This window comes from Ascaphus truei, chromosome 2 (genome assembly GCF_040206685.1).
Source record: "Ascaphus truei isolate aAscTru1 chromosome 2, aAscTru1.hap1, whole genome shotgun sequence".
Taxonomy (NCBI): Eukaryota; Metazoa; Chordata; class Amphibia; order Anura; family Ascaphidae; genus Ascaphus; species Ascaphus truei.
Window position 1 is genome coordinate 462978868 of NC_134484.1, and position 144179 is coordinate 463123046.

A 144179-nucleotide genomic window follows, 5' to 3' on the forward strand; every position below is an offset into this window, starting at 1 on the left:
TGGAAGTTTCAAAGTCTTGCTAAATTGTACAAAAATGGGTCAACCACCAGCACCAGATTGATCAAAGAAAAATCCTATTAAAGAGAAGTCCTACCTATTTCCTACGTTGCAAAACCTCAGAGTGTATTTGATCCTTTGCTTTCGTTAGCGAAGCCATGTGTCTATTCCAGGCATGTCATTATTTCTTTATTGTATTAACCTCTACCACATTTCTTGGGACAGTTCCCACGTTAGGGATGGGCAAATCTAGGTGTGTGAAATCAGAGCCCGGTTGCCACCACCTTACATTCCAGAACCAAATACAAAACCAGAACTATGCATGTATGTATGTATGTATATATGTATGTATATCTTTATATAGCGCCAATAATGTACATAGCGCTTCACAGCAGTAATACACGTGACAATCATATCAATAACAAATAATACAAATAGCACCTAATGGGGAGAAGCGCTTCAGACATAAAAGTGGCATTTAGGAAAAGGAGTCCATGCCCCGAAGAGCTTACAATCTTACAATGAAAAAAGTATAAACCATAACCTGTAACACCCAGTCCAGTATATATATATATATATATATATATAGCAAATGGAAATATTACTGTATGCTCATTTGCATGTCTTAGACAGGTCTGCAACCCCGCCTTTCACCATTATCACCCAGCACACTGCACTTCCACTGCAGCAAGGGATTCTGGGAAATGACATGCAAATGGACACACAGTGTCACCTTTTGTTTCAAAACCATTTTTAACATGGTTCCCTATAGGCTTAAGCTTGCTGCATGGTCACAGCTTTGAGCACAGCCAGGGTTAAGATGCCTAGCCAGAAAAACCACCCACAGTGGAATACTATATATATATATATATATATATATATATATATATATATATAACACAGCGAACAGCAGGCACTCCACTAGAAAATAATGCAGGTGCTAATACCATAAGGTAATAATAGGAAATACGTTAACGTTGTTTAGACGAAATCACACGGGCAGCACTCAAATATTAGGTCAAAAAGAGTATATTGGTGAAACAAAGACACAAAACCAACGTTTCGGTCCGCCAGAGGGACCTTTCTCAAGGTGGTGCGCAATCATTTCAAACGGAACTCCGCTCGGCGGTCAAAGAATTTAAAGCAGAAATTACAGTTCGGAGCCAGCGGACCACGGACCTAGAGTCCAAAATGGAGGATTCCCTCCAAATGCAAGCCAAAAGAGACAATGAAATCGTATAACTAAATCACGAAATCAAACTCCTCAAAGAAACCCAGGAAAACCAAGAAAATAGGGAGTGGCGACAGAACATTAGAATCTGCAGTGTCCCGAAATCTATCCCAATTGGATGGCTTACAAACATCGATCCAACCCTGGTGGAAAAGGAGCTAGAGATGGACCGGGCCCACAGGGCCTTAGGCCCCAGATCAGAACATCCCTAAGAGATGCAGAGACGTGATCCTCAGGATGCATCACTACACCACAAAAGACAGAATTATCAGCCGCTGCAGGGAAAGAGGGAACATCCACTTCATGAACAACAACCTCCAAATATTCAATGATCTATCCAAACAAACAATATCCAGACGGAGAGAATTAAAACCACTGACTTCTCTTTTGAGAGAGAAGGGAGTCAAATACAGATGGGGCTTCCCATTTAATCTAATCATCTAAAAAACGGATAACAACTGAGATATCCAGAAGAAAGCTCAAGGTACCTGCATAACCTCGGGATCACACCACCAGACGACACAAGCCCAAGGCCGAAACACCAAAGACAAGTGCGACAAGAAGCCTCCCAATGCGCCTCAGAGAGGCTAGCATCACAAAATCACCAGAAAGCCGCAAGGAATAGAAGCAGCCAACAACCCTCCCCCCAGATCCATCTCCTGCTCAGCTAATATCCGAAGACCCCAATCTTAACAGAGAAGCCAGAACCACATCAAGAGAAAACCCAGCCTTCAGAACCAACAGTATAACAACAAGCGTAGGCCCAAGAGGAAAGAATCAATCATGGGATCCCAGCACCTACCATTCAGCTGGGGCCGGCGGGACCCCATGGGAGTCCTCCGGACATGAAGATCAAGGCAGCGGACATGCCTCCCCACGAAAAAAAAATGAGTCTGCAACCTTTACTCGGAGTGTTACACATGAGTCTTGGGGCTCTGAGCGAATCACGTGAGTTACGGGGTTCCGAGCGCCACTCGTGGTTCCCAAGGCGGCCTCAGAGTCCTGCACCCCCCCTTCTTTTTTTTTGGTGCTGCCCATCTTGTCATTGCACAATAAAATCTATTTGTACAAAAAAAAAAATAATGCATAATTATATTCTGTTCTTAATATGTAATTAGCATTTATTTGGTTGAGTAGAGTCTACATGTTTTACACTGCAATTGTGTCATTGGTCAGCTTTGTTAATTCCACCTAGGGGTAGATCTGTATATCGACCAATAACTGACTGAATTTTAAATATCATTATTATTTTCTTTGAAATTCATCGATGTCACAAACAATCGACAAATGATGATACTACCGAGAAAGACAAAAACATATGCAACATAGTCGGGCCCTGCGTCCCCTTCTGGACCATCGAGCCCCGCTTCCCCTCCACCTCGTTGGCCCTGGAAGAAATATTAAAAGTGTCTCTGGTACTTTGCTCATATGGAAGATGATTAGACAAAACTCAATGGGGTCTATTGAGATAGCAAGCCACAGGCATGATGGACACATCCCTTGACCGACAGACACTGTAGCTTTGCATTCTTTATTCCTATTGAAGTTACAGTATGCATTGCTTCATGTTTTATGCATTTCTTGTGAATACTGTACAGCGTAAACAATTTGGGATTTCATCTTGTTACAAATCTGTATATGAGTTTTTTATACCTATTGTTGATAAATAAAACTACATACAAATGTTGCTTGCTAACACTACCATACTGTAGCTTGCCGTTTGGTATCTGTGTATCAAACTTCCAGATTGAAATTTTGGCATTAACATGGGTCAATATTACAGATGGGGGGAATGAGTCACAATTCGAGTCGCAAATGTTTTACTGTCTTGCAGCATTGGGTGCGACAATCGAGGGCTGTTTTGGCCATAAATAATGACCCTCAAGCCGCGGGCCATAAATGTGGAGACCCTGAAATATGTTGTGGTTTTTTTTGAGGTGTGGTCTTTCCACATTTGGGATGCATCAATGAAATGAGTAGATCTGAGCGCGTGTAAACTGTAATCTTCCAAAAAAAAAGGTATTTCTAGGCCAATCTGTACAATTTCTCTCATACCTGTGGATGTTTAGATCACAGTACAGCTGTGGGTACACAGGATAGGGTTCCAGAACCTGCCAGAGCAATTATACACAGTATATAGTACACAAATTATACACCGAGCAAATTACACATATTATAATGGATATTTTAAATTCTGTTTCTTTGTTCTCCATTTTTTCCCATTTCTCTATAAAAAAAACATGTTTTTAAATATATCTGAGAGGACTTAAACCTAACAAACAGATGTTGCAACTTTATTACACAATATGAACACAAATGGGACAATGTATAACACAACACACTTTTCTTTACCTTGAGAAGCAGGCCTCTTTACTGGCAATATTAACTTTATGGAGCTTGATTAATGCACCCCTTTTCTATGCAATATTCTGTAACCCCTTTGGGGTAATTAGATAAGAATAAAGCATTGATCTTGATGTTCAGAAGAGATGGGAAGAGTTGCACCCGTGTAGTTGTTTTGAAACAATGCGGCTTAGAGTCCAGGGTGGTGCCTGTTCAATCACACGTGTGACACAAATAGAAAGAATGTTCCTTTCAGATGAAAGAAGCTGTCCAAACTTTGCAGATGGGGCTTTGTGGTGACCGTGCATTGGAAGGACTTTACATACCCGGAATAGGCTGAACATTATTCTTAGGTGCTAATATGGAGATACGTGCTAACACGGGGATAACAACACGTGTTACAAGATTAGAATGTGATCATTAAGGGAATGAACAACAGCGTAATAAGGGCCATAGTCGCTATGCAGGGCTAAATGGATTGAATGCGTGGTGATATGCCTAATGGGTTGGCACCAAATAGAACATATTGGCTGAAGTACTCTTGTGTATACTCGTTTCAGATTTTGGGATTCATTTAAGAAAAAGACTGAGCCACTGATTTAGCCACCTCTGCTGTAGCAGGGACTGAATGAGCCACCTGTGCTGAAGCAGGGATATCCTTAAAACCTGACCTGTAAGGGGGTGGGGGGGTGTTGAGGAATGGAGTTGAACACCTCTGCGATACATCATAGTTATTAGAAGCAGAGATCCAACAAGAATGGGTAGTATAAAAGAGAAACCGAGAAGAGCTCTACTACCAGATAATTAAAATAAACCCTAAAACCTAATATATATATATATATATATATATATATATATATATATATATATAATTAGGTGGTGCACCCATGAGCAAGAATATAGCAAAGAAACAAAGAAATACAGCACCAAAAGACGGATACTGCGAACGCTCAAAAACGAGGCACTCAAAGGGTAAATGACTTGACTGATAATGGTTTATTGTGTGGTCAAAAAAGAATAGGTAGTATGACAGAAGCAAGAGTATTTTTTTGAATCATTTGCACATCAGATGTGGTTTCTATTGAATATTGTTTTTTATTGATACTGTATCAGCTGGGTTCTGATTGCATATGCCAAAATGTCTACACATCTAAACAGTTTTCGATAATGCCTTATAAAATAGGCAGGCCTCTTGAAACATAGATACAGTATACTCTATATCCCAAGATCAAAGGGGTATGTGTGCAAGCTGAAGATTGTTAGTATGTGTGCAGGTATTTAGATACGTCTATGAGTAGACGGTGCACTTTGTGGGTTGGTATAATGGCAAAAAATGAGAACAAACAAAAGAATCCTCATTGGATGCATCGCCCTGAGGAAGGTCCCTGTGAGGACCGAAACGTTGGTCTTGTTTGTGCTGCTGTCTACTTTGAGTAGAGTTTTTTTCATCTACCACTGAGTGCTGTCCTTTGTTTACTCTTGTTGAGTTGACTACCATTTTCTACTTTATCCCTATGGGACATGCACCGCAACTATTGTTTTGTATTTGGAGTGCCAACTGTCTCTCTATTTTATTTATATATAAGGTTTATATATACATATATATACGGAGTTCGACAATCCAATACATGTACATGCCCGGGGCGAGTGGATTTAACCTCTGGGCGAGTAACTATTGGCCCAAGCAGCACACGTGTTTTTTTTTTTTTTCCCTGCTCGCACCAAATAAACAAAAAAAAATCCCACCTCCTGATTGGGCAGACACGTGTTGGCGCGCTGTCATGCTCTATGTGAGCTGAGCAGTCAAGCCCGCCCTTCCTTCTCTGCACAGAGGTAAGTTTTGATGTCCTCTCATGCATCCCCCCTTGTATCTCGTGTGTGTGTGTGGGGGGGGGGGGGGAGAGAGAGTGTGTGTGTATTTGTGTGACATACCACAAGTACCCACCCAAGTCACCCAGTCACTCAGTCACCCACCCTCTCTCTCTCTGTGTGTCACCTACCCTCTGTGTGTGTGTGTGTGTGTCACCCACCCTCTCTCTCTGTGTGTGTGTGTGTCACCCACCCTCTCTCCCCTCTCTGTCTACCCCATCTCTCCCCTCTCTTACTCTCCCCTCTCTGACTCTTTCCCCTCTCTGTCTCTTTCCCCTCTCTGTCTCTCTCCCCTCTCTGTCTCTCTCCGTCTCTCTCCCCTCTCTGTCTCTCTCCCCTATCTGCCTCTCTGTCTCTCCCCTCTCTGTCTCTCCCCTCTCTGTCTCTCTCCCCTCTCTGTCTCTCTCCCCTCTCTGTCTCTCTCCCCTCTCTGTCTCTCTCCCCTCTCTGTCTCTCTCTCCTCTCTGTCTATCACCCACACCCTCACACACACCCTCTCTGTCTCTCACCCACACCCTCTCTGTCTCTCACCCAAACTCTCTCTGTCTCTCACCCACAATATTTCTGTCTCTCACCCACACTATCTCTGTCTCTCACCCACACTCTCTCTGTCTCTCACCCACCCTCTCGCTGTCTCTCACCACACTCTCTCTGTCTCACACCCACACTCTCTCTGTCACACTATGGATCTAGATATCTTATTTACCCTATATATCTTTACTGCCCTATACTACACCGAAATAACCTATACTACTTTCTTCCAGATCTGACTCAAGCAACACCCCCTAACCCAGAAGACAGGTAGGGAACACCTCCCCTCCAATCCATAACATTGCGGGAATGAGGGTACCTGGACACTGAGGGACTGCAGATCAGGTAAGATCCCAGGTTGGATTACTACTTTAAATATTGTGAAGCGGGGGCGTCCAGACACTGGTTAAGGGGTTCAGGAAACTAGTCATTCACATCTAGCTTTTATTTCTAGATCCGACATTTATACACACACACAACACACCACACACCTCACACCACACACGTAACAAGGACTAATTGTAGTATAATGTAATACAATAAATACATTTATGTCAAAAACGAATGTTGTTCTGGCTAGGAATTTATTAAATGTATTTTATTTATATATTTTATTTTAAATCGGGGATGGGGGCGGGACATGGGTTGGGGGTGGGACTAGGGGCGGGGTTGGGGGTGGGACTAGGTGGCGAGTAGATTTTTTGATTGGGCGAGTAGATTTTTGGGTGATTTCTCGAACACTGTCTATATATATATATTCACAGGATGGCAATAATATTCCACATATAAAAAAGTCACATAATAAAATAACTGGTACTGTCTCAATATTTCATGAAAAATTCTATCTAATAGAACAAGTAGCTAATATGTAAATAGAGATAAGGTGCAGTTGTAAGTACATAAGTGCAATGGGTACATATACTGCTGCGGCCAAGTTTATTCGAGCATTTGCCCGTTCTTGGCCGCAGCAGTAGCCTGGCGCGCGCCCGAGAGTGACGGGCGCGTGCCGAAGCAGCGGAAGAGCGCCCTCCGATCGGGGCGCTCTCCCTACCGCTGCCGGGTCCGCCGGGTCCCCCGGAACCCCCTGCCGCTGTCCCGCGATCGCGGGACACCAGGGCTCCCTCGGGGAGCCCCTGGACGCGCGTGCAGGGGGCGCACGCTCCCGAAGACGCGTGACCGCGCGTCTATGACGCGCGGCACGCCGAGGGGCGGCCACTAGCAAGCCGGGAAATCTCCCGGCTTGCGGTACCGGCCACACTTTAATAAAGTGTGTCGGTAGTGTAACACTGATACTGTAGGTATGCAAAACGTTAGAGGAAACAGTGTTCCCGCTTATTAATTGGACACAAAATTTATAACCATCAGGGTAAAAACCATGAAGTAACATTAGCAGTGTATTAATATGGTTAGATCGTATAAATCACTTATAGCACTTATCCACATCACACAGCCAAGAAATTTAGTAGGAGACAATTGGCCACCATAGAAAATCAAACCATAAAAGCATGGAAGATATAGGGAAAAAGGGTGGGGGGGCGGTATGATGAACTACTGTGCCAATCAATGGGTAGAGGGTGGGTATAGTTGGCCGGGTGGTTAGGCCTCCCGGGTGGGTAGCGGGGGAGGGTGGGTTAACCCCTAAATTACTATAGCTTAACCGCTAAGGTGATTAAGGGGTTAGGAGCCATTAGATTGTATTTTTTCATTTACTCTTGCTGGCAACGGAAGACATGGACCTGGAGTATGCTGACGAGGATGCCCTTCGTGATGGCAGGGGTAAGTAGAAAGTCTTATTTACTTTATCTATGCTGGTTGGCTAATTTTTGATTTTATAATGGTCAAATGAACTATTATCCATATCTGGATAATAGTTATTTTGCCCATTATTGTACTGTATGTCTTGGGGGGAGGAGGGGTTGTTGGGGATAGAGGAGGTGGGGTTGTTGTGTGTACTTGTATTTATTGTGGGTAGAAGGATTGGGTGAAAAGGAGTAGTAGCCCCAAGGATGGATGTTTAGACATGCCAGGTGGTAGCGGGAGGGCTTAACCCCTTCATTACCTTAGCGGTATTAACCACTAAGGTAATGAAGGGTTAACTCCACCCACAACCCCCACGCAAGGCCTAAACACCCACCAAGGGCCAAATACCACCTTCACCCACCCCCACTACCAACAATAAACCCAGCACTGACGGTTAACCCTTCATTGCCTTAGCGGCTAGCCGCTAAGGTAATTAAGCTGTTTTAATAAAAAATGTTATACTAGTGTAGATGATCAGGGGGTTTCCCGGAGAAGAAGTGCATTGATTTGAGGTCTGGGGGTCCCCTGCTTCCTGAGATACAGACCCCGTTATGGGGTGCCCGTATCTCCTATGCATTTAAATGTCTCGCGTCACGTGACCATGGGAATAAAATGCATAGGAGATACCGGCACCCCATAACGGGGCCTGTATCTCCTGTATTTATTATGGTGGGTTTTAGGGTTTCTTGAGCTTGCTGGGATTTTGTGCGTTTATTAAGCTCAAACAAATCGCTGGATTTGGCCTTTTGAGAAAGCGATAATCACGCCGCCGGCTACTCGCCCGTTTTGGGAATTTTGCTATCACAGGTAATTGAGGCTTTCAGAATACCGTGATAGCAACGCTCAAAAAACAGGCGGCGAAAACAGCAGGGCGATTTTTTTTTTAAGGCTAATAGAATAAGCCTCCAAGAGTTGTTTGTGTAGCCAAGCTCTATTAATTGGATGCATTTTCATACCGTTTTTGCAGATGGTTAGAGAATGAATGAATGTGTAAGGAAGGGGAGTTCCACAGGTAGGTTACCGCTAGTATAACAGTTTTCATCCATGGGGGTGCATTATAGACGCTTGGGGCAGAGAGGAGGCAGCCTTGAGTCAACTGCAACTGAGAGCCTGTGTCAGAAGTTGTGTACACATTGTATTGTATTGTGCAGTAGCTCAGATTCTCAATTATCCGGGCTCCCTGACATCTACTGTTTTAAACTATACTGTTTATAATTTCCCCCTGTACACCTACTGCATCTTAGTCATAACGCCACTCCCAGAATCACCTTTGACTATACCAACTTTTAATATAGTTGTGGCTCAGGATAGCAACTTCCCAAAACCTTACTAAAGCTGAGTTTTTATATGGCAAACTTTTGCCACTTCAAGAGACAGCAGTGAGAAAATCAATGCACTCTCACCAACACAGATATCTTGCTTTTAATTTAATGCATTGCTCTGCACTAGATACTGTATAAGTGGCAATGGCAAACATTTAAATTGTTCTGTTTGTTAACACAGATATCATTAACAATTCTAAACTTATGTTCACCCTACTTTAGTTAGTCTACATGTCTATTCTATTGTATTGTAAATCAGGGGTCCCGTGACAGTAAATCACACCGGTGAGGTTTCAAAGCTCTAGGAACTAGAATGTATTCTAGAAGGAACTACAGATGTAGCAGATGTTAATGAATCTATTAACGCAATGCATTAACCCTTTGAGTTAAACTGGAGGGGCGGCGGCACTGGTGGTCACCTGGCCGCTCAATCACCGATGGCAAAATAGAAGGGGGGGAGTCATCCCAGTTCACGACGCGATCTACATCTCCCTTAGTAAAACAAGATTTATTTTTTATGTAGCTATGATGTCATGACATAGTAGCTATGTCACGGGCCTCTGAAAGGGTTAATGAATTCAGTATTTGCTGTGTTGTTTCATGCATGATTATAGTGTTAATGGGAGTAATAACATCTGCTTCATCTCTACATTAAAATGCTTCACCAACCAACCGCACATCTTGGCTCCTCTGACATACTGTATATCTCCAAATAGATGCACCAAATCTCCACGTGGTGAGATACCATTGAACAAACCTGGGAAATACGGTCATCTAAATCATCCCACACACACTTAATTGCTCAAAAACATGTTCATCTTAAAAGTTTCACTTTTGCTGGTGCTGACAATTCAAAAAAGCATGATCCAGTTTTCAACATTCTGAGATTTTTGTAGCTACAATACTAGTTTTCCAAATAATTGTTAGAAAAAAACATCAGAATTTGAAACTACTGGCAAGTGTTTGATATACAGTATTCTGTGTTTGTTACTTGTTATTTTTGCAAGATTTTACATGGACAGTTTTTCATAATGCTAATGGCAGTCTAAAGCAGTCAGGCAATGTTAAATAGAAATGATAAATATCAGTACGTACGTGAATTTTATATTTAGCTTAACCAAGTTTAGGTTGAACAGATTTTAGGGCAGAAATATATGTATATTAGTTTAGGTTTTTATGTAGTTGAAATAAAAAAGGCAGTGAGGTATGTTGAATACTCTAATACATGAATAAAATAATAATTCATAGCCAGTGTAAGATATAGGAAGAATGTATAATATTAAACTTGGAAAGATTAGAGCAACTCACAAGAGACGATATCCATATATAAGGTGTCCCAAGCCTTCTATCCATGTAAGTGCTAATTCATAGCAATGCCATGTCAATCTGCTCTAAAATAGCAAAGCCAATGTTTTATCCTTATATAGCAATCCCCCTATTGTCATCCATGGCATGTGAAGTTGAATGGTGGGTGGAGTGATGCATTTGGTGGCCTTAAAGGCTTGAGCAGATAATGACCTCTATAGCCAGATTAAACTGTGCACTAGTTCCCTCCTGGGTCTTGGGCAACTACCGTCTCTGTGTGTTCTTTATAGTTTTCCTAACATCATGCCACCCAAGAAACCAGAACCCAAGAAGCCAGAACCAAAGAAAGAAGAACCCAAGGAAGCACCCAAGGAAGCACCTAAGCCTCCACCAGAACCTGAGCCTCCCAAGGAAGTACTATTTGATCCATCCACTATCACAGTACGTATATTTTTCTACTGTACGTCTCAGTGGTAAAGCAAAGGTCTGCTTTTATGTGTATGATAACAGATAATTACTATGTATAAAGGTTCTGCTGCTAACATATGATAACATACTTAGTTATGGGCAGCCATGCCTGTGAAATACAACACATTTAGAGAGAAATAGCTTTCTTACAGGCTCCTAAGAACTTGTTTTAATCTTTATGTGGTCAAAGTTGTTTGCAAAAGTAGTAGTACTGGGACAAAAGATGTGCATATTTTTTGAAGCACTTTGCTAAATTGACCCTTGATTTCACACACAAAAGTGGCAAGCAAGAGCGATACCTGTCAACACACCTGAGATACTCTGGATATGGCTAGTATCAATGTCAAATAAGCTAATTTATGTCTGTTTTCCAGACATCTCAGGTGTGTCTACAGGAATCTCTGTACATGTTGTATAGAGGAGTTTTTTGAGATACATAAATTGATGAATACTCTTTGTTTCTCTCTGTTGCGGCGTTTCTTTCTCTTCTCCTCCTATCACCCTCCCTCCCTATTTCAGCAAAAACTCTCTTTCAGTGTCAGACGGATGTAATAATATTTTTCAGCCCTGTAAAGCTTGAACAATTTGGCAAACACGGTTTGACTGATTAACAAAGAAATGACCATCATTTACTAACAAAGAAATGACCATCATTTACTAACAAAGAAATGACCATCATTTACTGACAAAGCAATGACCATCATTTACTAAACATTGGTGCAAACCTTTTTACAAAATGTATTTACTGAAATGGGCATAGTTTGTCTAATACAAATCCTTCTATTATGTAATATGAATGAGTATATATACTATATATATATATATATATATATATAAACTTAGTGGTAATCTGTGTCTGTAAATTAAAACAAGAAGTGGTGCTCACATCTATTACTATGACATAGGTGATTGTTTATTCCAGTGTGTGTGTGTGTGTGTGTGTGTGTGTGTGTGTGTGTGTGTGTGTGTGTGTGTGTGTGTGTGTGTGTGTGTGTGTGTGTGTGTGTGTGTGTGTGTGTGTGTGTGTCCTATAGAAAATGTGTATTTATATAAATATGCACATACTTTGTGGCAAAACAGATTTCCAAAAATGTACACGAGCGTCGAACAATTATTTTGTCCTTAAAAGCGGAACAAAAATCAATCTAGTAAATAACAGACTAGCTCGAAACATAGTATTAAATTAAAGTAGTACGATTCATGCCTTGATGAGCACACTTGTCAAAATGCTGAAGCACAAAATATATTTTACTCCCCAATGTAAAAATATAACGATCACCTAAAATTGCTGCATTTAGTTTGTATTGATATAAACTGTCATTTTTTTTGACATTGCACACCTGAAGCCCTATAGATTAATAATTCCCTGTGTCTAGAGAATATATGTTGATGGCAATTCATTAGGATCAGGAATCTGGTATGACTTTCTCTTGCAGGTTATCTTTCTATGCAGCAATGTGCAGAACAAGTGATAAGAACACCTGCCACGTCACAGACCAGCTTGACTGTTTCAATGTCACAAAAAGCATTAACTAACCATATCAGACTCATTGAAAAGGTTAAGTGGCCATGTGTGACAGGCTCAGTTAAGTGCTAACCTTATTATGCATAAGCTTAATATATCCTAATCGGCAGTTTCCAGACCAGTGAGGGTCCAAAAATATAGATAACAGCAAAGTGCCCCCTGAGGCTTTAGAAATGAAGCATTAGCATCTGGCTTTGGGTAGCTTTCATCGTCCAAAGAAAAATGTACTATATCTCACTTTTGGATATTAAGTTGCATAGTAAAAAATACAATGAGCAGAAAGAGGGGCGCTTTCAATGTTCAGATCATTAATAAGACCGCACCTACGTTATCAGATTCAGGAGGCCACATATGATGTATGTAGAATAATAATAATAATAATAATAATGTGTTCTTGTATAGCGCTGCTAGTTTAATGTAGCGCTTTACAGAGACATTTTGCAGGCGCAGTGAGATAAAGTGACTTGCTCAAGGTCTCAAGGAGCTGACACTGGGAATTGAACCTGGCTTCAAACTCAGTGCCAGTTAGTGTTTTTACTCACTCCTTCTCCCTAATAGAGAAGTGATTGGAGGCTAGAATGGGAAAGGTCAACAAAATAATGAATATTGGAAGTCTTAATAATATTAATAATTTTTCTTATATAGTACTTACTGAAAGTGTATGCAGTGTTGTGCATAGAATTATAGTCACAATGAGTGCCTGCCCCATAGAACTTGCAATTTACTGTTGGTGTCTGATGCACAGAAATATTCAGAGATCTGCCCAAGGTCACAAGGAAAGTTGCCACTGGAATGTTAACAAGGTTTACCCACTTCAAAAGCAGGGCCATTATGACTGAGTGATTCCTTCAGCCCCTTACTGAGAGAGACTTTAGGGCCTCAACATGTTCATCTCATAATAGAAATGTGAGTAATAGGAAAATCATAACATAGACACGTGATTGGAGTCAAGAGTTTGGTAATAGAGACATGATTGGAGGCTAGAGGTTAGAAATACAGACATGATTGGAGGCAAGAGGTTGGTAATAGAGACGTGATTGGAGGCTAGAGGTTGGTAGTAGAGACGTGATTGTAGGCAAGAGGTTGGTAATAGAGACGTAATTGGAGGCTAGAGGTTGGTGATAGAGACGTGATTGGAGGCTAGAGGTTGGTGATAGAGACGTGATTGGAGGCTAGAGGTTGGTAATAGAGACGTGATTGGAGGCTAGAGGTTGGTGATAGAGACGTGATTGGAGGCTAGAGGTTGGTAATAGAGACGTGATTGGAGGCTAGAAGTTGGTAATAGAGACGTGATTGTCGGCTAGAGGTTGGTAATAGAGACGTGATTGGAGGCTAGAGGTTGGTGATAGAGACGTGATTGGAGGCTAGAGGTTGGTAATAGGGACATGATTGGAGGCTAGAGGTTGGTAATAGAGACGTAATTAGAGGCTAGAGGTTGCTAATAGAGACGTGATTGTCGGCTAGAGGTTGGTAATGTGCCTGGAAGCCTGAGAACATATTTATTTGGTGGAAGGGTTATACTGATACATTTTATAGCCTTCTACTAGAAGTAGTGATGGACAGTACTGTCTCCACTGCCATGGTTGAAGGAGAAAAAGTCTGCAGCGCTGGACACAGTGTCTGCCGCGGTCGTGCTGCGGTTGTCCATACTTCCGTATCGGAATCCCACAGCGTTATTTCTCCTACAGTATGCTGTGGCCGTTAGTCTTGCTACAACTGTGGCACTACCTTATTTTTATAGAAGTTATGAATGAACCTGTATTAATAAGGGAACACAATGAAACAATGAAACAAAGCAACAGAACATTATTTATTATTTTATTTATTTATAAAATATTTTACCAGGAAGTAATACATTGAGAGTTACCTCTCGTTTTCAAGTATGTCCTGGGCACAGAGTAAAACAAAATAATACACTGTTACAAATACAGTTACATAAATGAACAGGGTATACATTATATACAAGACATTGCATGCACAGTTAAAGAAAATATATATTATGAGCGTATGAAACAGTTACTGACCAGGTTAAAGTGTGAGACAGCCTTAGATTTGAATGAACTTAAGCTGGTGGTGGATATGAGAGTCTCTGGTAGGTTGTTCCAGTTTTGGGGTGCACGGAAGGAGAAGGAGGAACGTCCGGATACTTTGTTGAGTCTTGGGACCATGAATAGTCTTTTGGAGTCTGATCTCAGGTGATAAGTGCTGCATGTGGTCGGGGTGAGGAGCTTGTTCACGTAGCTGGGTAGCTTGCCCAGAAAGTATTTGAGGGTGAGACAGGAAAGGTGAACTTTGCGCCTAGACTCTAGTGTTGACCAATCTAGTTCTTTGAGCATTTCGCAGTGATGTGTGTTGTAGTTGCATTGGAGAACAAAACAACAAATTAAATTGTAGAGGGTGTCAAGTTTGCTAAGGTGGGTTTGAGGAGCCGAGCCATATACTATGTCTCCATAGTCAATAATTGGCATTAGCATCTGCTGTGCAATACGCTTTCTGACCAGGAGACTTAGGGAGGATTTGTTCCTGTAAAGTACCCCTAGTTTGGCATAGGTCTTGGTTGTCAGGGTTTCAATGTGCATCCCGAATGTTAAGTGGGAGTCAAACCATAAGAGGAGGGCGGGGGGGGGGGGGGAATAATTGGATAGTATTAAAAATAATTCTACATTTTGGGAAAGTGTAGTTGGAGAGAGATTATCCAACCATGCACTGTAAATAAGGACAGAGGGCTTCTCTGAAAATGTAATCTGTGATATTGTATTTAAAAGGAAGCAGACAGTAGTTTTGGAGATTTAAACAAATCATTATTCTGAATAAAGCTATTCTGGATCTAATTTTACTTTTCTACAGGGGTTTGAGAAATGAGATTTGGGGACTGATTGTCAATGGTAAAGTAGGACATTTCCTACAATTAAGTAATAAACACTATGAAATTGACGTAATTAGCCCCAAAATGGAAAATGTTAACATATTTCAGAGTAAATATTCAATTAATTAAACAGCTCTCCTTTTTTCACTTTTCACTCCTCATCGTTTTAAATTCGACTTAAAAAATAAATATGAAATGACAATTTCACGACACAATTTGCCCAAATGGACAATGCAGGGTCTGCAGGAGGTTAACAGCAGACCAGAGGCGCCCAGTTTCCTGCTTACCCTGCCTCCTCTGACACCAGAGAAGATAAGGCAAGAAAGAGAGAGGGAGCCTCCGATCTTCATATACTCTCCTGTGGATACTTCAGCTACACCAGAGTAGATAGGGACACTTTCTCTTCCTACCCCATTTCACCCTCGCCATTCCATCTACTTACCCGCTCCCATGTCACTCCCCCCCCCCATGTCGCTCTCATCCCTATATCCCTCTCTCCTTCCCCATAACACTCCCCCAACCCCATATCCACCAGACTAGTTGATAAAAAGACATGGAATGGGTTTGCTTCCCTCTAGTTACTCCTTTTTGTATGATAACACGATGTACAGTAGTGAACAGGAGTTTGCACAGGCAAAGCCTTCTCACCTTCCTCCATACTGTCACTCACAGGCCCCAACAAATAGAAACTCTTCTTCATTTTAATAGAATATAATTGTTTAATTGGAAATGGATTCAGTTAATTAATAACGGATTGTTATTTTCTTTTCAACATTCTTTGTTGTTGCAACCAACACTGTTATACTGTATAGTACACTACTGTATTGGGCAGTGACACCGACGGACCGAGGAGAGAAGAAGCCCTTTGAAGGTTCTCCTCAGCTCCCTTCTGATTCAGCATAACACTGGAGCACAGCTATTTCCACTGTGTCTTTGCTCTGGCGCAGACATTATAATTAGGGGGGTGGATTTTTACTTTCATACTGTATTATACCGAGTTCTTAAAACACTAATAACTTTTGACTGGCAGGTTTGACATTTTGCAGACTTTTGTTCTGAATTATCTTACTCTACAGTTGTCATAAAAATCTGTTAAGTAAGTTTGAGAATGAAATATATGAACATATGAGCTTGCCAACAATAAAGAGCTTTTTTGCTCTCACTTTCTCATGTTGTTCATTTTATTTTAGTGCCCAGACACACTGGTGCTTTTCTAAACATATCTTTGCTTGCTGACCCTTATATTAGAGATTCAACATTTTAGCTAGTGTATAATATTTACTAAGCAGTGCTGTGCTGTAGGACATCTTAGATTAAGACATTGTACATCCCCTTAAGGTGTCATAAAGCCAAGGACCTCAGCACATACTGTACTGTATATGGCATATATATATATATATATATGATATAAAAACTGATCCTTTTTCCACCTCAAGATTTACACATTTGGGATATTTTTCGAACGTGTGATTTGGGGTTTATGGTTTTACCAGTTTTGTGTATAAAAGAATGTAATTTATATATATATATATAAATAGTTTGTTCTTGTATAGCGCTGCTAGTTTTACATAGCGCTCTACAGAGACATGTTTTTGGTGCCTGAGGCACAGGGAGATAAACTGACTTGCCCAAGGTTACAAGGAGCCAAGACTGGGAATTGAGCCAGACTCCTTCTGCTTCAAACTCAATGCCAGTCAGAGTCTCTACTCAGTGAGCCGCTCCTTCTCCATAATTATGGTTAAATATATGGCTAAAGCTTTGTAGAAGTTCTACAGTGCTTTAACTAGGAAAACGCTATATTTTTTATACCGCATTGTGGGATGAGCGATTAAACCTAATAGGACAAAGATTCCTAACCACTGCATAAGGACAAATTAATTTAAAATAATTCATTATTATAACTCATAACAAGAAATAAAGATAACAAGACTAATAACATCTCTAAATAATACATTATTCCGATCAAATCCCGCATCTCACACTCAATTCTCCTCCTCACTTTTAAAGCTTTACACTCCTCTGCCCCTCCTTACATCTCAGCCCTAATTTCTCGCTATGCACCATCCCGACTCTTGCGGTCTTCTCAAGGATGTCTTCTTTCTAACCCCTTTGTATCTAAAACCCTCTCCCACCTTAAACCTTTCTCACCGACTGCCCCGCACATCTGGAATGCCCTTCCCCTCAATACTCGACTAGCACCCTCTCTATCCACCTTTAAGACCCACCTTAAGACACACTTGCTTAAAGAAGCATATGAATAGCACTGTGGATATTCTGAACACATGATACATAAAGCTTGGCCCCCTGCAGACGCACTTACCAGAACTCCCTCCTACTGTCTCTGTACGATCTCCTACCTACCAATTAGACTGTAAACTCCTCGGGGCAGGGACTGCTCTTCCTTAATGTTACTTTTATGTCTAAAGCACTTATTCCCATGCTCTGTTTATATTATTTGTTATTTATATGATTACAACATGTATTACTACTGTGAAGCGCTATGTATATTTATGGCGCTTTATAAATAAAGACATACAATACAATTATTACTAGGAACATGCTACATTTTATACTGGGTGGTGGGATGAACGATTAAACCTACTAGGACAAAGATTCCTAACACGAAATGAAACACAGGCAAAACAACCTATTAAATGTCATTAATTTGTGGATTTTGTCTTCAAATTGTCTCAGTATTGTCAAACTTCAGTTAAAAAGCGATAATGACTGGACAATTTAATTCTCACACTATTGGGTGGTATTATGAGAACTGATAAATAAGCCTAGTTTCCACTGACAGCCGAGGCACCGGCAGCGAAGTTGTCAAGAAAGGCGGCTATTGTCCATCACGACGCTCAAGCAGGACATTGAAGTCATCCAAAAATGGAAATGCTGAATATAACTTACACTCTCACATTATTGCGACTTGAAAAGAAATACGTTAAATGTAATATAAAAACCTGCGAAACATGTTCTTGTTCGCACAACTCTAGTATTGAGGAGTTTACTCATCTTCCTGGTCAAAGGAAAACTAGATTTGTATAGGAACCACGTAAAGTGAAACATTTGAAAAGGCCAGGATTAATATTCTTCATTACTTTTGATGTCCTCTGGTGCCTTAAAAAGCTTATGTAGAAATGACGATGAAAAATGGTCCATCGTTAACATATTTTACTTTTACAACATAACATGAATGTAATATCAGATCATTAATTCATATGCGATTCCTATGTTTGGAACTGTATGGAATTATATGCAATCAGTCTACATAAACATTATAACTACATGCTACAGCATTTGACACATACTGTACATGAGAAGGGTCACACCATAACACATTGTATAAATACAAACTTCTAGTTGTGTTGTAAATATATGGAAACATGAAATGAAATCCAAAATACACACGTGTGTATTAATGCATTAACCAAAACTATATAAAATAACATCTTATAGGAAGTATTAAAGAGCACATTTGTTGTCTTTGATCCCAGGCAGAACTGAACTCATTATAATACCGCTCTATAATGACGTTTGATATCTTGAATGATACAGAACAACTGTGTTTCCTTTTCTGATTTGTGCAAATGTCTTCTACTGTATTTCTCTATTCTACTGTATGTCTCTAGCCTACTGTATTTCTCTAGCCTACTGTATTTCTATAGCCTACTGTATTTCTATAGCCTACTGTATGTCTCTAGCCTACTGTATTTCTATAGCCTACTGTATTTCTATAGCCTACTATATTTGGAAAGGGATGTTCTTCATACTCAGTTCTTCTCAACAACTGCTTTTTAAACTTGTCTTGTGACTTTTTTCCATTGGTTCAATGGTATGTAACACATCAGTGTGCCCATGGGCACCACCATGTTCAAAGCACCCTTTGAAAAATCCTGCCCTTAAAGCAAAAGCTAACGATGACCGCAAAAATAAGACAAAGGAGAAAGGTTAGAGCGCAGGGATGCCAATGTCAATATTCTAGGTGGTAGGTTACAGCCCTGAGCAGGCAGTCCTCACATATTCAAATGTTTGTGACATCTCAGTGTCAATTATCTATGACAATGGCCCATTGATCTTACCAAAGTTAAGAGTCTGTGTAAACTTGCAGCAGCAAAGCTGCAAGGGAGAGAATAATGTACTCTTTGTTTAATTTTTTTTAATTCTGTGGACATGACAAATTATTTTGTTTCATCCTTCACTTGTCAGGTGGACTACGATGTATATACTGGATGGAAATAAAGATATTTATGCCTTATACAGTACTGTAGTTTGTGTCATTCACAGGTTTTGTACAGGAGATGAATTTGACCTCCAATAGTGCCTTTTGTTTTTAAATATCTGTTAACTGTTCGCAATGTTACTGTTGAAAAAATGATTACGAGAAGAGTGAAGATCATCACAGCGACAGTGGAGTTTCTTACACATCAGAAAAGCATGTTTCGTTTTGGTGCCAGAAGAGATACAGCATCCAAGCACAGTGGCCCTTCCAGCTTGGGTAATGATCACATTGTGGCGAAGTCATTGGAATAACGCGAACGTAGTTCCTGGGGAGTGGTGCACGTGATGTCCTCCAGAAAAAGGGCACAAAGCAGATGACATCCCCTGGATGTCACCAATGTGCCAGCCCCAATCATAGGGGCACTGAAGGGGGTAAACTGATAGGATGGCAAATACAAAACCAAACAAAAATGCTGCATACATTTTGCAATAAAGTAGAAAATGTTGATGAGAATTGGAATGGAAAATAATATACTTTTTGTCACGATTGTGCTCGCCACAAACCGGGACCGGACCGCGGGGCTGAGGCTGGGTTATGAAATCACCGACCTTATACCGTGCAGACTGGTCCGGAGTGCGCAGTTCATAGTCAAACAGGCCGGGTTCAGGACTGGAGATAACAGCATAGTTGTTGGGCAAGCCAGAGTCGGGGTAGGAGATATCCGGGTAGTCGTAGTTCAAACAGGGAGTCGGCAACAGGAAATCAAGCTGGTCCTTTTGCGTCAGCGCAATCGCTGCAGGTCGGGAACGAGGTTTACGCGAGTGGCGTCCACGACCCATGGCTCCGGTCTAGGAGAGGGAAGACTGACCGCAATAGGCACACCACCAGGCAGCACTAGTAACCCCATGTTACAGCGCAAACGAAGCAGGTCTGTAAGAACCAGGAACTCAGGAACTCAGCGTAGCAGCAGCAGGCCTGGAGGAAACTGGACGAGTACAACGAACTGGAACAAAAACAGAGATACGTAACGAAAGAACAAGGCTTGTGGCAGAAACACAGGTAACATCCCATAAGGATCTATGCTCGGCCAGGAAGTGAAGCCAAAGCAGGATATTTAAAGCGACAGTGACCAATCCGGACGAGGGGCATGGCGGAGGCGTGTCGAGGAGCTGCTTGTGAGTGGTTGAGAGACCAGGAAGTAGTGGAGCACAGCTGAGAGTCTGTAACACCAGTGCCAGAATCCAAGATGGCGACGGCAGAGTTCAAGGTATGCACTGGGCGGCGGCATGGGTAGCGACGGGGGGCAGGGGCAGCAGCTGCTGCAGTACTGGTAGTGGGTAAGGAGGGGTCACGCCGCAAGGGACGTGGCCCCCGATTCCTTACAGTACCCCCCCACTTCAGGATCGACCTCAGGGCGATCATAACCACTCCTAGAGTTGGGGGACCTGGAATTGTTCCGGAAATATCTAGGATGGAGAGTAGAGTTGTGGTCCAGAGACTCGTGGGCACTCATTGGTCTCGGAGACATGGAGTTATTCCTAAATTGTTTTAGGCGAGCAGGGGATCCGTAAACCAGCAATTCATGGGCGAGTACAAGCTTAGGATAAGAGAGTGGTGGCACAGACATTTTTGGTACGGGGCTCGCCACGCGAAATGACTTGGAAATCCAAGGCTGTGAAGAACCAGGGGGTTCCGGAGCAGAAACGGCAGAAGGACCCCCGCTGGGAGCCCAGTCCCTAGTAATGGTACCAAAGTTCAGGACATGAGGCACCAATAGTTGAAAGAGTATATCAGGGCGACCTTCCGGAAAGACAAAGTCTTTGCTGACATCAGCACGTGGGAATTTGAGAGGGTCTTCTCCTCCAGAGGTTTTCCGGGTAGTGGTCAGCGAGGGTATAGGGTGGGTGGGTGCATTGCCAGGTATGGGTATAGTAGATGACAAGGTGAACAGTAAACCAGGCTTAGGGACTGAAATCTTGAGGTGTGAACTGAGTATTTCCAACACAGAGGACACAGGCACAACAGAAGGTTCCGTGAGGGATAACCATGGGTTCGCTGAGGCAGAGAAGAAATCAGTAGTGGAGCTCCCAAATATTGTAGAACGCTCAGAGAGAGACAGTATAGTCTGTGATCTCCACTTCCCAGAGTCCAAGCCAGAGACAACAGGGAGAGAAACCCCATAGTTAAAGTCATACTGAGGTACTTCAGGGGCCACCGAATGGTCCATGAAAATAAACTGTCCTCCCGCACCGGGGATTTGGAGCGTGGCAAGGGTTACTTCGGATATGGCACCAGAGTCTGGGGAAGGTATACAGGGCCTTGCAGAGATTTGAACAACCGCATGAGGCGGATTACGTGCTGCAACGAACTCCAAGGGCATCGTACTTGTCATAGGAGTGTGAGTAGGAATAGGCACTGGAGCTTTAATATCTGGAACTTGACAATCAGGCAGTGCAGGTGCAGCGGAGGGAGGGGAGCTAGTGTCTGGAGCTGGAGGCTCAGAATCTGTAACAGGGACACTGGTAGAAGGAGAACTAGCGTCGGAAGCTGACACCTGGGATTCAGTGACAGGTACTGGGGAAGTTAGAGGGTCAATAATCGGTAAGTTGGAACCGGGGAAACTCTTAACAGCAGAAACAGTAGGAAAAAGAGTTTTATCAAAAACTGCAAGGGCCCTAACTGGGGTACTTGTCATGACAAAATCAGAAATAGGTATGTTTACTAGTGCAAAAATTCTGATAACGGAACTGCTAGCCAGTGATGTGGGTGTCTGGGTTACACTAATAAGAAAATCAGATACTGTGGAAAGTGACTTAGGACTCATGGAAGTTCTAGGTTTGCAGGATATGTGTGAGAAGGTACCCATTAACCCAGGACCCATTAACCCAGGGGTTTTAATCTTAGTCCTAAATAACCCAATGGTTGCTGGAGCACAATTAGATGCAGTGCTAAAGGACTGAGGTTTAGCAAGTGAAGGAAGACAAAATAGCTCAGATTTATACACCTGAATTTGTAATGTAGGCAGGGTGGTTTCTGACTGTACTAAGGGGGTGACAGCAGATACGCGGATCTCTGGAGGGGTTGCTTGGGAAGGAGTGTCTGGGAAATCAGAAAAGACTACAGATTCCATGACAAGGGAACTATGTGCTGAAGCAGGGATCTCAGCATTCTGAGTGACATACTGGGTCAGCAAAATACCTGGGAGTGGGGATTCTGCGAACAGGCTTAGAGAAAAACCCGGTTCCTGAATACCTTTAACTGGAACCAGTATTTTAGCAGAAGTTTCAAGGGACACGGCAACGGAAACTTGAGCTGAAGCAGGGGGATTGTAGTAAAGAAAATTCAAGGACTCAGCAAGTTTAGGGGAGTCATTCAGTGCAACCTCTGCTGTCAGACTTGGGGATTCATTCTCTGATGCATTAGCCTGGGGGCAGCAAGGATTTACAGAGGTCAATGTAGGTAGTACCTGAGAGTCAAAAAGAGGGAGATTTGCCTCTGAAATTGAGGATACAAGGAGTTCCTCCTCTGGAGCCAAGCATGTGGCCTTAGCTGGCGAACAGGGGATTACAAAAGGAGGCTCATCGGGCTGACCCGCAGGGGTTTATATAGGAATGAGCTCGGGAACAGAGCCTAGGGATTCTAACTTAGAAGGTTGAAGCAGAGGGGGTTCCTTCTGACATGGGGAGCACGCAGAGCTGCCTATCAGGGGTTAAAGCAGAAAAAACCTCAAGGGCAGGAGTTAGGGATTCTGAGTTAGAAAGTGAGGGTAGATTCTCAGATACTAGGGCCGTAGCTTTGGAGATACAAGTATACTCCACGGGAACCTCACAGACCTGACTGGCAGGGGTTAACGCAGATATATCTTTGGGATTTAAGCAATGGGAGGTGCAATCAGGGCTAGAAATCATGGCAGCTTCTACCTTAGGGTGCAGTGATAGTGGGATGGTTTGGACATTTTTTGGAGAGGGAGGTGCCCCCACAGGTTTAACAACAGGACTGACAGAAAAGTGTTTGTGAATAGTCTGTGCTTAGGCAGCAAGTAGAGGTTCACGCTCACTTATGTTCCTGTCGAATTCCAGGAATAATTTAAGGGTGGTGTCTATGGCCTGAACCAGTACCCCAAAATCCCCAGATTCCAGTCCCGGAGTGGACCTAAGAAGGAGCAGTTGGGAGTACTGGGCTTGAAACATCTTCTTTAACTCTCTACATTCCTGAGATTTAGTCAGTATTTCTTTACGAGTCAATCTCTCTGTAGGGGTTAACCCTTCGTACATACAAGCAAGATTAGGCGGAGGCAGTTTTTGAAACAAATACTGTTCTTCAAACAGGGACTGGTCCGCAGCCTGGGACATAGGTTTAGTTACACATTTACCAACCCCCGCCACGGCGCGGTCCGGTTTTGTGGGGCCGAGCATACTGTCACGATTGTGCTTGCCACAAACCGGGACCGGACCGCGGGGCTGAGGCTGGGTTATGAAATCACCGACCTTATACCGTGCAGACTGGTCCGGAGTGCGCAGTTCATAGTCAAACAGGCCGGGTTCAGGACTGGAGATAACAGCATAGTTGTTGGGCAAGCCAGAGTCGGGGTAGGAGATATCCGGGTAGTCGTAGTTCAAACAGGGAGTCGGCAACAGGAAATCAAGCTGGTCCTTTTGCTTCAGCGCAATCGCTGCAGGTCGGGAACGAGGTTTACGCGAGTGGCGTCCACGACCCATGGCTCCGGTCTAGGAGAGGGAAGACTGACCGCAATAGGCACACCACCAGGCAGCACTAGTAACCCCGTGTTACAGCGCAAACGAAGCAGGTCTGTAAGAACCAGGAACTCAGGAACTCAGCGTAGCAGCAGCAGGCCTGGAGGAAACTGGACGAGTACAACGAACTGGAACAAAAACAGAGATACGTAACGAAAGAACAAGGCTTGTGGCAGAAACACAGGTAACATCCCATAAGGATCTATGCTCGGCCAGGAAGTGAAGCCAAAGCAGGATATTTAAAGCGACAGTGACCAATCCGGACGAGGGGCATGGCGGAGGCGTGTTGAGGAGCTGCTCGTGAGTGGTTGAGAGACCAGGAAGTAGTGGAGCACAGCTGAGAGTCTGTAACACCAGTGCCAGAATCCAAGATGGTGACGGCAGAGTTCAAGGTATGCACTGGGCGGCGGCATGGGTAGCGACGGGGGGCAGGGGCAGCAGCCGCTGCAGTACTGGTAGTGGGTAAGGAGGGGTCACGCCGCAAGGGACATGGCCCCCGATTCTTTACACTTTTATACAATTCATAGAGGACAGCTACTTTTAATTTGATTTACATATCCAACTGATATACAGTAGAGACTGAAGGATTTTTGTCCTCTGTGCAGGGGCGTAGCTATAGCCTGGGCAATGCCCGGGGGCCCACACTCTTGGGGGGCATGCTGTCCCCCCTGTCGGTGGCCCATCAGTCTCTCTTCAGATAGAGACAGGCTTGGGCAGGTAGGAGAGCGGAGGATGCCGGCTGCCGAGCGCGGAGCTGATCACAGAACAGCTGTTGCCAGTAGGAGGGAGAACAGGGCTGCTTAACCACTTCCGGGCAGCAGGTGGCACTGCAGAGTACTCCATAGCTGCTCCTCTACATCTGCCCGGGTCCGTGTGTCTGTTGATAAGTGTGTGCGTGTGTGTGTGTGTGTGTGTGTCTCTCTGTGCTGGTAAGTGTGTGTCTGTGTGTCTGTGTGTCTGTGTGTCTGTGTGGGTGGGTGTCTGTGTTAGCAAGTGTGTGTGTGTATGTGTTTCGTAAGTGTGTGTGTATGTGTTGGTACGTGTGTGTATTTGTAATGTATATGTGTATTTCATGCATTATGTGCATGTATATGTTGTATATTTAGTTTTTTTAATATATTGAATAATAATGTGTATTTGTATATGCATATCTGTGGGTTACACTATTGTTGCATGTTTGTTATGTGTGTATATGGTGTGGTGTTTGTGTGTAGGAGGGCAGGGGGGTGGAGAGAGTGGATGCTGGGGGGCGGAGAGAGAATGGAGGGAGGGAGGAGAGAGGATGGGGGCAGGGGTGGGAGAGGATGAGGGGAGGGAGGAGAGAGAGAATGGGGGAGGGAGGAGAGAGGATGGGAGAGAGAGAGGGGGAGGGAGGAGAGAGAAGGGGAGAGAGGGGGAGAGAGGATGGGAGAAGGGAGGAAAGAAAGGATGGGGAAGGAGGAGAGATATAGAGGATGGGGAAGGAGGAGAGAGGGGGAGAAGGGGAGAGGGAAGAGAGAGGATGGGGGAGAGGGAAGAGAGAGGAGGGGAGAGGGAAGAGAGGAGAGGGGGAGGTGGAAGAGAGAGGAGGGGGGGGAAGAGAGGTGGGAGGAGAGAGAGGAAATAGGGAGGAGAGAGGATGGGGGGAGAGGGAGGAGAGTGGATGGGGAGGATTGGGCAGAGAGGGAAGTTGGAGAATGGGGGAGAGAGTGACATGGGGGGGAGAAAGCTAGGATGGGGGTAGAGAGGAAGTGGGGATGGGGAGAGGGAGGAAAGCAAAAAAAAGGGGGAGGGGCATGTGTCCCAGTTTTTTACATTTGAAAATCTGGTCACCCTAAGGAGGGGGAGATTTGATGATGAAAGGGAGATCTGATGATGATGATGAGGAGGAGGAGGGAGAGAGAGTTGATTATGAGGAGGGGGAGATAGCTGAGGAGGGGGAGATAGCTGAGGAGGGGGAGATAGCTGAGGAGGAGTAGGGGGAGAGAGCTGATGAGGGGGGAGATTATGAGTGGGGAGAGATGATAAGGAGGGTGGAGATGAGGGGAGCGATATTAGGAGGAGGAGAGATGATGGCGAGGGGGAAAGATGATGATGATGATGATGATGATGAGTGATGGTGACAAGGAGGGATGGGGAGAGATGATGAGATAGAGAATCAGGGAGAGGATGTGGGAGGAAGAAAAAATTGCAGTCAGTATTAATATTAATGGGGCCCTGAAATTTTTTTTGCCCGGGGGCCCGCAAATGTCTAGCTACGTACTGCCTCTGTGAAAAACATGTGTTCTCATTGGAGCTTACACTGTCCACCATTCCAATTCACATATAGTACATAATTCTTACACAATGAATTTTAAAAACATAATTTCAGGTATCTATTGTTTGTAGAAGAACGCAATTAAAAGGTTTTGGAAAATAGGTTACTCTAAATTTAGGTTTACATTATAAGTTTACATTTGAGCATATTGAACTTTCATGAGGACTTAAAAAATAACCACAACATCACCATATTATGATTTAAATGACATTTTATACTTTTTTTTCATGGTGTGTGGGTGTTTGTGCCTGTTCACACCACCATCTCAACTTTCATTTAAAGGAAATAAACCCGCAGCAGTTCTACATTGAATTAAACCAGAACAATATTTTCCGATTCCTATTTTAGCAAAAGGCAAATTAAAGTTGGCAAAGCAACTTATTTTGCCAATGCTGACTGCGACTTTTTTGTTGGACAAAATAATTTTTCTGTTTTTGTTTGAAATAAATTGCTATTGCATGTAGCAGGAAAGAGTGTGGCTCTATAAAAACCTCTCTCCTGCATATTTTATATATTTTTTTTTACAATCTGTTCCAACCTCAATTCTTTAACTCCCACCAAGAAATTCTAATTTCAACTATTTCCTTTTTCTCCTAAAAACCATTGACAAACACGAGATTTCATCTTTTCCCCAAACCACCTTACTGATCGGTAGATTGAACTGGTTTTTCTATTGGTTAGAAACATCTGAATACACAGATACTTTTAAAGAGTGGGGAGGTCAGCCTATAATAGCAGTTAGAGGCGAACGTATCATATCATTAAAAACATAGGCTGAATGGGATCCTGTCATTATATGTTTTATGTACATTATTGGAAACTGGCAGAAACAATTCACGAAACATATATATTTTTTTAACTGTTCATGCTGCATCAGGCATTTTCTTTTAAGGAATAAATATCCCCTCTTGAAGAAACCAAAATCACTGTACAGAACCTATAATTTATGGGAAATGTTCTGTTTAGTTTAGAAATAAATGTATTTAATTTCTGAAGCCTTTTACAAAACATAAATCCCATGTTATTGTTATTCATATAATGAATCTGTCTTATCAGAAAATTATAGAGAAGGAGTTTAGGTAGGCGTATCTTTTCTGGGCCAATATGCAACAAAAAAAAGGTAATTTCAAAACTCAGCAATACAAAGTTTGAGAAGCAACTTTTACCGTAGAATTGTTTTTCGAAAAGTATACTGTACATGGTTTTAACAAAATGAAATGTACAAAAATAAGCACCATGTAAAATAAACACAGAGCAATTAGTAAATTATAAACACTTTGATAAAGTGCATGTTAGAGCGAAACGCGTCGTTGGTGCGTTTTTTTACCCTGTCCATTTTTTATTGGGGTCACCTCGGGATTGTTCATTGTTTCTGCTTTTTCGGCCGTGCTCTGCTTTTCATCTACATTCACTAATTAGTAAATAATAAAGTATGATCTGCCAGCTGTACTAAATAAGAATATGCATTCACAATCCATAAAATTAACTAAAATATTTCAAATGTTGGTATATGGGGCTGTGATCTGGACAAAATAAAGGACCACAGCATTGAATAGGTTACTAGAAAAAACAGGGAAGGATGAATGGAAGGAAACAAGAGAAGGGAATAATAAAGCATGTCCCAGTGAATTAGTGCACACTGTACATGGGTGTGAGATACAATACATGGGTGCTGTTCTCTCTCTATCAAATTCTAATTGCTCTTAATTAGGACACTGCTTCAATCAATAAGCAAAATTGAAAGGAAAAAAAAACAAGAACATGCTGATTGCCGTTAGTAAATAAATATAAATCTTTTCATGTAATTGATTTTCTGGAGTACTGATTGCTGATCTCAATTGTCCTGTCTATTTGCCTTGTCTTTGTTTTCACTTTTCATATTAATACCTTATGTATCTATATGACACTACTTTTACACATAGAAATCTAAATATTGTCTCAAGCTTTTATTTTGGCTATCCTTTAAGTCCTCCAATTCTCACACTGCACATGAATGAAACTGTTCAATTTGTTCTCCAGGTCTTGGTGAAAGTGTGTAGTCTGTTCCGATGCTTTCAATGGGACTCTGAGTGTATTGACAATGCGAGAGTAATGCAGGCACAAAAATAATCAACAGATACTTATCAGCTGGTGCTCCATATGAATAGGGTATCCTGAGCTCCCAAAGGAAATCAACAGTAGCGGTAGGAGTGATACAGGCACACAGACTTGCTAATCAAAAATAAATGTATTATGCCAAGGTGAAACAACATTTCGGCTGTATATATCAGCCTTTGTTAAGGTGAGGGCTCATCTCACCTTAGTAACTCCGTGTGCCTGTATCACTCCTACCTCTACTGTGATTGTGTTGACACATTGCTTTTCACACAGTGCAGAAAACTATAACTCAATGAAGTTTCTATGATACTTTCGGGGCTGAGGTACAGGTCAAGTAGTTTCCCCGTTGAAGGTCACAGACTTTGGGACCTATTCTAGTAGCCTTCATAACCCACATCGAGGCTTTTTAGCTGTTATCGGCCAAAAATGCCTACAGCGATTCAGAAAGCCTCAATAAGTTAGCAGCGAATGCAATAATCGCCATTTTTGCTGCCGTCCAAAACACATTGCCAAGTGAGCCACGATAAGACACTTATCGGCAGGCTTCGAAACTCGTGGAGTTCTAGTAGCCTCGATCATCTTACGGTGTATCAAGGCTAATCGCGGCTCTAGAATGGCAATTTCCTCCCAAATTCCTCTCGCCAGAAAAAGTTGGCGTGAAGCTGCCAAGAAGCTTCAGAGGCGGCGGCGAGAGAGGGACTTAGAAAGAAAATGTATTTTTCCTGCATCTGATTGATGCCGGGGGTCTCCGGACCTGATACACATTAATATCACCACCGGAGACCCCCGGCATGAGTCAGATGCATGAAAAATGCATTGACAGGCAACTTCATTACCTTAGCGGCTACCCGCTATTATATGTCAGTATGCATGTTGTTGCAAGAAAGAACTTTCCTCCGGGGGGTGGGGGGAAGGGTATGGACTATGCCTTGTTGCTCAAACACTCAAGTGTTTTGGTCAGCTAAAGAACCAGTTTAGGCTAGATGAATTGACTTATGGAGTCAGTCTGGGATAGATAACATGACCTGTAACGGCTTAGAAGAGGAATATACCGTGTGTACTGTGTGATGTCATTATAATCTGCCCAGCAACCAATGTTAGCCACTGTATGCTATTGTGTATAAGAACTCTGTGAAAATTGCTCTCAGTTAGAGTCTCCCTGACATTCCTGGTGAGGATCCTCCAGTATAGTGAATCAATAAATTACTCTGTATTGAACCTGTGTCAGCTCTTGTCCGTGTGCGCAGAAGCTGACATTCACAGACTGCAACATAAAATGTATTAGGCCTGGGGCATGGTGCAGGGAGGAGCGCTGGGCAGCGCTGACGCTCATGCTCTCCTGCTCAAGCAGGAGATTTTTCTTGTCCCTGCATGAGTGCCAGCGAGTGCCATTGGCTTCTGGCAGTCACGTGACCGGCCCTGCGCTTCCCTCAGCGGGAAATCTAAAATTTCTCTGTCGGCTCAAATTCCACACGCCTCCGCACGCCTCCGCACGCCTGCGGAAGCGCGAGGAAGCGCCGTCTAAAGCCGCGCTGATAGGGATAATGTTTCCCCTCAGCGCGGCTCAGCGTACCTCAGCACGATCTTTTTGACAATGTCCGAGGCCTTAGAGACGACCAAAAAGCTCACCATGTACAGAATAGAAGAAATGAGGTTGGGTGTAAGTAAGGTTCAGATGGAACTAATTTTTCCCAAAATGAAATGCAAGATCATTCTGTAAAGCTTAGGGCATGGAAGAAGAAAGAGAAACAATAGCAAATACAGTACTAGTTCACTGAAATATAGAAACAATTGACCACATGGAGTAAAAGACATTTAGTAAGAAGATAGTTTATGGGCCAGTGGTCTTTATCTGCCTCTATCTACTCTTGTTCTTTGTGTTTTGTTTTCATAAAGCAGCTTAATTGAAAACCCCCATCAGCTGACAATACACAAAGGGCACAAATAAGCTGTTGTGTGTATTTATGGAAGTCTTATTTTTAATACGACAGATCACAATGCTCACAGTGACTTTGAATACATCTGTGTTAGGCTGTCTTTGCTTCTTGGGGAATATTTAGGCCCCAGACACGAGAATGAAGGTTACATCTGCATGTGTAAAGGGAAGACAGATGCACTGCTTCTTAAATGGGGATCAGTGGTTCATAGCCAGCAAGCCTGATTTAGCATGTATCAGCAATATATAGAAGGTCTCACAGTAGGCTTAGAAGTATGTCATATTATATACAGTAACTAAGGGTTTATGCATCTGACAGCTGCTTTATCTACCATGAATAATGATTGATTTAATCCTTTGGATGCTCCTTGACGCAGCCACCATGTCAGCAGATCTGACCCTCCAGACGACCTCATGACGTACAGGTTACGTCACGGGATTTATGCTCATTTTATATACAGATTGTGGTCTGCACTCCTGTGGCCGGTAGAGGAATGGAAGAGGAGCATGAGTAATGGGGAGCTTGTCTGAGGGATGGACACGTGATCACAATGCATCATTGGCACTGTGGTACAGTGGGCCCTCCAGCACTCAAGGTGTTAATAATATTTCGATATACATTCCCCATTAGGAGCATACCAAAATAAAAGTATTGGAAATTGGTTAAAAAATAAAACTTCCAATTTAAAGATATCATTACTGACCTCATGGGTGTTCCTACAGTAAAAGTTGAACTCAATGTGCTGTAAAATGTTATAAGAAAGGCACAGTAATAAAGTGGATGCACTCAGACGCTATCTTGTGGTGTAATAACTATTTCCCAGAATCAGTCACCCAGGAGTAGAAGTCAAGTCAGTTTTATATTCAAGACCACATATAAATAAAAGACCACATCTTTCCAAATGATCTATTGTGGAAAGAAAGAAAAAATCTCCAAAGGACACATAAAATGAAAAAATAAAAAATGCTTTCCGTGTGTTAAGAAACTTGCATTCTGTGCTCTTTTTATATAGACAATTCTGAATGTTTACAACGTAATTTATGTCCTCTGCATTGACTACCTACAGCTCATAGGTTTTCCTATTCCCTGCAGCAAGAATGATATCATTCCAGACCACAAGCACAAGTCTTTCCTTGATATGCACGAGAAAGTGTGTTGTTTATTTGACTAGAATATGGAGTTGGAAACCAAGAACCAGCCTGTGCATATTCAATCTGATCATTGGAATAGTAGATATTTTATTCTGACTTCGCTAGTTAACAGACCTACATACTGTAAATAACTCTTTTGATTTGGGTATTTTTTCATACAGATGTAGCTAACCTTAATGTCTCCGGTGCTGCGGCTACCCACAGTCGCGAGACCAGGGTGGTCGTGGCACCAGAGGATTAACACTCCAGGGCGTCCCATTCATACGCATGGAACGCCCGCAGCGCGATCGCGGCCGACCCGTGCCGCAAACCTTTTGCTTCTTCGACCACGGCACCACGAACAGCGGATCATGCTACATCTGTAGATGGCGTTACTACAGGAAGATTGAATTTGTAACAAGAATTATATACATTTGGCAGCAAGAACTCTTCCCACTTACAGTTAGAAAAAAAAAACTAGACTGATTTCTTAACCTTTATAACATTCGCATAATTTACAAGGAGTTTTCAATAACCTCTTCCAAATAGTATATTATATAATGCTGTCATCAATTTTCTGGAGTTGGCTATTTCCTTTTTACTTGAGCACAAAAACAACGTTGTACCTAACCTCAATTTACAATAATCCTTAAAAACACAAGTGGCAGCTGATTTTTCAGTAATAATACTGTAATTATTCCCTAACACAACCGGAAATAAGAAGACAGGCCACACTTGTTCAAAGACGGTGTCATAGCAAATATTTTATTTAAGTAGTGCTGACGAACTGTTAATGCTCTTTGTTGTATGGACAAGTGACACTGTTAAAACATCACATGTACTGTATTCCAAGATCATATATTTGTTATATCTCTCCAAAATAATAAAAAAAAATTGAAAAAAAATAAAATAAAAATTCTGCATGCATCTATCCAGCATGGTGAGAAGTAGCTTAATGACCTTTTGCTGTTTGAAAATACTTCATTATTATGTAACAACTGTAAAAAAAAATCCTTTACATCATGCTTTTGCCAGAAATTGATCAAATAATGCTTGTATGCCAGGTAGATGTATACCAAGCAGCTTTCTCCATAACGTAGAGAGAAAATCTATTAATCCAGTTCCTTACATTTGATGCAGGTTTCTGAGGGGTACAGGTTAATGTCACCTAATCCTGGCAAAAAATAATCGGTGCCTCCAGCCTCCTCTATAACCATTACACAAGAACAGCAAAGTGGATGCAAAGCACCTTTATAAATTGAGCAAAGAGAGAGGTGAAATACATTTAATCAGACTTGCTCTATCTTATGATGCTTGAGACCAATAACCCATAGCAGGGGTTCCCAACCTTCTTGTGCCCAAGGGCACATTGGAGCGTCCAGGAGAGTAGCGGGCACAAATTGATGCCCATACACACACACGCACACGCAAATGCACACACACAATACACACACCACAGTGGGAAGCCTGCAGTGCCGCATCGATCCCACTCACGGATGTGGAAGTTGTGCCAGGCTTCTGGTTAGACCCGACCTCCAGTGCAGACTGGCATGCAGCAGCTGTTGGCATCACTGCAATTGCAGGCACCCACAAAATGCTTGGCGGGCTCGGGCACCCCATTTGGGACCCCAGGCCTATAGTGCAAACTAGTTTCCTGTATCCTGGCACTTCATTTGTTCCTTCCTCTTTTTTCTGTAAGTTGTAACCTTCCTTTCCATTTTCTGCACAATCTCATACAGTACATCGCATTATAATCTGTGCACCATGTAACTCCTCCATAACTCATCCTACTGACACCCCCTGGTGCTTTGCTACAAATGGGTCTATTGTATTCACTTTGAAATGTGACTTAACGCGTGTAAAATACACTTTAGAAGCGAATTTGCATGTTTTACAATTCTGAAAGCCCGTTTCACATGTCCAAACTGTGTGAAAAAAGATTTTTTCAACGCTTTTTCATTCCAGCTGTGCAATTCCAGGCAGAATGACCAAAATTGCAAACTCACTGTATTCGAGTAGCTCCAAAAACTGCAGAAGGCTCAATCACTTCTAAACAACTTGCATTTTTTTATCACTACCTCAAAGCAGTAGAGATAGGAATTGTGATTTCCCTACAAAGGCTGAACTAGGGCTTTTGTGAGGAAGACGAGTTTCTAACTTTACAGTATCTCCACTTATATATCTGTCCCCTCAATCCTCCCTCCAAATTAATTAGGGAGAGATGCTTATGCTGGAGAAAGGAACATACCTCTGGTACCCTGAGAGATACAGTATGCTAATGTCTTAACAAAGTATCTTTAAAGGAGTCACACATCATAAAATATATCCTAAAGACCAATCAGTCTAAAGGCCCTTGTGATGACGGGGATACCAGTATCAAACCCTGTTATAGAACCCATAACGTTTCCATTGAAGACAGCAGCTGTAGCATTGAACTAAACCAAATGTTTGGAAACTCCCCTGTCTCATATCTCTCAGGTCTCAGATGTGCTAAAAAAATTTGCACAAGGAACAATGAACTGGCAATCCAGCAAGCGGAAATTGTCTGCTTTTAAAGCAACAATGCTACTTTCCCCTCTCTTTCCATTTCTTTCTTCTTATTGTGTGTAAAGTATATGCCAATGTATAATATTACATTTACCTAAGCTGGCAATCGTTTGGTGCCAGTATATTTCAATATACTTTGTATAGACATTAGCATATCTCCAAGGGTACCTGAGGTATGTTCCTTTTTCAGCACAGGCATCTCTCCCTAATTATATATGGAGGAAGGTTTGCGGGGACATATATACAACTGGAGATATTTTACAGTTAGGAACTACTCCTCTTTCCTCCTCTGTGCAATTTGGCAATGAGAACCTCAGAGCCATTAGAATATTATTAGTTCTCTGTGAGGAACAGTGTCAAAATGTGGACTAAAATGAAGGTTACCTATGTCTTTTGCTTCAGAATGGTCTATTTTCATTGTTATACAGTAACATACATTTATAATACAATATATGGTACACACAAACAATTGCTGATTAAACATTTGACTGCATCTTTGTGTTAACTGTTGACACACACTCTTTATTAGTTACATATATTCATAATGATTTCATTTTCTTTTCTTCTCTTAGATTGAATACACAGCCGATCAAATTGAAGGTAAGGATCTGAGGTTATTTCAAATTGCCAGTATCAATGATCTCATAAATCTCATATACACCTGAAATATTAGATGAATGACCACTGAATACATTACTTACAGTTTGTTCTTCAGTGCTCTGTGACTTTAACCACATCACATCCAGATAGACTGTAGCAAACGTTATCGCTCCAGTTAGGACGCTGCAGGGGGCCGTGCACAACACGCCAGCAGGAGAAGTCCCCATTCAGTAGGTGGCTGTGCATGAAAAGTGGGCAGACCTAACATGTTATTGCACCCACTGTAACGCATCAGGGGATGCAATAACATGTGTTACATCTGTAAGTGGCAAAGCAAAGATGAAACACAAGGTTGCAGGTGTCTAGTGTAAGTAGATGGACTCCCATCACATTTATCATTTTTGTAACTTTTGGGACATTTTCTGCATGTTCTTTTGCTCTGTTCTCTTTGCTGCTCTTTTACTGTCTGGAGTAGATGATCAAATCTAAGGGGGTGGTTTGGTTGGTGACTGTCAGACTATAAACAGAGGCAGTTTTTCTTTGGTATTCAAACATTAAAATTGGGTTTTTGCTTTCGCAATAACCAACAGTATCCAGTAATGGATTTTACTTCAAAGTTCAGCACCAATGTGAATACTCCCCAAAAAAACCTGCCGCAAATCTCCATTTGACAGCAGGAATAATACTTTGTCAACAGTCAATGTTACTTTCTTCAGAACTGCATTTGTCTGCAAATATCCCACGGAAGTATATACAAGTACTGTAATGTAATGATATGCATTTGAATTCTGCAAAACGCCCACCTTTCCACTTATTACATTATTAACATGTACAACAAGATGAACAATGCAGGACCCTTAATGAGCTGACTTTGGTTGGGTTACCGGAGTGCTAATGAATAAAATGACTGCACAATTGTTAACACATGTTTGGAATGACTGCAGTTTAACAAAACACACGTGAATTTTCTTAAGACTAAGGTTCCTATATGAGTGCCATTGGAATGTGCCAGTCAGATTCCCCTATATCTTGGAAGAAATGTTTCGCCACTGAGCTCCGTCTATCAGATAATAGCATGCAGTCATACTGTGTGCTGTGTAGGTCTTTGATCTGTTAATAAAGCCTAACAATACAGTTGTTTTATTCTTAATGAATTTAAGTCTTACAGTACTCTTATTATTAGCATACATATGCAAAACAAATGCATATTTATTTCATTAGAAAAAAACAAAAGACCTTCAATTATAACCACATGTTATTTTGTTTTCTTACCAGTTCTCTGCTGAGAACTTTTCCTATATTAAATTGAGATACATTCTAGTGCAGCTATGATGTCTCTCCAAGAGCAGTTAAGTTTCAGGAGGAAATATCAAATCCTAGATTCGAGCCACCCACAAAAAAGTAGGAAAACAAAACCCCCAATGAGGCTACAGTATAACTGGTCACATATGAGACAAAATGCCACACATTGTAGCTGGCTTCTGCAATACATTCTTCAGCCCTAATTAATGTTTGTTGGTAGCGGTGACTGTACAATGTACTATTACGTTTTTAAATAGGGCATGAAAGTAAAGAAAGCAGTTGTTTTTGTAGCCATAATGGATATTGCTGCCTGCTGAATTATACACCATTGCTAACCTCATTGATTGAAGTCATACTTTGGGAAAGGGATGGATAAATGGACTATTGATTTCCATATATTTTGCTGACATACATTGGAACATCAGAGAATAACACACTCATAGCTACAGTATTGCCAACTGTATTCTCTCTGGTGCTGACATTCTGTATGTTATGAGCCCAACTACCAAATAGATAAGTGGTGCTCAACTCAGTCGAAGGCTGCGCCACCTGTGCTGAATCTGGGATATCTAAAAACCTGACGTGCTGGGGGGTCTTGAGGACAGGAGTTGAGCACCCCTGAAATAGCGGACACAAATGGCCCTAATGCTATTATGTTATTTCCTTCACAAGAATTTATCAGACGATTTTAACCATTATACTGTATACTTCATTGGGACTGCAATTCATTTCTTTTGAAAGGGAGCGGATATTATTTCCAGCAGAAAGAGCAAGTTAGTATGAATAGGTTTCACACTGCAGGGAAATAAGCATTCAGGTAAGTAAAATTGGGAACACAGTAATTAAAAAAATTCCCTTCTCAAGGGGTCTGCAATATAGAGTTCAGATACATGTTTCCATCCTCAGCATACGTGAAATTACATTCATGCTAACTTGGCCTTTCCAGGGGTAAAAGGGTTAATCATGTTACAGTACACAAAGGAAGATAGAATGGCCTAAAAAGGTCAAGTTGTGCGCCTTGCACTACACCAATGGAGATATGGGGAACCAATAAATTGTGAATGTGTGGTGACGGAACAAAAACTGCAATAAGAGTGCGGAGGTGGTGCTGGCAGGGATGGGGTTAATGATAAGCAAAGAAAAGAAAGAAAGCTCCCTAATAGCCGCACAAGAGAACACCTATACCTATGTTAAAAATTACTATTTATTGATAAATGATTAAAATATATTTATTGCAGCAAAAAACTAACGTGAACCAAAGTGATTAAAATAAATTTAAAAAAATAAATTAAAAAACGGAGGAGGTAACTGTATGCCTAGTTCAAACTAACAGTGTATGCTAGGAATAACTATTTTTGAATGTCCCACTGCTATATAATTATACTAACAGTGGTAGTTAAACCAATACAGTTCTATATAGTTTGAGGACTACACCTAAATGGAGAGTATAGCTTAATATAGTGTGTGTGCTCAGAATAATATATTTGTTGAGCCAGCTAATGCTAGTATACGGATATATACACACACATATGTACCAGACCAACGGGTTCAAAGGTAAATGAACCTAGAGGTCTGTTATGTTTAGCAGAACAGCTATTTCAAGATCACAAAGTATGTGTTATAGTTTGAGGACTACACCTAAATGGAGAGTATAGCTTAATATAGTGTGTGTGCTCAGAATAATATATTTGTTGAGCCAGCTAATGCTAGTATACGGATATATACACACACATATGTACCAGACCAACGGGTTCAAAGGTAAATGAACCTAGAGGTCTGTTATGTTTAGCAGAACAGCTATTTCAAGATCATGTTAACAATAGTTATGTTTAATTATGACGGAGTGCACACACGTGTTACTTATGTTACTGTCATGTTCTACACTTTTAGAATTCTTCTCTGTTCCAGACATTTACTGAAGAAAAGCCCATATGGTTATGTGAATGTTATACTTTTGTATTAACAGGTGCAATCTGTCCACTTATTTCTCTTGTTCTATTGCATGTGGATAACATTTCAATCATCTTGAAAGCAATTGCCACAAAAGAATAATTCAGCAATACAGATATCTTAGTTACCTAACCACGGTAGCAATATAACCTAGAAATCCACGTTATCTGTATATGTAAAATTTTAAAGGAAGTTTTACAACGTTTACATTTTCCTGCACTTAAAATGATTGTGTTCAGCTTGGAATTGAGTTTTATACAATGCTAAGTTCAGGGCCCTTTTTAGAATCTACTCTGTAAAATAATAATAAGTTAGTGAGAACAAAGATCTAAAATATACACAACTCTCCGCCAGGGACTTTACATTCCATGGGAATCTGATTTCTCATTTGGGACAGTTCCCATAAATTGACCACTCTCTTGCAGAATTTATAAGTAAAAAATCTGCATGGATAGTCCCCTACACACAATGTGTTTCATCCACTAAACCCACTAATCCCCTACACATTGGGCTTCATCCACTAGATTCCCCTAAAACAATTGACATGCATTGGTTAACTCTGCTCTCCATTTGTAGCAAGGTTAATTGAGATTAGAAATGGACAAACAAGTCGGAATCCATTCCGTGGATTTCCATCACGGATTTGACCAAAATCCATTACGTACCAAAGGCGGATTGGGCATAAAAAAAAAATCCATAGGATCAATTCCACACGGATGAACAGACCAAAATCCATGGATTTATAAGGAGCCGAAATCCTTCGGGCAGATTGTTTAGTGATCGGAAAAAAGACGAATCTGCATTTTTGAGATTGATCTTTGAATTGAAGGAACTGGCCAATTAGCAAACTCCAATTCCGGTAACTTTTTTGTCCATATCTAATTGGGACCAGACAAACTAAATTATCACTTTTTCTTTGTGTGACTCATTCATTTCTTATTTGAGATGGAGGAAAAAAATCATTGTTTTCCTGAAAAAGCGGACCTTAATTTGGCTCTATTTTCAGTAGCTATCCAGATTCATTTTTTATTACAAAATGCCAATGACTCAATCTTGTAAAAAAAAAAGTATACTTAGAACATTTCATAATGAAAACTCAGCAGGGAAAAGGGAATAGAAAAACTCTGTACAAATGAATAGCCAACTGCATGTTTTGTATGAATACTTTTATTATACAGATGAATAGTGGGTGTGTTAACAAGGGTATAAAGTACATATAAAGATCCTGTTTACTGACTTATTGCAGTCTTTTGCACTTTTTTTAAGTTTAAAATACAGTACATCTTTATGAAGTTTGAGTTAGATTATGGTTCCAAAGGATAATTGAAATAATTCAGGGATATATAAAGTTTTCTGAATTTTAGCACATTTTACCTTGTAGTTAGATCTGAGCTTCAGTGAAAAGTTTCATATTTTCTTTCTATTGCCATCAGATTTTCATAGGAACCAAAGTCAATCTATGATGACCTAGACTGAAAGATTAAACTCCCTACTAATGTCAGCAGTAACAGTGTCATCGGTTCTGTAATGTAAAATATATATATATAATGTTATCAATATAATTATTTCAACTGTTAAAGAAGCTTCTGTAAGTGATACCGTATTTTTTATAAATGAATAGACCAGTAAAATCGGTTCATCATTGTGTTTAAATTCCTTATCCAATTTGGTGCTTGGTTAAACCAGTAAATGTAGAATTGTATATTGTTAGTACAGGGCAGATACTGTGTTTTGACATACACTGGATGCATGTCACACAAACCTCATTGATATTTTGTTTTTATAAAAAGTTATGTCGTTTTATATCCCATAGCATGATGTAAAGTAGGGCGGGCCAACTCCAGTCCTCAAGGGCCACCAACAGGCCAGGTTTTAAGGATATCCCTGCTTCAGGACAGGTAGCTCAACGAGTGGCTCAGTTAGAATGACGAAAAATAATACTTGGCCAGGTTGCTCAATCAGTCCCTGCGTCAGCACAGGTGGCTCAATCAGTCCCTGGTCAGCACAGGTTGCTCAATCAGTCCCTGGTCAGCACAGGTGGCTCAATCAGTCCCTGCGTCAGCACAGGTGGCTCAATCAGTCCCTGGTCAACACAGGTTGCTCAATCAGTCCCTGGTCAGCACAGGTGGCTCAATCAGTCCCTGGTCAGCACAGGTGGCTCAATCAGTCCCTGGTCAGCACAGGTTGCTCAATCAGTCCCTGGTCAGCACAGGTGGCTCAATCAGTCCCTGGTCAGCACAGGTTGCTCAATCAGTCCCTGGTCAGCACAGGTTGCTCAATCAGTCCCTGCATCAGCACAGGTGGCTCTGTCTTCCACTGAATATTTGATTGAGCCACCTTGCTGAAGTAGGAATATCTCTAATACCTGGCCGGTTGGTGGCCCTTGAAGACCGGAGTTTTCCGCCCCTGATAGAGAGAGTAACAGTAACAATCAGCAGCATGAAGCATTTCCTGCCCTTTATAGGGAAGAAGCAAAATCAGCAATATGAGGTGGAATCATTTCAACAGAGGCCTCCAAATAAAATGTGCAAAGGGCTCATTTTCCGTCTTTAAACAAGTCTTGGTCGTGGCATTTTATTATTTTAATAACGATCCTAAACCAAAAACACGTGAGCTCTACTTGGTAGGAAAAAAAAGAGATCCTGAGCTTCTATATCAGGAAATACATTATTATAGAACTACAATGTAATGAGCACAGCTCTATAGATATAGAGATAAGGCCAGTAGAATGTTATTGAATGTTGTAAAAGCAAGTTTTCTTCCAAATTCTTCCATTCTGGTATTCTCAGGGAAATGGAAAACACACCACAAATTTCAATAAAATTCAAGCAATGAAAATATCACTTGTGAACACATTCACATGTCTTAGACAGGTCTGCAACAATGCTTTTCATCGTCATCTCCTAGAAAACCGTGTTTCCACTGTAGCAAGGGATTCTGGGAAATAATATGCAATTGATCACACAGTGTGTCACCTTTTGCTTCAAATCCATTTTGACATGGACCCCTATAATCTTATGCCTGCTGGGTTACACAGTTTTTCAGCACATCCTGGGTTTAAGTGCATAGTCAGTAAATCTACTTACAGATAGTATTTTTTTGTTCTTGAGTCCTGAGTGGAGTGTGCTTGAATCACAAAGTGCTCATGATCCAGGTGCCTTGTCTCTTAAGATCATCCTCCAGAAGTAAGATAGGTCATTTTCTTCTCCTTCAGGCTTCAGGCTCTCATGCCCACCAGGTCCTCAGGGTCGGTTACTGTGGTGTCTTCTTACCATAGGAGTCCGACACTCTCTTCCCAGATTCTTCAGCCAGACAAGATGTCCAGGATCAATTGCTTTCAGCTCGAAAACTTAATCGCCCATAGCCTTTACTCACGTGGAGAGACAGTGAAAAAACAGGTGACCAAACTTTAAATGCTCATGCTCAGTGCTCTGTGAAAACAGTGTATACGTACTGTGCCAGTGCACAAGCCGACCAAAAGGCCAGGGAGCATCAAAAATATTCTGCATCCCTTAAACAAACAAACAAAGGGTGCAAAATTGTTAAAGTCATGTTCCATGCAATAAAAGTGCATTACTAGAGCCAATTCTACCAGGAACCTATCACAGTGTTGTAGAACATGAACTCTGACTCCATTATGGTCAAGTCCTCAATTAGCCCGAAGACCAAGTGCATGTCACTACCCATCGCACCTTTCTCAGAGGCAGAATAGGTTTTTGTTTTGAAAATTTTATTATGCGAATGAATCTTTACTACAAGATCATAACAATATAACAATATATGAATAATTTTTCAAAAGAAAAAAAAACTGACGTGAACAATGGCACAGTTCATGCCTCATACATATCTCATACATTTACTTCCGAAAATGTCATACATTCAATACATACAAATTCTCAAACTTTATTTTGCATAGAAAAATAATTGGGGGGGGTGGTAAGGAGGGGGGTGATTAGTCCTCATCTTCAGGGCTGTCAATGATGGTAAAGTCTCTGAGCATGCTGTGAATCAGCCTGTGATAGTCCTGCGCTGACATTCTATTCTTCCCTGGCGAAAAACAACACGTCCTTGACATAACACATTAGATGCCAACAGGTCTCTATTGTGTCCTTGTCACAGGAGACAAGGCAATTTACACCTTTTTACCAGGATCATACTTTGAGCAAAACAAGGAAAAGGCAAACACACAATGTTGCACAAACTACATAAGGAAATACAAACTTACTTGGGAACTTGGGTAAAAAAAAAACTACTCTCCTAGGTGTATGGATGCTACCTAAGGATTTTCCCGACTGGGATTTTAGCCTGCAATGTCCTAGAACTGAAATCAACCTGCAGTTACAGAAGCCACCCCACCCCCTCCCCTATCTCCAGAGGTCTGGACTTTAAACTCACTGGACTTCTTAGAATCTTGCTTAGAATCTTAGAGAACTCAAAATCTGATTGGCGCACGGGTTTATAATATCTCTGAGTTTCATTCACAGAATACTACCCCCCTTTCAGAATCGTGAGAACGTTCTCAACAGCCAATCAGAGCAGGGCTCATCTGGCTGATGTCAGAGGCAGGGGGCATGTTGAGCTGGCTCGGGACATCCCGTGGGTGGGACATATGTTCTGGCCAATTGGAAAAGCACCTACGATTGCCATCTTTTCCCTAGCCAGCCCATTACCTCCTGCTGAGCAGGCGCCACTGTGTCTAGCAGACCAGAGGGCCCCCCCCACAGGGGGTCTCTGTTCTCTGGACCCATTACTCTGCCCTTACTCATCCACATAGCACCCCGACACCTCTCAACATTCCATCTCCTCTTTCATCCTACGGATTCTATGCAGACTAGCTGGCACCTTAAACATATGCCCAGGCTGACTGCATAGAGCCTTATGGTAAATGTAAAAACCACCATAAGTCATACTTTACTACAGCATACATTTTGAGGTACCTCATATTCGGTTGGGGCACCCACAAACCCAATACAGGTTCTGGGACAGCTTGGCACTTACTGGGGTATCCCCCTTAACCTAGGGATTCCCTCAGCTACAGGGATACTTTTCATCCCTGGGCCTCATTTTACTGTGCACAAAGCATATATGTACTTTTTTGTTAATAAAATATACACTTAAAAAACTTAAGTCTTTCTGTTATGGGAAATAGAATAAAAAGCTGCGCTTTATTTTTCTCTAGCATTATTCCCCACACTATTGCATAGACTTAGTATGGATTCTAAGAATCCCCTCACAACCTTATATGATTGGAGAACCTCAGAACCCCTATACCGGTTCTGGGTGACCTGGGCACTTACTGGGTATCCCCATTAAACTAGGGACACCATGACTGTTTCAGGGACACCTCACATTCCTATGCCCCTTTTACCTTTCTGGTCTGTGCTGAAGCAGGGAACCCCTAGTGGTGAGTCGCAAAAGAGTTTTCAAGGGGAGATATTGCCGGGACATGTTCCAACATGTATCCAGGAATCAGACCTGATTCCTGGGTACATTTTTAGAAGAATCAGCAACTCTGGACCCTGACTAGCTAGGCACATTCTGACAACACTTTCTCCGCAAAACCCTCCTTGAAACTCATACCACAGCAATCTCTGCATACTGGCACTCCTGGAAAGGTAAAAACACATAAAATACTTTATTACTGCATAATTATACATGATGCAAAAACAGTTACTGGGCTCAAGAGCCGACACTCTATAAACCCAACACGAATCACACGCTGTGTGAATCCTACCAGGCTGAGAGTCCCATTAAAATGCAGGGTGCTGTGGTAATCCGATGGGCTATTACAGCCTGCTGTGGACCATCTCAAGAGTTACTGCAAGATAGTCACAGATTTTCTTTGGCAAGCAGTCTACAACCTGCAGTTGCATCTGTAATACAATTGTTTCTTCACTTCGTGAAATGCAATTTACATTATTTCATAGAACCATTTTGTCAAGTCAATAGTCAAGTGATTTTTAGAGCTACCGCTACTGATACGTTGGCCGGAGAATAATGTTACTAATTATTGAGGTAACATACATTCCCAGCAAGCTCACAACCCCAACACCCAACACCCACCACATTATTTTGATAATATATATATATATCAAAAGGAGTGCCACTGAGTGTGACAAATGTATATAACAAAAGTCAGGGAAGCCCAATGCTACATCCAATGTGACAAAATATATATGGTAATAAGTATAAAGTTAAATACTTTAATAATAATAATAATATTTTCTTGGTCATTTAGGTAAACCATTTGGCCAAAGCGCTACAGGCCAGCATGCCAACGTCAAGGCATAACCAAATATGCAGGTCCTAACACTACACTGTGAACCTTCCCTTTTACCTCTGTATGAGGGGGGACAACCATATTAGGTCCTGTCCAATCAGCAAAATAAAAAAAACTCCCAATTTAAAAAGGTGGAGAGGGGTGAACTCTGGGAGGAGGGGTCACCTACCTCCAAACAACTGTTGCCAGTTAGAAATTGAATTGACACACACATTCCCAGCAGGCTCAAACCCCAACACCCACCACATCATACTTATAGATTTATGTCATTTCTAATAGGACAGGACCTACTATGGTTGTCCCCCCTCGTACAGAGGTAAAAGGGAAGGTTCACCATGTTGTGTTAGGACCTGCATATTTGGTTATGCCTTGAAGTTGGCATGCTGGCTTATATCGCTTTGGCCAAAGGGTTTAACTAAATGACCAAGAAAATATTATTATTGAAGTATTTAACTTTATTCTTATTACCATATATATTTTGTCAAACTGGATGTAGCATTGGGCTTCCCTGACTTTACTTATTGAGATATATATCCTCCATATCTACTGTATTTGTTTGTAATATTTATACTTGCATGTCATGAGAGAGGAACATTTTTACTACTCTTAACGTCACAAATTGTGAATCAATACAGTAGAAAAAAACCTTTACATGATAAATGTTCAGACTAATAGTTACTTATTGTGTTTACTACAGTATATGTGAATTTTGGGTGTTTTGTTTCTTTTCTTATTTTAACAAAATGTAAAAAAAGAAATTGTATTTAAGAAAGTATGATATTGCTTTTTACAGTATCTCTTTATATTTGAATATACTTATTTGTACTTACCTATATATCTGTGAATAACCTCTGCTGACGTTGGATTCTGTCATTTTTGTTCTTAAATAAAGCAATAAAAAATGCCTGATATATAAAGCCATGATGTGAAAAGTAATTATGTATAATATAGATACATAACCTTCATATTTTGCTCTATCCCTTGATAATTATTTGGAGAAACCTGACCTGAAATACAGATTTACGCCAGGATTAAAGTTATAAATATCACAGTGACTGATTAATTCACTAAAATGACAGAAGGTGACAACCAAGGTCAATAAAACTACAGTACAGTGCAAAGTTAGTTTGGGGAGAAGAGTAAAAGGCCAATTTATACAATCATGAGTGTGAAAGCTGCATTAGAGTGTTGGCAAGCAAAGCTGAAACTAATGAGTGCTTAAGCCTGCTCATAATGTGTAAAGATCTCTCAGGATCTGCACTGGAAGTTCTATGCTCATTGTAGTACTGTATGTTTTATTTTTTTTAAACCGGAGGAGTGAGGAATTCTTGTAAGTCAATTTAGCACATACAGGCAGTCCTCGTTTTATATCGCTTCGTTTTACAACGAATGGCTTATCCAACGCTATGCAATGCATACAGTACCTATGTTCATTTTTACAACGCCAAAACGACTTATCCAACGCTCTTACGACGCTTTGCAACGTTGCACACGTTGTACACACATACACATAAACAAAGTTGCAAAGCGTCGTAAGAGCGTATATATATATATATAATATTATTATATATATATATTATACTATATAATATATTATTTATTATGTTATATTATATATATATAATACAGTATATACACTATATAATTTATGTGTGTGCTGCATATCTTATTGCCTGCATAAAATATTTAGTGTATTTTAGTGTTACAATGCCTTCAGGAACGGAACCTTTCATTTAAACAGTGTTCCTATGGGAAAACGTGTTTCGCTTTACAACGTTTCGCTATCCGACGCCATTTTGAGTAACGCATTGTGTCGGATAACCGAGGACAGCCTGTACAGATAAACCCATTTTATTGAAAAACAAGAAATTCCATAATAAGGGTAACTTGTATTTAAGAATTCTTGTACTTCTTTTGCTCCAGTTGTGTAAGCCGGGAGAATTGTACTAGTTTAATAAAAAAAAAGAAAAGAAATATTCCATTGCTTTATAAGGATTCTTTCATAAAGTTGGTGCTGTTTTTTTTTTTTTTTGCATGGGGTTTGTGTTAATTTAGCAGTTTTATAATTAGACGCCGAAGGTATCATTCAGGTATTCAACATGAACCTACGTGTAAAAAAATCCTTTCCAACAACAAATTATGCGTCATATATACAGTATGAAGTCTTTATACATAACATACGGAGGATATTTTAGAAATGCTTGCATTATTTTTTGCCACTGGAATTTCAAGACAAGAAAAAATGTCAGCTCCCCAATGTTGTAATGTTCTATTTACTCTTTTTTTCAGGACTGTGGATTGATCTGTGTATTTAGTATGTTGTACACGCTATCTTGTTTTCCAAAAATATAAAGATTCTGAAACAGAGACTGTCATGGAACAGGATTCCATATTTCTCTGTCTCCTTTTGCAGTTCATGGGATTCATTTCTCTCTAGTTCAGCTGCTTGTTATTTCCCCTGTCCCAGCAGCTAGCTGCATGTGAAAGGGCAACATTTTGCTACACATGTTGTTTACTTAGACATTTCAGTGAGTTGCTATAGCAACCTCAGCCTTTCTCTCAGAATGGGCTAGTCTGCTCTCTCCCCCTCTGCCTTGCTCACAGATGGTCTGTCCCCAGGCTATCTTGTTACCCAGAATACACTCACACTTCCTTTTCCACCTTACATCACAGTGAGTACAGACCTGTCTGAATCCACCCCTGGTAAGGCCTTTCTGTCTTACCGTAGTCCACCTCATACAAGCATTTCAGATAGAGAAGTACTCTCTACTCACACTACACCTACAAGTACCCGTTGTTTTCTACTTCTGCAATAAAGTTAAGAAAGACATTAAGGACTTGTGATGCTTTGGAAGAGGGAAGACATGAGTTAAAGCTAACTGGAGCTATTCATACTTCAAACGTGACCCTAGTTTCAGGATAGAGACTAGTAGCATGCATTATTTTAGTCTTTAATATTATTTATTTGAAGTTATTTTCAATTTGAAATATTTTAACGCGTTAACTGCTTTCAGAGGTAGACGACAGGTGATGAAATACCTTAACAATACACCATTATTGCAGTAAATACAAGAAAAAAATTAGTGTGCAAGATGTAGCAATAAAACTAATATCTATGGTATTTACTTTGTTTAGAAAAAATGATGTAGCAGCAAAGCTTAATTTTAATCAATATAATTTTCTCGTGCAACTCGTAATATAAAATACAGCAAACGTTTCATTTTAAGTAAGTTAAATGAGCTCTCTAAGTGATTTGATGGAGAAGAGAATATTTGAGTAGCAGCATAGTAACAGTATTCACATATAAATGCCTGTTTTTGTGCTAGAATTCTGTAGTTAATGTGATGAAAAGAGATAAAGCTCCTGTGTAGCTTATTTGTCAATAATGTAATTATCCTGTAAGTGTTGTATGGATTTACAAAAAAAGATCCCACATTCACCAATTATCCAGCAGAGGAACAAACTGCAGTATTAAAGCAGACATCCGACTACACTGTAGGGGTTAATATGCAGAAATGTCAGTCCTTTGCACCCCTTCCTTAATAAAAGGAAAGTCACACAATATAAACATACAAATAGCATCAGTTGGCTTTGTGTATTTTTGGGGAACCTTCATTCTGAGCATGTCTGTTAGTTAGAACATGTGGTTTGTTATATACCGGTATATTATACCGTTTGAAGCTGCTAAACACTTTTTGTGAAACCTTCATGGAACAGGAGTTGTTCCAGCAATGACACCTAACAGGGCCGCCAAGAGAAATCGTGGGGCCCAGGACAAACATTTTAAGCAGCCCCCCCCCACCCACCAGTGTCGGCGATATTGCCCGCAGCCCCCTCCATTTCACACCTCACGAGCGCCCTCTTTCCCCCCTCCTCTTCCCATGTATTTTTCTCCCTTCCGTCTCACCCCCTCTCTCTCCCTCCTCGCATGTTTTTCTCTCCCTTCCGTCTCACCCCCTCTCACTCTCCCTCCTCGAATGTATTTCTCTCCCCTGCGTCTCACTCTTACTCCCTCTTTTCCTCACTCACCCCCTCTCTCCTCTCCCTCCGTCAATTACCCCACGCTCACTCATTCCCTCCCCCTCACACAATTCCCAGAAGATATATACCAAAAAACTTCCCACCCCCAAATACATACAAAAAAAATACCCACCCCCCAAATATATATATCCTCCCCCCCCCCAATGCATACAAAAAAAACACCTACCCAATACAAAAAACATAACCCCCCATATATACATATATTGCTTACTGGGAATGTGTGTGAAATATATATATATATATATATATACACATGTAGAGGTATCAGTACCTATACCAGTACAATAGGGACCACATAGTATCCACACACACTTTTAGTTATGCTACTAACTCTCACATTTCAACACCCACTCACAGGTGGATGCTGGTAGTGTTGGGGGGAGGGGAAGGTGGGTGCTGGTATTGGTGGGGGGGAGGGGAAGGTGGATGCTGGAATGGGTAGGGGGGAGGGGAAGGTGGATGCCGTGAAAGTGAATGCCGGTAGGTGTGAGGAGGAAGGTGGATCCTGGTAGGGGTGGGGGGGAGGGGAAGGTGGATGCTGGTAGGGGTGTAGGGGAGGGGAAGGTGGATGCTGGTAGGGGTGTGGGGGAGGGGAAGGTGGATTCTGGTAGGGGGGGAAGGTGGATGGATGCTGGTAGCAGGGGTGGAGAGGGGACCGGGACAGTGGTATAGGTGAGGTAACCGGTATAGGGGGAGGTGGATGTTTGCCGGTAGCAGGGGTGGAGAGGGTACCGGGACAGCGGTATGGGTCCGCAAGGGGAGCGCAAGGGCCCAAAACTGTTGAGCTGGTAGAAGGAGTAGCGTGGTGTAGGACTGGAGAGACACAAGTGAAGCATGGCGGGCGCAAAGGATGGTCTGATGCCGGTAGGGGGGAGGGAAGGTGGATGCCGGGATTCGGGAATCGGGAGGGTAGATGCCAGTAGGGATGGTAGGTAGGGGTGGGGGGAAAGGGGAAGGTGGATTCCGGTAGGGGTGGAGAGGGGACCGGGACAGCGGTAGGGCCTGCTGACGGGGTGGGGCCCGTGGGTGTCTGAACAGGAGCCTCCTGGGCCCTGACTGGGGAGGGCGCATAAAGGCCCGCGGAGGATGAATGCAGGGAGGTGGGGGAGGGGGAGGTATGACGGGACGGACAGACGACACTACACACACAGACAAAAACACAGACTAGAGTACAGTACACAGACAAAAACACAACAACAGTGAGGGTGAAACAGACTCAGACAGACAGACAAACACACTACAGATGCGATAATAGAATGTACTTAACGTGTGTGTGTATTTGAATAAACAGCTGCACAGCCGGGAACATTCAAACTCGCTTCTCCCGCATGTGCAGTTGCTTATATTTAGCTTGTAGTCCGTCCCACTCCCCGCCCATGAGAAGGGCCCTGATTGGATCCCCTCTTTTTTTTGTCAGATACTTTTTTTTTTTTCTCAAACACGAGCCCAGTTGCGGGCGGCCGGGCCCCCTGACTCACCGGGCCCGGGACGCCAACATCGACAGATCCCCCCTGTTGGTGCCCCTGACACCTAAGAACGAGCATGACATGGCTACAGAACAAAGTTAGTGTTGCTACATATTTGTATCCTATTTCCACTTATATCCTATTCCTGCTATTTGTGGATGCAATTTAAAATCATTACAGATAATATATGTAGCCAGGTTCCCCCCTGTCATGGCTGACCCCCTCCTCCCTTTCGGCAGACGCTGTGTGCGAGGGAGTGAGGGGGGGCCGGCGCGCGAAGGAGCGATCCCTGGTAGCTAGGGACGCGAGCGGCGAGCAGGCCGGTTGCCGGGGCCCGATCGGGCCGTCGCTAAGGCCGCGATCGCGTTGCTACCAGCCCGGCGGCTCGGGAAGCAGGGCACCGCCATGTTAGGGCTGTTGCGCATGCGCAGTGCCCGAACCCAGCGCGGGAGGACCAGATAACTCGCACATGCGCGAGATGAGCATGCCAGCCCCCAGGGTGCATAGGGGCAGAGACACCTGACGCCAGGGAGCCAATAGGGCTGAGGGATTTGCCTGGGAAGAGATTGCTACATTTCGCGGGGTTTTGCAGCCACGCAGGCAGTCAGGATCCGGACCAGATAGGGTAAGAGGTGGATGCAGGGGTCAGTGATCCTCTGCATTAGGCCAGCAGCCCCCAAGGTCCCAGTTAGGTCCTGAGTCATCTAGTAGCTTGTGGAGCTTAGGGACAGGCCCTAGATAGGGACACTGCCCCATTTATTGGTTGAATAGACAGGGACACAGTGTTGAAGCCGTGCGGCCCTGTGAGGTGGGTTCTGGGCTCAGGACACCACCAAAGACCCTGCGACAAGGAGTGACATTGTTCGCGCTGGACATTCAACCCACGCGGTGTGGAGGACCACGTTGGATCGTGCGGATTTATATCGCGGTACCCGTGGCTGGAGCCCGGGCAGGTAACCTGCAACTCGCGTGCACCAACCAGGCCTATCACCCAACATAGTGGCTGCGCAGTCACACATACACAGTGATATTTGATTTCGGGAGCACGAGACATTTGGGTGGGGGTTACTGGACACAGGGTGGGGTCACATTGTGGGTGGTTAGCGTCCGCCGTGACGCCTAGAAGTGATAGCGTCCGCCGTGACACCTAGAGGTGATAGCGTCCGCCGTGACGCCTAAAGGTGGTAGCGTCCGCCGTGACGCCTAGTGTGGTTAGTGTCCGCCGTGACACCCAGTGTGGTTAGCGCCCACCGTGGCGCATGACGAGGTTATGCTGTTATGATATTATGATGTTATGATGTTACGTGATATGTGTGTTTCCATGCAGTAAAGCCAGTCCTGTTTTATATTCGGTAGCGTTGTGTGGTTGTTTCCTGTGAGGGCCTCCTCCCACTCCGTTGGGATCCCTCCCAGGTGGAGGCGTTGCACCTAGAGATGTATGATATGTATGTACCCCAGGTTCCCCAAGCGGAGGCTTAGGCTCCTGAGAGCCACACAGGTTGCACAGCAAGTAGTAGCGGCGGTATTCATAGGGAAGACCCGTTACATTTGGAGGCGCTGCTGAGAGTCAGACCTGGGGTGCCCGAACTCAGTAAAAATGTCGTTAGGTTACACGTTACCTTCCCGCCAAGAGGTGTACACGTGGGCGGTAAAAAGGCAAGTCCCGCCCTCACAAACCCTTGCTGTAGGACAAGTTCCCGCCAATGCCTCATCCTATGAACTATGTTTAATCCTAATGCAGTACCCAGGCTTAGAAGATGCCAGAATCTTGGGTCGCCGCTCCGACCCCGACGGGTCATGGTGCACCGTATTAATCACTGGGGGATGTGAATTGTCGCCACAGCAAGGCCCATCCAACTTGCGTTTCCACGGGGCCCTCAGCTCAGGGTGTCCTGTTATATATCCTGAAATGCCGATAAAACCCGAACCCTGTAGCCCCAGTACAGACCTGCTAGAGACTAGTATGCGCATGTCCCTGTCCCCACCAGAAAGTGTATGCGGGGATGAGGCCAGTGTATTGTCCTGTGCTAATTGTCGCTCAAGCAGACGGAGCTCCAGCCCCAGTAAAATGGGAGAAATCCAATTACTAGCCCAGGCCATCCAACAACTGGGTAGGCCCAAGCACGAATCCCCTTCCCCTCAGCCATACCGCAAGTTAAAGCTCTTTTCAGGGGTAAACCCTACTCCCACTGGTGAAGAGGCTTTTGATGTTTGGAAGGAATATGCTTCACAGGTACTGGAAGAGTGGACCTGTCCTGATGAGGTGAAAAGACAACGAATCATGGAGTGCCTGCGCCTGCCTGCGTCCACTATCATCAAGATGTATAAAGATCAGCATACTGAGGTTACCGCACATCAGATGATGGAGTCGCTTACCCGGGCATATGGTAAAGAAGATGATGTGAGTGAGTTATGGACTAAGTATTACAATCTCCGCCAGAAAGAGGGGGAAGACCTACTGCTGCGGCCAAGTTTATTCGAGCATTTGCCCGTTCTTGGCCGCAGCAGTATCCTGGCACCCGCCGCAGGGTGACGGGCGCGCGCCGAAGCAGCGGAAGAGCGCCCTCCGATCAGGGCGCTCTCCCTACCGCTGCCGGGTCCGCCGGGTCCCCCGGAACCCCCTGCCGCCGTCCCGCGATCGCGGGACACCAGGGCTCCCTCGGGGAGCCCTGGACGCGCGTGCAGGGGGCGCTGGCACCCGATGATGCGTGACCGTGCATCGGTGATGCGCGGCACGCTGAGGGAGTGCGGCTCGCAAGCTGGGACATTTCCCGGCTTGCGGAATGAGCCGCACTCGGATAAACTGTGTCGGCAGTGTATCCGAGTTCATACAACGGATCCAATTGCTCTTGTGGGAGCTACGTTCCCGCCAAGTCATCAAGGCCTCAAAAGTAAATGAGTATAGGCGCACTCAATTCCTGCGGGGAGCCATACCCACGCACCATATCGTGGTAATGATCAGATGCACGCTACAGAAGGGGGACCCCCCTACTCTAGAAGACCTACTGGATGAGGTGAAGGGTCATGAGGCCTATACTAGGTTGCATATGCCCAAGAAGGCCAAAGACCCTCGCAAGGATGAGACCAAGGAAGCAACAGTTCCCAAAGCAAAGGGAAGCAAGAGCGGTAAGGATACGGCCACCCCGGAGGTGCCTAGGTCCGCTCCCAGGTCACTTGACGGTCCGGTCCGGGTCCCCGCCCAGACTTCCGTTGCTTCAACTGTGGCGAGCAGGGCCATGTTGCAAAGAACTGTTCGAACCCCACTAAGGCCCAGACCTACACCGTGACCGTGCGGAAGGCAATCTCGTCCCTATCAACCGTACCCGAGGATGTTGCCGAGGAGTTGGGGAGGCCTTCCACGGAGGAGACGCCCCCGGCCGATGCTTACTGTAGAGTAGGGCCCACCGCTGTAATAAGAGTCGTCGTGGAGGGGATATACTCTTCAGCACTTCTGGACACTGGATCACAAGTGACCATCATCTACCGTCCATTCTACGACCAGCACCTCAGCCATCTTCCCTTGCAGTCAGCCGAAAAGATGAAGTTATGGGGACTGAGTAAAGATGATTATCCCATAGACGGAATAGTGGCGGTCAAGCTGGATATCTTGCAGTTGAACACTAACAGGTCGCATCCCATGCTGGTGGAAGCTTTGGTCTGTCCGGAGGCTCGAGAACATCCCAGTGCCCCCATCATACTAGGCACGAATGCAGATATTGTGAGGTCGGTGATTCGCTCATTCCTACAAGAAGCCGGCGAGCTACCGTTGTCATCCCTGAATATAGCCCCTGGACTGCGGGAAGAATGCTATAGGGTGGCGTATGAGGAAGAGTATGGTGAAATCTTTAATCAAGAGCGAGGGTTATTGCAGATTCCACCAGGGGGAGTGAGGCACGTGACAGCGCTGATCAAGTACCCCAGTCGGCACGAACACGACCGATACTTCTCGCTGGAGACCCTCCCCGAGTCTGAGAATCAGTGGGGATACCGAATGATACCTGAAGTACGGGATTGGCCATCTACTGTCCCCAGGAAGATTACCGTGTCTATCCAGAACATGTCTCTCCATACCGTGCCGCTGGAAGTAGGACAAAGGTTGGGTAGAATTTATCCTGTGGATCCTGTAGACGACCCAGTGACCGTTCACACTGCCCGTGTGGGAGAAGAGGCCGAGGCACTACAATTCGACTTCGGAGAGTCTCCCCTGAGGGAAGCATGGAAAGAGAAGCTACGTGCTCAGTTGAGAAAGAGACGAGATGTGTTCTCTACTAGTGAGATGGACGTGGGATGCAGCAGAAGCGCTCAGCACACGATTCGTCTGAATGATGACACGCCCTTTAGGGAAAGGTCGCGCCGCTTAGCTCCCAGAGATGTGGAGGATGTGCGGGGTGTCCTGAATGAGATGGAAACAGCCGGCATAGTGACCGGATCTCGGAGTCCCTATGCCTCACCGATTGTGGTGGTACGGAAGAAGAATGGGTCTGTTCGATTGTGCGTGGACTACCGAACATTGAACAGACGTACTGTGCCTGACCAATACACGCTACCCCGAATAGAGGAGATCCTCAGCGCACTGTCCGGAAGCCAGTGGTTTAGCGTGTTGGACCTTCGATCTGGGTATTACCAGGTTCCGATGAGCCCCACTGATCAAGAGAAGACGGCGTTCGTCTGTCCTCTGGGATTTTATCAGTTCACTCGGATGCCCCAAGGTATCTGTGGCGCTCCAGCCACTTTCCAACGGCTTATGGAAAAGACGATTGGAGATATGTGTCCGCGTGAGTGTTTGGTCTACCTAGACGACATAATTGTGTTCGGAGCCACCCTTGAAGAACACGAGACTAGGCTGATGAAAGTGTTGGATCGCTTAGGGAAAGAAGGCCTGAAGCTCTCCTTGGATAAGTGCCGCTTCTGTCGAACATCGGTCACTTATGTGGGTCATATCGTGTCCGCAGACGGAGTGGCCACCGACCCGGCCAAGGTGGAGGCGGTGGTGAATTGGCCAAGACCCGAGAATGTAATGGAGCTGAGGTCATTTCTCGGGTTCTGTGGATACTATAGACGATTCGTGGACGGATACTCCAAGAAGGCAGCTGTGCTGAACGATCTGCTGAAGGTCTATCCAGAGGAACCCAAGCAGAAGAGGACCCCCCCAAGTACCCCCTTCGGGGATCGGTGGACGCCCGCTTGTGAAGAAGCATTTAAGAGGCTGAAGAATAGTTTAACAGAGGCTCCCGTTCTAGCCTATGCTGACCCGGAGAAGCCTTACGTTCTGCACGTGGATGCCAGCCTCAACGGATTGGGAGCTGTGCTACACCAGAAGTACCCCACTGGACTTCGTCCTGTGGCATATGCAAGTAGAAGTTTGACTCCCAGTGAAAAGAATTATCCAGTTCACAAATTGGAGTTCCTCGCCCTCAAATGGGCCATATCTGACAAACTACATGATTACCTATATGGGGTCACCTTCGAGGTCCGAACAGACAATAATCCGCTGACCTATGTACAAACCACGGCCACGTTAGATGCGACCGGTCACAGATGGTTGGCCACCCTTGCCAATTACCAGTTTTCTATGAAATATAAGCCTGGACCTCTCAATATAGGAGCCGATGCTCTATCTAGGAGATCGGGACTGGGCGAGACCGCCGACGATGGCCCGTGGGAAGAAATTCCAGGACCAGGAATGAGAGCTATGTGTTCCACTGCTGCTATTGTAAACAACCGAGTGGCATTCTCCGAGCTACGAGTAGTGGATTCTTTAGGGTGTCGACCTCAAGCCCTTCCAGAAGCTTACTGCCACCCCGATGGCATGGGTCTAACACAAGACGTTATCTTCACGGTGAAGGAACTGGTACTAGCACAGACACATGATCCTGCGGCTAAGGCTGTCCGAGAGGCCCTACACAAAAATGACTCTTCACTGGTGAAACGGGCTCCTCGCGAGGATGTGAGTCTTCTCATGAGAGAATGGGATAAGTTTGAGATGAATAACGGCCTACTCTATAGGGTTGTTCAATTCCACAATCATCCTGACCGTCGACAACTATTTCTACCTCGGCGTATGCAAGGCCTCGTGTTAAGATCACTACATGATGATCATGGACATTTGGGGGTGGATAAGACCTTGGGTTTAGTGCGAGACCGGTTCTTCTGGCCTAGAATGCGGGAGTCAATTGAACAACACTGCAGACAATGTCTACGGTGCATTCATAGGAAGACCCTTCCCACCCGTGCTGCTCCAATGGGCCATCTCAAAAGTGCTGGGCCTATGGATTTAGTTTGTATGGACTTTTTGTGCATAGAACCAGATTCAAAGGGTATAGGAAATGTGCTAGTAGTGACAGATCATTGCACTCGATACGCTCAAGCCTTCCCCACGAAGGACCAGAAGGCTACCACAGTGGCTAAAGTACTGTGGGAGAAGTATTTTGTGCATTATGGTCTGCCCAGCAGGATGCACTCTGACCAGGGACGGGATTTTGAGAGCAAGCTGATCAAAGAGTTACTAACACTATTGAACATTCAAAAGTCCAGGACTACTCCCTATCACCCAGAAGGTGATGCGCTCCCTGAAAGATTTAATTGGACATTGCTGGACATGCTAGGCACTCTGAAAAATTCCCAAAAAGGAGAATGGAGTAAACATGTCGAGGCCTTGGTGCATGCCTACAATTGCACTAGGCACGAGTCCACCGGGTACACCCCATACTTCATGATGTTCGGGAGAGAAGCCAGACTGCCAATCGACATCCGCCTACGGGTATCTACCGACGGGATACCCAACATGGCTCATTATCGATATGTGCAGAGACTCCAGGACAGTCTGCACCGTGCCTATCAGTTAGCCGAAAGAGCCACCGCTTGACTGAATGCCAATAATAAAAGACGGTACGACCACAAAGTACGCTATAGAGCGCTCCAACCGGGAGACGCAGTTCTCCTACGCAACTTAGGGATTCCAGGCAAGCACAAGTTAGCTGATCGCTGGAGAGAGGGGCCTTTTCAAGTAGAGTCCCAAATGCCGGGCCTCCCTGTTTATCGCTTACGTGACGTGAATGGCAGGGTAAAAGTCTGGCACCGAAACCACTTGTTACCTATCTCCCAACTGGGAGAAAGTGAACCCGAAACAGAAACAGTAATAAACGACAGTGAGCCTGAAGAGTCTATTGAGAATCCAGGGCCCACAGATGAGACAATTCAGGATCCTTTGGAGGGAACATCCAACAGAGACTGGTGGGCACCTCCCGCAGGAGCAACAAGTAAGGGGCCGGCTGACAAAGTACCTTCATCAGAATTATCACCAAGTAATCAATCATTAGATCCTACCACTCCGAGTTTTGTGCCTCAAAGAGACAATGTTCAGTTACAAAGAGACTTTCCCCAAACTGGTTCACCCTCTGCCAGAGAGTCTAGGCCTCAAGCCTACGATGGTCTGTCTCAAGAGGAAGAAATGGAGACTGAGACTCGCAGGAGTCAGCGAGTGAGACGCCCTCCCACTAGAGTGGCTTATGATTCATTAGGGGCACCTCACTATGAGTCTCAGCAGCAAGCTAAAGCCAAGCTAGACTCAGTTATAAATATGTTTGTTGAACTGTACAATCTCGTTTAGGGGTCACATTGTGGGTGGTTAGCGTCCGCCGTGACGCCTAGAGGTGATAGCGTCCGCCGTGACGCCTAGAGGTGATAGCGTCCGCCGTGACGCCTAAAGGTGGTAGCGTCCGCCGTGACGCCTAGTGTGGTTAGTGTCCGCCGTGACACCCAGTGTGGTTAGTGCCCACCGTGGCGCATGACGAGGTTATGCTGTTATGATATTATGATGTTATGATGTTACGTGATATGTGTGTTTCCATGCAGTAAAGCCAGTCCTGTTTTATATTCGGTAGCGTTGTGTGGTTGTTTCCTGTGAGGGCCTCCTCCCACTCCGTTGGGATCCCTCCCAGGTGGAGGCGTTGCACCTAGAGATGTATGATATGTATGTACCCCAGGTTCCCCAAGCGGAGGCTTAGGCTCCTGAGAGCCACACAGGTTGCACAGCAAGTAGTAGCGGCGGTATTCATAGGGAAGACCCGTTACATATAAGTATTGTTTTTTGTTTTTTTCCATATATATCGGCTGACCATGTACTCAGCGCTATATGTATACTTTTTAGAGGCTCCAGTCCTTGGCTTGTAGAGCTTACAATCTATTTTTTGTGTGCCAGAGAGTGAGATAAAGTGACTTGCCCAAGGTCACAAGGATCTGACATCAGAATGTGAACCAGGCCTCCTTAGCTCCAAGCTCAGTGTTTTTCCCAGTCAACCGCATTTACTCAATGAGCCGCTTCTCCAGCCCTACAGAACGTGACCTAAGATATCAACTTCCCAGGTGACATGCAAGTAACCAAAGCTGCGATGCCAGTTGGTGCAGGTCAATAAGAGAAGGGAAACAAAAGAAAACAGCGCACAACGCCAAATAGTGAAGCAAATTCAACAATATATTATAGAATTAAAAAGGGGGTAATATATCTGCGTACATAAAAAAAGGTTGGTAAAAGGCATGTAGTGTGTATCACACTGTTTACCACTCGGCTGTTAGCTGTAGATTCAGGTGCTTGCTTCCCTCTGCTGCTGCAGCTCAGTTGATTCTGGGGCAGGACGTCAGTCTTTTCACTCCCAAGGGGATTTCCCTTCATGCAGCCAGGTTCAGCAGCTGGTACTGGGGCTCGGTGAAATCGCTCCTGCTTCCTAGCCGATATGAAGCTGCTCCTGTACCTCGGCAGGTGTATCCTCTGCACAGAGGTTAAAACGCAGCTTGCTGCTGTCTTCACAGCAGTGGTGGATTCAATAGGGAAGTTTGAACAGTCTTACAAAGTCTCTCACAAGTGTCCAAAACAGCACACAGGATGAAATAAAAACAGGACAGGCCAACACATAGACAAAGGCCAATGTAAGCAGATATAAGGCAATAGAATGTTACATCCAACTAGTTTCGTAGAATTAACTACTTCTTCAGGGAATAATTAGGCCTTTACCCAGAGGTCTTAAATACCTCACATAGATACCTTATTGGTCAACCAATTAGGGATAGACCAATCATCTATAATAGGTAATGGTCTGCGTGATAGGGAAGATGTGTAGTTTACTTTTAAAACAACAACTTTATTAACAAAAAAACAAAAACAAAACAATACCTATTTAATATAAACTTACATATAGACAAAACCTAGCATAAATAATTAAAAACATGCTGGAATAAAAGAAACACAATATTAGTCGACTTAAAATAGACACCATCATTACTTGCATAAAAAGATGTAACTAGAAAAAAAGCGTAGGATAAAGAAAGGAAAACAGAGATACAGAGATAAATGATACATCCCCTAGGTACAGAGGGGTGGTGAGCTAAAGATTCAATAAAGTGCCCAAATATCCACATCCTCATTTAACCCCTTAGGGGACATAGTATCTAACTTATGTATCCAATATGTCTCTTTAGAAGACAATGTTTTAACTCTGTCCCCTCCTCTTCTATTTACAGGAATCAACTGAATAATGAATGAGGATGTGGATATTTGGGCACTTTAATGAATCTTTAGCTCACCACCCCTCTGTACCTAGGGGATGTATCATTTATCTCTGTATCTCTGTTTTCCTTTCTTTATCCTACGCTTTTTTTCTAGTTACATCTTTTTATGCAAGTAATGATGGTGTCTATTTTAAGTCGACTAATATTGTGTTTCTTTTATTCCAGCATGTTTTTAATTATTTATGCTAGGTTATGTCTATATGTAAGTTTATATTAAATAGGTATTGTTTTGTTTTTGTTTTTTTGTTAATAAAGTTGTTGTTTTAAAAGTAAACTACACATCTTCCCTATCACGCAGACCATTACCTATTATAGATGATTGTTCTATCCCTAATTGGTTGACCAATAAGGTATCTATGTGAGGTATTTAAGACCTCTGGGTAATGGCCTAATTATTCCCTGAAGAAGTAGTTAATTCTACGAAACTAGTTGGATGTAACATTCTATTGCCTTATATCTGCTTACATTGGCCTTTGTCTATGTGTTGGCCTGTCCTGTTTTTATTTCATCCTGTGTGCTGTTTTGGACACTTGTGAGAGACTTTGTAAGACTGTTCAAACTTCCCTATTGAATCCACCACTGCTGTGAAGACAGCAGCAAGCTGCGTTTTAACCTCTGTGCAGAGGATACACCTGCCGAGGTACAGGAGCAGCTTCATATCGGCTAGGAAGCAGGAGCGATTTCACCGAGCCCCAGTACCAGCTGCTGAACCTGGCTGCATGAAGGGAAATCCCCTTGGGAGTGAAAAGACTGACGTCCTGCCCCAGAATCAACTGAGCTGCAGCAGCAGAGGGAAGCAAGCACCTGAATCTACAGCTAACAGCCGAGTGGTAAACAGTGTGATACACACTACATGCCTTTTACCAACCTTTTTTTATGTACGCAGATATATTACCCCCTTTTTAATTCTATAATATATTGTTGAATTTGCTTCACTATTTGGCGTTGTGCGCTGTTTTCTTTTGTTTCCCTTCTCTTAGTGTGTGTGGGGTGCTGAGCCACCCCTGCGTTTACAGCTGCAGACGCCATTATCCCCAACACGGTTATGTGGCACTTATTATTTAATGTTTAATTATCTCACTGTGGGAGTTGTGGTTTAATTTTTTATACATTTTTTATCACTAAATTGATGGTATAGTCACTGTACTGTATATATTTATACATTTAAACTTTATAGGTAGTTAGGTAGTAGCGCACAGTTTTGTTTTTTGGTGCAGGTCAATGATGCTCAATTACAGTCTTCAAGACTCCACTGTCTTTTGTCACACAAATTGTATTCGTGATGGTGATGTTTTTAATTAAAAATCAAAACACACTTTCAGTGACAAAACACAAATAAGTGTGACTTAGAACGTGCGTGCGTTACGGTTTCGTTGCAAGGCAATACATTTTTCCCATGACGAAACTTCTTTGCTGACGCCTACAGCGTTACTTCAAAAACCTGACCTGTTGATTGGGTCTTTAGCACTGTGGTTGAGCACCCCTGCTCTAGGTGACAAATACCAAGATATTGCAGTCATTATTGAAAATGATGCCTATTGCTACATAAACCACATGAGAATTTATTAGAATAGTCATTGGCTGGATTACTAATATAGATTTGCTGGTATCACCTTATTTCGCTCTACTTTATGGCCTTTATTCAATTCACTGTGAATCTGATTCTACATGGCAGGGAAACGCTGAACTCCATTGGCATGGATGTAACTCGGAGCTCTTACTGCATATATTAAATGGGGTAGATGAACTATAATTAGTAAAAGTTCATTAGGTGAAAAGAGTTTAAAAATAGGGGGGAGCTAGCGGTGCTTTTCTCTCTAAATAATGTTACTTTTGCAGTCAAAATAACTATAACCACTACTTAACAAAACGCTTTCTATCCTACATTTTGAGCTAAAAATTCCCCTCTCCATGCAACATTTCCTTTGCATTTCAAATAATATATTATTACCCCCTCTTTCCACAAAGAGTGGCTAGATGTACGGTATTGCATTTTCTTATACTCCCCTACTATCCTACAATGCAGCGCAGGTATATTTGTTTTTTTTAAAGTATTTAAGGAAACTTTTCTGAAGATAACAGCTTATCATCATATGTTCCTACATGACTATATAACATGTGCATTTACTAGTAATACTATTGTCTGTTTCTCACCTGCTCACAGTGTAAACTATAGATCAGCAGCTTCCCTCTCACACTATGTCCCTACAGTATATTATAATAACTTTTTTTTCATATATTCTGAACAGGTCATATAGCGCTTTTCTTACAGTGGGACTCACAGCGCGTCACAATTACAGTATAGTGCGCAGTTACGCAGCACACAGGAATGTTACAGACACAGTCCCTGCCCAGATGAGATTACAATCTATGATTTTGGTGCCTGAGGCACAGGGAGATAAATAAAGCGACTTGCCCAAGGTCACAAGGAGCCAAGATTGGGAATTGAACCAGGTGCCCCTGATTTAAATTAAATGCCATTGCTTACAGCAGGGGTGCGCAAACTGTGGGGCGTGAGATTTTTCTGGGGGGTCGCGTGCGGTTGCAGAGACCCAGCGCTCTTCCCCAAGGCATTAAAAGTAAATGCTGGGGGGCTGCGTGAGGTTTCTGCAACCTCAACTTACCTTGCTTCAGCGGCGTCTGGAAGCATCTCCATGGCAACGCAGCGTCAAATAACGCAGCAGGGTCATGCGGCATGATGTCAAACGCGTGTTGCCAGAGCAACGCCACATCAAACGACGCCATGGTTCACGTGACGTGACATCACATGACCCTGTGCGTCATTTGACGCCGCACTGAGCAAAGGGGAGGGGGGGGCGTTTGCTCCGGGGACAAGAGGCAGGGGGGCGCAAGAGCAAAAGTTTGCGCACCCCTGGTTTACAGCATGAGTGTCTTTACTCACTGAGCCACTCTACTCCTGGGCACTCCCTTGCGTCTTGACATTTTGTTGCCATAGTTTAACTTTTATAATCCAAAAGGTGAAGCACACCCAGTACACTGCTAAAACAGACACCAATTATAATATCTTTGTACAAACAGGATCTCGGGGTACGTACAAACTTCAACCTCGTTTACAAATGTATTGTAATCGTAACTCAGCAGGTGCCTTTTACGAGCCTGTAGTTATAGCTGCCGTGTTCTGATCATTCCCTTTCCACCTTTCCAAGAGCGATCATCACGCAGAGTCTTTCATCAAACACAAGTCTGCTGTCACCTAACCCTGTAGATGATTAACCACAGTGATATTTGTCCCGAGATTCCAGGAAATAGAGTTAATAATAAAAGAAAAAAAAATGATGTGGGTGATTATTATGTGTAAAGTTCCACCAACATCAATATTTGTTCGGTTTTACAATAATAACCAAAAAAAGTGAACATTTCATAAATAGGCAAAGGTACAAAATCCAATATTTGTCTTTCCCTGTCTTTTTCTTGGCAGAATTTAAGGAAGCCTTTTCTCTCTTTGATCGGACCCCTAGCTGTGAGTTGAAAATCACCTATGGACAGTGTGGTGATGTTTTGAGGGCTTTGGGACAAAATCCAACCAATGCTGAAGTTTTAAAAGTCCTTGGCCGGCCAAAGCCAGAAGGTCAGTTCATATTTGTAATGTCAATTTTCCAGAAATATGATGTTTTGCACATTAACTTTTTTTTAATTTTTTTTAAGCCCTCAGTGTAAAAGAGTTGAAAAGAAATGCAGGTCAAATGAATACAACTCTTTCCCTGTCAAAATAGGCCAGACTGTTATTGGCCTCTGTGGCAGTGACCGATTTTTAAAGAATAATCTGAGTACAGCTCAACCCCCTTATAACGCTGTGCTTGGGGTCCAAAGAATCACATCGCATTATAAACGGATCGCGTTATAAATAATGTACAATTGTATGCATTGTACAATAAAGTATTTAAGACACCAATAATCGTGTTGTAAAGTATTCATAAATATGAAAATTGGGAGCCACGCTTGCATTGCGTTATAAGCGGCTTCGCGTTGTAACGGATCGCGTTATAACGGGGTTGAGCTGTAATACCAGTGAGCTAGAGCAGGAGTGGCCAATTCTAGTCCTCAAGGGCCACCAACAGGTCAGGTTTTCAGGATATCCCAGCTTCAGCACAGATGGCTCAATCAAAGACTGAGCCACTAATTGAGCAACTTGTGCTGAAGCAGGGATTGATTGAGCCACCTGTGCTGAAGCAGGGACTGATTGAGCCACCTGGGATGTCCTGAAAACCTGACCGGTTGGTGACTCTTGAGGACTGGAATTTACCACCTCTGCACTAGTGTAATATGATGATTTATCAATATGTAATTTATCATTAAAGCCTTTACTGCTCGAGAAGCATTGTTTTGCAATGTATTGTGAGTCGCTTTGCCAACTATGGAGTTAATTATTTGGATGTCTACAAGTGCTGAAGTCACATCTTAAATTATATTTATACTACTGCATATTGCTGACAATGTTTCATGCTGTTATTTTTCTGGTGTCTTTTCTTGTACAACTTAGTATATGGTATAGAATGATTGTCTGTGACATGTTTGTTTACCAGTCACTGTTACTATGAAAGATTTAATCAAATTCCGTCTTATATTTGGGAACAGCGGCAACGTAGAAGAAACAGCATCAATCATCCTAATTTCTGCCTTTAGTTCTTCACAAGGATAATTATCCAGGGCTTCAATATTTATTTATTTATAAAATGTTTTACCAGGAAGTAATACATTGAGAGTTAACTCTCGTTTTCAAGTATGTCCTGGGCACAGTTAATATGACAAATAATACATGGTTACAAATACAGTTACATAAATGAACAGGGTATACATTATATACAATACATTGCATGCACAGTTAGAGAAGATGTATATTATAGGCTTATATAACAGTTACAAACCAGATTAAAATGTGAGACAGCCATAGTTTTGAAAGAACTTAAACGGCCAGGGGTCCTCTTTTTTTCCCATATCAAACAGTGACATGATAGTGTTGTCAATTGTCAAGAGAGACAATTAATTTTGACACAAATTTTTTTCCACATCGCTCGTCAGTCTCGGGAGACTGTTCTCATCCTGTAATTACAATATGTGGAACAAAATATCCTGCTTGTAAATACTGTAGCATTAATGAGGACTAATAATGCACCAACTCATCTTAAGCACTGCATCTTAGAATAGTGGTTTGTAATCTTTTCTAGAGCTACAGAATCCTTTAAATGCACAGTCTTAATCAGTGGAGCCCTGGAATAACTCATTGTGACTTTGTATATAATACTGCAGCAGTCCCCTTATCCTAATAGAGGTCGAAATATTATTGATGTACTGGTTTATATATATATATATATATTTTTTAAATGGACATCCAACTGCAGTGAACATGGCTGCCTGGCATCAAATGGCGCTGCGTTGCCATGTCAACCGGATGCTACGTGACGTCATGACACTACAAGGCGGGGCATTGTCATGGCACCGCATAGCATCATGACATCACGTAGCGTCCGGTTGCCATAGCAACGCAGCGTCATCTGACGCCAGGCAGCCGTGTTCACTGCGGTTGGAGGGAGAATTGCAGCAGGACGCCGGGAGACACCGCCGCACCACGCCATCAAGGAAGGGAATTTTTATATTTTCATTTTCTCCGGGTTGGCCTTCAGTTTCAGGTGGAGACCCTGGTAGCTGCTCCCTTTTGTTTAATGTCGCTGTGTTATTAGTTAGTGCTTGTGCAGACACCTCCCCACCTCTTTATTGGCTCTCGGATACGGAGAGTGTGAGATAAGGGAAAAGGAAACACTGAATTGACAAATACACCTCCATTCAGAGACCCCTTAAGAATTTCAACCGGCCAACTATGTGGGATTAAACCTTTAGGGTGATTTAATCTTTCTATGTAAGGAAATCTAAATACATGTTGACCTGCTATGTGGAACTGCCTCTTTAAATAGTCTTCACAGTTTTCTCTATTGTATACAATGAATAACATTTAACTTTTAACAATTAATAGAGTTTTTTAATTACCAAGTTGAAAAAATATATAGCAAAATTAAATTATCGAGTGTTGAATAATACAATTTAATACCAATTTTATTCACAGGAATCCCCCACATAACCCAAAAGGTCCACATAACACAGATTGAAAACCACTGATGTAGATGAATATTGGAGGTGTAAAGAGGCGCCCACATTCTAGCCACAATTGTAGAACCACATGTGTCAGCAAAACATAATCTGTATGTTGTAATGATACTCCAGGTTGTAGAGGAGCTCTAACATGACTGTCATTAAATCGAAGAGTAAATAATGGTTTTGATGGATGTTTTACCCAGATGTTCCATATTTTAACCCAGACCTCACCACTGGGGATTTTAACATATCACTGTAAATAGATATTCACACACTGCGAGTTATATATGTTAATAAAGTTTTATTATTTTTCTGTTTTATCCCTATAAGGTTGTTTATGTAATGACAACGGAAGCTCCCAGCCGGGAGAAAGACGCCATGCACTGCTAGCGTGGATCTGCCAGAAACGTAGCTGAAACTGCTGGGTCACTAAAAGGTTGCTTTATTTAATCATCTGGACATACAAAAAATAGTACCAAATTACTCGTGGAGGTTCACTCTGACGCGTTTCGTGCGCTACCGGCACTTTGTCAAAGAGTAGTATCCTCTCTAAAGGAACCGGCATAAGTAGCGCTGAAGCTGAATATTCCGCCCCCATACGTCACTCTAAGCACATCTCGCGATATACAAAATATCAACTACACATATAAGAAAAGGACATAAATCATAAATCAAGCCGAATATATCTAATCATAAAATGTCTGAAACAGACACATATAGAAAATAAAAATAAAGAATAAATATTAAGAAACCAAACTGAAACTGTAACACATCAAAACATCAATTAAAAAAACATCAATGTAAACAAGGGGTCTTTAAAAAAGGGTCTTTAAAACAAATTTGGGAAGAAGATGATTGTCACAAGTGTTATAACCCTAAGTAGTCATACTGTATGTGTATAGCTTGTTAATAATACCAAGGCAAAAATCTTGAATGATATTATAAAAGTCCTTGTAGTGAAGTATTTAAACATATGTACAAGGGATAGATCGCAAAGTAGTGTGTATATACCGGATGGGACAAAGGCATATATTGTTGGACATATACAGTATATGTTGAAATATCAATGTTGAAATACCAATAATGTATATCCGCATACAGTAGTTCGATGTAAAGAAGGATAAACCCGAGGGTAGATGTAACCTTAAAGTAAAAGACACCAATATGGAATTAACAACAGGATCAACACCATGATATCAATTGCTATATCAGAGCTCAATTTACTCCAGAAGGATTTTAGATCAGAACAATGTTTTCATGATTTTAAGAGTTATGGAACATTTAAGATCTATAAAAAAGAAAGACCTAAACTTACCTGTTTCGAGACATTTTTCTAATTGTCCTGATGGCAATATTGATGATTTTCAATTTTGTGGACTTGAACATATTGTCCGACCAATAAGACGGGGTAATAGACAGAACATTCTAAATAAACGTGAAATGTTCTGGATATTTACCCTCAATACATTGGTACCTTTTGGAATGAATACAGAATGAAAGCTAAAACATTTTCTTATTAATTAACGTCCTTCTATGCATGTGTGGTTTATATCTATACATGCATTCGAATATATGAATGCTCCCATTGTATCTGTATCTTCCCATATACAGTATAACATATTGCACTTGTTATATATGGCACTCATATTGTATATGGTATATATTTGTTGTCTATATTTTTAGTCTATGTTTCTCTCCATACAGAGTTCCTGTTTCACATGACTCTCTTTGATTGGGAGGGCTATATCATGAAAACATTGTTCTGATCTAAAATCCTTCTGGAGTAAATTGATCTCTGATATAGCAATTGATATCATGGTGTGGATCCTGTTCTTAATTCCATATTGGTGTCTTTTACTTTAAGGTTACATCTACCCCCGGGTTTATCCTTCTTTACATCGAACTACTGTATGCGGATATACATTATTGGTATTTCAACATTGGTTTTTCAACATATATATGTCCAACAATATATGCCTTTGTCCCATCCGGTACATACACACTACTTTGCGATCTATCCCTTGTACAAATGTTTAAAAACTTCACTACCAAGGACTATTATAATATCTATTCAAGATTTTTGCCTTGGTATTGTTAACAAGCTATACACATATGACTACTTAGGGTTATAACACTTGTGACAATCATCTTCTTCCCAAATTTGTTTTTAAAGACCCTTTTTTTAAAGACCCTTTGTTTACATTGATGTTTTTTTACATTGATGTTTTGATGTGTTACAGTTTCAGTTTGGTTTCTTATTATTTATTCTTTATTTTTTTTTTTTTTTTCTAAATGTGTCTGTTTCAGACATTTTATGATTAGATATATTCGGCTTGATTTATGATTTATGTCTTTTTCTTATCTGTGTAGTGGATATTTTGTATGTATAGTAGGTTCCGGCATTCTTGAAGACACCCTGGTAGTCTTGGTTACCCACCTTGTTGTACACAGAGAGGACCTCGCATTTTTGATCTCGCGAGATGTTCTTAGAGTGACGTATGGGGGCGGAGTATTCAGCTTCAGCGCTACTTATGCCGGTTCCTTTAGCGAGGATACTACTCTTTGACAAAGTGCCGGTAGCGCACACGAAACGCGTCAGAGTGATCCTCCACGAGGAATTTGGTACTATTTTTTGTATGTCCAGATGAATAAATAAAGCAACCTTTTAGTGACCCAGCAGTTTCAGCTACGTTTCTGGCAGATCCACGCTAGCAGTGCATGGCGTCTTTCTCCCGGCTAGAAGCTTCTGTTGCCTATACCTTCCATTGTGCCGTTGCGCGCCAATCCAGATTTGTACAATCAAGTCTTAGTGAGTATCACGTTCACTCTTGTTCATATATTGTGGGATCCAACTCCAGGGTATTGTTTATCATATCAGTTGGGGCTCAGGTTGATCTATCATATGGTCATTCCTGACATCCCCCTTTATATTTGGATACTTACCTGACATAGGAGTTAACATAGGATCATTTTTTTTATTATAACGTTGTGGACTTGATGATACTATACTTTATTGCCTTCTGCTGTGGTGCTTTCCACTCCTTCAGAGCTCTACTATAGGAAGTACATTCTTCCTTTCATGTGCATGTTTATGTAATGACCAGAGTCCTTTTGCCATAGGGTTATTGATATCGTGATATCAGGTTTACTATATCCCGGGTGATCTATACTTTCATACAGGTTTATTATATTCCGAGACCAATCGGTCTGTTCTCTTTCCATATATATATATATATTGTGGATGAGTGCAACGATTACTTCTTGACCCCCCTCAGGATAACTGTTTCTGCATACAGCCACCTTACCATGAGATTATTATTTTTCTCTTTACTGTCAATGGTGTATTTCTTGTCGTCTGTAGTCCTGTTCATAGATGATCATGATTTGGAGACCCAGGGCAGGACTACAGAGTCATAATGATTTGGACATAGGTTGGCAAATCATTTTCTCTCAGGTGACCACATCAGCCATACTGTATTCATTGTGTTAGTTTAACAAGCAAGTTGGAAGGTGAATATCTTAGAAGCTGGGGGAGGTGAAGGCGAGGGGAAAGAAGGGGCTCCCGGAGCTGAGAGAGCATGGATCAGATTTAGTTGTTTTCCAAATTAAGATTATTACCAAACATCTAAAACTGGGGGAGATGACACAACATGTATTCCAGAGAACTGTAGAAGGCCCCTAACTCAATGCACCATGTTAAATGTGCACTACTTTTCCAGAATAACCAGATATCAGTTGACATGTTCCAATGGTCTTCATTTACACAGAACTAAACACAAAGTTGATGGATTTTGATACCTTCTTGCCAATGCTTCAACATGTATCCAAGTCGAAGGAAAAGGGCACATATGAAGACTTTGTAGAGGGTCTCCGTGTTTTTGATAAGGAAGGAAATGGCACTGTTATGGGAGCTGAACTTCGTCATGTCTTGGCTACTCTAGGTATAGTATAAGGATGTTTTCTATTTATGAACAGCTTGTCAATAACATTTCAAGGCAACTGGTTTTCTTAAAAAAACATTGCGGTCAAATACACTAGCCAAGTATGAACTTTACACACTCCATCCGGAAAGTCGCAATAATATAATGGGTCACACATTGCAGCTACGTGTGTGTGGTCCATTTCATAAATGTAAATGACAGCCAATACCACATCCACCAGACAATATACAACTTTGTATTTCAGGTTTGTTAGGGCAACTCATTTTTGTGACGGATTTGCTTTACTGTGGTATGTATGGCAAAGGCATATGGAGTAAGGACCAGGGCGCACACACTAAAATGATCATTTACCACATAAGAAACAAATAAAAGGAGTACTTTTTCACTCAGTATGAAGCACAATACAACTGGAGATTGTGACAGAATAGGCATTAAACAGGCAATACAAGCCATTGTTTTCCTTCGTTCTTTTAATACAGGATTGAAGCAGGGGGTCTCCGGAGCTGAACCCCATTCATTTCAGCTCAAAGGACCCCCTGTTCCATAGTGGGTGCAGGTAAACGCTCTAGGGTTCATATAATGGCCGCTTTTCAAAAATTCCCGGTGGGCCAATAGGAAGCAGTTACGTCACCTGGTGTTGATTCATATTGGCCCACGTGACACGGGAGCTGTAAACTTGCAGGAGATACCAGCACCCCCTTCGGAGGTAAGTATCTTCAGAAGCAGGGGGTCCCCGGCTGAAATGAATGAGGTTCAGCTCCGGAGACCCCCTAATTCAATTCAGTATTAAAAAAATGAAAGGGGGGAAAAAATGCATGGTTTGCTCCTTTAAAGCAGCAGTGCAAGCTGTTCAGGAGATAAGGGTTTGAAATATTAAGTGGGAAGTTCTCCCCAGAGCTCTCTGCAGTCTAAAGGTTACTATAGAAACCTCAGAAGATAAATAACATTTGTTTTTTTATTTAAAGAAGAAGAGCAGGACATTACCCTTATTGTTCAATTCCACTTTAATGCTGCGTTTGACTTGATTGTTTTGACGCCATTTGCAGATGTAGCAGGCTTCATTTTTCACTCTGACTCCTATAGAAACGGTGATATTTGAAATGATATGTTGCTTTATCGAGCAGGAACAATGTCATGCACTGCATCTGTATATAAATGGAGAATACATCTGACAACTGCTCATTTTGGATGTCATTTCCCAGAATCCCTTGCTGCAGTGGAAGCACTTTAGGAGATAATGGTGGAAAAGCAGGGTTGCAGACCTGTCTGAGACATGTCATTGTGCTCACAAGTGATATTTTCAACAAAGCAAGAGAAAGACAGCTTGAAAACATATTGAATGGGATCCTACAGAATATGAGGCTAATGTCCCAGCCTCTGTTTTTACCGGCAGCATTATGCAAATGTTCACATGACAAGTCCTCTAAGTACAGTCTGCTGAATGAGAAAGTTACTCAGCCAATAGTGAAGTATTATATATATTTTTAACATGCATTTTGGATCACCTTTATCCAAGGATTATACAACAGGACTGCAATGGGGTTTTTGATTTAATAATAAATCAACGAGGTCAGGGGTTTGAATTTATTACCCGTAACACTACAGATCAAATTGTTTTTCAGTTTGCGAGAGACCTAAATGTGTATCAGCCGTTACTGCGCCTGATAATGTGGGGAAGCACGACAGTCATAGCATGATATTTAACTGTAAAAGTAACACAACTCTTTGCAAACAAAAAGAGGCTCCATTAAAAAAAAACGGTGGGCAATATGTATCTAGTTATTTGTGAACTTTGTGAACTTCTAACTCGTTAACTGGTGCAATAATTACTCCTAGTGCTGTATAATGATTTTTATAGAGATATGCAAGGAAGGTCGCACATTGGGACCGAAACGTTGGAAATATGTACTCTGTTTATTACAAACCTATTTACTTACCTGAGTACTGTCTGCTGATTTCGTGAAAACGGTATTGTATATGTAGGGATGTGGTAGGAACCATATATGTGTGTTCGGTGGGAGTGTGGCAGGTTCCGTGGCGGCCGTTAGTACAGGGCGCCGCCATGTTGTTGCGCAATCTTGCAGAGGGCACTGAGAGAGTGGGAAGGTCGCGCATGTGCAATGGAAGCGCGCGAACGACGGGCCTGTAAGGGAAAGGCTCCGTTGAGGAACTACAACTTCCATGAGCTCTAGAGTGGTCACCAGATGTGAGGAGCCAATCTGAAGGCTAGTATTACGGGAGGAGGAAAGGGAAGCGTGGGGGAGAGACCATGCTAGTCAGAGGGGATCCGGAAGGTAAAGGAGGAGGGTGTATGCGTGCAGGGGGTCCGTGACCCGCCTGCATAGGCTAGCTTTACCCTGCAGGACCTTAGGAGAACCCCTGAGCCACAGTAGGTTGCTGTGCTGCAGGTACGCCCATAGTGGTAGCGATCAGTCACCTTACTGTGTAGACAGTTAGGGACAAGCGTGCGGAGCAGGTTTGCTGGTGAGCTGCTTGGGACCAGACAGCTGCACTGCGGACATAAAAGGCAAGCAAGGATTCGGCTGATCCTTTTCGAAGTGTTACCGGTCACCGCCGTGACCGGAAGGTATTTACAGCAAGTGCACCAACACCGGTCAACAGGCGCTGATCCCGCCTTAGGCGTAACTCTTTGGGGACACTAGTGAGTGGCCAAAGGCCTAATACACAGAGCACTCCTTTCAATTGGTTTAAGGACACAGTATGTGGGGCACCCGGTGACAGGACAAGGACATACTCATTAAGAGAGTGGCTGAGCCACTACTGTACAGGACAATACTCATTAAGAGCGTGGCCGAGCCACTCACGTTATAAGGACATTACCATTTAGCTGAGTTAAGGATAGACGTTATAGTATAAGTGTTAAGTTTGGTGTTGACTGCTATGATAGAGTGCTAAGGTTACCGTGCATTATAGTAAAGTTGGTTGCATCATATATGAGTGTGTATATGTTTCTTGCCCAGGGGAATCTCACATCACGGGGATCCTGGGTAAGTGGAGGCGCTGCGCTAATAAGTGTTACCCCAGGATCCCAGCTAGCGGAGGCTCAGATCTCCTGGAGCCGCAGGTGCGTGCAGTTACCCGTAGTCTCTTTAGAGTGTCAGAAAAAGTGCTACATTTGGAGGCGCTTCTGAGAGCTCAGACCTGGGGTGCCTAAGATTTTTTTCTCACTGTGATCAATTTTTTTTCCGTCCCGCCATGTTTGTGCCCTCGCAGCCCGAGGTGCGCAAGTGGGCCCAGCGGCATGAAATTCCCCTGACACATGCTTTCGGCCTGGGACACATTCCCGCTACCCTCACCCTGGGCACGGTGACTGATCAAGTCAGGAAACTTCTGCTCCTGGACTCTGCCCGAGTGCAAGATCACTACTACGACAGGGAGCAGAATTGGCGTAAGATATTATTCGTCACCGACCGGGATATATGCACCGAAGCACTGCCTGCAGTACTACTCCTGCCCGACGCCCCCGGCATCCAATGCCCATTAGTACAGGTGGATTCTGTCTAACCCCTGGCTGCATCCACACCACAGAGGGACTACCCTGGTCCATTAAGTGCTGTCATGACCACCCCTGCCCATACCCCGGAGAGCAGTTTGACCACCCGATGGCCCGGTGCAATGGGTCTAGGCACGTCATTCACCCCCTCGGCCGTTATGGCAGCGCTGAGCAGAACCAGCCTGTCGAGACTAGCCGCCTATTCCCCTGCTGGAGGTAGCCTGTCGGATAACGCCTCCATCCCTGTGCTCGCGGAAGCCATTCACCACACTATGCAGTCCCTCCAATACCGAAAGCTGAAGGCCTTTTCTGGTGACAAACCCACCCCACTTGGAGAAGTCGGATTCGAAGGATGGCTGGATCACACGGAACAGGTATTGCCTTGAATGGTCATGCACAGATGCCGTCCGGAGACAGCGCATAATTGAGTGCCTGCGACCCCCAGCGTCCCACATGGTGCGCTGCTATCAGGATGACCACCCGGATGCTGATGTGGCAGGCATCATCTACTCCCTTACCAAAGTGTATGGTGTTCCTGTGGATACGTTTGCGCTGATGGCCAGGTTCCATGCTCTGGCCCAGAAAGAAGGAGAGATGGTGTCTGACTTCCTTCGACGGTTGCATCTGGACCTGTGGACCCTGGTGAGGAAGGGGGTGGTGCAGAAGATGGATGCCGACAGACTACGCACCACCCAGCTACTGAGGGGACTCCTTCCCTTGCACCCGGTGTCGGTACGCGTCAGCGGCTGTCTCACGCCGGGGCAAGCACTGGCGTTCAACGAACTGATGGATCGGGTCCAGGCACATGAGACAGTGCTACTGGGGCATGAGCTGACCCCGGGAAAGAAGACGGTGGTTGCGGCTAAAGACACCAAGAAGGCGGACGCTAATACTGAGGCGCCCGGGGATGCGAACCCAAAAGAGGAGGACCCTGAAGCGCATACAGCCGCCAGGGAGCGCTCCGCGTCGGGGCGAGCATCGCCGACCTTCTGAGACAACGCCTACCGCAGTCATCTCCAGTGCTATGCTTGCGGAAAAATGGGGCACATTCGAGCGCACTGCCCCTCCCAACGGAAAACGTTGCCCTGACTGGCCAAGTCTATGCTGTGTACCCGCAGGCTGGCGAAGCAGCGGCCTCGACGAGTAGTCAGATCGGGCCAGCGGCCATTGTCAAGGTGGTGATCGAAGGCATCTACGCTTCTGTGCTGATGGACAATGGGTCTCAGGTGACCATCGTGTATCGGCCCTTCTATTATCAACACCTGCACCGGCTGCCGCTACTATCTGCTGACTCCTTGCGATTGAGAGGGTTGAGCCATGAAGACTACCCTATTGACGGGATGGTGAAGGTACACCTGGACATTCCCCAGTTGAACACAGGCAAGCATCATCCCATGGAGGTGGAGGCCTTAGTATGTCCGGAACCCCAGGATCATCGTAGCGCACCGATAATCATGGGGACCAACACAGACATCGAACAGGCTGTGCTCCGCATGTATCTGCAGGAAGCGGGTGAATCACAATTGCTGACTCTAGCTGCTTGCCCGGTACTACAAGAGGTTTGCGGTAAGATTGCGACCGAAGAGGAGCATGGGATGCTGTATAGTCAAGAGCGTGGGCTAACCGAGATTCCACCCGGGGAAGGAAGAATGATGATCGCCGCCTGTCGTTATTCGGCCAGACATCCGGAGGATCAACTGTTCTCTCTAGAAAGCTCGACTCGCGATGACCAGCGACTCGGCTACGAAGTATTGGCCTCGATAAAGAAGTGGTCGGGAAAAATTCCGACTCGAACCCAGGTGTACGTGCGGAACCTCTCTCCCTACACCATGTGCATTGACCGCCGGCAACCATTGGGTCGAATCTATCCAGTAACCCCGGTGGAGAATACTGTAGGTGAGCGCCCGGTGGTCACCGCCCATGCCGTGACCCCAAGGTTGGCATTCGACTTCGGAGATTCGCCCATGATGGAGGGCTGGAAAGGAAGACTGCAGACCAAACTGGAAGAACGACAGGGGGTGTTCTCCATAAGTGATATGGATGTAGGGTGCAGTCGCAGCGCTCGCCATACCATTCGACTGAGCGACCCTGCCCTGTTCCGGGAACGTTCTCGCCGCATAGCACCCCGAGACGTGGAAGAGGTGAGGAGATTACTAGCCGAAATGGAGGAAGCTGGTATCGTTCAAGGATCACGCAGTCCCTATACCTCACACATCGTAGTGGTTCGCAAAAAGAATGGGACCGTACGTCTCTGCGTGGACTATAGGACCTTGAACAGTCGTACGGTACCTGATCAGTATACCCTCCCATGCATCGAGGACCTCTTGAACGCCTTGATGGGAAGTAATTGGTTCAGTGTACTAGAGTTGAGGTCGGGGTATTATCAAGTACCCATGGATCTGGAAAATCAGGAGAGAACGGCCTTCATCTGCCCGCTAGGGTTCTACCAGTTTACCCGCATGCCGCAAGGGATATGCGGGGCTCCTGCCACCTTTCAGAGGCTAATGGAAAAGACTCTGGGGGCCTGAACCCGCAAGAATACTTGGTGTACCTGGACGACATTATAGTGTTTGGGATGACCATGGATGAGGAGGAAATTCCGGGGCCTGGCATACGTGCTCTACAGTATGTTCACTAGCAGCAGTGGTCAACGACCAGATGGCGTTCTCAGAGCTAAGAGTAGCTGATTCATTAGGGTGTCAATCCCGAGCCATTCCCCGGGCCTACCGAGGTCGGGAAGGAATGAACATTACCGAAGATAAAATCATTTCCTGGAAAGAATTGGTGCAACACCAGATCCAAGACCCAGTGGTGGAACTAGCTCGCCAGGCTCTGCAGCAAGAGAACCCCTCTATTCTTAAGCAAGCCCCCAGAGAACTGGTGAAACTATTGTTTCCGAACTGGACAATTGCCTATTGTATCGGGTCATTCCATACTACAATCATCCCGACCGGCGACAACTATTCTTGCCTGAAAGTTTGAGAAATATGGTCCTCTTGGCCCTACACGATGATCATGGCCATCTGGGCGTTGAAAAGACGTTCGGGTTACTCCGGGACCGGTTCTATTGGCCAAAAATAAGAGAACCAGTGGAAATGCATTGCCGAAGGTGTACCCGATGTATACAGAGGAAAACACTCCCCACACGGGCGGCCCCCATGGCCCATCTGAAAAGCTCTGGTCCTATGGATTTGGTGTGCATGGATTTCTTGTGTATCGAGCCAGACAGCCGGGGCATCGGTAACGTACACTGGCGACACACTTTATTCGAGCTCGGCTAGTCCCACGAATTTGGGTATACCCGGGTGTATTGAGGTTTGTGACTGTTTTCTGCCCGAGTGCATTGAGGTATTTTCCAAGCAGGGATTGAAGCATTTTATTCCCGCTGGCTGCAATACTGCACAGTATATATATATATATACTGCATTACAATTCATGAATTTATGCCATCTGGTAGACACGCGAAGCATTGCAGCCTATTAAATCCTAATCATTATCATTTAACAGATCAGCCGCCCGTCTGCCAGGCATGAACCCAGGCTGGGAAGGCAAACGCAACGGGGCTTGTCAGAGGTGAGGAGCGGCGCATTCCGGGTATCTGCCAGGTACATACTGGGTATTTGCTCGAATAAAGTGTGTCGGTGCAGTACTAGTCATTACAGACCACTATACAAGATACACCCAAGCGTTCCCCACCAAAGATCAACGGGCGGTGACAATGTCTAGAGTATTGTGGGAGAAATATTTTATTCATTATGGATTACCGAACCGACTCCACTCTGATCAAGGCAGGGATTTTGAGAGTACTCTCATTAGAGAACTGCTGAAGTTGTTAAACATAGCTAAGTCACGGACTACCCCGTACCACCCAGAAGTGGATGCTATGCCCGAACGGTTCAACCAAACGTTACTTGACATTCTGGGGACATTAAAAGGCTCTCAGAAGACTGAGTGGAGCAAACATGTGGAGATGTTGGTGCTTGCCTACAACTGTACTCTACACGAGTCTACAGGGTACACTCCGTACTTCTTGATGTTTGGGAGAGAAGCTCGACTACCCGTGGATGTGCGACTGCGGATATCTACCGATTGGGTATCCAACAGGACACATTTCCGTTATGTACAAAGGTTACAAGATAGCCTGCAGCAGGCCTATAAATTGGCTGAAAAGGCAGCGGCGCAATTAAATGCGGGTAACAAAAGACGCTATGATCACAAGGTGCGACATAAAGAGATCCGACCGGGGGATGCTGTTCTCCTTCGTAACTTGGGCATTCCCGGAAAGCACAAGTTGGCTGATCGGTGGAGAGATGGGGTGTATGAGGTGGAATCACAGATGCCTGGCCTGCCGGTATACCGCATCAGGGACTCCGAAGGCCGGGTAAAGGTATGGCATCGAAATCATCTGCTCCCCATACCTCAAGTAGGGGACAATGAATTGGAAGTGCCCACTATTTCAATTGATGGAGAAGTTGAAAGTACAGAGGATGGCCCGAAGACTGTAATAAATGCCACCTCTGAGAATCCTATGGAGGGAACCTCTGAAAGGGGCCTTCCGGCCGTGGGGGCATCTCCCAAAGGAGCTACGGGTAAAGAGCCCCTTGGTCCAATGACAGATACGCTGACTCCCGTGAGCCAGCCACTAGACCCGCAGAGCCCATGCTTTGTGCCCCAAAAAGACTTTGTAGACCTATCAAGCCCCTCAAGGGCAGAATTGGAAATGCCAAACGAGGCTTACTACTCTCCCGAGGAGGTAGCTGAAGAGCAACTTCGCCGAAGCCAAAGAGCTGGTCAACCTCCAATGAGGATGGCTTATCATAGATTCGGGGCACCCTATTATGAGGCTCAGCAGTGGGCTCGCAGCCGAGTGCATTCTGTTGCTGCAATGTTCACTGAAATGTGCAATCTGATTTAGAAGAAATGAGTAAGATCACGTATATTGTATCATTTTTATTATAACGTTCTGTGTATAGTTATGTGAGTTGACCCAAGTGGGGAAGTTGGATTCTGCAAGGGGTAGAATGTAGGGATGTGGTAGGAACCATATATGTGTGTTCGGTGGGAGTGTGGCAGGTTCCGTGGTGGCCGTTAGTACAGGGCGCCGCCATGTTGTTGCGCAATCTTGTAGAGGGCACTGAGAAAGTAGGAAGGTCGCGCATATGCAATGGAAGCGCGCGAACGACGGGCCTGTAAGGGAAAGGCTCCGTTGAGGAACTACAACTTCCATGAGCTCTAGAGTGGTCACCGATGTGAGGAGCCAATCAGAAGGCTAGGATTACGGGAGGAGGAAAGGGAAGCGTGGGGGAGAGACCACGCTAGGCAGAGGGGATACGGAAGGTAAAGGAGAAGGGTGTATGCGTGCAGGGGGTCCGTGACCCACCTGCATAAGCTAGCTTTACCCCGCAGGCCCTTATGAAAAACCCCTGAGCCACAGTAGGTTGCTGTGCTGCAGGGACGCCCATAGTGGTAGCGATCAGTCACCTGATTGTGTAGACAGTTAGAGACAAGCGTGCGGAGCAGGTTTGCTAGTGAGCTGCTTTGGACCAGACAGCTGCACTGCGGACATCAAAGACAAGCAAGGATTCGGCTGATCCTTTTCGAAGTGTTACCGGTCACCGCCGTGACCGGAAGGTATTTACAGCAAGTGCACCAACACCGGTCAACAGGCGCTGATCCCGCCTTAGGCGTAACTCTTTGGGGACACTAGTGAGTGGCCAAAGGCCTAATACACAGAGCACTCCTTTCTATTGGTTTAAGGACACGGTATGTGGGGCACCCGGTGACAGGACAAGGACATACTCATTAAGAGAGTGGCTGAGCCACTACTGTACAGGACAATACTCATTAAGAGTGTGGCCGAGCCACTCACGTTATAAGGACATTACCATTTAGCTGAGTTAAGGATAGACGTTATAGTATAAGTGTTAAGTTTGGTTTTGACTGCTATGATAGAGTGCTAAGGTTACCGTGCATTATAGTAAAGTTGGTTGCATCATATATGAGTGTGTATATGTTTCTTGCCCAGGGGAATCTCACATCACGGGGATCCTGGGTAAGTGGAGGCGCTGCGCTAATAAGTGTTACCCCAGGCTCCCAGCTAGTGGAGGCTCAGATCTCCTGGAGCCGCAGGTGTTTGCAGTTACCCGTAGTCTCTTTAGAGTGTCAGAAAAAGGGCTACATATATATATATGTAGAGGTATCAGTACCGTGTTAGCCAAGCTTAATAATCAAAAACGAATAGGCAATACCGTTCTGTGGCTAACAAAATGCTTTCATTTGTGCGAGCTTTCGAGATACACTGATCTCTTCTTCCGGCGGTGATACAATGGATAAAGCAAGAAAGGTTTTTATTTTAAAACAGTGTCCCTTGGAATGTATCTGACTGAATCCTATCCCTCCCCCCTGTGCAGTATGCAATTTATCTCAAAATTTCTGTGTACGTATCTCGAAAGCTTGCACAAATGAAAGCGATATATATATATATATATATATATATATATATATATATATATATATATATATATATATATATATATTTTTTATTATTATTATTAAATAAAGAATACTAAAGGGATGAATTTAGTTTTTTTTAAGTCATATTGGATAAGGCACCAAATATTGGAAATAATATAATTTTTATAAGCCCCTCTTAAATGACAATATATATATATTAGCTATACATAAAGGTATCTGTCTTGTTTTGTAATGTGTTTTCAGTCTCCCAATAGCCGTCAGTCTTTAAAGTGCCTTTCTGCTCAGCAATGCTTCCAAAGCAGTCACTGACTACATCAAATTAGCTTTCTCTATTATGAGCAGCTGAGATATGCAGTAGTGTGCCAAGTTGCACTGTTTTTAAGCTTAATGAAGAAAAGTTATGTTTTCAATTACTGAACAAGTATTCCAGTATATACAGCTGGGTGTATCAATGAATGCATAATAAAACTGTGCTTTCCCCAGTGAAAATATTTTAAGTATATTTAAAAGTGATCATCTTTGTATTTATATAACAAAACACAGAACCCCAGTAAGCTCTTTTTGGGAACCCCTGTGGTCTTTCTCCCTCCTAATAGAGGTAAATGAGAATTTTAATCCTAATAGAGGTATATTAGTATTTTATCTGGTAGTGTTAGGACTTGCGAACAGGTGTCTGCCTTGACGTGGCTCGCAAGCTTACAACGCTTTGGCCAAAGGGTTAAACTAAATGACCCTACTTCAAGAGAATATATAAGTATTTTACTGTGTATTTCTGTCATGTTGGATGTAGCATTGGGCTTCTCTGTCGTCTGTTGTATTTATATAACCCTGCCAAAACGCATGCACTAAACATGAAACAATGCTAAACACATGAACATTCATACGCCTTTTCCTATTGTTATATATCTGAAGCGCTTATTCCCATTATGTGTATAATATTATGTCACGTGTATTACTGCTGCAAAGCGCTATTTACCTGGATAGCGCTATGTACAGTAACTAAAGGTATAAATACATACATACATACATACATATACTATAGAGATTAGAGATCTCACATGACATTTATACGACTAAAGGTATAGGAATGTAGTACTGTAAAGTGACTTTAAATGGAGATGTCACTCAAGTTGAAACTTGGTCTTTTACTTGATAGTTTCTGAACTACAATGCTACTTCTCCTGTTTCCTGGACCCCTAATGTTAAGTAAATACAGTATGCTTTTATGTATTAATATGTAAGAATGCGTGTGTAATGTCTAGGGGAAAGGATGACAGAAGATGAGGTGGACAAGCTAATGTCTGGTCAAGAAGATTCCAATGGCTGTATCAACTATGAAGGTAAGCATTGATGAATCATTGGTCCACTTCAATCGTTGATTTTTGTTACACTTTGGATATGTCACTAACTAGCCATAATGTAACTATGAGGCCTCAGCACTGTCGGCGCCCACACTGAAGCTTCAACGACCATGTTGTTCCCTGGCATCCTTCCGCCAACTCTGAAGCTACAGTGGCCATCTGGGTTACTGGTGTCCGGCCTATAAGAGGGCAGGACTCCCTCCAGGAAGCTGCCAAAACATGGTATCAGTTTTTTCCTGTCATTCTCCTGCGTTCCTAATTATTTACACCTAGCTTTAATGCCAGCCTGTTTCCCCAACCTGCCTTTACCACTGCCTGTGACCCTGACCTTGCACATTTGCCACCTGCCTTGACCACTGCGTGTAACCACGACCTTGCTCCATTGTCACCCGGCTCGATCACAGCCTGTGACTCCGACTACGCTGTTTTCAATACAGGACTCTATCTCACAGTTTAGGTCGGCGATTTATATCCTACCTCAGCCCTGCTGGTTACTTCCTGTTTAGAGACGAGCATCGTTACAGTAATTCAGAATATCATATATTTGATCCATACGAATCCAATCCAATATTGGATTCAAGAGTTATGCCATAAAGTTATATCACAATATGACACACCTTATGCAATAAAATAAAGGCCAATGCCATGCATGAAAGCTGGGAGGCATAGGGTATGCAAACAAGTGGAGGTAGGAAAAGGAATACCAGAAAACAAGTGTAATATCTCTTACAAGTTAAAAATGAGCCTATTAGTGGGTTTGGTTAAGTTTAACATACAGTATGTTGGCCAAATTACAAAATAGTTTTATTTTGAAAGAAAAAAGCAAAAAAACTACGAGGGAACTAGTGTCTATTGTTGCCTATGACAACACAAAAAGAATGTGCTAAATAGAGCTATTCTCTAAAAAAACTATAACAAATATGCAGCAATAAGCAGAGATTAAGTATGTGGCAGGGCAGCCAGGAAAACTGGTGTGAACAACACCAGATGGAATACAGAAAAAACAAATACAAACCAGCGCCCACAGAATAAAATAATGTCCAATGGGGGAACGTCCAGTGGGTCCAAATGCATGTGGAAATTCCAATCAGTGAATCTGTTATATGTGGACAGATAAAAAAGAGATTACCATAGTGTATACTGTAAATAAACTACATAAAACATAAACAACAAATGAGGACAGACAACATAAACTACATATAACACAGAAGCTGAAAAAATAAACTATTTATTAAAACAAAGGAGCCTGCTGCAGCGGGTCTTCAAGGGGTTAAAACCCAAAGCCCTACTTACAGCAGGGCCGGAAAAAGTGAGCGTCTGAGACCAAACAGGGGTGATAGCCAGGTGCAGACCAAGACCTCTGTCGATGCTCTAATGAAGAGAGCGGTGCCTCAAATCTCCCTCCGATTGGACCTATTGGACATTATTTTATTCTGTGGGCGCTGGTTTGTATTTGTTTTTTCTATTGTTGCCTATGGCATATTTTCACAACCTGCGTGGTACAAGATATGTCCCCCAAAATTACAGTCCAGAATGTATATAAGTCCACAGACGTATTGACAGGAATGAAAAACTCACTCTGTGAGTATCCAGATGTCCTGTCTATCCTTGGGTTCCATTATGGATGTCAAACGGCGTGCAGAATCTGCCAGATAGTGTAGCATACAAAAATAGAAATAGAGCAGAGCACTGCCAAAATATGAAATAACGGATCCAGAAGAGGAGGCTCACATATAAAAATTGTAAACTTTATTGGATCATAATGGACCGCAGCACACTAAAATACGCACCAATGCATTTCGGGCAGGTTGCCATTTATCAAGGACCCCATGATAAAGGGCAACCTACGCAACTGAAATGCGTTGGTGCATATTTTAGTGTTCTGGGTTCCATTATGATCCAATAAAGTTCACAGTTCATGGCAGTTCAAATTTTAATTTTGTTTTGTTTAAAAAATTTACATTAGTGAAATAAAATAAAATGAATCTGTAGTCATTGGATCTAAAAAAAAAATCATGGCCATGGAAAGAAAGAAAAAAGCTCCCTATTGGCACATTTCTTAATTAAAAAAATCTAAATATATTGTTTATAAAACTGCAACAGGCTTTGGAAATCATGAGAGATATATTGAGAGATTCTTGACCAGCAAAATTGATCTGATCCACAATAACTTCCCAAGTGTAAAAGACTGACTCTGGCCTTGTAGAACTGATATAAGTATGTTCCTGATGTGCAAATTCTGTGTAAAAGATTGACTCTGGCCTTGTAGAATTGATATAAGTTAGTATGTTTGAATTTAAAAAGTGTTTTTTTTCTTTTTTCTCCCTCTTAACTCTGTGCTGTTAATTGACCAACTGGAACAAGCTGATTTATTGGGGAGGGGAAGGGTCATGTGACTGCTTTATCTGTATAATACCAACACCTTTCCTGCATCTTTGCAGGAACTGCATTAGGCATTAGACAGTGAGGCATTTAAAGTGAGCTTTTTAAGTGATAAATACAGTTAGACTATAGTTTGACTAGAGGTGACTGGGGACTGGATCAACTGCAAACTCTTTTACTCAAGACAACAAATGGTAAGCTATTCAGATCACACTATGATCCCAAGCTTGCAAACCTGCCTATTTCAACCCCCCACCCCTTTACAACTTATTTACTGCAGTCTCTCCCAAAACTGACTGCACAATACACTGAAACCCTGAACTGACTCTTGCATTGCAATACAGCTAAACATTTGACAAGGAACAGGCACACACCTGCTGTTTAGTCTGCTCACACTCACTCTGCTCACAACAGCTCCTTGCAGCACTGCCTACCTCTGGCATCATGAACCTGCTATGTATTTTAGTTTTTTTCTTTCTCCTGGCCTCCTGGAGATGTTACTCCCTCTACCCACTACAAATTCCTCCATCCTGACCCACACCCAACATCACCATGCACCCTGGACTACTCAGAAGCCTTGCACTATCTACTGAATGTTGGTGGAGAACTCTAAAAACCAGCACACCAACCACTGCTCACTCAAATGGCAAACACCACAAATTTACAACTTGCAAACAACTACCCAAATTTCTACTCATACTGTTACTCTCTTTAGCAGGTGATATTGAACCTAACCCAGGTCCTCCCATTTCAGCTCTGTCCCATGCCCCTGAGAATTCCACCTTTAAATTCCAAAAAGGGCTATCTGTCGCCCATATAAACATCCGGAGCCTGCTGCCCAAACTGGACGAACTAAGGGCATGGTGCCTTATGCATAAACCCAAAGCCATCGTTATTACAGAAACATGGCTATCCCCTAAAACCCTTGATGCAAATATTGTATTCAGGGATACTCCATTTTTAGGAGAGATAGGTCAAAGAGAGGAGGAGGGGTGTTATTTTATATTGCAGACACATTACAATTTACACTGTTAAATTGCCCACCAAGCCCACCCTCTTTTGAAATTCTAGTTGGCAAAATCTGCCTCCCCTTTTCTAAGCCCATCTTGCTTACTGGCATCTACCGCCCCCCTAAATCCCCTCTACAATCCCTGACTGATATCACCCAATTTCTTGGCTCCATTTCCTCTCTGAATGATAAGAGTGAGCTGCTAGTTCTTGGGGATTTCAACGTCAATTGGCTTGACCCTTAAAACCACAAAATCCAGATACAACTCAAGTCACTTAACCTATCGCAACTCATTTCCCAACCCACACGGATAAACCTGAAATCGCATAACCATTCCTTGCTAGACTGGATTCTGTCCTCAAACCCCAGCAGAATCCAATCCTCTGGCATCCTTCCTGATATTTTCAGTGACCATGCAATAGTGTACAGTGTTTAGAAAAATTAAACCGCCCCATTCAAGCCCTAAAGTTCTCCTCACTAGAACATTTAAAAACTTTAACCCACAACAGTTTCTGGATGACCTTACCAACTGCCCATGGCACAGAATCGATTTAATTCCCGACCCTGATTCTGCGCTCAACTATTTCCAATCCGAGTTCTTTAAACTCTGCGATACCCATGCTCCACTACGCAAAATAAGGGTACGGGGGGCCCACCTTCCATGGGTTACACCTGACCTTATAGCACTCTACCAGTTCAGGGATGACTTGTGGAAAAGCTACAAAGTAATTGGCACTACCAAGGATCTCAATCACTACAGATGCATGCGGAACATGTGCACAAGGCAAACAAGGCATGCAAAAGCACAATATTACTCTGACAATCTCCACCAGAATACATCAAACCCAGCTAATTCTGGACGGTTATCAACAATATATTCCAGCCTCCTAACCATCAAAAACCAAGTAATATCACTAAGGGAGATATTACTCTGACAAACCCCACTGACATTGCAAATGCATTCAATGATTACTTTGTGGGGTGTGCCACTAACTTATTAGCGAAACGCAGCCCAAACCACAAACCGGAATCTCATCCTGGGAGTACCCCTACTGTCCCACCCCCTCCCAACACTGCCCACAATTTTCAATTTGGCCCAGTATCTGAAGAGGAGATTATACAAGCGCTCCTCAAACTAAAACTAAGCAGCCAATGTGGACCCGACATACTACAATCTAGGTTCCTACGACTTGGTGCCCCAGCCATTGCCAAACCAATTGCGTCCATAGTCAACTCTATCCTGTCTGCAGGCCATATCCCTAAGACCTGGAAAACTGCCAGAGTTGTCCCAATCTTCAAAAGTGGGGACAAAAACACTGTCTCAAACTACAGGCCAATCTCACTTCTCCCAATTCTATCCAAAGTCATGGAAAAATGTGTCCACTCCCAATTAAGCGATTTTTATACCAAGACAAATTTCCCTAGCCAATTCCAATCTGGGTTTCGTCCTAAACACTCCACCGTAACTACCCTGCTAAAAGTTTGCAATGAAATCCAGTGTGGAATGGAACGGGGACAACTCACTGGTGCAGTATTCCTAGATTTTGCAAAGGCTTTTGACACAGTTGATCATGCTATCCTGCTTAACAAACTCCAGAGCTCTGGAATAGGGAAACATGCTTTAAACTAGTTTCAGTCCTACCTATCAGGAAGATCCCAATATGTGTCCATCTCAGGCTCTAACTCCAACCCCCTGGATATCACCTGTGGTGTCCCGCAAGGCTCTGTTCTGGGGCCCCTACTCTTCTCCATGTTCATTAATGATCTTCCCACAGCTTGTAAGGAAGCCTCAATACACATGTATGCAGATGACACAATCCTATATGCACACAGCCATAGCCTCTCTGACCTTCAACACATACTTCAGTCTGACTTTTTGAGACTCGAAAACTGGATTTCCCAAAACAAACTTTTTTTTTAACACTGACAAGACTGTAACAATGGTATTTGGTACCAAGACTAAATTTGTAAAGCTTCCAGTGACTGAGCTCCTGATTAGAACCAACGCTAACACCAGCCTAACACCTGTCACTAGTTTTAAATACCTGGGCTTATGGTTTGACTCCCACTTAACATTCGGGATGCACATTGATACCCTGACAACCAAGACCTATGCCAAACTAGGGGTACTTTACAGGAACAAATCCGCCCTAAGTCTCCTGGTCAGAAAGCGTATCGCACAGCAGATGCTAATGCCAATTATTGACTATGGAGACATAGTATATGGCTCGGCTCCTCAAACCCACCTTAGCAAACTTGACACCCTCTACAATTTAATTTGTCGTTTTGTTCTCCAATGCAACTACAACACACATCACTGCGAAATGCTCAAAGAACTAGATTGGTCAACACTAGAGTCTAGGCGCAAAGTTCACCTTTCCTGTCTTGCCTTTAAATTCTTCATGGGCAAGCTACCCAGCTACCTGAACAAGCTCCTCACCCCTACCACTTGCAGCACTTATCACCTGAGATCAGACTCCAAAAGACTATTCATGGTCCCAAGGCTCAACAAAGTATCCCGACGTTCCTCCTTCTCCTTCCGTGCACCCCAAAACTGGAACAACTTACCAGAGACGCTCACATCCACCACCAGTTTAAGTTCTTTCAAATCTAAGGCTGTCTCACATTTTAACCTGGTCTGTAACTGTTTCATACGCTCATAATATATATTTTCTTTAACTGTGCATGCAATGTCTTGTATATAATGTATACCCTGTTCATTTATGTAACTGTACTTGTAACCATGTATTATTTGTTTTACTCTGTGCCCAGGACATACTTGAAAACGAGAGGTAACTCTCAATGTATTACTTGCTGGTAAAATATTTTATAAATAAATAAATAAGTACCATACCTGACTTATAAATAGGTTAAGCACAATCTTCCATAATTAGATTTTTTTGCGGCTGTAAAAATCTGCTAGACAAGCTCTAGAAATAGAAGTTTGAATTTGTATATTTGTTAGTTGTTTACAGGGCCGCAGACAGATTTCCCGGGGCCCAGGACTAGAGTTACAACTAAGTCGTCCCCCCCGTGTCGGTGGTCTTGCAAGCCCCCCGTTTCACACCTCCTGAGCCCCTCTATTTCCCCCCCTCTTACCATGTATTTTTTGTACTATACATTAACCCATTATCTGCTGAACAGCATCGCAGGGGGTTAAAGCCTACAACATCACATTCACTGATTAGTGCTAACCCTCCTGTGCCACTGCAGACACGTTGGAGGTTGCCTCTATGCCATTATTCACCCTCTGTGCGCAGCACAGTATCACGCTCACGTAAGGGTATTTGCATATATATACCTAGTATCTGCATCTGGCTCCTTATACAGCGTCCATTGGGCAGCAACAGCAGATAACACTGACAACCTATATTGATACGAGTTAAGGTTTACCCTGGTTAACAACAACCTACCTCACCTACAGTTTAGGTGTCTATAGGATTACTTTATACTTCAGCCAATGCCATACTATCCTGTATCTCTCTACGTAGTATGTCCATGAGTCTGCACCTATGATCAATAGTGGGGGCTACACAGGTTCTTACCATAGACCTGGCTCACACAGTGCATATCTATATCAGGGACAGACATCACATAGGTCTAACCAAGCGCACATTATGCCATACTAAATACTGTTCCTATCCTCAGTGTATCAATTTAGTGCGTATCATACGCCTGGATACACTCGCAAGGAGAGTGTCTTCAAGTGGGCTCTCAGAGGCTCCTTTTTCCTATATTTCTAGGTAGCTACTATCCGTAGCGTTTGATCCCCAATCTTTATTAGGGACTCTATTTACACCTACCCACCTTACCGTAGGTGGGGTATTAAGGATACAGTCACGAGCTGTTTATTATCATTTAATTACGTTTTAACCCCCTATTTTTTATTCAAGGTTATCAATAAAGTATATTTTAAATTTACAACATTACATTCCGAGTGATTGAGTGCTGCAAGACTGGGTCCTTTTTCTTTTGTATGATATTATCACGTCTCCATCCAGTCAGCACCTCATTGTGGTCTAACACTAGCTGTGCGGGTTCCTTTTGCGTGTAGCATGTATTTCTCTCCCCTTCAACTCACTCCCTCTCTTCCACACTTCCTCACCCCCTTTCTCCTCTCACTCTCCCCCCTCCATCAATTACCCCACTCTCACTCAATCCCCCCCTGTCTCGCATTATTTCTCTCCACTTCGTCTCAATCTTACTCCCTCGTTTCCTCACTTGCTCCCTCACCCTCTCTCTTACACCCCCTTTCTCCTCTCACTCGCCCCCACCCTGCTGCAATTACCCCACCATCACCTTATCCCCCCTCCTCACTCATTACTTCCCCTCCTCACACAACCCCCCACACAACCCCCCCCCACAAAATACATACCAAAAAACCCACCCCTTTCCAAATACAAAAATCCTTCCCACCTCCCAAATACATTTGTAAAAAATCCCCACCCCCCAAATACATACAACCCCTTCCACCCCAAATACATACAGAAAAAACCCCACCCCCCAAATACACATAATAAAACACCCTCCAATACATATCTAAAAAAAAAAACACTCCCCATATACATATAACCTAATATCAGTATTCTTATGAAAATACATGGCATGATACTGTACTGTGTAGTCATTTTTCCAAACACAAAGATGTTACAAAACCCGTTAGAAAAATGCTTCAGTTTTGCAAAACATCAACTTCTTTTTCCCCCAACCTACTGTAACTCTTACACAATATGATTGTAATGTTTGCGTGTGTGACTCTTACAGATTTTGTGAAGCATATCATGGCAAGCTGAACACAAGGTAAGCTTTAAGCTTTTCATAATATCATTTATTGCCTTATATATTTTTTTAATGATAGAGCAAATATTAAAATTTTTATCTGCTATTTTCCCTGGCAAGCCTCTTTCTTTTGGCATTTGTTTATTGACGGATTCAGCAGCATAATCTATTTCATTTTCTATTGGATGTTTCTTAAAATAGACATAGTTTTATCACAGCAAGCAAATATATAAAAATACATATATACTGTACATACATTCACAAGATGAGCAGGAAAAGATTTACCGGATATATCAATGGGATTTTCCATGAGCACAGGGACAAAGGTAGAAATTGTGAAATCTGCTTACAGTACATTGAATTTATACAGTGAGATCTTCTTTATAGTTAATATCTTCACAAACAGAAGGGCTTACAGGAGGTGTTTTACAAGCTCCCCCGGGCTGGCACTGAATGGGTTATTCTACTTTAAATGTGTTGCTATTACAGGATCATTAGTTAACAATGTAATGTAATGCTGAGACTAGCAGGGAAGTGGCACATCCTCACTAAATAATGTATGCAACGTGTTATGTAAACATTATGCAAATGTCATCAATTTATATTAATGCCCTTTAATAACCAGTGGTAAATGACGTGACATGATGTTTGTGTGTTGCTTGTGTTGTACCACTATGCATAATGTATAACACCAATGTGTTATCGTTATGTAGTTAAGCATACACTGCTAAATTATCTGCTCAAACCAAAACAAAGAAAAGCAACATAGCAGTAAAAGTATATTTGGTGCAACCTGTTTGCATACACAGTGAGGTAAGCAGAGGCAATAAAAGTACAAAAAGGAGCACACTCATTTTTTTTTAAAGGCTTCATATTTCTTCTAGACCAAGTAAAGTCTATAGCAGCCCCATGCAAACTGTGCAAAGTTTCAGGCCTGTGCGCTGAGGAAGGTTGCATTGACTGTGAATGTCCAAAAATGGTCATTTATGCATCGGATTTTTTTTTTGTTATATGTGTCCCCATTTATCAAATAGTACTCATACTTTTTCTGTTTCCTTTTTTTCTATAAATTGGAGAAGATGAAATGAATGAAAACTGATCTTCAGCTTCGCTTTCAACACTGACACAGTTCCACCTACCACACGCCAACAATATGTATCTACAGTATTACAAATATTCTTTCTTCTAACAATTGTGTAAATGATGTCCTTCTAAGTAAATAGCTCACCTTTCCTACCATGTTTATGGAATGTTTTAGAATAGGCAGACTTGAAGCTTTTTATATCTACAGTAGAGTCTTGGTTATCCCACTTTTGTTAACCGACACTCCGTTTTATTCGCCAACCACCCCCCTCCCCCCTCCTTCTCGCTTACCGGCGGCAGAAGAAGAGGTCTGCAAACAACAGGAGCGGCACCGGAGGAAGACAGCTGGCGAAACGGATCATGTCAGCGGAGGAATGGAGTTAAGATAGCGGGCGGCGACGGGAGCAGACAGGAGAAGACCATCAGACCCTGTGTGCTGAGCAGGAGCAGAGCGGTACAGGTATATGGCCAGGGAGGAGCGCGCTGTAACACCAGGAGTTGACCGGTGTCTGACTTCTGGTGTTACAGCACGCTCCTCCCTGGCCGTTCTCCTATGCCTCTCTGCTCCTTCTGTGCACACAGGGTCTGATGGTCTTCTCCTGCCTGCTGTTTCCGCCGCTCGCTGTCTTAACTTATTCATCCGCTGACATGGTCCTCTTCTCCGGCCGCCAGCTGTCTTCCTCTGATGCCGCTCCTCTGGTTTGCAGTCCTCTTCTTCTGCCACCAGTAAGCGAGAAGGGGAGGAGGGATAATACTTTTCGTATTATCCGTCATTTTCGGTTATCCACCATGGTATTGGTCCCGTTTAGGTCAGATAACTGGGACTCTACTGTATGCTGAAATCGTCCCTGAACATTGATATCAGAGGACATGGAATCCATGTAACAGACAATGGAAGCCTAATTGTATACTGTAAGTGACATTTTTATATAAGTTTACCAGTTAATAGGGCAGTTGGAATGACTCTCTATGTGAATTAAGAGCCTGTACTAATAATATTAGCTTGTTAAATTTAGTTGTTATATCTGGTATCTGAAATTGAGATCATAATGAGAAAAAAAGATGGAAGAGAATTACATTCACAGAGAAAACATCTTTCAGTATTAGGAGAGGGACATTGCAATGTCTAACCACTGCAAATGTACAATTTTTATTTCCTTCAACCAAATTATAATTGTCACTATTTGTTTTCTTTCTCAGATAATGCAGGTGAAAGTGTAGTCTGAAAATGTTTGCATGTTGTGTCAGAAACATGGTTTTCCCATACAAAAACAGTACAAATATGTCCAATTCCTAATATCTCTAACTATATTTTCACCCCTCAGCACTGACTCACATTTTCAAATCACAGTACAAAAAGCAAACTCAAACTCACGCTACAATTCAGATATATGAAGCAATTTACGATGGTCCTTTATACCAGTTTCTTAAAATGTTAATCAGTGGAAAAATTGAGCAAGAATGAAAGATTGTATTGAACCCTGGTCAATAAAATAATATTTAGCATACATTTTGTGACTGTTCATTTTCCCGCAAAAAAATATTTAATTGCGGAAATGTGTTAAATAACGTTTTCCGTGTTTATAATAGGCAGATATTAAACATATAAAAATAAACTACTTAGATCAACAAAAATAGTTGGTTATTTCCAAAGTAAAATTATTGGTGTGAGTAGCAGAAGTTAAGCAAAATACTTCATATTGTGCATGACACGTGCAATTACCATTAATCACATTGATGCTAAATCTGGCATAAGATAAGCAATTTTAATATATTATTGCAGACATGTTTAATTTGGTTATTATTTGGTTAAACCCGGTATGCCTTGATTTTATTCAAACGTGAGCTGCCAGTTGTCAAAAACTATTAAAGGCTTGTTTGTAAATTGTCTAATTTTTCAATGTGAAGGAATGGGGTAGCTACTGTGCATATTTTCTGCTGCCCAACTGGTCATAAATACAGCACAAGAGACGGGCGGAAATTTTACAGAAATTCTAATCCGAATTTGCATGTTCCTTTTAGCTGCGGATTTCCGAGGATCAGTCTCAGAAAGTCAGGTTTGTTTGTTTTTTACTGAAAATCCACGGATGGATTTTTAAAAATACGAATCGGTTTGCGGATTTCGAATCCTAGAATATGGGCTTTGCTGAAGGGAAAGATAGAGGGGGGAGAGAGAGAGATGGAGGGGGAGAGAGATGGAAGGGGAGAGAGAGATGGGGTAGGGGGGAGAGAGAGATGGAAGGGGGAGAAGGGGAGAGAGATATGGATGGGGGAGAGAGGGATAGAGGGGAGAGATGGAGGGGGAGAGGAGAGAGGAGGAGAGAGAGATTGAGGGGAGAGAGGGACATAGAGAGATGAGTGGGTGGAGAGAGATGTGGGGGAGAGAGAGAGAGATACAGGTGGGATAGGGAGGGATAGAGATGGAGGGTGTGGAGAGGGACAAGGGAAGAGGGAGGGAGGAGGGAGAGTAATATCCATTTTAGTATATATCCCCTCAAATCTCCTTCCATATAATGTATGCAGAGACACCTGTGCTCAAAAAGGAGCACACCTTTGATACCTGGGAGATATGCAAAGTATGTTTAAAAGACTCGCACCTCACTCTTCCTAAATGGATTTCCATAAAACATATATTAACAAACCGCGTGAGGAAGGGAGAATTAGGATTAGGACGTGTCCGCCCACATTTTTAGTGCACGAGCCACCTTCGGATTTACGATGGGATTTTGTTAATAACACAGCGGGGAAAAAGCCGATCAGATTTTGACAGTTTCACCCATCTCTATACAGCATCAGGATTGTGAAGATAAATCTTTAACGCTGCAGACCAAGCAATCTCCTACATGTGTGTGGTTTTTTTTTTAAATAAATAAGTTCCGTACTATGAGAAAATACTGCATTTAAAAAAAAAAAACTCAGAATGACATTTTTTATTTATTATAATGTAACAAGCATTTTTTGTTTCTATAGCAAACCCCTTTTTGAGTCCTGCTCTCTCTCTCTCTAGCAGTGCGCCAATTGTATCTAGTGACTGCCTGGTCACATGATCTTCCCCACAGAACTTTGCATCTTTGGTCCTCTTCTGCTGCACTGACAGCCATTTAGTGAACCCCCGAGCCGAATCTTCGTCGATCGATCACAGGAGAACGGAGCTAATGACTTCTCATTGCGTGGATTGTATTGATACACATATTAAAGGGGGGGGGGAATAAAACCATTAAAACGGCAGCTTGGACTGCTGCTTTAATAAGAGGACTTTTATATTGGCATAGAATTTTAAAATAAAATAAAGACATTTGAATAGCAACTTTCGGGCATAATAAAAAAAATGTGGACCATAATTACTAAGCTTTGCTATTCTACAGGACACCTTTCAGCACTTTATTCGCTTGAATAGACTGTAAGGTGACTGCTAGCATCAAAAGGTTTCCTGCTGTATGTAATAGAAAATATGATCCTATGTTTGAATGGTAATTTCACCGTTGGGTGCAAGTAAAAACAGCATAATAGAGTTTAAAAGACACTTTGTCAACATATGCTCTATGAATCTGACCACAAAGATTGCTTGTATGTGTTATATTCTGATTGGCAGCTAAAGTGTTTGTGTGGGAATAGGAGCTGCATGCAGAGGTTATTAGAACAGGGAACGGTTTTAGGGGAAAACAAATGTACTGCAGGCTTTTATTAGCCAAAACTTTAACAACACAAACAGCTTATGATCAGCCAAACAGGGTTTACGGTAAAACAAAACCAACAGCCTACAGTAACTCCTGTTGGGATCACTCACTACACCTCTCTTTATATGCTATCTATGGGTTTAGTAACTAGGCCCCTTCCCAACAACACATATAGCAAACAGAGTAGAGGTCGGTTATCTTCGGCTGGGGAAGGGTTCTGTAAGTCCTTGAGCAGGGTTTCTCTCCCCAGCAGTCCAGGGTTCAGTACCTTCTTGGCCAGAAAAACGAAGTTCCTCTGATCTCTCCAGTAGACCATGGTGTCTTCCTAGACTAGAGATTCCATTTGTAGTGGATGCTGCAGGCTTTTTAAAGGAGCGAAAGAGCCAGCTGAGCAGGTTAATTAGGACAGTCTGCTCTGAATTAACCTGCTCAGTGCTGGGTTCAAGCTCTCCACACAGGTGTTCCTGCAAAACTACTCAGACAGGGAAGGCACCCTGTTACCGTGGGAATTAGAGATGTGCGAACTGTTTGCAAAACTTTGTGAACTCAGTAAATGATGCAATTTTGTGTGGTTCAAAGCCGGCGACTGCTGGCACTATTTGTGTGTGGCAGCTTCAGAGATCCAAAGTTCAGTGGTGCAAAAATTCAATTGTTGCACTGCAGGACTCAGGGACTCTGGAACTGCTGCATGCGCTTGAGGAGCATAAGTTGGTCCATAACAGGGAAAAGAGTGAGGAGCAAGGAGACCACCTGACCTTCCACACTGTCTAAGACTTGAGACCCCGGAGTCGCTGCATACAGCCCCGCAGGGTGAGCAGCTACAGTCGATTCTGATGGGGAGAAATAAGAGGAATGCCAGACCTTATGTGGTGGAAAGGTAGTGGATGACATTCTGGGATAAGTGACAATTTGCACACCTTTGGAGATACTGTACATCTTCCCAGAAGTTCTTACGGCTACCAATAAGACCATCGAAGGGATAGAGTCATATCACAATTGAAAGATCAGGATATTTACTCTTTAAATCCCCTGAACAAGATTATAAGTTTATATTGGTGATTGACAGTATAGATGACCCAAAAAGCATTCATCTGTAGCGGTGGTTGTCTATTGATTTTATAGAAATGTTCTCTTTTAATAAATATTTAATTGTACAGTAGCATAACAGTTTTGCATTTGTCTGAAGAGACCTTTCTAGGGAGCAACCTTTCCTATCCAATTGATATACAGTACGAGGAGGCTGTTAAAGATACAGGGACACCAATTCTTCATGAAGTACTTTTATCACGGAACAAAATGCAAGTGTAGCTCACACTAATAACTGTGAATTGCATTATTCGTTACTCCTCTTCCTTTGGAATCCACTGACACATGCGCCCCTAAAAAGTCCTGTTATGCATACTCATTAAGTTAATGTACATTGCAATTTCTTTTAACATGCTAATTTTCTACATTTTCTAAAATCGAGGGATTCGCTTATTGCTAAGAATATAAATAGAGCACACACCCCATGTATTGCTCACTGACGATATTTAACTGAAATGTTATTAATTTGCTGACATTGTTAGCCCTTTGAGACTTGGTGAAATGTTTGGCAGGAAATCAAATTTGTAGGGGGAAAAAAAAAGCTTAAAACTTGACAGATTTGATAGTTCCGCACATCACTACAAAAGACTAAAGTGCTTCAATGTTATATGATGTAGCCAGGTCCCCCTCTGCCTTGCGGATTCCCCCCCTCCGGGTACTCACCGAGGCGGTCGGGAGCTAAGCGGCCGCTCGCGGGGAGGTGCGGGGCGTGTGCGCGCACAGCGCGCCTCTTCATGTAGAGGTGGGGGTTGCCGGGGACACGTGTGGCCGGTTGCCGGGGACGTCCGGCGGTGCCTGCCGAGGGGGCCGCCATCTTGGATTGCGCAGTAGCACGGAACGACGGGAGGCCCTCAGACAGGTCACGCATGCGCAGTGCGACGTGCGCGAACCCTAGCCTACCAGGGAAGGCTCTTGGACGGGACTACAAGTCCCATGAGCCTCAGGAGTGCCCCACGTGACGCCAGGGAGCCAATAGGGCTATAGTATTAGATACATTTCGCGGGGTTTTGGAGCAAGGCAGTCGGCGCCAGGAGAGGATAGAGGAAGGAGGTGAGGGTGCAGGAGTCAGTGACTCACTGCACTAGCCCAGCAGCCCCCTAGGCCCCAGTTAGCCTTGAGCCACCCAGTAGGTTGTGTTGCTTCAGGGACAGGCACCAGATTAGGGACCCTGCCTCTTACTATTACAGTGCTAGTTAGGGACACAGCAGACGCTGCGCTTCCCATCTAGAGGCTTGGGATCAAGCCTCCTCCGCAGAGAGAGCGGACTTTACCAAGGTTGGAAGGCCCTGACCGATCATTTCCCCAGAGGAACCGGACATCGCTAGGAAGGTCGTCGGATCCTTTGCGAAGAACCTTTAATGCCCAGGTGCCGTCACACTGGGCAGGTAACGTTACGCACGTGCACACACGAGTACTCGCACATAGTGGCAGCGCTGACCACGGGACAAGGGGGGTTATACTGTGGACACGGTGTGGGGGTACATGGTGGTGGGAGTGGGGGTTACGTTATATCCTACTGCAGTGCTAACATTGAATGTATATGTATAGAGTATAAGTATATCATATGTTTAGTAAAGCCAGTACTGTTTTACACCAGTGTGATATTATGATTGTTTCCTGTGAGGGCCTCCTCCCACTCCGTTGAGATCCCTCCCAGGTGGAGGCGTTGCACCACGAGATAGAATATATATGTACCCCAGGCTCCCTGAGCGGAGGCTTAGGCTCCTGAGAGCCACACAGGTATACACAGCAGTCGTAGCGTCTGTATTCACAAGGAATACCCGTTACAATGACAACAACATATTTGTTATAGAAGGAGAAGGAGTGGCTCAGTGAGTAAAGACTGGCACTGAGCTTGAAGCAGGGGTACCTGGTTCAATTCCTTGTGTCGGCTCCTTGTAACTATGGGAAAGTCACTTTGTCTCCCTATGCCTCAGGCACCAAAAACATAGATTGTAAACTCCATGAGCAGGGACCTGTGCCTGCAAAATGTCTTTGTAAAGCGATATGTAAAACTAGAACAAACTATTATTATTATTGAAAAACTTAAAATCCCATTGTACAGTACCACTTCAAGTATCCAGGATGTTTGTGGGGAGCGCAGATATATATGTGGAAAGAAAAACACAATCAAAATAGTGCAAATATGCCTTTCAAAAAACTGTATATTCAGTGAGTTCTTAGTAGAATCCAGAGACATTTGTACTTACAAATTTCCCAAAGTACACATGTACATAAAGGTATCTTTTATCCCGAAACAGCAGCTTTCACCGAGATGTATGTATATATATGTATATATATATATATATATGCAGAGAAGAAAGAGGAGAGAGCGCACGCCCCATAGTATAAAACTGTAAATTTATTGAGGGGAAGGGTAAGAAGGGGGGGGGGTAAAAAATGCACTCACAAAGGTACAGAGTAAAAAAGCATTTCGTGATAATAATCACCACCATCCAGTAGCTGCACTTCGTCCCTGGGGAACCCCCGATCACGAACGGGATAAGCCACAGTCCTAACAGGTGTCCAGGGCAGTGGATAGTGCTGCAATACGTTCCAAAGATCGTGAAGTGTAGCTCCTTGCTAACAAGCCTCTATGGTGTCGGCGCTTGGATCGGTCTACTCCTGCGCTCCGTGATGACGTAGTGTCTTTGCGTCCTACGTGATGATGCTCCCTTAAGCTTTTTTACTCTGTACCTTTGTGAGTGCATTTTTACCCCCCCCTCTTCCCCTTCCCCTCAATAAATTTACAGTTTTATACTATGGGGCGTTCGCTCTCTCCTCTTTCTTCTCTGCAGATTCCCTATGGACGTGGCTAGTCCTTTTGAGAGCAGCCGGAGACCCCTTGCACCAGCATCCATTTACATCATTGGACTATCACTTTGAGGACTGGTTTTTACCCTCTTTTTTGCTTTTTTGTTTTTCATTTTTTATTTTTTCATTTTTGTAATTTTGATTGTATGATATTGTTATTATTTATATGCTTTTTCTATGTAATTGTTACACAGGCACCTAGTTAGATAATTTGCTATCACATAATTAGTATAGTCTATATTTCACTTCAATATATATCTATTTGAGTTATCACTTGCACTTAATTATATATCTTTAGACTTCCACCCATCCACATACCCTTAATAGGCGCTGCTTTTTTCTTTGTTTGTCAATATATATATATATATACTGGGACCTTATCGGAATAGAACAGAAATACAGGACATAGTGCAGACTGTTCAAATTTTATCTTCTTATAATACAAAGTATAAAAATGCACTCACATTTTACAAAATATAATCACGCATTTAGGATATAATATCCGCACCAACAGAACTCTGCTTCCACAATCTGTATGGCGTGTGACGCCTGCTCTCACGTGTCTGGAAGGGAATCCCTCAGGCTGACTGGTGATCAAGCTACTGCACCGACACACTTTATTCGAGCAAATACCCGGTATGTACCTGGCAGATACCTGGAATGCGCCGCTCCTCACCTCTGACAAGCCCCGTTGCATTTGCCTTCCCAGCCTGGGTTCATGCCTGGCTGATGGGCGGCTGATCTGTTAAATGATAATGATTAGGATTTAATAGGCTGCAATGCTTCGCGTGTCTACCAGATGGCATAAATTCATGAATTGTAATGCAGTATATATATATACTGTGCAGTATTGCAGCCAGCGGGAATAAAATGCTTCAATCCCTGCCTGGAAAATAACCCAATATACTCGGGCAGAAAACAGTCACAAACCTCAATACACCCGGGTATACCCGAATTCGTGGGACTAGCCGAGCTCGAATAAAGTGTGTCGCCAGTGTACAAGCAGACAGATGTCCTTGGATACGCCCACCTCTGACGTCACTCTGATCGTCACGTCTCCAGGAGGCGCCTTCCAACAGCGTGTAGTCAGGAGAGGTAGTGCAGACCGGTCTCAGATAATGTGTCCCTCTGCTCACCAATGCTGGATTACACTCTACGCGTTTCACCTATGCAGGTTTCATCAGGAGTGTTTCATGATGGTAATTGCACACTATAAGTGCCCTGTCTCTGCTTCTCATTGGCTGATAATAAACCAATGAAAGGTGTGTTATTTACCTTACTATATATGCTCAAGATGTAAACATTGAGTCACAAATGTGATAGCACAAATTAAAATTCAATGTAAGACATACAAAGAATTCCAAAAATTGGTGGACATTATAATAACATATCATATTAAAAATAATTCTAAAATATTAAGTATAAACTATAAACAATCTCTAACTACTTAAAGTTTTTATGAATAAATAAAAAATAAAATATTTTGAAATCTGGAAGAACAGAAGGAAACAGAATATTAGAAAACATGTCGTTATTCAAATGAAAACACTCAGATCAAAATCGGCATTTAAACCAGCGGGACTGAGGGTGTTTAATTGATAGATCCCGAATGATTCTCTCCTAATAAGATCTATATTACGATCTCCACCTCTCCAATGTGGTCAAACTGATTCTATAACCATAATGTATATCTTAATCCGGAAGGGTCAGAGTCATGTAACTTGAGGAAATGTTTGGAGACACTATGTGTCTCCAACTTTCTTTTGATATTTCCCACATGTTCCAAGACTCTGGTACGTAGTGGTCTGATGGTCTTCCCAATGTATTGCAGTCCACAGGGACAAGTCAAAAGGTAGACAACGAATTTAGATCTACCTGTGATATGTCTACTTACCTTATAGCGTCTCCCTGTGGTATGCGACATAAATGAGTCTCCTGAAACAGCACTAGATGTGCAATCTAAACATCCTGCGCTATGCGCGCTCCCCACAAACATCCTGGATACCTGACAATTTTGGATTGAGGAAAAGCAATCTACATGAAGGGTTGAAGCTGCACCTTATTTTATATATGTATTCACTATATCACACATTCACCTTAAGAGTTTGAATTTTCACTATTATTTAAGCACTTATTATAAGTCACTTATTTACCATTTAGTAATATAGATTTAAGCGCCAATAGATTACTCTTTTGTTTGTACAGTACCACTTCAAACACAAATTCTGTGCATAGTGATTTAGAAGGTCTCACTACACGTATCATAATATGAAACTGCTTTCGGAGGATACTAGTACTTGCAGAGCACCCTTCAAATTCAACTCTGTACATTTTTATTCACTTTAATTTTACTGCCTTTCATAAGGCTTTCTGCATTGTTACAAAACACGTCACAGTCATTGTTCCCATAGGCTATAGAACACGGTCTTCTTTAGGGGTTTCATTTGAAATGTCCTTGCCATATTGTGTAGGGAAACATGACCCATTACTTTCCGAATTTTTAGTAAGAAAGGAATCTATTCTAATTAGAATAAAACAACATTTAATAAAGAAGTGACAGCTTTACTAGTTCTTCGGTTTGACTGGCAATGATTGAAATATGTTATTTCACTATCCATCTACTGCAAAAATGGTAAAACATTGTTGAAGATCTAAATAAAAAATGGCAATATAATCTACTTTAAATCTAATTTATTTCTGAGGCATTCATGACCACTCACAATCACAATCTTCCCATGCTGTTGATATTGTAGCTCTGAGGTTTCTGTGGTTCTTCATTATATATTTATGGTTCATAGTATATTGCCCATTCAGTTTTGATATGCATACCTCCAAAATAATACATGAAGAACTTAAGATTACTGTATGTCATCTCTTTAACTTTTCTTCATCCTAACCATACTTGTGCTGTAATTTGAGGATTGTGTTACTATTGCCAGCAGAGAGCAAAAGAAGAAACAGTAATTTTTATAAACTCATAATTTTAAAATGACATCTGCATTTGAAATTGTTTTTCAGATGAAATCAGAGATATTCAGGGTTTTCCCGCAAAAAAAAAAAAAAACATGCTACAAGCTCAGGGAAAAAGGCGAGGTTTGGCGGTGCACTGCTATGAAACAAGGCTGGACTGCCAGCACTGAGGTTAAAAAGAGCTTATAATGTTTTAGTTTATTTATATGAGCATTGATTACAGCTAGACTGGAACCCTGGCATGAAAGGTTCTCAAGGAGCAGAAATGATTTGGACAGCCTTATACTGTACATGCAGAAGCAGACCTTCAAGAGATTTCATGCCAGTCATGGCAGGCCAGTCCCACCCCCCCCCCCCTTTTTTTCCCCCTGATGTTAAGTGGTGAAGACAGCATTGAATTTGGAGAATGGAGAACAGACTGGTCATTTGCAAATATTAAACAGATGGTGAAAATGGAAAATAAATCATATAGCATAACAATTTGCATGTACTGTTGTTGTGCCAATGCAACAGTACTAATGATTTTGTGCTCTTTTGGGATTGCGATGAACTAACGCTACAGTTGAAAGAATTTGCTAATTTGTTTTCATATTCATTGTTTATCAAGTTTTCACCAATTTTGATTTATCATCCTGATATTAAATTAAATTAACTTGAGAAGTCCTGATCAGTCCAAACTCTTAAAAAAATGGTCACATTTAAATATATACTAGCTGAGAGCCCCGGCGTTGCCCGGGATGTTTGTGGTGTGGGTGTGGCATTTGGGTGGGGAGTGGTCCACACGGCCCATGTGCGGTGGTAGTGCTGCTGTGGCTGTACTGATGGTGATTGTATCGGTGTGCTGATTTGGGAGGGTTTGGTGCTGATGTGGGGGTGCGGATGTGGGTGTGCCGATGGGGGAGGTGCAAAGGTGGCGATGTGTGGGTGCTGATGGTGTTGAAGGGGGCTTGGAATGGCGGGGAGTCGAGAATGCCAGTGTGCTGGGGGGGCATGGGATACCGGTGTGCTGATGTGGTGGTGCTGGGGATAGTGTGTGTGTGTATACATGTTTGTGTGTATACATTGTATGTGTGTGTGTGTATACATGTGTGTGTGTGTATGTGTACGTGTGTGTGTATACATGTGTGTGTGTGTGTATACATGTGTGTGTGTGTATACATGTGTGTGTATGTATACATGTGTGTATGTATACATTGTGTGTATGTATATATTGTGTGTATACAACATGTTTGTGTGTGTGTATACACGTGTGTGTGTGTGTATACACGTGTGTGTGTGTGTATACACGTGTGTGTGTATACACGTGTGTGTGTGTATACACGTGTGTGTGTGTATAGACACGTGTGTGTGTATACACAAGTGTGTGTGTATAGACACGTGTGTGTGTATACACGTGTGTGTGTGTGTATACACACGTGTGTGTGTGTGTGTATACACACGTGTGTGTACGTGTGTGTGTGTGTGTGTGTGTGTGTACGTGTGTGTGTGTGTGTGTGTGTGTGTGTGTGTGTGTGTGTGTGTGTGTGTGTGTGTGTGTGTGTGTGTACGTGTGTGTACGTGTGTGTACGTGTGTACGTGTGTGTGTGTGTGTGTGTGTGTGTGTGTGTGTGTGTGTGTGTGTGTGTGTGTGTGTGTGTGTGTGTGTGTGTGTGTGTGTGTGTGTGTGTGTGTGTGTGTGTGTGTGTGTACGTGTGTGTGTGTGTGCGTGTGTGTGTGTGTGTGTACGTGTGTGTGTACGTGTGTGTGTGTGTGTACGTGTGTGTGTGTGTGTGTGTGTGTGTGTGTGTGTGTGTGTGTGTGTGTGTGTGTGTACGTGTGTGTGTACGTGTGTGTGTGTGTGTGTACGTGCGTGTGTGTGTGTGTACGTGTGTGTGTACGTGTGTGTGTGTGTACGTGCGTGTGTGTACGTGTGTGTGTACGTGTGTGTGTGTGTGTGTACGTGTGTGTGTGTACGTGTGTGTGTGTGTGTGTGTACGTGATAGTGTGTGTGTACGTGTGGGTGTGTGTACGTGTGCGTGCGTGTGCATACGTGTGCGTGCGTACGTGTGCGTGCGCGTACGTGTGCGTGTGCGTACGTGTGCGTGTGGGGGAGGAGGGGGGTGGAGGGGAGAGGTGGTGGGAAGGGGGAGGTGGTGGGAAGGGGGGGTGGAGGTGGTGGGAAGGGGGGGTGGAGGTGGTGGGGAGGAGGGGGGAGGTGGTGGGGAGGAGGGGGGAATGGGGGGAGGTGGTGGGGAGGAGGGGGGAATGGGGGGAGGTGGTGGGGAGGAGGGGGGAAGGGGGGAGAGGTGGTGGGAAGGAGGGGGGAGGTGGTGGGGAGGAGGGGGGAATGGGGGGAGGTGGTGGGGAGGATGGGGGAAGTGGTGGGAAGGGGGGGAGGTGGTGGGAAGGGGGGGGGAGGTGGTGGGAAGGGGGGGGAGGTGGTGGGAAGGGGGGGCAGGTGGTGGGAAGGGGGGGCAGGTGGTGGGAAGGGGGGGCAGGTGGTGCGAAGGGGGGGAGGTGGAGGGGAGGTGAAGGGGGTGGGGGGTAGGTGAAGGAGGGGTGGAGGGGAGGTGAAGGGGGGGTGGAGGGGAGGTGAAGGGGGGGTGGAGGGGAGGTGAAGGGGGGGTGGAGGGGAGGTGAAGGGGGGGGTGAAGGGGAGGTGGAGGGGGATGAAGGGGAGGTGAAGGGGGGGTGGAGGGAGGTGAGGGGAGGTGAAGGGGGGTGAAGGGAGGTGAAGGGAGGTGAGGGGAGGTGAAGGGGGGTGAGGGGAGGTGAAGGCCGCTCCCTCAGCCGTCCGGAAGCTCCCACGTGGATCTGAGGCGGGAGGCAGCGTGTTGTGGCCGCTCCCCCGCTGTGTGTGTGTGTACGTGTGCGTGTGTGTGTACGTGTGCGTGTGTGTACGTGTGTGTGTACGTGTGTGTGTACGTGTGCGTGTGTACGTGTGCGTGTGTGTGCGTGTGCGTGCGTGTGCGTACGTGTGCGTACGTGTGCGTGTGGGGGGGGGAGGGGGGTGGAGGGGGGAGGTGGTGGGAAGGGGGGGTGGAGGGGGGAGGTGGTGGGAAGGGGGGGTGGAGGTGGTGGGAAGGGGGGGAGGAGGGGGGAGGTGGTGGGGAGGAGGGGGAAAGGGGGGGGAGGAGGGGGAAAGGGGGGGAGGAGGGGGTAAGGGGGGGAGGAGGGGGGAGGTGGTGGGGAGGAGGGGGGAAGGGGGGGAGGTGGTGGGGAGGAGGGGGGAAGGGTGGAGGTGGGGGGAAGGGGGGGAGGAGGGGAGAAGGGGGGGAGGTGGGGGGGAGGAGGGGGGAAGGGGGAGAGGTGGTGGGAAGGAGGGGGGAGGTGGTGGGAAGGAGGGGGGAAGTGGTGGGAAGGGGGGGAGGTGGTGGGAAGGGGGGGGAGGTGGTGGTAAGGGGGGGAGATGGTGGTAAGGGGGGGCAGGTGGTGCGAAGGGGGGGAGGTGGAGGGGAGGTGAAGGGGGTGGGGGTTGGAGGGGAGGTGAAGGGGGGTGGGGGGTGGAGGGGAGGTGAAGGGGGAGGGTGGAGGGGAGGTGAAGGGGGGGTGGAGGGGAGGTGAAGGGGGGGTGGAGGGGAGGTGAAGGGGGGGTGGAGGGGAGGTGAAGGGGGGGTGGAGGGAGGTGAGGGGTGGGTGAGGTGAAGGGGGGTGAGGGGAGGTGAAGGGAGGTGAGGGGAGGTGAAGGCCGCTCCCTCACCCGTCCGGCCGCTCCCTCACCCGTCCGGCCGCTCCCTCACCCGTCCGCCCGCTCACTCACCCGTCCTGAAGCTCCACGTGGATCTGAGGCGGGAGGCAGCTTGTTGTGGCCGCTCCCCCGCTGTGTCCCGGGCACTCGCTCCCCCGCTGACTGTAGCGGCGCCGGGGGGGAGGGCTGAAAGCGCGGGAGACACGGGGAGAGGAGGAGGTGCGCGCGGGTGTGGAGGCTGATGTTCGGGGAGGAAGAGGCGGAGGCTCCGGGACCGGCGGGTATGTGAGCCCCACCCCCCGGGTTATACATGCTAATAATGTACACCCCCCCTACTGTGTGTGTGTGTGTGTGTGTGTGTGTGTGTGTGTGTGTGTGTGTGTGTGTGTGTGTGTGTGTGTGTGTGTGTGTGTGTGTGTGTGTGTGTGTGTGTGTGGTGTGTGTGTGTGTCCCTGTGTGTGGTGTGTGTGTGTGTGTGTGTGTGTGTCCCTGTGTGTGTCCCTGTGTGTGTGTCCCTGTGTGTGTGTCCCTGTGTGTGTGTCCCTGTGTGTGTGTGTGTGTGTGTGTGTGTGTGTCCCTGTGTGTGTGTGTCCCTGTGTGTGTGTGTCCCTGTGTGTGTGTGTCCCTGTGTGTGTGTCCCTGTGTGTGTGTCCCTGTGTGTGTGTCCCTGTGTGTGTGTCCCTGTGTGTGTGTCCCTGTGTGTGTGTCCCTGTGTGTCCTTTGGCCCGTCACTCTGCCTCAGGCCAATGAGAGGTGTGCGGGGGCGGGCCAAGGGACCAATCAGATTTCCCCTAGGGACACCGGACATCCAGGCAGGCAGGCAGGCAGGCAGGCAGGCAGGCAGGCAGGCATACAGTGCTTTCACTAATATAGTATAAGATAAGTGCATATAAATAGGACTTAATTGTTGCATAGGGTGAGGATACAAAAATCTGCATTAAATACAGAAAGCAAAGTATGTTGGGTAGCTGTGTTGGTCCTTTCTTCCATGTAGTAACAAAGGAGGGAGAGGGAGTAAGGTTGATATGTTAAAAACTTTTGAACTTCTCAGGGTCCTTCATCAGGTCTCCTTATAAAGGACCCTGAGATGTTTGAAAGCATGTAACATACAGTATCAACTACTTGTTGGTCCAATAAATGGTATTCCATCTCCCTCTCCCTCTTTTGTTACTACATAAAACACAGAGTGAGTCACAGTGGAGAATGTCCTGGTCATAGCTCTTTCAAACAGAAATCAGTCATTGTGTTCCAAATGGAAACAGGAAAACATGGCAAAATGTTCACCCTGCCTCTCAAATACTATATCTCAGGAACATGATTATGGTGACATTCCAACACCAATAAACATGTATAAGAATTCCATGTAAACATTCCATTAAATATTACACCTTTGTTTCCCCCCTTTCAAGAGCTGTCGGCTCATTGAAAAATACATAACAATGTGGTTTTGTTTAAAGGAGGGGACTTACATTGAGAGTATTAACTTTTTATGAAAAGTATGAATTCCAGCATGTTTTCTTTGCTTTGCCAAAAACTGATACATCGTAGATAACTTAAAACTTATTTTAATCTTACTATAAACCTTAACTGGAGATCCGTTTCCCTGCTTTTATCTGTGAGTATCCCCTGAATACCGAGACAGGAGAGGGCTCTCCCGAGACTAACCTCGACGTAACTACAACGCTCCTTTGTGCCGGTCGCCCTGCAATGTCTGATGGTCGTTTAGACGAATACATGTGGAGATTCAGCAGTGCCTGTCTCATTCATCTGTTCCGGTGCAGTAAATCCATGTCTAAGTTACATGATATGATTTAAAGCTACTACCTCGATGTCCGCACAGTACCTATCTGTTCCAGATTTGGCACTTTTAAATATACTTACTTTACTATGACTTTACTTAGACCTGATTTTCACTAAGAACTTCTCTCTCTCCGATTTCTCCATTTCCCCTTTTCCTCTCTCTGACCATCATCTCATCTCATTCTCTCTATCTCGCTTCTCCCCTTCTCCACCTCCATCTACACCCCGTTTCTGCAGAAACCTGCGCTCTATTCACTTACCTGACTTTGAGTCCACTTTACGCTCCTCCCTCTCCTCTCTCAGCTCTGCTACAGACCCTGACAACCTGGTCAGGAACTACAACTCTGTCTTGTCCTCCTCTCTTGATCCACATGCCCCACTTTCTCTCTGCCGCACTCGCCCTTCTAACCCTAGACCCTGGCTAAATTCCCACACACGCATGCTGCGTTCCTCCACTCGTTCCTCTGAACGCCTCTGGAGGAAGTCTCACACTCTTGCAGACTTCCTTCACTACAAATTTATGCTATCCTGTTTCAACTCTGCCCTCTCGCAAGCTAAACAAGCCTACTTTTCTGCACTAATCAACATGCACAAGTCTAACCCACGCCGACTGTTCTCTGTCTTTGATACTCTACTCAAACCACCCTCAGCTGCCTCTCCTTCCTCCATCTCGGCTCAGGACTTTGCTGACTTTTTTAAGGAAAAGGTGGAATCGATACGTCAGAACATCCCCTCTGTTTCTTCTTCCCATCCTACACCTCTTCCCAACTCTCCTCTGCCTTCCTTGACTCTTTTTCCACTGTCTCAGAGGAGGATGTGTCGCTGTTGATCGCTTCTTCTCCCTCTATCACTTGCCCTCTTGACCCCATTCCCTCCCATCTCCTAAAACCTCTTGCTCCTACTATAATTCCTACGCTCACACACATTTTTAACTCCTCCCTCTGCTCTGGAACCTTTCCATCCTCCTTCAAACATGCAACAGTCATACCATTACTCAAAAACAGCAAGCTTGACCCTACCTGTCTTTCTAACTATCGACCTGTCTCCCTCCTGCCTTTTGCCTCTAAACTCCTTGAACGTCTTGTATTCTCTCGCTTGCTCCATTTTCTCAACACCTATTCTCTCCTAGACCCTCTACAATCTGGCTTCCGCACTGCTCACTCCACGGAAACAGCCCTCACTAAAATAACTGACGACCTCCATGCTGCCAAAGACGGAGGTCATTACACTCTGCTCATATTACTCGGCCTCTCTGCAGCATTTGATACTGTGGATCACCCTCTTCTCCTTCACATTCTCCATACTCTTGGTATTCGGAACAAAGCTCTATCCTGGATCTCATCCTACCTCTCCCATCGTACTTTCAGTGTCTCTTCTGCTAACACCTCCTCCTCCTCTATTGATCTCTCTGTGGGGGTACCCCAGGGCTCTGTCCTGGGACCTCTTCTCTTTTCTCTGTACACACTCCCTCTAGGTGACCTAATAATATCTTTTGGGTTTAATTATCACATCTATGCTGACGACACACAAATATACTTTTCAACACCTGACCTTACACCTGCTATACAGACCAAAGTTTCTGAATGTCTCTCTGCTATATCATCCTGGATGGCCCTCCGTCGCCTTAAACTCAACATGGCTAAAACAGAGCTCCTCATACTTCCTCCCAAACCTGGCCCTACTACCTCCTTCCACATTAGTGTTGGAACTACGATCATTCACCCAGTAGCCCAAGCACGCTGCCTAGGGGTCACACTCGACTCCTCTCTCACATTCGCCCCTCACATTCAAAACATTTCTAAAACTTGTCGCTTTTTCCTCCGCAATATAACAAAGATACGCCCTTTCCTCTGTTGCTCGACTGCTAAAACTCTGACTCAGGCCCTCATTCTCTCCCGTCTTGATTACTGTAACCTCCTGCTGTCCGGCCTTCCTGCCTCTCACCTGTCTCCCCTACAATCTATCCTAAATGCTGCTGTCAGAATCACTCTACTCTTTCCTAGATCTGTCTCAGCATCTCCCCTCCTGAAATCCGTCTCCTGGCTTCCAATCAAATCCCGCATCTCACACTCCATTCTTCTCCTCACTTTTAAAGCTTTACACTCTTCTGCCCCTCCTTACATCTAAGCCCTAATTTCTCGCTATGCACCATCCCGACTCTGCTCAAGGATGTCTTCTTTCTACCCCCTTTTTATCTAAAGCCTTCTCCCGCCTTAAACCTTTTTCACTGACTGCCCCACACCTCTGGAATGCCATTCCCTTCAGTACCCGACTAGCACCCTCTCTATCCACCTTTAAGACCCACCTTAAGACACACTTGCTTAAAGAAGCATACGAATAGCACTGTAAACATTCTGAACACATGATACATAAAGCTTGGCCCCCTGCAGACGTTCTCCCTACCTACCAATTAGATTGTAAGCTCCTCGGGGCAAGGACTCCTCTTCTTTAATGTTATGTTTATGTCTAAAACACTTATTCCCATGATCTGTTATTTATATTATCTGTTATTTATTCGATTACAACATGAATTACTACTGTGAAGCGCTATGTACATAAATGGCGCTATATAAATAAAGACATACTATACAAAACAATACAATACTATGAGCATTGTGCACTTTTATTCCTTTTCTCCATGAATGTATTAACGCCTGCATTTTCTCATTTTTTCCTCTCTCAAGTAATAAAGGCAGGAACACACATGATTGTATACTTTTAGAATAATGTATTAAGGAACCTTCCAGGTGCAATCCTTAATTGACACTTCACAATACAGCTGTATAAAATCTTCTATATATAGGGTAGTCAGGCATCCCATATCTACAGGATTGTCCCTTTTTCTGAGAGATGGTGGTGGGCTGAGAGATAGATGATGGGCTGAGAGATGAATCTTGGGCTGGGAAATGGATGGGGGGGCTGGGAAATGGATGGGGGGGCTGAGAGATGGATTTGGGAGCTGAGAGATTGTAACGATTCTTGTCTCTAAACAGGAAGCGACCTACAAAGGCTGAGGTAGGATACAGATCACCGACCTGAACTGAGAATCTTGAATCGAGAATAGAGTAATAGGGGTCACAAGCAATGGTCAAGGCAAATGGCAGAGGTCAAAGGATGGGGTCACAGGCTGTATTCAAGGCAGGGTGAAGATCCACAGGAACACAGGCCCATACAGGAACAAAGAAGGAATGACAGACTCACCAGGTAGGTAATAAAATCAATTTATTAAATCTACATAAAACAGATACTAGAACATAACAAAAAAGACCTCCTCCCACATGTTTCGGGCGAGTTCGCCCTTTCTCAAGGAGTAGTCCTTAAGAAAGGGCGAACTCGCCCGAAACATGTGGGAGGAGGTCTTTTTTGTTATGTTCCAGTATCTGTTTTATGTAGATTTAATAAATTAATTTTATTACCTACCTGGTGAGTCTGTCATCTCAAGGAGCAGCGCTGATATCGATAATTTTTTTTTTGTTACTTCTGGATCGTGGTCTCGCAGGAAGTGCGTCATTACCCTTTCAGGTATCACAAGACCAGGAGACACAGAGGGACGGACTCTCGTGAGCTGTGTGAGCTCCATCCGTGGGCTGCTGCAATTGTGGCCGCTGGCCCCACATGGGAAGCGGGTCTGCAAGTGGCCCTTACCCCGCATCTTCAAAAGGTCTTTTTTCCTGCTCCGCACTTATATCTTATTTGGCTATTAGCTGTGGGGGTCAACCTTGAGTGGACAGACGGTTCATTTGGATATCCATACAGGAACAAACAGGAACTATGCTCTGGCAACATCCATGAGGAAGTCCTGCCTTTTAATAGTGATCAAGGTGGCCCAGCACCCTCACTGTGGGCAGAAGTGAGCAAAGGACTTTCAGGGAACAAGATCAACATTGTTGCTTCAGTGTGATCGCTGACGGCGCTGAAGCCTCATAGATATGGATGGATGAGATGGATGGTTGGAGGGGAACTGAGAGATGGAGGGATAAAGGGGGTGGAGAGATGAATGGAAGAGGTGAGAGAAATGGATGGAGGAGAGGAGGAGGTAGAGAATAGAGTGGAGAAAGAAAAAGGAGAAGAGAGGAGGGAGTGTGTGTGAGTAGCTGCCTGTGACCCTGACGCTGCACCTTTTCCACCTGCCTTAACCTCAGTCTTTGATCCTGACCCTGAATGGGGGTTCTATATGATTAAACAAATATGTGTAAAGATGAGTTGGTCTCACTTAGCTTTTGGTATGTTACTGTTGGGGCTCCAGGTAATTCCCTCTTGACCCTGCGAGAGTTCAGAGAAATCCTTTCTCTGTAGTTGCCATAATATGGACAGGATATCCCTGCTTCAGTGCAGTCTTGAGTCCTTCATTCTTCTTCCTGGGATTAAGACCCAGTCAGTCCCAGCAGACTCTGTGACCACCGTCCAGTTGGTCTAAGGAAATGTGCCAGCATCTTCTTTAGCTGGGGAGCACTTTCTCTCTCTCTCCCCCCCTTTCTCATGGGAAAAGTAGTCTCTCTGTGTGTGTAGTCACTTCCTGACTTTTAAAACTCCCTGTGCAATCAGGAGTCCAGCCCGCTCAATTAGTTTGCAGCTGCAGCTAACTTCTCTAGGGAAGGTTAACTCAATGTAGACTCGAAAGCACACTAGCTCCAGCACTCAAGCCTATACAGAGACAGTGATTTCTCTCTCTGTCTCTCTGTCTCTCTGTCTCTCTGTCTCTCTGTCTCTCTGTCTCTCTGTCTCTCTGTCTCTCTGTCTCTCTGTCTCTCTGTCTCTCTGTCTCTCTGTCTCTCTGTCTCTCTGTCTCTCTGTCTCTTTGTCTCTCTGTCTGTCTGTCTGTCTGTCTGTCTCTCTCTCTCTCTCTCTCTCTCTCTCTCTCTCTATATATATATATATATATATATATATATATATATATGTATATATATATATATATATGTATATATATATATATATATATATATATATATATATATATATACACTGTATATATACATATTGATCTTTTTAATAAAATCTAACTTTTAAAAATAAAAGGTTAACATGTTATATTGCAAGAAACCACAAAGGCAAACTGTTTTAATTAAAATAAACTTACTTGATCTCAAGGAGATAAGTATGATTCATACAGTAATTAACATAGGATTTCTTAATAATAATGAGAAAAATAGTCTATCCTAAAGTAAATGTGATAATAAACTGTATCATCAAGAGAAATTAAATTGTGTATTTGTAATCTGTGTCCTATTAGAATAAATGTTCTCCAACAGAAAAAAAACCTCCTGTGAATAAACTAACATTTTGTGTGTGTGGGTTATTTAGAGAAAAATCAAAGAAAATATAGAAATAAATTAATAAACTGAGCCAACCTAGTGTGGCTTAAAAGTGATTCCCAACATAAACCAGTCAACCTCACTAAAGTGAATCCCAATAATGTCCAAACACTGCTCTCATTGATGCAATAAGGAAAGCTGTAATATTACAGGGGTGCTAAACTCCAGTCCTTAAGCCCCACCAACGAGTGGTTTAAGCAGTCCCTCTTCAGAACAGGTGGCTCAAACCACCCCTGCTTCAGCACATGTGGCTCATTCAGAGGCTGAGTCTTAAACTGAGCCTCTGGTTGAGCCACCTGTGGTAAAGCTGGGATATCCTTAAAACCCGACCTAAGGGCAGGCGCTCAAGGACTGGAGTTGAGCACCCCTGGTCTATTATACTTATACACTTTCCCTAATTGAAATTGCTTTCCCTACTGCTTGTAGAAATGTAGTTTTAAGATGAGCCATCCTTTGACCAGAGTGTTTATTCAGTGAAATATGTCAAATATTTTTACTATGCTCTTCTCCTATTGACAGGCCTGTGTATACCTGCTGCTGCGTTTTTGCTCCAAGGTGTAGCATTAGTAACACCAGAAAGACGTGTTACGGGCTTCACTCACACAGAGCTTCTTCTCACTCTTTTTTGCATAAAAAAAAATATCTAAATATATAACATGTTAAAACAAAGAAAGGAGAATTTAAAGCAGAAAATAATAATTCATGTCATTTTTTTGAAGTGTGTCATTTTTCACAGCTTCACTGATTTGGCTTGGCGGCTGGGCCCTCTATACTGTGATGAATCGAATTATAATGTTAAGTGTACCATACCATGGGTCATGCTTCTTTAAGAATATTCGTCTTTGAAGAGTGTTACCTATTATTAATGATACAATGATGGTCCAGCGTCTTGGCAGCAGAAAGGACTACAAGCTGTGGCAATGCCGTGAGCTTACAATCCCAGATGGGTAGCCTGGCAAAGCCATCTGGTTGTTGATATGATCTTATCGAGCTGTGGCCTTGTTTCTCCCAAAAAAGCGGTGTGTATTTACCTTATTTCATTGAAAAGAAGGAAAAGGAGGACTCTAGGGCCTGCACAGGTCCTGTAACTGTAAGCTTTAGAAAATATAAAAGTGCTAGTGTTGAGTTTATAGTAATAAAAAAGAACACATACTGTGCACATATGCAAAAAAAGAAACATCACTGCCCCATCTCAGGGATGCCTTTAGCTCTATTGAAGGGAATGAAACTCGGTCCAAAGGGTCTCCAATGCTTATTATATCTGTAAAACAATTCTTTAGCATGCCTCTCACATGGGAAACTATGGCATAAAAGTAATAAAGGTTTCACCTTAAGAAAATAAGCAAGGCCTGTCTGTCACTATATAAAAAATATATAGGCCCGTCCGACGGAGCTGGAGGAGCTGGAGGAAGCGGCGATGTTCCCTTCTCTATCACTCCACACCGAGCTGCAACATTAGCAGTGAACCTGCTTGTCCTGTATGTCCTTCAATGTCCAGCAAGAAAAAAAGAGATAACCTGAGGAAGTGTGCTTAGACACACAAAAACCATAGGTGTCTCAGTCAATGGAGCCTATGGTGACTTTGCTGTTCACACAGAAGCGCAAGACAGACCTTTTTGGCTATAACATCAGCAGTGAACCTGCTTGTCCTGTATGTCCTTCAATGTCCGGCAAGAATAAAAGAGATAGCCCTACGCGTTTTGTGTGTCTAAGCACACTTCCTCAGGTTATTACTTTTTTTCTTGCTGGACATTGAAGGACATACAGGACAAGCAGGTTCACTGCTAATGTTGCAGCTCGGTGTGGAGTGATAGAGAAGGGAACATCGCCGCTTCCTACAGCTCCTCCAGCTCCGTCGGACGGGCCTGCCAGGCCCTGACGTCACGTCCGGTGACGTCACTACCGGTCCCGGCTCACATCGGAGACATCACTTCCGGGTCGGATCAGGAGACACGGAGGAGCACACGGCGTGTGTGGCGCTTGGAGGATTCTCTACACTTGGAGCTGACAACCTACCATCATATGCTTATAACCTTTTGCCGTCCTGTGAGTGTCATTCAGGTTTTACCCAACCGGATTGGCGTACCCATTTTTGACCAGCATTTTATTCAATTTAGTTATATTAAAACTACTTTTTACTATTAGCTTTGCTTTTGTGTTTGTGTTTGTCTGTCTTGTTAGTATTGTTAGTCAGTCTGTGTATTCATGTATGTGTGAATATTTATAACAGTGTTGCACTAATCATCTCTCTTTTTATTCCATGTCCCAATCCTGTGAACGGAGCCACATCAAGTCATTCTGAGACTAAGAGACAGTGGATCATTTTGGGACTGGTATCATTTCCACTGGATATCAAGGAATACTCCTAATTGGACTTATTAGGCGCCGGTATCTCTTTTTGTTTTATGCTATTCTTCTGATTGTACTGTCAGATTTTTTTCCAGGCTGCCGAGCACACCACTAGTGTTCACCCCTATATAGGATATATTGTGTAATTTTCATTAGCGCTATTCTACATCACCTCTCTTTTTCTTTTCTAGTATGTTGAAACCTGTCCCATATGTGGCACTGTATGTAATTGTGGCACCCTGTTAATAAGGATGGATATATGTCCCCGAAGAGGTCACTTTGTAAAAAAAAAAAAGGTCAATACAGAAGCGGTGATTAATTACACTGTTTAATTACTATATTCTCTCCTTACTCGTTTACAACTCTGGAAACAAAGGAGTTAATGGTGCATGCTACCATAATTAGCAGCTGTGCCCTAATGCAGGCACCAATGCTCTTTAGCACCACTGCACCACTGCACTAATATACCCTAAGAAAATTAACTATTACATTTGTTCGGTGGCAAGAGCAGGGGGCAGGGGAAGATCCTCCCAGGCACCTAACAATCGTGATGGGTGTTGCTCATTTGACTGGGTCCTCAGGTGGCTTTGGGGAAGAGAGTCACTGTTTACATCACGGCTATTGGTAATGGAACAGGCAATGGCAAGTTGAGCTTTGAAATATAGTTTTAATAATAACTTTATTTCATATAGAACTTTCTGTCAATGGGACAGTCCCAGCCATCTCACCACTAAGGTAAATTATGAAGGGGTTAATTTTAGGGTGACGATTAGCATGAGGGATTAAGGTTAGGGTAAGGGTCAATGCTAGGGGGTTACATTTGCTGCAACACAGCTGGCAGTGAGCTGCCTGCGGCAAGTTGTCCTAAACCTTAGTCCCTACCCAGATGAGTTTACAATCTATCTGAACACGGGTTACACTGGGACTAAAGATTAGCCCTACTGTATATAGACTTATCCTCTATCCAGACCTAAGTGAGTACTATTTATAGACACATTATAGGTTTTACTCAGTGCCCTACAGTATACCCTGGAGGTTAAACCACTCTATGGTGTTAGATAATCATCTAGACTATGAGTGTCATTACTATACCATATTGAGTGGCTACCCTATACTCTATTTAGGTGGAAAATAGGACATACACAGAGCTTAAACATTGCCATAGTCATTGTACTAACACTACCCTCCTTCATGTGAGGGTAGCCTATTGGTAATCATCAATGCTGCATCTGACCGATTTTTAAATTCTCTGTTATATTGGCCTCACTAGAATCATACTATCCTGACTCCCTAACTTTCCAATTTATTTTATTTGAGTTATTGCCTCCTAATAAAGTGTTTTAATTAATTCATTCCTCACACACTACATACGTTTATGTTCATCCACCAGTGTCTCTGTGATCTTGAGTGGACGACTACTCTCCTTTGGGTTATTTTCTCTTGCCGTTACCTATCTATATCACCCCTGATTGTAGCACCTTCACTCTCATTTACCTTCAAAAGCAGTAGCGAGGGTCCCCCTTCCCTTCCCCAGCCCCAATTCCCTCCCCTACGTTCGCTTTTACTCACTGAGCCACCCCATAAGCTTATTAAAGAGCAGTTGTCTACTTTCCTCCAACAAATGTGGCATGTGTCTTTTCAGGGACTGAAGGCTACAGCACAAGGTTATGAGTGCCAGCCACTGGAGACACTAAAACAATACGTTTTGCAAAGTATTTGATGAACCTGACTATGACTTTTAGTTTTGTAACAAGTGACGTGATCATCATTCCATCATCACATAAAGTTGGCTTGTGAAAGTACTGTATGTCTTTATTTTTTTTCTATAACTTCAATTTTAATTCATGTTGGTGATTATTCATAACATTCGATGCCTGGAGAATCAAGTCAAGGCACGATCAGAGCTTGTGATTTCATTAATGCAGAAGAGGACAAGAAAGATAACTTTAAAATTGATGCATGATTGCTCTTAAGTGCATCAAGAGAGTACTTAACTAACTCTTTATAACTACTACTTGTGTGATTAGCTGATGGGCAGGTAGGCACGAGTCCAAAATTAATGAAAAATATTTTCAATAATTGACATTACAGCTACAATCAGCTGTAGAATACTGTACTGTGAAAGCTGATTTCACAGTGATTGAGTCCTATTTCCTAAGCACATCATTTTCTTTCTCTTTAAAAAAAATCTCTTGTAATTGTTATTATTCTTTTTTTTTTTTTATTGGTATGTACACTATAAGTGCTTATTTTGGAATTAAAAATAGCGCAAAAATGATTGATGACAAGAAGGTAGGGCAATTACTTTCAAAAAGTTCTAAACACAAGCAAATCTCGTTGTATATCCATAAAGTTTTATAAATGTGTGTTTGGGGTGTTGTATAAGCAACCCCGGGCCTCAACTTAAGAAGACTCTCTCTCACTCCCACTTACCCTCCCCCATATTCCAAGGTCTGTAAGGGAGTAACGCCACCTATAGGTAATACATGCTTAACTCCATGGTATTTATATATAGCCCTGGTAGGTTTGGGCTATTATTCTTTCCTCCTCCTGAGCAATAATCCCTAGTAAGGGCAGGTTTGCCAGGAGTTAAAATGGGTTTGCCCCAACCACTGTGATTCAGTTGGTCAGAGAAGGTAGTGCTCATGCTTTGTGTCAATCAAAAGCACAGGGGTGGGACTACTGGATCTGTACTAAAAGGATTACCCCTTCCTGTTTTAGTCTGTCTCTTCTCTCTGTTCTGAGGGTGAGTGTGTGTTCCTCTCTAGTCCTGGAGAGAGATGGTTCCTCTGCAGTTAAGAAAGAGGATGGTGGGTTCAACTTAAGCTGCCAGGGCTCTGGTAAGCTAAAGGCTCTCCCTTAGGGGAGAGGGGAGATACTTTCTTGCTCCACCAAGGAGTAAGAGAAGAGAGAGAGGGATACCTCCTATATTGGACAAGGAGTGTGTCTATAGATCATCCTGGTGGTGAACACCTTCTGCTGAAGTGCTTTGTGCTGTGTATTGACTGCTGCAGAACAGGACATTAAAGAACCCTTTTGTTTTACCTCCTGCCTGAGAGTGGAGTATATTGGGAGGAGATGGAGATAATGACATCGCGGGAGACCCAGGCCCTCCTGTTACCATCAGGTATGCACCACCAAAGTCCCTATAGCCAGAATGAGAGTGTCAGGAATCCACTCCTGGGTTTGGCTGGAGCCTATCCATCTGGAGCTTTGCAGGTTCCAGACAAACTTTTCCCTGCTTCTGCAATCACCTGCCTCCTGCTGCCTCCTGTGCAGCTCTGGCCTGATTGGCCTCCTGTGCTATTTAGTTCCTGCCCCGCCCTCAGGAAGTTGCTGGACATAGACTTTGCAATCCTAGTTGCAAGTAACTGTGCTTGTCACAGACTCTCTGCCTGCTAGGCTTCCTTGTGCCTTGTATCCTCTGCCCAGTCCCCTGCTGCCTAGGGCTTCTTGCATAGTAGCCTCGGAGCTGCTTCCTTGTTCCTGGCAGACTTCGCCTTCGCCGTGCGGATGCGGATAAGTTGGTTTCCCCAGCGTTTCCTGTGGCGTGTCTGCACCTCTGGTTCCTGCTTCCTCCTGGCCTTTTCCTGACGCACTGCAGCACCTTCGCTGAAGCATCTCCGCTGCAGTGGCTTCTCTCAAGGTTCTAGCCTCCTGTGCTGAAGTACCTTCACCCAAGATTTCCTGTTGATGACCTCGGTTTGTTTCCTCGATCACCGCTCCTGTGCCACCTGCCTTGACCCCTGCCTGGATAACGTTAACCCTACTTTCTCCAATCCTGACCTGGCTATGGCTGACTATGGAATCCGCACTCCGGACCTGACTCCGTGGCCTAAGGTCGGTGTTTATACATCCCCACCTCAGCCCCGCTGTCTGGTACCAGTTTGTGGCAAGCACGTACGTTACAGAGAGTTCCCTGAGGAGGCCCAATGTGAGGTTGGGACAGGGAGGACCGGCTACATATGCAAAGTAATTTTTGACAGTTTCACCCATCTCTATTCTTGAATCAGATGAGACTTTTCTACAACAACCACTTTTGTAATTGCAGAACATAAGCCACTAAATTATTCGCTGCTTATATTATGTTTTTCTTCTGTTTTTTGATGACATGTATTGATTGTTTATTGTTGACTTGGTCATTAGATTTTTTCATATGTACTATACTTATCAGTTCTGTATTTTTATATGTCATATAGTTCATTAATGTTTAGTCTTGACATAACCTTAATCAGGTTTATATAATATAGTTTTATCTATAAAATAGCTTATATTATGTGAACTTATACTATACAGTATTATCATACTGGTCTCAGGACGTTGTATATGGGGTGTATACTCCTATGTTGGTTTTTATGGAGAGATGTATATATTAATGTAGGATCTACATTCAGTTAATTGTTAATATATTTTTGATTACATTTCTATCTGCATGGTTATATATCTCTCCATCAACTATAATTTTTCCCCTTTCTTTTGCAATTTTTTTATTAGATATATGTTTAATATATTGTGGTTTTGTTAACTCAGTTTTGGCCCCTTTCCCTTATCCCCTTTTTTTGTCTTTACATACTATATGAGATTATTGTCACTTGATTTGAGTGACCTGACAGGTACCATTCTTGTCTTTTTAACTGTATGGGATTGCCACTTTGCTGAGTATCTATGTATGTTAGTCATTGTGCTATCCTATTGATTGCCGTCCTCCAAGCTAGGTGGCGCTGTGACGTGTACTTGGATTGTGTCTCTCTGAGATTCCGGTTTACTGGTAAGTCTCGCGAGACTCTCAGTTAGTTCCGCCTGCGTCACTTCCGGCTACGGACGGCATCAATCAGGTAAATTGTGTATTTAAGTCAACATTTTTGTTCTGGGGGTTATACTCTTTGACAAAGGGCTTAGCCCGAAACGCGTCAGAGTGGGTAGTTGTCCTGTTTTTTGGTGTCTCACGCAGTCACTCAATAAATTAGTTTTTATCCATTGGTGTGCCGGTTCCTGTTTATTATATCCCAGCGCAGTGCTCCACTTTCCTCCCTAGAGGTTTCCTTCTGCCACTAAATTATACATCAACTCATAATGTACCCATTTCCTATTTGCACAATTTTAGGTTTATCAGCTCCAAGTTCCATCACACTTTTCTCATGACCTGCACTTTGTTATCCCATATTTCAACAGTCTTGTACTAAAGAGCTTACTCTTCAATTATGTTGTACATCCCTTATGAATCTAGTATATGCTTTATCACAAAATTATTATTCTTAATAGAGATGGGAGAATTTTTGGGGCGAATTTGGATTCACAGTGGATTGACCAGTTCCTTTGGTCCGCGGATTTCAGCAGATCAATCTCAAAAGGGCGAATCGCGTTTTGCGGATTTTATATTATTATTACCAATACACTTTTATTCTTGAGAATCTGCCAACGGGGTTGCTGAATCCGTGGATTGGGTTCTACAAATCCGTTCATGGGTTGAATCCAATGGCGGTTTTTGCTGAATCTGCGTGGATTGAAAATGCCCAAATCCGTTTGCGGATTTTACACTGTGGAACGGATTTTGTTGGTGACGTCAGCAAAAATATGGGAAACGGATTTAGGCGCCCAACTCTACTGCTTACAAATACGTAGAGTCGTATACATCAAATTCTGTTAAAGTAGAGTTAATATCGCATCAAGTCAAACCAAATTTTACGGTCCACCCATTTTAGGACGTTTTGCTGCCTAGCCAATCAGCCATAGTCATTTAGCCAAATGTTACAACTAGGTGTTGGCTGTTTCACCACAAAGGTAAGTTCCTAACCTTAACCCCTTATTCCTAATCAGACAGTTTACCCTAAAAAACCCTTAACACCATACCATAACCTGTTAACCCCAGCCATAATCAGACCCTACCCTAAAAAACCCTAAACTTAACCCCTTACCTAAATCATTAACCCCATACTCTAAAACCCCTAACCTTAACCCATTACCCACAAATCACTTAATTGGAACCCCTTATCTTAACTCATATTAAAACACCAGATAACCCCAGATACAAACACTATATCTTCTAACCACTTCACGGTGAAATGGACAGTGGCTAGCTGTCCCCTCTAGCTAATCGGTGGCAACTAAATGCCTACAGCTAATGGCTGTGGCACGATGGCCATGCCAAAATGTCCCATTTCATTGGCCACCTTAGTGGCTAGTAAAGCATTGCCATGTAATTCTTTTCTAATCGGTAAAGTAACGAGGCAGTTATCCGCTCCTGCCACCCCTCCCTGGGTGGCCTTACCACCTTCCCCAGTTAATCTACCCAAACACAAAGAAACTTAGCTCCCCCATCTAGACTAATGCCCAATATCCTTATTAGCCAAATGTGGCTAGACATCTAAGGGCTAAACGGCTTAGCGCTAAAGAACACTGTTATTGGAGTTCCAGGGAAAGACACACACGACGGACCATCTACATAATGTCACCTCAATCCATCTTGGTTTGTGCAAATTAGGCAGAGGGACATCTGTCCATGAGGTTCCAGGAACACCAGAGTGGTTTGTCTGCTGGGGCCATGCTGTAATCCCTGTCTCTGTTTTACTCATGCGTGTGTTTTTAATTTTCGTTTTAAATAGTAAAAATGGTACAATACTATGTCAATTTTCATGTCTTTTGAGGAATCTATGGAAGATCGCATCCCTCTAATAGTGATCCATGAAGTACGCATCAAGTATTCTTATACAGAACAGACAAAACGCTCGAAAAACTGCTACATGCGTGAGTGCATTGATTATATTCCCCAAATACCCACATATATTTGAGAACATTTGACACTATTTCTATTCTTCTCCTTGCTTATTCCCTGTGAGAATTTTGCACTCCAGATATGTTCCTGAAACTTTACATCCTACTTCACATCCTGTGAAGTTTTCTTTGTGGAGCTGCATCCCCATAAAGGTTAAATTGTATCATTCTTATTGTGAAATCACATATTCACTTGTGCTTAAACTGTTTTTGTTTGCACTGTTTTTCAAAGATGACCAATCCTGCAGTGTCAGTGAAAGCTAAAGCTCTCTGCTAGAAACTGTTGTTTTCTCCAGAGGGTTATAATATGAAAACAATCTTTTCTAAACTTTTGACTGTTAATTTAATTGTGATAATTACCTTCTGTAATGCCCGGGGGAACACCTCTTTCTAAGGGGGTTCCTACCGTGACTTTGCTTACCCGACACGCTCCGGCTCTGCTGTCTCGCCGCCTCGAGCAGGATCCTCCTTCCTCTTCCCCGCTCCCCGCGGTGGTTGCAGAACGCGCGCGCACGACAACGGACTTTTACGTCCTCCCACAGGAGCTCCATCCCCCATCTCAGGCCGCGCGTACCTCTCCCGCGCGGCGCACACGCCTGATTCGGGTGCACCGTCCACAAGCCTCGCGTTAAGCTATCAGCTGTGGCAATCTTTTCTTCACCAATCCCTATCTTCCTTGGGGCCGCTCCCCCGTCACTCCCCTTCTTCCTATTGGTCCTTCCTCCTATTTATTCCCTGCTCAGCCATTCCTTCTTTGGCTGAGCATAGCTTTGTGTGACCTGTGTTATCCACGGTCGTACCTGCCTTAGTTCTTGTCTCTTTGTCTTCCCTAGTGATCTCCTGTGTACCAAACCGGCTTGGCTGTGGACCCGCTCTGGACTTCGACCCTTGGCTTACCCTCTGACATCCCAAACTCTCTGACCCTTGACCTCGGCTTATTTTTTCCGACCTACCTCCCGGCTCTGGACCCCAGGCTCTCGGTACCGACTATTCTTCTGGAACTTCCCTATACATCCAGCGAGTATCTGACTTTTCACCTCCCGCGCAGTTCCGGACGCCTATCATCCACTTTCCAGGCGTGTCCCCGTAGCTGTGGGTGCAGGTGTTACCCTTCTCACCTCCGTTTCGGGGTCCCTCCTTGTCCGTGATGAGCACAGCGTGACATTATGCTCAGCCCCACGGACATGGACCCCGAAGAGGTTGAGCAACCAAGCCCCATGGAGCGACTTCTCCAGGTAGAGGCGCAGCTTACCTCCATGACGCAGGAGTGCACAAGAATTTCCTTGTTACAGCATTCCCCAGGCTCCTCTGCCATGGCAGCTGCGGCGATTTCCTCTCCAGGTCTCCCCGTGGCTTTGGATCCTCGTCTCCCGGCTCCCAACCATTATGCAGGGGGTCCCCACGAGTGCAGAGAGTTTCTCAATCAGTGCAAGATTCTATTTTAGTTATCCCCATCACGCTTTCCTACTGCACGCTCCAGGGTGGCTTACATCATATCCCTTCTGTACGTAAAGGCCCTTGCCTGGGCATCTCCCATCTGGGAACGGGAGGCTGCCATGACATGTGACTATCCTCGCTTTCTTCGAGAATTTAAGCAGGTATCTCACATGCCTGGTCGTAAGATCACGGCAGATTCCTCTCTGTTTCATATTTCCCAGGGTACTCGTCCTGTCGCCGAGTATGCTCTGGACTTCCGGACCATCGTGGCTGAGACCTCCTGGAACGATGACTCACTCTCTGCAGCCTTTTGGCAGGGTCTGTCTGACGCCATCAAGGACCAGCTGGCCACTCTGGAGAGACCTACCAGGTTGGAGGATCTAATTGCTGTCTGCATCCGTGTGGACCAGGGGCTACGAGAGAGAAGACTTGAACGCGCCCTTCCTCGTACCACCTCCCCTCGGTCTACCAGCCGCAGTCTCATTCCCTACATTCCCCAACCGATGGATGAGCCCGAACCTATGCAGCTCGGAAGTCATCGGCTATCCGCGTCTGAGAGACAGCGCCGACGAGATGGTGGACGGTGTCATTACTGCGGTCATCCCGGTCATCTACTGGCAAGCTGTCCTCTGCGGCCGGGAAACGCCAAAACCCAATAAGGTGTGAGAGGGTCTCGTTGGGTATAATCTCTTCCTCTTTTCCTTCTCCTAAGAAACTTCCCACTCGTATAATGCTGTCCATCTCTCTGGCCTGGAATAACTCCAAGATTCCCGCCTCCGCATTCATAGATTCTGGGTCTCAGGGAAACTTTATTGATCAGAGCTTTCCCTATAGGAACAAGATCCCCTTCCAATCTAAAGCTGTTCCAGTTGGTCTGGAGGCCATAGACGGGCGTCCACTCCAACCAGCTTTTATTTCCCTGGAGACTTGTTCTCTATCCCTCTCCACGGAGGACGGTCACTAAGAGAAGATTACCTTGGACGTGATCCACACTCCATCGGTAGAGGTGATTCTGGGACTCCCCTGGTTGCAATTGCACAACCCACAACTGGATTGGGTTAATAAAGAACCCATACGATGGAGCCTCCAGTGCCTCAAGACCTGTCTTCCTCCCAAACAGACGATAGCCGGAGTGGATTTACCCGCGGAGTACAAAACTTCCCTCCCAACGGTCTACTGGGACCTGGCAGACGTTTTCGATAAGGTGCGTTCTGAAGTGTTACCCCCCCATAGAGACTGTGACTGTCCTATTGACCTTCTTCCCGGTGCCACCCTACCCAAGAGCCGTTCTTACCCTCTGTCCATACCCGAGACCAAAGCCATGGCCGAGTACATCCAGGATAACTTGAAGAAGGGGTTCATCCGGAATTCATCATCTCCAGCTGGAGCTGGATTCTTCTTTGTCAAAAAAAAGGATGGCTCCTTGCGCCCTTGTATTGACTACAGAGGCCTCAACAAGATTACGATCAAGAACCGTTATCCCCTACCACTCATATCCGAACTCTTCGATCGTCTACAGGGGGCAACAATTTTTTCCAAACTTGATCTTCGCAGAGCCTATAATCTTGTCCGTATTCGTCAGGGCGATGAGTGGAAGACCGCCTTCAACACCTGGGATGGGCATTATGAATACCTAGTCATGCCTTTCGGCCTGTGCAATGCCCCGGCGGTCTTCCAGGAGTATGTCAATGAGATCTTCCGCGATCTCCTCGACAGCTTTGTCATTGTATACCTTGATGATATCCTCATTTTTTCTAAGTCCCTCTCTGACCACATTCAGCACACCAAATTAGTCCTGTCCCGCCTTCGAGAGAACCATCTCTACGCTAAGCTGGAGAAATGTTCTTTTCATCTTTCTTCCATTCCCTTTCTTGGATACATTATTTCTAGCACTGGCTTCTCCATGGATCCAACCAAACTCAAAGCTGTCTTAGAATGGCCACAACCCACTTCCCTGAAAGCCATACAACGGTTCTTGGGATTTGCAAACTATTATCGTAAATTCATCAAGAATTTTTCACCTACCGTGGCTCCCATTACTGCCCTTATCAAAAAGAGAGCTAACACAGCAGCTTGGTCTCCTGCAGCTCTCCAAGCTTTCGACTCCCTCAAGAAGTCTTTCACTTCCACTCCTATTTTGTGTCATCCTGACCCCGGGCTTCCATTTACCTTGGAGGTAGACGCATCTAAGTTTCCCCAAAAACCATATTCTAGTCGTCCTGAGGCAGCTCCTCAAGGGGGAGGGTACTGTAAGGCCCAGGGGAACACCTCTCTCTAAGGGGGTTCCTCCCGCGACTTTGCTTACCCGACACACTCCGGCTCTGCTGTCTCGCCGCCGCGAGCAAGATCCTCCTTCCTCTTCCCCGCTCCCTGCGGTGGTTGCAGAAAGCACGCATGCGCGCGCACGACCACGGACTTTTACGTCTTCCCACCCCCAGCTCCCTTCCCCAGCTCAGGCCACGCGTACCTCTCCCGCGCGGTGCACATGCCTGATGCACGTGCACCGTCCATAAGCTATCAGCTGTGGCAATCTTTTCTTCACCAATCCCTATCTTCCTTGGGGCCGCTCCCCCGTCACTCCCCCTCTTCCCATTGGTCCTTCCTCCTATTTATACCCTGCTCAGCCATTCCTTCTTTGGCTGAGCATAGCTTTGTGTGACCTGTGTTATCCACGGTCGTGCCTGCCTTAGTTCTTGTCTCTTTGTCTTCCCTAGTGATCTCCTGTGTACTGAACTGGCTTGGCTGTGGACCCGCTCTGGACTTCGACCCTTGGCTTACCCTTGGCGAACTCTCTGACCCTTCACCTCGGCTTACGTATTCCGATGTAACTACCGGCTCTGGACCCCAGGCTCTCGGTACCGACTATTCTTCTGGAACTTCCCTATACATCCAGCGAGTATCTGACTTTTCACCTTATACTCCCACGCAGTTCCGACGCCTATTATCCACTTTCCAGGCGTTTCCCCATAGCTGTGGGTGCAGGTGTTACCCTTCTCACCTCAGTTTTGGGGTCCCTCCTTGTCCGTGGTGAGCACAGCGTGACACCTTCTTTCCTAATTTACAAATATGTATTTACTATAAAATAATTATTTCTTCATTTTCTTTTAGATAGACTTCCTTAAAAAAAAATGTAATTACTGTTTACACATATAATATAGTGATATATGGTCTATGAGCCCCCTTTTGTATTAAAGGTTATGTTTTGAATTTAGATGGTGTGCAACCAAGTGAATTCTTTGTGAGTGCACTACCTTGTGCCCTCCATTTTGTTTTTTGTCTAAATTATATTCACATAATTTTTTAACACCTTTTGCAGTTCTTACTCTATTACTTAGTTGTTTACTGTATATTATGTTTTCACAGATATTGATGCAAACATGTTCAAAACGTATGTTTTACACTGTTTATTATTAATTGATTGTATTTTTCTTTTCTATTTCATGTGACTTTAAAAAAAATGTCATCAATAAATTACCAGCCCCCCCCCCCTCTGCCCTCCCTCTCAAAGAAAAAAAATTAACAACTTGTATGGGACCAATACATCTACCTGTTGACAGAATGATGGCGGACAGAGATGGGCAAATCCGCCCAAATTGATTTTCGCTGATGTTACTCCCAAAATCAGTTTTGAGGTGTAAAATCCGCAAATGGATTTGGGCGGTTTCAATCTGCGCAGATTTTTCAAAAACTGCCACTGGATACAACCCGTGGATGGAGTTGTAGACTCTAATTCAGTGATCCGTTGGAGGCTTCTCAAGAAACCGCCAACGGATTGCGGAATCCGAGGATTGGATTCTACAAATCCATCCACGGGTTGCAGAATCCACAAAGAGCATTGGTAATAATAATTTTAAAATCCGCAAACCGCAAATCGCCATTTTTGAAATTGAAATCCGTGGACCGAAGGAACCGGCCGATCCGATGCAGATCCAAATTCGCCCCAAAATTTGCCCATACTGGACCAATAGAGATAAATGCCACAAAATGTAATAGTGCCTGAAACAGGGTAACATATTGTACATTGACTTTCGTTAAAGTGAATTGAAGTTACTGCATTAATTACTGTAGAGTATCTTGTTTCTCACCATATAAAATGGGAGCCGTGAAGAAGCAAGACGAGTTCATCTAAAGTAGTGACAACCATTCAAAAACTATTGACAACTGTGTGTTACCCCAATACAATACCAATTTTAAGAATATGTTTGGCAACCAGGTGGAAATCATTTAAAGTGAATATGTTTCCCATGGGATTTGTTTCAAACAATGCTGGCAGCTAGTGGGGAATTTATCTGTTCTTCATTTAAATAATAAATGCTCTGAACAAGAATCCCTGATTCTCCAGCATCAACTGTATATACAATGATTCGCAGTCCATATCAGTTTCAATTTCCTTTTAATTATATTCTTATTAAACCTACCTGCGGAGTGTGTCTTGTGTATTCAAAGAGTTGTCTATTATTTACGCAAACGTATTTTAATGTTAATTTTGTAATTAGACCACAAGGCTTATGTCAATTTCTCCATCCTAATTAACTTTGACCAGAGTGGCGCCACAGGCTAAGGCTTGCTAGATAGATTCATTAAGTTTCAAATAATAAGCAATTTCATCCATAGTGATTAAAAAAAATATATATATTTATATATATATATTAATAATATGTATTAACAGAGATGCATTGAGAAAAACAGGCAGGGCAAGTGAATGCATACAGTAAGTAAAATATGTAATTTTATTGTTACTGTAGTACTTGCATGTATGTATGGTATGTACAGTATGTATGTATAATTTTGGTGGGGGTGATCTCTTCCATACAGTGTGCTCATCACAGTTTAGGGTACTATTGTTCAATGCAGCTTTTACACTTGTCTTTGTGTTGGCAATCAAAATTGATGAGTTGGTTTTCCTTTTCAAGTGGGGTTTTTGGTTGTTTAGGTAAGGAGGATGTTTCTCTGGGGTTGGACATTATTAAATGTATATTTCCCAGGTATCTCAGGTAAACTACTTTTTGTGCATACACTGGCGACACGTTTTATTGAAGCACGGCTAGCACCGCAAGCCGGGGGATGCCCCGGCGTGCTAGCCGCACTCCCTCAGCGTGCCGCGCATCACCGATGCGCGGTCACGCGTCATCGGGTGCCTGCACCCCCTGCACGCGCGTCCAGGGCTCCCCGAGGGAGCCCTGGTGTCCCGCGATGTGGGGGACGGCGGCAGGGGGTTCTGGGGGACCCGGCGGACCCGGCAGCGGGAGGGAGAAAGCTCCGATCGGAGGGCGCTCCTCCGCTGCTTCGGCGCGCGCCCGGCACCCTCCGGCGCGCCAGGTTACTGCTGCGGCCGAGAACGGGAAAATGCTCGAATAAACTCGGCCGCAGCAGTATGTGTATAATGGTGTATTTGTACGGATATATATACTGTAGCATTTGAGACGCTAAGAACGTGTCTCTCTCACATATATTTCAGGTTCTGGGCCCTGTAAATAGTGATCACGAGTTAAATTAAATACACTTGTGCATTTTTTTTTAAACAAATATCGATTTAAAAAAAAAAGAGAAATATTTGCGGGCAAGTTTAGTTATTTTGTCCCATAATTGCTCCACCTTTTCCTTGATATGAATGCCCCATAGTGTCTATTGAGGAAAGTGGTATGGCCTAATTTTGTAGAATATAATGAAACATAGCATACACATGTTTACCCCCGTAGCGCTCATGCAGAAGAAATAATTGGTGGGACAGCTGTCAATTGTGACACTGCTGTCTAAAGCTGCTCTCCACCAGTGGCATAGCTAGACATGTGTGGACGCCTGGGCATAAAAACAATTCAAGGCCCCCTCATGTCTCTCTCTCTCTTCTCCCTCTCATGGCTCTCTCTCTTTGCTGTCTCTCTCTATTTTTGCTGTCTCTCTCTTTGCTGTCTCTCTCTCTCTGCTCTGTCTCTCTCATTGCTCTCTCTCTGTTTGCTCTCTCCTCTCTGCTCTTTCTTTGCTCTCTCCTTCTTTGCTCTCTTTCTCTTTGCCCGCTTTCTCGCTCTGTTTGTGCTCTCTCATGTCTTTCTTTCCCCTCTTATGTATTTCTCTTTTGTACTTCATTTTCTCTTTGTGTCTCTTCCTTCCGTCTTCTTTCCTTTCATGTCTGTTTTTACCCCTGTGATTTAACCCTTCCCCTCCCTCTCACCTTTCCCAGCATGGCTCACAGGCTGCAGCTCCAGTCCCGCCCTCTGACTGAGGCCCTGCCCCTTCCATTCCTCACCTTTCCCAGCCTGTCTCTCAGGCTGCAGATCCAACCCCGCCCACTGACTGAGGCCCCACCCCTTCCCTCCCTCTCACCTTTCCCAGCCTGTCTCTCAGGGTGCAGCTCCAGCCCCACGCTGCACTACTTGAGGCCCCATCCCCTGATCTAAGCCCTGCCCAACTATGGAGACTCTGCAGAGGAAAGAATTTTCCCTCTGTCCTTCCTAATGCATCTCAGGGCCCTGCCCCCTGACCAGGCCCCGCCCACCTGCAGAGGAAAGGATTTCACTCTGTGCTTCCTGCATCTCAGGCCCCGCAATTTGCCGTCGACAATAAAGGGAGGGGGGGTAGGCGGAATGCGGCCCCCGGGCTTTGTCCGGGCTATAGCTATGCCCCTGCTCCCCACAATGCTTTTCACAGTGCTGTACAAGGTATTGTGTTGCATAACTTTTACATTAAGTGAAAGCTCTGCAACTACTGTAAGGTTACTATTCCCAGTGCTTTAATACAAAAAAAAGGAAAATGTGTAAACACTGTAGTAATTCAATGAAAATACTGGAGTTTTCTAGTGCATTTGACAGGGAGCTTAAACTTACATACAATAGAAAGTGTTACACACCCAATAGACACTGATGTGGTGATGAATCCCAAATAGTAGCCCTAAAGAAATAAAACAGTAAGGTAGGTTTTGCCAACACCATCCTATTCTTCATCAGGTCAGGAGGACAAACTCCCAAACCACCTGGATGACAATGGTTGTCCAGCTAAATATAAACTGTTGTTTGCTAGACTAGAAGTGTCTTCCAGAGACCCTGCTGTGATGGTAGTTGTAGTATTGGTGGTTGGGGTGGTAATGATGGTTAGGATTGTGGAATGTAGAGACGGCGGCACTGGTTCAAGAGGAGAGCAGCTACCTGTCTTAGCAACCCTTAACCTACGGCATGTCCTAGTTCTGGGAGTGGTGTCTCTTCGAGGTTACATATGCTGTACTGTACCTTCCAGTACTATCATCTGGAACTGTCTATTCCTTGGCATCTAATGTATTGGTTTAATAAAAAGGAACGAACGCATCACTAGAATCACTATAATTGTTTGGGAATGTCTGTGTTTTATTACTTCTTTAAGATATACAGTACAGTACCGCAAAATTGGAAAGTACATTTTGCAATCTTAAATTCATTATGGCCGGAGCTATATAGTCTTTTTTTTCCAAAATAATTTGGGTTGTACAAATTAAGCAACCGCTCAGTCACATAAAAATATTGTATTCATAATCAAAATCAGCCAGGCAAGAAATTACATTTCAAATCTAAAAGAAAATACATGAAGTACACCAGATTACAACTCTTGGCAGCCAACACAAGTTATTTATATTAACTCTGGGTTGCTGCTTGTACTTAAAGTAGAACTGCCCATGTATAATTCTGCTCTACAGCAAATGTTGCGGCACATGCTGGTATCGGTTATCACACCCATTCTGGCATTAACTAATCTTTAATGGATAATAAGAGGATTGAGCTGTACATTTACAGATGCAGTCTCTGGTTATGGCAGAACCTCCGTGCGGCTCCCACATGGGAGCATGTCCTCCATGCACGTGTGCAATTCGCCCAGCTTTTCCATGCATCGCAGGTGAATGCGCCGTGGGGGGGCATAAAAATCCCCTGCGGGCAGGCGGCGAAGATGCTCGTAGAGCGTCCCTGGAGCACACGCCAAAACCAGAGACTGCATCTGTAGATGTTTTCCTAATCATTTTATTGTGTCAGGTTATATATTTGATTTCAGTACGAGACAATTTATGGCCACTGGAATTATTGACCATTGATATATTCTTACAAATTGAATAATGTAAACATGTGTTTTCCCATGATGTGATGGATTAGTACAAATACCATTCTTTTGTCTACAATTAATGATTTTGAAATATCATACTGTAGATTTACCAACAACGTTATAATTTCCAGTTTATATCTGGAAAATTACAAGAGATGGGCAAATCTGCCAAAATCCATTTCCTGGGTTTTCATTAATGTAACCCCCAAAATCTGCAAACAGATTTGGGTGGTTTCAACCCAGATGGATCCATCAAAAACCATCATTGGGTTCAACTTAGGGACGGATTTGTAGAATCCAATCCATGGATTCAACAATCCGTCGGTGGAATACACAGAGTGTATTGGTAATCATAATAAAAAAATCCACAAAACACAGATCACCCTTTTTGAGATTGATCCGCTGAAATTCGCTGACCAAAGGAACCATCCAAATTCACCCCCAAAAAATTGCCCTGCTCTAAAAATTACATGCCAGGCTATTTCAACAGTAATAATTTTAGATGAAACTATTATATAATATATAATATAATTATTAACTAATGATGAGTTATTTTTGTGCTAGCCTATTACAGCTGAACCCCGTTATAACGCGGTGCTTTGGGTCCACATAATGCAAACACGTTATAATGGGGACCGCAGGGAAAAAATGGCCGATCAGGGGTTCCACGTCCGCCGGAGTGGGAGGGAGACTGTGTGTGTGTCTGTGTGTGACTGTGTGTGTATATGTGTGTGTATCCATTTCTGTAAAGATGAGAAAGCACCGATCTGCATCCAAGGAGTGAGGAGAGAGGAGGGGGGAGCCGGCAGCAGCACCAGCACGATCAAGAGAGGTAGGTAGTTGTGACACTATTTGCTAGGATTTTTTTTTTTTAAAGATATTTTACCCGTCACCAGTATTGACATGGACACTGACATACAAATGGTAATTGCTTTTAGGGATTAATACTGTACTGCGATATGGTGCCAGTCACACACACAGACACATCCGGGATGAGATATCAAGGAGGAGATATCGAAGAGACAGAAACAATATTCTGGAGGGACAGGGAGAGGTCTGGAATGGACAGATAGATTTGTATCATTACCATAAATATTGTAAGTGAAATCAAATGAGTAGATTTTTTAATAGTAGTCATACAGGTGGAAGAGCAGCGTTGAATTGGGGTTAATTCCCTTTAAAGTACATTAATCCATAAAAAAGCTTTATAAATCTGGAGGTACTAAAGAGTTTTAGTATGTAGATTGGAAAGTGTGGAGAAAGAGTGGATGATTGACTGTGTCAAATGCCATAGAGAGATGTAGTAGAATGAGGGCCCTTGGGAATTTGCTGTTAAAAAGTAATTGGCTACTTAATACTAATAATAATTATTATTATTATTACTTTCTTTAGGGCAGTCTCAGAGGACCGAGTTATCTGAATGTAAATGATCAATATGACAGTTGCCTGAAAGGGACAATGCATTAAGCTGTATAAATGGCAGAATAACTGTACCACAGTAAATTAAAGTAATTGAAGCCATTATGAGAAACTTACTAACATGACATACATGAGAGGGCAAAAAGTCAAATGAATCTGTTAACAACCAATCCCTGAGCAGCTTCAGGCAAACTATGAAGGGCGGGACATTCCTCTCTGCAACTCCTGGAAGTTTGCCCACCCCAAAAAATGCAGCTTCGCTTTTTAAAAACGGGAGACACGCTCAGACCGCGTTATAAACGGATCCGCGTTGTAGCGGATCGCCTATAACGGGGTTGAGATGTATTGTGTTTAGTGGTACATTCCCCAACTAAATCGAAGTATTAATCTGTAATACAGGTGTTTTTGCTGCCTGTGGGCCATTACGACATATTTGCATTCTGCAGTCTCTTGCCATCATAGCAGAACTGCTGAAGACAAACGATGATACTCAATATTTAGACATCTTATCATAGAAATATACTGGTTGTGTTGGTAATGGGTTGTGTTGAAGTTTTATCTACAGAGGTGAGAAACTTTCCAAAAAGCAGATGCACATTTTGTATTTTCTTTTATGTTTTTTTTTTTGCTTCCTTGAAAAATGTTTTGCCAAGCCTCAAAGTACTAACAATGTAGCCAAATTTACTAAGCTTTCATTGAAATATCGCCAGACAGTGAAGTGGCAGCATATATATACGTTTTGCAAAACCAGAAAGTGAAATGTTGCTTAACCAAAAGTCCACACATTTTCTGCCAATAAAAAGTGTATGAGGTCATGTGACCTACTGCATTTGCTTTTAATCTTAGGCCCAAATCTACCGAACTCTGTTAACTCCTTAACGAAGTGCTAACTTCAGTTACTACCTTAAGTGTTACCAGGGATCCTAAAAGCTCTGAAATGTTGTGTTATGGACTATCTTATTCCTAAAACGGACACTCGTTAACTTTAACGGCCATTAGAGAATTTGAAAGGCAAATGAGTTGTTGAAAATCTCAACACATATCCACAGTAGGCCATTAAAGTTAATATTGGACTTAATACATTTTTTTAGGTCATACTGTAGCTAAATTGCCATTGGGTGATTTAAGCACCATACCGTCGGGTGGCTGCAATTATTTTGACCTTGTGCAGGGCTCTGAAGTTGACCACTTTTGCTTCCTATGTTGCCGTAGTAAAATCGAAAACCAAAGTGAGTGCCTTGGACTTGGCTTAAAGGCCCTGAATAGCACACGTGGCCCTGAATAGCTTACCATCAAACCCTGAGAAACAAACATCCTTTGTTGCCTCTAACATCCTACCAAAAATCTCTGCAAAGATCAGCCAACTCAGGTTTATCCTCTGGGACTTTTTTCTCCATGATGTATTTCCACTGTTCTTGGCTGTCACATTAAATAGCGAATTGCATTATGAGCTCATGACTGGAGCTCTACCTTGTATCTCCATCTTAGAGGAGACCTATACTTTGAAGAAATTGCCTGCTGCGGCTCCTGAAACCTTGGGCCTGCAGGTGCTTCACCTCCCTAGAGTTAACTGAGGCCTCAATTCCATTGGGTCTGCTAGTGGTTCTAGGACCCTGAGTCTTACAGGCGCACCGACCAGCCCATCCTGACTCCACCCATCTTATCTTACGTGCAGGCCTTTTCCATCCAGCTTCTCCCTGGGCTGCACTCCCGGGTCGCTGCTAATGTGGCTGATATGGTCCAGGGGAGGGCCTCTATCAATCCCATCTCTCCCCCCCCCACCTTTTCTAAGACCTCTGGGACAGCACCCACAGCACCACTCACCTTGCAGGCCTCTCCTTCTCCAAGACCCCACCTGCCCAATTGTGGTGTAGCGTTGGGGAGGCCCCACTCAGGTTCTGGTGCAACCCTTCTACATGTTGCTCCGATCCCCTCAGGATCACTACCAGGAGCCTTGCATGTTGCTTCACAGGGGGAGGCCGCAATTCCACTGCCAGGGGAATCCTCCCCGCTCATCATGATGTCTCTGCTTTTGGCCCATGCTGCTACACGTTGCTGAACCTTCCAAAGCTGCAGTCCTGTGCATTTGAACCTTTTGGGGAGGTGAAAGAAGGCAAGAGAGCTAGGGCGAAAGGAGACTATTAACTAGCCCTTCCTCACCCGACTCCCCCTCCCCACACATAGCTCCATGGCCCGTCAAGCCAAGGTTAATTCTTCCCCAAACCTTATTGGTAAGGGATTTCTCTATTGCAACTGGACTAACACAGGTACTTCTATTTAATACAGTATTTGGAAAATTTGTGATGTTTGTTATTATTTTTTACTGCTTTTAATTTAAACATTGATACAGTATGAAATCTCAAGAAAACTTAGAGTATGTTCCATTGAGATTACCATTCTGAGCTCTCCCTACTGTTCAGTACCTCACACTGTGAAGGCATAATTGGTACTCAACCGCAGTGCTGGTAGTTTTAGATTTTACAGCTGTATTGTTTAGTGATCATGTACCACATGCTATGAGCTGCAGTCTCCATGCTCTCATGAACCATGCACCTGTCCTATTGGAAAAATAAAACATGTCATGAAATCAGCATCCAGCTGTCTTTAGTCATAATTTGCAGGTGGTTGAAGATGATTAATGAAAAAGCAATGGATCTGTATGCCCTGCTACTAACGTTACGAAACACTGTTATGCAAACATATTGTCTTATATACTTAAGCTCTTTTAAATACAACATTTCACTAGATGATTCTTGTATACATCATATGAAAACCAAAGAAAAATATATAATGCTCACTAAATCAAATAATGTGATGGTAATATGATGGTGCCTGAGCCGTCAAGGTTGACGGTGGGTGCAACTAATGAGCTGCAATAGACAGGATTTTAACTTCAGCTGAGAGGTGAAGGCATAATTATTGCCACCACTTGACAACTAGAAGCTCATTTCATAGTGCACTCCTAGGCTTTTAAAACTTAACGTTTAATTGGTAAATGGAATAAAATAAGTTCTTAACATAAAGTGATAATAATAACTACATATAATGTACATTGGCGGGAAGGAATGAGGAGATGATAGACGGCCAGAGTATATAGTATGGTATGCTAATGCCTAATAGTACAAAGCAAAAGCAGTGATACCTAATAGGCCTTGATTGGGGAGTGACTTACTCAGCTGAAAGAGCTCAGAGGTGCTTGCCCTGTGTATGTGTATTGTGTGTCATGTGGCATAGCGTACCGAGCACCCAACCTGTATTGATAAATAGCCCAAATCAGTGTGCAGCTACTAAATATAATATTTAAGCTAATAGATATAATCACTGTATGTGCAACTCAATGACAGGTTGGTGGTACGTGGATGGATTCTGCGCCCAATGACATTTAACAATCACTCTACACAGATAGTATATTCGGCAAGCTATTATTAATAAAAGACCAGGATAAGCTGATACTAAACTCTCTGCTAGGTATTAAAGCAGTAACCAAATTATTACTGTGGTTATTGGACAAGCCATCAATTAATAATCAATACTGTGAGTAATTGTCCTCAGCAAAATCCCTGCACACATAACCTTCTACCAATTCATAGAACCATTTATACATGAATAAGTGTCAGTGTGCAGCAGATACTAGCAGTCTGGCAGTAGTGAGGTTAAATATGCATTAAATCGCAACAGTTGGCAATTAAATCCCTGCTAGCTGCAAGCTAGAATGACACAGTGTATCACAGTACAGAGACAGGCTATAGCAAGAAACCACTGAGCGAGTAGAGCCAGTTAATCCTGGACGCGATCGCATTAAAAAAGAGCACCAGCAGAGAACACAGACACAAAGTAATGATACTACCCGTCTCTCTCAATTCCCACGCGCTGACGTCACCACGCCAAAACGCCCTACGCGTTTCCCTCCTTGACGGAGATAATAGTTTACATCAGGTGTACAGCTATAAAAAATCCCAGAAGAGAAGACAGACCACGATTAATTACTCTTCCTCAGAGGCTGAGAATTCAGAATCTGAAACAGCTAGCGGTTCTGAAACCAGAATGTCTGTCCCATCTCCCTCTACAAGTGGGATCTCTCCAACTGATACCAATACTATTGCTTTTTTGGAATACCCCCTCGTAAGAGACCAACAAGACGAGGGGGCAATAACAAAAAAACAAAAGGACAAGGAGAAAGCAGGCAGAGGCCAACGCAGAAAATAAATTCTACAGCAGTAGAAGATGGAAAATTAAAGATCTTTAATCTCTCAAAAATTAATCTAACTGGTGATCACATCTCACTATTAGAGAAGGGATTATCCTTTTCCCCCACCAAGGACTTCAATCTCTTTGAGTGGGTGAAGGACTTAAATTTGTTTTCCCGTAAACTACTACTGCATAAGTTTCACGCTAAAAAATCTAGACGTGAAATCGACACTATTGGCCTCGCTGTATCCGATCAGACAAATGTCCAGAATCTTATGTCATTACTGGATGATAACGAAAGCCCACCTGATAAAAGAGAAGGTCCGTTTTCTAGTTGTAAACCGAAAAGCAAATTTACCCCCTTTATGTCATTATGTCCCCAGGTTGAAGTCTTTACCAACCTAGTTACTCGGGACCTAGAGAAAATGAAAACTAAAAAACACATGCGATATAACATCACAAAAAAAGAAAATGAAGCATTCAGGGAATTCAATTCAAGGTTGCAAGCAGATAGTACTATTAACGGAGGAATAGCAAGCCTCCATTGTCCATACTTTGACTCAGGTGGGGACTGTTTACAATCAATTTTTGAGGGTCTATAAAAGATGAATGGACCCCTTAATGTGCATTTCTGAGCCTGATGAAGCCAAAGTCTCAGCAAAATACGCAGCTCCCAACCGGCCATCTTTTCTTGTCCCAGGAGAGCCTCCATAGCGGTCGCAGTTTCAAGCTGCCTGGCGTCACCATCACACTTCTCTGCCTTCCGGTCGCGGTAGCAGGGACTGCAGCGGCAGGGCGTGCGCCTGTACTACAAGTGCTGACTTTGTTTTTATGTGAGTGCTTTGTAAAAACATTACCACCTACCGATTAAATCTGTCGGTTTGTCATTAATACATGTGCCTCACCATCTGTTTGATCACTCCACGTGGGAGACGTTGGGATAGAGTGGCAGAGTGAGGGTTCCCTCATCATACAGTACCATAACCTGCCAATGACCCAGCCCCCCTGCTGCCCGGACCGGGGTAGGAGAATTGGATTATCACAGATACCTCCTGTTATATTTGTACTTACACTGGGCTGTGTAAGTATTGTGGATCTATATTTATTTATCTTCCCCCCCTCCTACCTGGCTTATCTAACCTTACGAGGTTTGATATATGCATTATATTTGAAGACTGCATTTTCTCCTTTTAACCCTTGCTCCCCCCTGTTTTCTTGTTTATCTCTCTTGTCCAGGGTTTTGGATAACCCCCATTGGGGTTGTAGCAGAAGTGTTCATCAACCTAGGTTTTTCCTAAATTGATTGCCTAGGGGTATTCGTCACCATTCACTGGTAATATTCAACCTTTTTCTTTAGGTTTTTTCTGTGGAGGTTAGCGCCGAGGTTTTTTGCTGTTTTTATTCTAATTGTATTCAATAATGGATTCGAATGACTTCGCTTGACCTTTAGTACCCAATCAGCAGACGGATTTTGGTGGGGGGACAGAATTGGTCGAAGCAATCCACGGCATTCCGGGGAACGGATTTGGACTGGTTCGCCAATCATAAGGAGAGAGGAGAGAGAACAGAGGAAAGAGATTATTATATTATTACAGTAGGTATATTATTAGGTTTTCCAGTAACCAGGGGACAGACACACAGAATTGCGTTACAGTTTTAGCTTTACATTATCGCCATTTTACGTATTAATATCCATATTGTGTATCTCCAAACATGCTTAGAGCTTTGACGTCCACGCATTCACATGAAAAATAGTGAATCGATACATTTTAACGGCTTTTTTTCTTACACATATGCAAATCATATGGTAATGAGCAGTTTATCAAAAAACAGAGTTCCTCAAACCTCCTTTCATATTAGATCCTGATTATCATTGAGTTTTCTTGGGAATAGCCTAAAAGAAATGTAATGAATATGGGACTTAACCATTTAACTACAAAAAGTTAAATGTGTAATTGAAAGATACATATTAATGATCCTATTGGTGAAAAACATCATAAACTAATAAACTATAGTATGTTTTTTAGTGATTAAGTGATATGTTATTGTGATCAAGTTTTGTTTATACAGTACTGCAATCATGATAATATTAAGAATTGGTGTACTATCATGTACGTCCATACAGTACATATCTCTAGAATAATAATGGATAATTCATTTTTAATAATGTACAATTAAAATAAATTAAGGAAAGACACCATAATTTATAAAGAAAAAAACTTGTACATTTTTAAAAGTTATCCATATTTAACAATAATTTTATTAGCTTTAGATAACTCCCGTCTTTTAAGCATGCATTAACTACCCGTCTTACCCTTTTTCTAACGTGCATGTGCATTTGTGCAAATAGTGCTTTTATTTATTGAATTGGGGTGTTTAGGTGCTTGTGTATATCTTTTATTATTGTGAATTTTTGGCTTTCATGCTTTTTTATTAGGGTGACCATTGATTGCTATAGTGGCTTATCATGCCCATATTATATGGGTATAATGTCCTACTGTGCCAATCAATGGATACAGGGTGGGTATAGTGGTCCTGGGGTGGGTGGTTAGGCCTGCTGGGTGGGTAGCGGGAAAGGGTGGGTTAACCCCTTAATTACTAAAGCAGTTATTAACCACTATGGTGATTAAGGGGTTAGGGGCCATTAGATTGTAATTTTTCATGTATTCTTGCAGGCATCAGAGGACATGGACCTGCAGTATGCTAATGAGGAGGCCCTTCATGATGGCAGGGGTAATTAGAAAGGTTTATTTACTTTATTTATGCTGGCTGGCTAATGTTTTATTTAATAGTGGGCAAATGAGCTTGTATCCATATCTGGATAATAGTTATTTTGACCATTACAGTAATGTATGTGTTGGGGGGGAAGAGGGGTGTATTTATTTAAATGTATTGGGGAAAAACATTTGGACACAGGATTGGCACCACAGGCCATCGGTGACCCGCGGGGACCACCTGAGGACTCCTGGAAAACCGAAGGGACCACCGAGGGCCCACAGACACCCGTGGGGAGCACCTGAGGCCCCTGAACACCCGCAGTCTGTTGTATCAATCACGTGGTGGTAGAGAAGGAGGGTATTAGTGTTGTTGTGTATTTAATGTTTATTGTGGGTGCCCGCTGTTTTAATATAAGTTGTATTACTAGAATTGATGAGCAAGGGGTCTCCGGAGCAGAACCGCTTTGATGTGGGGGACACCCTGCTTCCCGAGATACAGACCCCTTTATGGGTTGCCGGTATCTCTTATGCATTTAAATGTCCTGCATCATGTGACCGTGGGAATAAAATGCATAGGAGATTTCGGCGCCACATAACGGGGCCTGTATCTCAGTATGCAGGGGGTCCCCGGAACTGAAATCAACGCGGTTCTGCTCCAGAGACCCCTTGCTCATCTACACTAGTAATACAATTTATATTAAAAAAACATTAATTTCGGACGAGATTTTGCGCAGGGAGAGGCGGCTCTGTCTGATCAGCTCTCTCTGTAACTGAAAGAAATTGCCGGGTAATGCCTTTTGAGATTGGTGATCATCACGTCGCCGGCTACTCACCCATTTTGGGAATTTTGCTATCACAGATAATCGATGCTTTCTGAATACTGTGATAGCAACGCTCAAAAAAATAGCAATTTAAATGGCCCTGCGATTTACTTTATGAACGCTTAGAGCATAGGCCCTTTAATGTTTTGTATACGGTCGATGAGAATTACCGTTTTTTTTTAAATCACTTAAAAAATCATAAAAATTATTCCAACATGGGGCGCTGTTCCAATTTGGTAGAAACTTCTGACAGATCTAAGTTAGGATGGAAGAAAAGTACTCAATTTTTTTTTTGCAGAATCTGTCAAGGCGTTTGGCCTGTGGAGAGAGAACACACAAGCAAAAACACAGACAGAAAAACAAACACACATTTAAAGTGGCAACAAATACTGTGCATGCAATATCTTGTATATAATGCATAACCCTGCTCACTTAATGTAACTATGTATTTGTAACCATGTATCTGTCATCATAACTCAGGACATACTTTAAGACGAGAGGTAACTCTCAATGTATTACTTCCTGGTAAAATATCTTATAAATAAATAAATTAATAAATTAAATAATCTAGTTGAACTCATACAATTAAACTGAGATTTCAAAGAGCTTTTGGTAACAAACGAGTAATGCATCTTTATTGCATGCATTACTAACACGCGTTAACATTTGACCAAAGCGCGTGCGCAGTATGTTGAACGCGTCTCTGAGACATGAAATCCCCATTAATAGTGCTGCTACTTTTACGAACGGAGGTTATTTAGACATTTCATTTGCTGTGAGGATACCTGTTAAAATTATGAAAAATGACGTCCTTTCACAATTTCGGTAATGTGAGTTATTAGCACACAAATGCTGGACTTCTGTGGCTTCACCCCAAAGAGAAAACAAAGAAAGTTGGTTAAGGAAACCCAAAGGGGTTTTTTTAATGTCTACTGTATCTTGCCAGGCTTGCACTTTCTGGAGACAGATTTCAAATCAAACAATACATCCATTGTAGAAAGGACCATGTAGTTTACTGTACATATTAGAATAACTTTGTGGGCTGCTGTATGTGGGGAGAGCTTGCAGACCATTACGTGTGCGAATATTTGAACATATTGGGAATATTAAGAAACATAACCGATGACTCATAGCATGTCCAAACATTTCCATATTTTCCATGAAGCGAACCCCACAGGTTTAATAGATACAAGCTATAAAACACATTGACATAGATTGGAGATTTGCCCAGAGAGAGACATTCTGGATATATACTGTACATTGAAAACATTGACTCCAGATGCTCTCAATGTAGACATTGATTTACCTGTATGAGCTTTCATTCTTTAAAAATTATTTTGGTAAACTGCATGATCTTAATGTAGCTATTGTATTGTATTGTATGTCTTAATTTATATAGCTAACTTAACGTGATTTGTAAACGGCGCTAAAACACACCCAATCTGTGAATAAAAGTGCATATACTTATTAAATATGTGTAAAGGTGATCTCTAATAAATATCTCAACCTTCCAGGAATGTGTACGAATTCCTTTCAAAGATAGCTTGTCCAGGGTGGGAAGGGAGCGACGATATCAGGGATACACCAAAAAATAAGAAACATATAATAGTGCAATAAATCAAAACAACCTGGATAGAGCAAGAAACTTGGCTCTGTAGCAATGCCTACTTACAGCAGGTCAGAATTAAAACCGCATATATCTACACAACCGGTAGAAGTGGGTCAGGATCTTCCGTAACGATAGTGGTTTTCAGCAGGGAATATGGTCAAATCAGCTCTCCAACAGGAGGTGTTGTAGGATGAGTGTCATGCAAAACAAGGGCAGACCATGGTACAGATCGCAATAAAATTTATGGTTTAAAAGCAACAATAAACATAGGAATCGTACTCACAATAAGTACATTAGACATGTACACGTAATGTTTTACTTGAGGCAAAGGAGTGCCCGACCCGTGTGGTACAGCTAACAGCTACTCTTCTCCGTGACTCGCATCAGACCCACCCTGGACAAGCTTTATTTATATAGCGCCATTAATGCACATAGCGCTTCACAGTAGTAATACATGTGGTAATCGAATAAATAACAGATAATATAAATAACAGATCATGGGAAAAAGTGCTTTAGACATAAACATAACATTAAGGAAGAGGAGTCCCTGCCCCGAGGAGCTTACAATCTAATTGGTAGGTAGGGAGAATGTAAAGAGACAGTAGAAGGGGGTTCTGGTTCCCTTCTAGCACTAATTACTTAGGATGTACTATTAGGTTTGTACAGTACATACAATACAATTTATTTTTCCTGAGAACATTAAGCCTAATTGTTGTTTATATAATACAATTTGTAAAATGTAGCTTCTACTATATTGTTATAATTAGTGTTTTGGGTTATTTTCTTTCCTTGTATATTATTTATATTTTATATCCATAAAATAATTTGATTGTAAGCTCTTCAGGACAGGGACTACTTTTTCTAAATGTCACGTTTATGTCTGAAGCGCTTCTTCCCATGATGTGTTATTTGTATTATTTCTTATTTATATGATTGTCACGTGTATTACTGCTGTGAAGCGCAATGTACAGTAATGGCGCTATATCAATAAAGATATACATACATAAATACATACTATCTCTGTATATAGATTTCTGTAGTTCCATTGTTGCAACTTTGTTTCTATTTGCTGGTAAATAACAGGTACTTGCATAAGATTTTGTGGTTAGGTATAAATGTACATTGTTGCAACTGTGCTTATACTCTACAATATGGATTGCTGTTTAGTAATATAAAAACACATTATATAATATTATTGATTGCTGTTATGCTGTATAGGTTCCAACATATATGATGTGTATACTATTATTGGAAGATAGTGTGTACTTAATTTCCTTTATATTTATTTTTTAGATGTTATGTTTCTAATAGTGGTTTGGGGCATTAACAAAAAAATATATACAGTATTTAAAAAATAATAATAACATTAAAAATACATTTTACACATAAAACCATTGATTTTCACAGTGAATAACTAGGCCCTCTCAATGGGGGGCCTACATAGCCACATTGGCAATATATGGGGAGCTGTACTACAAAAGAATTTATTTATTTATTTATAAAATATTTTACCAGGAAGTAATACATTGAGAGTTACCTCTCGTTTTCAAGTATGTCCTGGGCACAGAGTTAAGACAAATAATACATGGTTACAAGTACAGTTACATAAATGAACAGGGTATACATTATATACAAGACATTGCATGCACAGTTAAAGAAAATATATGTTATCGGCGTATGTAACAGTTACAGACCAGATTAAAATGTGAGACAGCCTTGGATCGAACTATTGTCTATTAATGTGGGTGGGGGAGTCTTGTTGGGAGTATGGGAGGTGGTTTATGGGCGTGGTTACCCCAAGGGGAGTGGCGGTAGGGGTTAAACTCTTTATAACCTTTATTTTTAATATTATCTCTTAAATTCATTGACAATGTGACCAACGTTCGCTCCCACTAAGGTGGGCAATGTCACATTAATTGCTGCATGTCAATTTTGGCCAAATATTGCACCCGCTAAATTATTACTGCAATTTTGAAGTATCCCAACTCAAAAAATTGCGGTAATAACACTCGTAATGGTGTTTTTACCGGGTGCGATATTAACTCCACTTTAACAAATTTTTATATATATGGCCCAGTGTATACAATTATTTTAAAAAAATCCTGCACTGCATAAGAAGCACAAACTGAAGAGATTAAATTTAGATTAATCCCACAATAAACAACTTTGGTGAAATTGCTAAATTACTCCAATAATTATGTGAAAAATAGTAAACAAAGAAAAACTGTTAGTTCTCACTTCTCCTCGGTTCATATTTCTAATATCACCAAACAGCTGCTTACTGTACAGTAAATGTCCATTTTAATGTAAATAGAAAAAAAACAGAACAGTGACACATGTTAACGTTTCTCACCAGTTGCTCCTTCGTCAGAAGTTCGTCTCTCTTTGACTTTGAGTTTCTTGTAATAAGGGACCGGTTGTCCTATCCTGCATGGTTTACCAGCCGACCCTCTAAAGTTTTATTTTTAACTTTTATACAGTAAGCCTAGTGTGCAGCCAGTTAATTTTAGTTTACTTTAATATTAATAAAAAGTATTTGCATTTTATTTTTTTAGGCCTAAGACGGGTTGACTGTGTCATAAACATGATACAATTGCCAGGCATGGGGGTAAGGCAGTCGTTGGAGAACAACTCTAGGATAATGAAGTACTGTATAACAATTAGTAATACTATCCCTTCCAGACTTCACTTCACCCAGTAAATAGTCTTATACAGTACATGTGCACACTGGTAACCGTTGTGTAAGATGATGTCAGTAAGAAAGAGGAAGAAATTAAAATGAGTTTAGGAAAACAGAGGAAGCAGTAAGTACTGTACACGGCACAGCAATCAACGATTTGAAAGACAAATGCATTACTACACTACTGATTCAGAGAGGCTGCTATTATAAAAACTGAGATGTTGAGATATAAAGTGAGGAATCATGGAAATGCTAAAGCATTGACTTAGTCTTACTGGAAGACAACATTGTTTAGCTCAACTTCTCAGTCCCCTTTTATTTTCTCCATCTCTACCTCCAAACACTCTTCTTTCATCCTTTTTCTTCTATTTTTGTTTTCTGTGTTAAAGGTGTAGCACAGCAACACCAGACTATACAGTACACACACAGTGCAGTCAGTTTCTTATCTCAGTGAAAAAGTATGGCAATTAATTAACTTAAACCTGAGCGGTTCTTCCTTCTTGCTTCATTTTTCCTTGTGAACCTTTGGATGTGTGGTTCCATGTTTCACAATGTTTGAAACAAGCAAGAACAAAGTAGAGTTGGAACTTAGAACGTTGTGTCACACTGGATCCAGGGGAATAGGAGCAGTAAACAAAAATTTGACAGCTGCTTATGTATAGTACAGTATATAATGTAGGTATATATATATATATATATATATATATATA

General features: G+C 43.2%; 1 protein-coding gene across 2 annotated transcripts; it reads left to right on the forward strand.

The window, feature by feature from the left end:
* Positions 1-10604: 10604 nt before the first annotated feature.
* MYL3 (myosin light chain 3) lies at positions 10605-91599 on the forward strand. Of its 2 annotated transcripts, none has more exons than XM_075588078.1 (7): positions 10605-10839; positions 34810-34837; positions 62880-63029; positions 69316-69489; positions 80740-80817; positions 88994-89029; positions 90085-91599. In XM_075588078.1, exons 1-6 carry the CDS (start codon positions 10702-10704, stop codon positions 89020-89022), a joined length of 597 nt encoding a protein of 198 aa, XP_075444193.1. In that variant the 5' UTR covers positions 10605-10701; the 3' UTR covers positions 89023-89029; positions 90085-91599. The 2 variants fall into 2 exon arrangements, with proteins under 2 accessions (XP_075444193.1, XP_075444192.1); XM_075588077.1 differs by having other exon boundaries at positions 90088-91599.
* Positions 91600-144179: the final 52580 nt, after the last annotated feature.

Coding starts and splice junctions, on each gene's coding strand:
- MYL3 (XM_075588078.1), top strand. CDS start 10,702: ATGCCACCCAAGAAACCAGAACCCAAGAAGCCAGAACCAAAGAAAGAA. Junction 63,030..69,315: donor TGGCCGGCCAAAGCCAGAAG/GTCAGTTCATAT, acceptor TCATTTACACAG/AACTAAACACAAAGTTGATG. Junction 69,490..80,739: donor TCATGTCTTGGCTACTCTAG/GTATAGTATAAG, acceptor TGTAATGTCTAG/GGGAAAGGATGACAGAAGAT.